General features: G+C 36.2%; 6 protein-coding genes and 2 long non-coding RNA genes across 23 annotated transcripts; all 8 read left to right on the top strand.

Moving 5' to 3' along the window:
* Positions 1-224: 224 nt before the first annotated feature.
* LOC109012880 (eukaryotic translation initiation factor 5A-like) lies at positions 225-2,494 on the top strand. Its single transcript, XM_018994754.2, has 5 exons — positions 225-488; positions 1,387-1,509; positions 1,607-1,663; positions 1,787-1,861; positions 2,001-2,494. The coding sequence occupies exons 1-5, from the start codon at positions 363-365 to the stop codon at positions 2,103-2,105; spliced, it is 486 nt and encodes a 161-aa protein (XP_018850299.1). The 5' UTR covers positions 225-362; the 3' UTR covers positions 2,106-2,494.
* Positions 363-2,105, top strand: LOC118348690 (eukaryotic translation initiation factor 5A-like). Its single transcript, XM_035690803.1, has 5 exons — positions 363-488; positions 1,387-1,509; positions 1,607-1,663; positions 1,787-1,861; positions 2,001-2,105. The coding sequence occupies exons 1-5, from the start codon at positions 363-365 to the stop codon at positions 2,103-2,105; spliced, it is 486 nt and encodes a 161-aa protein (XP_035546696.1).
* Positions 2,495-16,321: 13,827 nt separating the features above from the next.
* Positions 16,322-76,224, top strand: LOC108979448 (disease resistance protein RPV1-like). Of its 11 annotated transcripts, none has more exons than XM_035691162.1 (9): positions 23,484-24,362; positions 24,922-26,020; positions 26,495-26,782; positions 26,872-27,897; positions 27,997-28,975; positions 29,204-29,245; positions 29,461-29,647; positions 29,877-29,951; positions 30,091-30,321. In XM_035691162.1, exons 1-5 carry the CDS (start codon positions 23,842-23,844, stop codon positions 28,576-28,578), a joined length of 3,516 nt encoding a protein of 1,171 aa, XP_035547055.1. In that variant the 5' UTR covers positions 23,484-23,841; the 3' UTR covers positions 28,579-28,975; positions 29,204-29,245; positions 29,461-29,647; positions 29,877-29,951; positions 30,091-30,321. The 11 variants fall into 11 exon arrangements, with proteins under 11 accessions (XP_035547064.1, XP_035547062.1, XP_035547063.1 ...); XM_035691161.1 differs by having other exon boundaries at positions 29,102-29,245; XM_035691171.1 differs by lacking the exon at positions 23,484-24,362 and adding an exon at positions 16,322-16,437 and having other exon boundaries at positions 27,997-29,245.
* LOC109015567 (disease resistance protein RPP2B-like) lies at positions 19,451-23,372 on the top strand. 6 transcript variants are annotated; one of them, XM_035691197.1, is made up of 8 exons: positions 19,451-20,026; positions 20,124-21,110; positions 21,228-21,380; positions 21,619-21,707; positions 21,849-21,919; positions 22,313-22,357; positions 22,602-22,710; positions 22,808-23,372. In XM_035691197.1, exons 1-2 carry the CDS (start codon positions 19,469-19,471, stop codon positions 20,703-20,705), a joined length of 1,140 nt encoding a protein of 379 aa, XP_035547090.1. In that variant the 5' UTR covers positions 19,451-19,468; the 3' UTR covers positions 20,706-21,110; positions 21,228-21,380; positions 21,619-21,707; positions 21,849-21,919; positions 22,313-22,357; positions 22,602-22,710; positions 22,808-23,372. The 6 variants fall into 6 exon arrangements, with proteins under 6 accessions (XP_035547090.1, XP_035547091.1, XP_035547089.1 ...); XM_035691198.1 differs by having other exon boundaries at positions 20,124-21,380; positions 21,638-21,707; XM_035691196.1 differs by having other exon boundaries at positions 20,124-21,380.
* LOC118348767 lies at positions 36,152-37,542 on the top strand. The gene is made up of 3 exons (XR_004801773.1): positions 36,152-36,683; positions 37,120-37,152; positions 37,372-37,542. It is a non-coding gene; the product is annotated as an uncharacterized LOC118348767 (long non-coding RNA).
* LOC118348689 (disease resistance-like protein DSC1) lies at positions 61,901-66,685 on the top strand. The gene is made up of 6 exons (XM_035690802.1): positions 61,901-62,421; positions 63,007-63,474; positions 63,598-63,655; positions 64,583-64,870; positions 64,960-66,003; positions 66,104-66,685. The coding sequence occupies exons 1-6, from the start codon at positions 61,901-61,903 to the stop codon at positions 66,683-66,685; spliced, it is 2,961 nt and encodes a 986-aa protein (XP_035546695.1).
* Positions 76,225-83,836: 7,612 nt separating the features above from the next.
* LOC109000214 (disease resistance protein RPV1-like) lies at positions 83,837-93,364 on the top strand. The gene is made up of 6 exons (XM_035690801.1): positions 83,837-84,363; positions 85,014-86,112; positions 87,900-88,184; positions 88,270-89,274; positions 89,371-89,664; positions 93,149-93,364. The coding sequence occupies exons 1-6, from the start codon at positions 83,837-83,839 to the stop codon at positions 93,362-93,364; spliced, it is 3,426 nt and encodes a 1,141-aa protein (XP_035546694.1).
* Positions 89,951-91,431, top strand: LOC108984303. The gene is made up of 3 exons (XR_001994995.2): positions 89,951-90,137; positions 90,337-90,462; positions 90,554-91,431. It is a non-coding gene; the product is annotated as an uncharacterized LOC108984303 (long non-coding RNA).
* Positions 93,365-135,222: the final 41,858 nt, after the last annotated feature.

The following is a 135,222-nucleotide window of genomic DNA, read 5'->3' as shown; positions in this document are numbered from 1 at the left end:
ATATCAATATCATTAGGTTCGTTAAACCGTTTATAACTAGTTAGGCTCATTTTTTAATATCTCATGCTTAAAAAAAAAAAAAAAATAATAAAAGAAAGAAAAAGGGTCCGTGCTCCGCCAATCCATACACGTGCAAATTTTGCAGGATGGAGAGGATCTATTGATTCTCCTAGGCTAGAGCTAAACTCTATAGCCCAATAATTCAATGGCCAGGATCTCATCCTAAGTTAACCGGGGTTAAGAATATGAATCTGGACCTCACAGTCCTTGTATAGAGAACCGGCCTCCTCCTCCTCCTAAAGTCATCCTCCCCATTCTCGTAAAGGACAGGGCAAAGAGAGAGAGAGAGAGAGTTCGGAAAAATGTCGGACTCGGAAGAGCACCATTTTGAGTCTAAGGGCGACGCAGGAGCGTCAAAGACCTACCCCCAGCAAGCTGGTACCATTCGTAAGAATGGCTATATCGTCATCAAGAACAGGCCTTGCAAGGTTCTCTCTATTTTTTTTTTTCTTTGTTTACTTTGAGGAATTCTTATCTGGGCTTGTGTTGTTCTACCTGATCTTTGATGGGTTTGTTCTAGTCTAACGATATTTAGTGCTTTATCAGTTGTTGGGTACTCTTTTTAGGTTTTTTTTTACGGGGAGAAATTGTGTGGAGATTATCTCTTGATCTAAGAATAGATTTCATGTAATTTCTGGTTAGTTAATAAATTTGTGGGCTTTTGGTTTGAATGAAGTGATCATGTGGGCTCGTTTACAGAATCTTTTTCTTAAATTATGGATTTTTATGTCAAAATTTGGTAAATGCGTATCTGAGCAGATTTGTACATGGGTCTTTGCGTCGTTAGTGATGATATTCGAGGCTTAATGGAGATCCCTAAGTCTACTTCATATCAAATTTGGTAATTGTGAATGGAGTCTTGAAGGTGTGAGCTTTGCATGTTGAACAAGTTTGATGGTTCGAGTCTTTCCGAAAGACACATGCATTAAAATTACATGAAGTAATTGCCATTGAGTGTGTTTTGCGGTCAACATTTTGCTAAAATCTGGATGGCAGTAATGAGCCTTAACTTGTCAGAACTTCAATGTTGGTGCTTTGCATTGCATTTAACTATTTAAGCATTCGGTTGCCATCCATTGAGAAAAAAAATTAACAACGAATCTGAAAATACTGATAGTAAAACTCATTTGAGATACAAGTATAGTTGTACCTCATATACCTATGAATTTTGTATATTGTCTAGCGTCTTTCATGTTTTATTCTTTCACATTTTATCTATCTGTGCACGAAAGAGGCTGGAGTATGTAGGTGTATTTTAAGCTGTCATACTTTTGTTGCCTTTTCAACTCATGAGCTGTTCTTCTATGGTGGGGCTTTCGAAACCAGGTTGTAGAAGTTTCCACTTCAAAGACAGGCAAGCATGGACATGCAAAGTGCCACTTTGTGGGAATTGACATATTTAATGGGAAGAAGCTTGAGGATATTGTTCCTTCATCCCACAACTGTGATGTAAAGCTATTTCTAATTTTTTTCACCATGTGAGTGTGCTTTTGTTCCGGGTGTACATTGCTTGTTTATCATTTTCATTAATTCTTTCTTTTTGCAGGTTCCTCATGTTTCTCGCACTGATTATCAGTTGATTGATATCTCTGAAGACGGTTTTGTAAGTTTTATTTAGTAATCTTTACGTACCAATTTTTGGCAATGCTGTCATGTGATAACAAACAATCAATTGGTACTAGCGATTTTAGTGATGTCAACGAAATTAAGACTTCTTGTTGTGTAGGTGAGTCTTTTAATGGATAATGGAGACACCAAGGATGATCTGAGGCTTCCTACTGACGACAATCTGCTCGGCCAGGTATCTATCTCATTGAGAAGGTTTTCATTAACCTTGCAAATTGATTGTTCATCAAAAGCTTAGGAGTCCAGACCTTGGATAGATTCTCTATTCTTGTGTCTGTATAGACTAATATTTGTCTTTTATTTCCTGTGTATAGATAAAAGATGGGTTTGGTGAAGGAAAGGACCTGGTGCTGAGCGTTATGTCTGCAATGGGGGAGGAGCAGATCTGTGCCCTTAAGGACATTGGCCCAAAAAGCTAAATATGATGCTGTAGCAGTAGCTATGGCTGATGTCAAAAGAAGCCCTTGTTTTTAGATCTGAGAGGGAAGTTATCTACTGATGTTGCAATAAGTTTCTATTAGATGCAATCTAGTATTGTAAAAAAACAAAATTCAGCACTCATCTGTGTGCTTAGAATTCCATCAGGCTTGTGAATGGGGGCCGGGAAATAGAAAGGTGGGGCTGCAAATCCCTCAGTGAAGGGAACTTAAGTTTACAGCAGGATGGAATTTATATAAATGTAACTATTCTGCCATTTTCTTGTTCCTGTTTTAGCTTTGCCCTTCTTGGGGGCTGTGGTTCGTTTCTTTTTCCTTTTACAGAATTTGAGGATTATGGCTTTCACTCATTGGAAATTCTCTGAAAGAAATTCCGGATTTTTCAAGCACCTGCATTGTCTTGTGCAGGAGAGTTTTCTTTTGATATTTATGTGGTCACACAAAGCCAGTCTCCCATTTTAGCTGGCTTATGCTTCTCTTTTTGTTTCCCTTTTTTGTCTTGCTTTAAAACTCTTTTAAACTGTCTCCAAGTTCATCCTCTGTATTTACTTGAAAGCAAACACCAGAGCTAGATGAGCACCAAGTGCAATCCTAAAATATTTTACTTGATTTTATTTGTATACTTTGGTTGTAGCGACTCTAGAAAGGCTCAAGTCACGTGGCATATACTTCAAAATGATTAGTCGATAGATACTCTAAATTGACTGATCAAGATTACAATTGGAGTTCCTTGTAATCATTATAAAGGTCATTTCACCTACTATATGTTTTTCCCCTGGGGCAGTTCATACTTCTTTTTATTTGGATGTCAGTTTTTAACCATGATTCCAATTCTTTCTTAGATGTATAGGTGTGATTTCTAAATCATGACTCCAACCCATTAACCAGATATCTATTTTTTCAGTTATCTAGTTTAGAAACAAAATATTGTGCTGGTTTTTAAGTATGGGTTCCATATTTTCAACTACTCAGAGAAAACCCAAAACCAAGCCAATGCATTCTGCATGATTGCCAACATCTTTTGGGTAGCACTCAGTCTACCCCAACTCTCTTTTCGAAAAGTTAACTAAGCCCATAAAAAATGACTGAAGAGAACCAAAAAACCAAATAATGACTGGTCTAGTCTATATCCAATATTCCGTTTGGTTGCTATAATATTTCAGAATATCTATGAATAGTAACGAAATAGTTTGTGAATAATAATAAAATAGTATGAGAATAATATTGAATAATAAAGAAAAAGTTTGAAAATATCAAAGAACAATTATGTTTCCAAACGCAGGCACCTGTTTTTTATATTGTTGAGACTCACATTGAATATAAGTTTCTTATTGAGTTTCTAATTTATAATGGACTTCCTTGTTATCTCAAGATATAGGAAGGTGAAGATTGGGCCTCCCTAATATTGTATACACATCTGCCATGCCCCATCCTGTCATGTTTTACATTCACAACTAGGATTCTCTTTGCCCAACTAATTATTTTTCTTTCTCCTTTAGCTAATTCCTTTCTTTTACAATCAGTACTGGGATTTAGCAAGAATAGTTGTTTATTACCATTAGCAAGAATAACAGAAAATTAAACTAGTAGGTTTATTATCAACTTCTAGTACTCGATCTGCTTTCAGATAGAATCAATCATGTTAAAGCGCATGGAAAGTCACAAAAATGTTTCATTGGGGAACACATTTTCCATATTTTCTCAATCCTTTAGACCAAATTCATCAAGTTAAGGACCAACTTGATCAGGAACGTCGCTTGTAAATAGTGACAATTACAATTTTACAAACAAAAAGGAACATCCCCACTTCTCTCCTTTCTTTGACCCACTTCTCTATAATTGCACCTCTCTTGAGAACATTTATCACAAGTACAGAGGAGATGATCACTTCTCTCTCTCTCTCTCTTTTTAAATAAAGAGCCGGTAGCCACACACATAGTGGTCTTGTCCCAAGTTTATTAAAAAACTCTCACTTATGGAGGAGGAATATCGAGGTAACAACAATACAGTTTTTTTTATTTATTAAACAAGCCTATTTATAACCAAACCAATAAACGAAAAAACCTCAACTAGCGTATGCGCACTAGAGATGCATCTATCCTCAAAATTGAAAACTTCAAAGATGTAAGGAAGGGAGACCTGATGCATCCAGCCTAAGCATGCCCCTTACTTGCTGCGGTAGAGCGTCCTGAACTCCATACCTTCAAGAAAGACTAGCTTCACCTTGTCTAGCAAAGAAGTCCGCGACTTGATTGGCCTCTCTAGAAACATGTGAAATCGAGAAGTTAATTCCCCTCAAAGCTGCTACAAGCTCGTCCCAGTAATCCCAGAGGTACCATGCTGAGCAACTTCCCCTTGAAAGCCAATGGACCACCAAAGAAGAATCACATTCAATCTCCATTTGATAAAACCCAAGATCCTTGCATAGCTCTATCCCAGCAATGAGGGCTCTCAGCTCTGTCATATTATTTGTTCCATGCCCAAGCACCGACGAAAAAGCCTCCTTAAATGCTCCTTTATCATCCCTTATAACACCGCCACCCCCACAATTCCCCGGATTCTCCCGACAACTTCCATCCACACTAAGTTTAACCCATCTTGTCCCAGGTTTATGCCATCTAACTGTACATGGAGATCGCTTAATACAAAATCTAGTTGGAATATCCAAAGCATGAAGAACCTGAATATCCGTTCGGGATGGAAGAGCACCTCCATTCATATTTTTCGAAATTGCTCGCAGCCAATATTTCACTTCAAGCCATACTCCATTCGCCGATTCATAAATAGACTCTATCCGAGCCTTACATCTACGCCCCTATAACTTCCAAGTGATCAGGCTCGGAAGCAGACTAACCAACATCCCATATTGTGATGCTCGACGTGCACAATTCAGCCATAAGATAGTTCGGGCTTTCCATGTACTCATTGCCATACAGTTAATACCCAAAGCCACCCCTACTTTTTTCCAAACCTCCTGAGCAATTGATCCCAAGCAAAGAACATGGTCTAGAGATTCAACTTTTCCATTTTGACAACAATTACACCTAGAGGCCAATTGAATTCCCACTGCTTGTATGCGCATATCAACCGGATGACAAGCGAACCAAGCTTTCCACATGCAAATACAAACACGCTTCGGAGCAGAGGATGCCAAAACCATTTTAACCTCAGATCCTCCTCTCTACGATCATGAACAACCTCCCAAGCACTTGCCTTAGTAAATTTACCATCTATCGACGGCTCCCAGATGGGAATATCCAACCCCTTCTTGCAAGATAAAGCTGAGCTTATCACTACATTAGCCTGTTCTTCTCCCAACAAATCCTTTAACATGTTAACGTTCCACCCATCTCTATCCCAGCACTCCCAAACCTGTAGCTTGTTATTTGTCACTTCTTGAACCTGTGCACATAGCTGACTCGAGGCTAGCCAACGATCAAACCAAAAGGAGGATTTTCCTTCCTCAATTCGACACCTAACATGTTCTAGAACTTCGAGCATAACTCGAATAATAGAACGCCAAAACCGAGAGCCCTTATTTGGATTTACCTCCCATAAATGTTGGCCATTTTTCAAATACCTAGTCTTAAAGAATTTAGTCCACAAGTTATCAACTGTCAACATGCGCCACACAAACTTCATATGCAGAGATTTTTCCACTTCAACAAGATCTCTAATTCCCAATCCTCTCTCATAAATAGGCTTGCAACATTTAGACCAGGAACACCATTTCCTCTTCCCTCTGCTATTATTTCCACCCTAGAAAAAAGTAGCAAGCATAGAGTTTATCTTAGTGAAAAGTACTTTGGAAATATCCAACTACCAGTTGATGAATCGGCATCGATGATAGAACATGTTTGATCAAAGTGAGCCCGCCTCCTTGAGATAAAAGCTTTAATTTCCATCCAGCCACCTTATTTCGAACTTTTGACACTAGCGGCTCTAATGTTCGAGCAGTTAGTCGTCTCGAGACAAGAGGAACACCAAGATAAGTAGCAGGGAAAACTCCTTCAACAAAGCCTGTCATCCGTAATAAATTGTGCCTCCTAGCATAAGCAATACGCCTTGACAAAAAAAATACTTGATTTCTCTTTGCTAATCAATTGCCCCGACCAGTCCTCATACTACTTCAGCATTTTGATGTGCATTTGAATAGACCTCTTTTTCCCATTTGTAAAAATTAAAATATCATCTGCATAGAGAAGATGAGACACCAATGGCGCCCCTCGAGGATGATGGAAAGCCCCTATTTTGCCCTCCGCAAAATCCTTCTTAATAAGATGAGAGAGAACTTCCTGTACAATAATAAAGAGATAAGGAGATAAGGGATCCCCTTGGTGAAGGCCACGGGTAGGTTTGAAAAAACCTTTGTAAGTTTCGTTCATCAGTATGGAAAACCAAGGGAAAGAAACACATTCCGCCACCAACCGAGAAACATGCATGGAAAAACCAAATCCCTTCAAAACCGAGTTTAAAAAGGCCCAATCCACCTTATCATAGGCCTTAGTTATATCAACCTTCAACATCATATTTCCACTATTAGAATTCTTGTGCAACGATTGAACCATTTCCTATGCTAAAGTGATATTCTAAAAAATGCTTATACCTGGAATGAAAGCTCCTTGTTCTGGAGATATCATTCTAGATAATAAGCCCGTCATGCACGCAACAAGAATCTTAGAAAAAATTTTATGAATAGCACTGCAAAGGCTAATGGGCCTGAATTTATCAAAGCTTTATGGATTTGGAACCTTTGGAATGAGCACAATATAAGATGCAGAGTAAAATCTTGGCAAAGGAGAACCATTAAAAAAACCCCTGGCTGCCTCAATAACCTCCTCTTTGACAATGTCCCAATAATCATGCAAAAATTCCAAACCAAATTCATCCAGACCTGGGCTATTCTATCTAGGGATAGAAAGAATATCATTTCTTACCTCCACCTCCATAGGCGCACTACATAAGACCAGATTTTCTTCCTCACAAATTACAGGAAAAACAATATCACCTATTTTTGCTCTTCCACTAGGCCCAACTCCAGTTAAAAAGGCATGGAAGTAACGCACAACACCCTCATGTACAACTTCAAGAGACTCAGGAACTTCCCCATCCGTCTATGACAAAGAGGTAATAAAGGACTTTTTCCTCCTTTGATTCACAAAAGCATGAAAAAATCTAGAATTATTATCCCCTTCCACTAACCATTTCTTTTTGGCCTGCTGAGCTATACGAATTTCCTCTCTCTTTTCCCAGGCTTCCAGCTCTAATTTCATGAGAAAAAAATTCTTCCTCTAATTCTGATGAGTGCCCTCCCTGAAGTTGGACCTCCAATCATTCCATGCATTCCTCTAGTCTCTTAATGATGTGATCAACACGCCCAAAGATCTGCCGGTTCCAGATTCAGATGGCCAACTTAGCTCTTTTGAGCTTTGCCGCTAAACGAACTAAACCTGTGCCCTGAACATCATCCCTCCAGGCATCCTCAACACATTTTCAAAAATCAGAATGAGTGCACCACATATTTTGGAATCTAAAAGGTGAAGGTCCATATTAGACCTCCCTTTGAAACCAAATTATCACAGGGTTATGATCCGAAGACTTTCGTTTGCCATACTTAAAAAAAGTATCTGGAAAATTCTACAAAAGAGCCGCATTTGATAGAGCTCGATCCAGCTTTGCCCAGCTTCTAAATGAGCCTTCATGTCCATTACGCCAAGACATGTTCCTTCCACTCAATCCAATATCCAGGAGACCACAACTGTCCAGACAAGAGTTGAACTCCTCCATAGCCAATAAAGGCCTCGGATTACCACCCATGCATTCAGTATCATCCCATATAATGTTAAAGTCACCCGCTACTAACCACGGAATATCCTCCCTCTTAGCCAGCACCAGATCCCTCCAGAGCTCTCAGTGATAAGGTTGGCGGCATTTTGCATAGACAAAAGACATCAAAACAATCTTCTCTTCATCAAATCTAAAAAACCCAGAAAAGAGTTGATCAGACATATGGAACACCTCAAACTTCACTTCCTCACTCCAAACAATCCAAATCTTCCCCCCCACAGAATCATTGGCACAATAGTTTGGAAAACTCAAAAAACTCACCCATTTAAGCATTATATTCTCCTCAGCGAATGGTTTAGAAAGAACCACAATAGAAGGTGCCAATTCTCTCACAAGCTTCTTTAACCAACTTCTTGATGAACCCAACCCCCTCATGTTCCAAACTAAAATTGTATTAATCATAAATTGAGTTTATTTGGATGGGTGACCATCCGATGAGATTTCTTCACGCTTTGCCCATTAGCATTCGGTTTTGTGAAGTGAACCTGCAACTCCTTATCCGAACTAGAGCCTTTTTCCAAAGCTAATTTCTCTAGCGCACTTACCTCATTTTCCCGATCAGATTCACACTCATGAAGCACATGCGAGTTTGGAAACCGACATTCTTCTTCCAATATTTCTGAAACCACATCATGAAGCTACGATGGTAGATCTCGCACCATCTCATATCCTTCTACTAGCAACAAATCGGCCTCCTGTACAGCCAAACATTGACCAACACTGATATTATCAACCTGCACAATTTCAACAGCAGGTTCTTCCACATGCTTGTCCCCTTGATGCTCCTCAAGCACAGCCCCTGATCCCACAAGATCATTACCCTCCTCATGCACTATTTCCCCTTCTTCCACTTCCCTCTAAGGATCAGTCATGTTGACAGCCACAACAGCCAAATCAATATCACCTTCACCATTTTGTTTTCCAACAAGACTGCTTTGTTCCGCATTATCATGTTTACATAAATCCTTTGAATTTCCATGATCCTCCTTATCATTCTCCCTAACAACCACCTCTACTTGGTTTGTTTTTTTCATCCACCAAACTTCTTGCAGAGGACCATTCGTTCCTTATGATTTCCAATAACACTTGCTTTTCTTTTCTTCTCCCCGGTCGACATACCACCTTTGAATGCCCTTGTCTATGGCATTTATCACAATAAAAGCCTTGTTTTTCATACCTTACTTCCTTCTAGATTTTGTGGCTTGCAGAGACAACAATCGGGAACCGCTCCACCTGGTCTGCCAATAGATCCACCTCGACACACAGCCTTGCACCTGTAGCCCGAGTTTGATTTATCATAGCATTGTCTGTTCTTAGATACCGCCCAAACCTCGTAGCTAGAATCTATAAGCAGTTAGATCTATACATATGCATCGGAAGACCTGGACGAAAAATCCATTGAGGGGCCAGAGATGGCTCCTTGTTCATATTAAAATCCTTCGTCCAGTGGAAGATATGAAAAGAACTCCCAGCCAAAACCCTGCCTTCTCGGGCCCATCCATGTAGAAAATCTCTCTTGCTCCTCATTAGAATCAACACATGGAAGTCATCCATGAAACTAATAGTTGGTATCTCCGACAAACCCCACGCCTTGATAATCGACAATCTGATCACGTCAATGGAGGGCCTGGAACGTAGAAACTTCATAACCAACGCATATCGAAAATCCTCTGCCGCTTTATTCATCTCTATCTCAGAAAAAATGAACCCAACTTCCCCATCCACATCAACAGCATACAACATAGGAAGTTTATACGAAGAAGAAGAAGATACCGCACGTAATGCATGGGCAAACGTTTTTGGACCAACAACACCCTCAGAAAGAGACCCCACTGGTGTAGGACCCACCAGGGGGCGGCAGAAGCTGCCATGAAAAACCCTAGACACAAAAATGCACAAAAAGCCAAAACAGGAATCCCAAAAATACGGAGCCTTTTGTTTTTCAGATCTCTCTTACAACTCTACAAAAGTAAATATGATGATCACTTCTTCCTTGGCCATACAAGGAGCTTCTTCCATGCTCTTGTCCTCTTCAACTTCTTCCATCCAAATAAATATATGAGAATTATATGGGAATTATGATTTAGATCCATGATATTAGAGGCAGTTCTTGGGTTTATTTCATCTAATTTATGATAGATGGCTTGGGTCATTGGTTTTGGGCCTAAAAAACTTCTTGTTTACGTTGAATCCCTTGACTCGACATTTTACGAGTTCAACCTCTTTTAACTATGAGTAATGCTATGTACAGTCATGGAATGCACGAGTGTAGTCCACTATTAAAAATTTAATTTTTTTTTCATGTGGGTCCCGTATTTATTCATTTTTCTCAAAGTGACATGGCGCTTGCGTACTCACGACTCCAACTATCATTTCTCTACTGCTTTAACTCTAAACGTTCAACACCACCAATCCACCCTTGATTATGCACAAAAACCTCATAGTATTCGGAGTGAGTGTTTCAGCCATGGCATGTGTAACACCCCGTATTTTAGTGTATTTTTATTGAAGGATTATTTTTATTTTATTCAAAATTTATTCTCTTATTTTAAAATTATTGAATTTTTAATTGGGTTATTTTTAGGATTTTTAATTTGGTGAAAATTAAATTTTTATGTGCTTTCTTAATATTTATTTATTGTTGTGCATTTAAATTGCTTTTCATATTTAATTAATTACTGTGTGATTTAATTATTTCAATTTGACTTTACCATTACGTTTAAATTATTTTATTTAACTTGAGGTTTTGAAATCGTTTCCGTTGGATCATTTTTGTGACCCAAGTTATGAGGATTGGACCTCATTTCTTTTCTCTCTATTTTTCTTTTCCTCCATTTCTTTTCTCTTTCTTTTCTCTTTCCCCCTTATTTCTCCTTCGGCCATCTCCCGCGCGACCCAGCCCGCTCTCCCTCTCTCCCGTGCGTCCGTCGCCCATACCCAACCCGCCGCCGTCGTGCCGCCGTGACCGTCACCGTCACCGCCCACCCCATTTGGTTCCCCAGCCGCCGGCGACCTTACCCCACCAACCTCACCTCCATTCGCGCCGCCGTTAACCACCAGTAGCCCTTCAAAGCCGCGGCGTCACTTTCGCTCCAGCGCCGCCGTCGCACCACCATTGGCCACCATCTTCACACCACTTCATCCTCGACCTCTTGGCAACCCAATGGACCCAACCCCACCTCTGATCCGTCACCAGTGAAGCTCCACCATCCACATTTTCGATTTGGGTATTTGGTCTTTTACCGCCCATTGTGCCGCCACCCACGGCCAACCTTCACCACCACTAACTTCACCGACCTCCCTAGGCCATACTCTATCAATTTTGGGTCTTCGTTTGTCTTCGTTGAAAAGTGGGTATCTGTGACCCACGGCCACAGTGTATTTTACACTGTGGTATTGCTTAGATGTCGCCTTTTTTAACTTCGTGATCCTTCGAAAATTGCTATATTGCACTGTAAGTATTTTCCAAAGAATTCTTGTGAATTTAACGTATTTTTGCACTAACACATTACACTGTATTTGAACTATTGATTGGTTTTGCCGGACTGAGTCCGAAGAGTACGGGGGTTGGATGGATTGGTGATTGGAGTTGTTTGGTTGGATTTGATTGGATTGGTTATTGATGGTTGTGGATTAGAGTTGGTACATGTACATTTCGTAATTTCATGCATGATCATGTTTGTAAAGGAAACTGTGTTTTCGTGTATTGCATTTATGTTCATGTGTTTATTGAAAACTGAGTTTTCATGTGAAAGGATTTTTGGGTGCGTGTGTATCAAGAACCCCAAGCCGAGATGGGGTATTATCTCGGTGGAGCTCCTCTGGTTACTCGGGAGCGGAATATACTGAGTAACGTCCCCTGGATTGTCGCTGGGCGACAATGGGATCGGACGAGAGATTCGTGCCGACTCCGTGGTCCTTCTGCTGGCGGGGACTAGAGGATGCTTGGCTAAGTACGCGCTGGGCGCAGAACTGGGCATCGCTCGTTGTGTAGTGGATGTTTTCCCACGTACGCGTTGGGCGCGGAAGTGGGCATCGCTACGAAGCCAGGGTGTGCGGATGACCCATAGGGGAGATCATGGTGCATACATTAAAAATGGACTGTTTTCTGGGAAAATAGCGTGTGTTGGATTTTGTGTAAACCATTTTCTGAAAAAATGTTTTACGGATTATTTTTGGGCCAATTGGGATTTTGGCGTGTGTTGGAAAATAATCATTTTCGAGGAAAATGATGTTTTGAGGAAAAATGCATATTTTTTTATATGCATACATGTTGGTTGCATTAATGCATTTTTATTCCTGAGGATTATTTGGCTTATACTTACCTGCGGTACCATACTGTGGTAACGCAGATTTTGATGCAGATGAAGAGGAGGAGGGCGAGCCTGAGGAGACGGCTCTGCCCGAGGAGTGATCTGGGATCACTGGCTTTGTTATTTTATTTTACTTATTTGTATTTTGGGACATGTGTTAAACTTTATTTTGGATGACTGTATAACTACTTTTTAAACTTCACTGATGTTTACTTGTATTTAAATTCTGGTACTTAGTAGACTTAATTATCCGCTGCGTTGTTATTGTACACTGTCGCATATACACACACTTGGCACTTTCGTTGGGATGTGTGACCGTGTTGTCATCATCCCGACATCTCGATTCCCGTATTTTCCTCATATGGGGGTCGGGGGCGTCACAAGCGATGGATATTTATGGTTCCCGTTCAACCATTGTATGAATCCCACCTTCCTCAGTTTATTTAGAATCAAAATAGACTTCCTCATGCTTTTCTTCTTCAATATCCTCAACCCCTTGTAGCAAATACACTTTAGGGCTTTTACATAAGGGAGTATGGTTCCATTTTTCATTGCAATAATAACATAACAATTGCAGCACAACAGGTGACAGGTGGTTACCTCCTCCTCAGGATTCTTTCAAGATCATCTAGGATGCAGCCGTGGATAAAGCAAATAGTCATGTGGGGATTGGCATCATAGTGAGGGATGATCAAGGACTGGTGCTGCTACAATGAGCTACAAATTGGCTTTGTTTTCGGACCCTTTACTGGCAGAAGCTGCTGGTGCAATTGAGGTAGTCAAATTTGGTCTACAACTGGGTCTCAATAGTATTATATATTGGAAGGTGATTCACTTCAAGTGGTCAAAGCTATTTAAAAAGAAGATGAGTCATGGTCAGAAGCAGGCCTTTTTGTTAGTCATGCCAAAGTTCTTTTACAATTATTGTTCATTGGTCTGTCCAACATATTAACAGGACCTGTAACATAGTGGCACGCACTTAGCTTCTATGAATGAAAGTGCCATTTTCCTTTTAAAAAAAAAATTAACGTGAATTTTTTAATAACGAATGAATATTTAAATTATAGTTAAAATTAAAATAAATTAAAAAGTTAAAATTAATATTTTAATAGAATAATAATATATTTAGAGATTTTATTATTTGATATTGTTAAATTTATAAAAATAAATTTTTTAATCAAATTTTGACCGAACTGTCACTAGATTACTACTGACGCTATAAGGTGTATTGAAGGTTGCTAGATGGTTCATCCTTGTAATGTCTGTCCTTCTGGGCCATATGATGTTTGAAGTGATCATACCATCAATGACTTTCCAACCCGTTTTCTGTGTCCTAAATTAATGCCGTAATTTCTACGTTCTTTTGGGCCACATCATGCTTAAAGTCGAAGACCAGTACCATACCATCCACGACTTTCCCACCTATTTGCGTGTCTAAACATCTCATCTTCAAAACAGGATCCTATGCTGCACATGTCCACGCAAATATTTATGTCCACCCAAAGAATCACTAAAGCCAGGAAGATGGAACTTGGACTTGAGTTGCAGATGGTTTTTGGTTGCCTCTCATTTCCTTTATCCTTATGCTCATTAGAACCACATGCTTATCTTTCCCATTGATTGTAGCGTGTTGTTTTCTTATTAAATTACGATGAAACTTAGAAAAAAGTTGAGGGAAAGTTTGACTTGTTTTGTTATTCTATGATTAGTACCGTACAATTGGTGCATATGTAAAGTTGATTGGGGTACACTTGGTGCCGCTTTTTATCAACCATCTCGCAAACACTATATGGGAACAAAGTTAAATTAGAGCACCATTCAAGATGCCTTGTATGGGTTGTAAAGGAACTGTAGCAACTGCCTACCAAGTTGTACAGATTCGTTAGCAACATACAAGAGCACCATACAAGATGCCTTGTATGGGTTGTAAAGGAACTGTAGCAACTGCCTACCAAGTTGTACAAATTCGTTAGCAACATACAAGATATCTTATCTTATCTTATCTTATCTTATCACATCTCAGTATTACAACTTTATTAAATTTTCACATAAAATATAATAAATAATTCAATTTTTTCAAATCTCAAAACAATAATAATATTCTAACAATATTTTTTTTAACTTTCATCTTTCATCTTAAACTATCTCATTTCATCTCAGAATCCAAACAAATCCTCAATATCATGACAAACACACATATAATAAGATAAGAATAATACTCCATCCTTACGTGTCCTTTGGAAAGAACACAAAACAAAAAATATTTTGAAATAAGAGGCTTGAAACTAAAGAAAATGATCGTGTGTCATCAACCATTACCTTAATTATCTACCCGGCCATATGGCTTAGTACAATAGGACAAGAGAAATACTTGAACAACTTCATCTCTAATCTCATCTAACATATATAAGTGTCCGTAGGGAATATTTGGTTGAGATCCATGATGTGTAAAAGTTTAGTTGAGATCCATGATTCGAAATTCAATGGAATCCACATCAGATCACTAGTGCATTGTAGTATGGCCGTACTAAGCTAATAACATTGTAGTATTTTCAGATTAAGAAAAACAATAGTGCTATATATACGTAAAACTTTATATACAATATTATACGTATTGAATATCTACATCTATTTTATAAAAAAAAAAATTAATTCGAATTTCAAAATCTTCATAATTTTTATAGCTACACGGCAACATATATGATTATATTTATGCACATAAAGTTTTAAAAATAAATAGCATTTTTCGGGGGGAAAAAAAAAACAAAAACAAGAATATGGCAGAATACTTATATTTATATAAATTCCATCTTGCTGTAAACTCAAGTTCCTTTCACTGAAGAATAAGCATTGAGAAATGATAGTTGCAGTCGTGAGTGCACAAGCACTGCGCGACCACTTTGAAAAAATGAATAAATATTGGGTCTACAGGAAAAAATAATAATTTTTTAATAGTAGATTCTACTCTTTTCAAAACAACTGCATGACGCTTACGCACTCCATGACTGCACATAACATTATTCATAATCATTAAGCAGCCCCTCCTTTCTGTTTCCCCCATTATTCCTAAGCATTAAGCAGTCATACGCACTCCATGACTGCACATAACAAATTTGCGTCATGTCGACAAAGATCAGCTTTCTCAAAAGAATTAAGGTGCATGAGAGAAACTATATAGGAAGTCAAGTTTAGGGGGTGGATTTGTAAAAATTATTATAAAAAAAAAGGGAGGCAAAAAACTAGTTAAATGGTTATTTGTTTGGATTTGTAGATGCATGATCAAAGTCTTGCCTAAGAATAAAAAGTTCCATAATTTGGGTTAAAAAGTAAACTAGTAGTTGTGGTTTGCTTCTAAGACAAATTAATGAGACAAATTATAAGTGGGTACGTATCCCGGATGTTTGCTTTAGATTGAAGGCATTTTGGTCAAAACCGTATAAATGGGTGCAAGTTGATTTAAGTTCAAAACCGTTAATATTCAATAGACTTTAGACTTTTGGTACATCCTAAGATGAAAGGCTGAGAGCATTGGCATGCAGGTTGTTGCCAACTCCGCGCCAAGAAGTTGCCGACAAGTACTCTATAATTGGACCTCTTGGTGAATACTAATTAATCTCGCATATAGATCTGAGGATGAGCACTTCTTCTTCCATGGCCTTTCAATTAGGAGCTTCTTCCTCTCTCTCATTCTCTTCTTCTTCCATTCGTAGATGGACTCACGATGTATTCTTGAGTTTTAGAGGTGAGGATGTTCGCCAAAACTTTATTTCTCATCTATACCATGCTTTGCATCAAAGGGGAATCAACACTTACATAGACAACAATCTCGAAAGAGGAGAGGAAATTTCGTCAGAACTTTCCAAAGCAATTGAAGGATCAATGATTTCTATCATTGTACTCTCTAAGAACTATGCAGAGTCACGATGGTGTTTAGATGAGCTATTGAAGATCCTCAAGTGTAAGGAAATGGTAAAACAAATTATTTTACCCTTGTTCTACGATGTAGATCCGTCAGAGGTACGACATCAAGAAGGGAGTTTTGGAGAAGCATTCGCCAAACTTAGATATAAGTTGAAGGATGAAGTAAAGGTCACAAAGTGGGAGGCAGCTTTGGAAAAAGTAGCCAATTTGTCCGGACTCGAATTAGGGGACAGGTACTTCTTATGAGCTGTGCTTTTATATATATATATATATATATATATATATATATATATATATGTTTATATATGATGCTCAAGAGAAGTTTATGGGGAAAATTTCGACAAATCCCAGATCTGGGAGTTTGCAAATCTATGAAGATGAAATGGTGCCATCCAAACTATTTGATATTTATTAGTTTTTTCGTCATTGAGCTTTATGCATATCATACTTAAAATAGAAATATTTTCTTACTGAGGGATTTAATATCATACACCCACAATAATTTCGCATGATGTTTATACAAGAAACACAATAAAAGAAGTGAAATAATACAAATTGAAATCTTCTCAAAATTAAGGGAGGGTTAAATTCGAGAACAGAACAAAAAAGTAGTTAAAATGTTTAATAATTCATATGAAGAATGAAAAATGTAAGTCGGAGAAGAGCACGAGGAAGAAGAAAGGTTATCTTTGACATGGTAATCTACTACTGTCATTTTGTAATGGAGAGAAAGAAAAAATGATATTGTTACTAAATCATCTTTATGTGTGTATTTATGTGACAAGTCTTAACTCTTTAAATTTCTTTTGTTTTATATATTGATAGGAATGAATCAGAGTTTATTCAAGATATCATTGCATGGGTGGATTCAATAATGGTAAATCATACATTTCTTAAGGTTGCTAAGCATCCAGTTGGAATAGAGTCCCGCGTACGAGACATTTTTCAACATTTAAATATGGGAAGGAATGATATTATATGCACGATAGGGATATTTGGAACCGGTGGAATTGGTAAGACAACTATTTCAAAAGAGGTCTATAACAGGATTTCTTACCAATTTGAAGGAAGTTGTTTCTTGAAAAACATTAGAGAAACTTCAAAAGTAGGAGGTCTGATCCAGCTACAAAAGACACTTCTTTATGAGACATTGGGAATAAGTTTGGAATGTCATGATACTGAAAAATGCATCAATGTAATTAGGCATAGACTTTGCTTTAAAAGAGTTCTCCTAATTCTTGATGATGTGGATGACTTGGTTCAACTAGAAACATTGGCTGGAGCTCGTGATTGGTTTGGTTCAGGAAGTAGAATCATCATAACAACAAGAGATCAACATTTATTAAATATATCTAAAGTTGATTCAAAATATGAAGTAAAGAGATTGGACCATAATGAAGATCTTGAGCTCTTTAGTTGGCATGCTTTTGAGGAAGACAAACCTATTGAAGATTATGTGGAACTCTCTAAGCAAGTAATGCAATATGCTGAGGGCCTTCCACTAGTTTTAACAGTGCTAGGCTCAGATTTAAGGGGTCAGAATATAAATTATTGGAGAAGTACATTGGATAAGTATAAACGAATTCCTAGCAAAAATATTCAAAAAGTGCTTTGTATAAGTTACGATGGATTGGATGATAATGAGAAGGAGATTTTCCTTGATATTGCCTTTTTTTACAATGGACAATACCTGGATCATGTCGTTAAAATACTAGATAGCTGTGGTTTCTCTCCGGAGAATGGTTTCAAAAGGCTTATAGATAAATGTCTCATTACAATTACTACTTACAATACATTGTGGATACATGACTTGCTACTAGACATGGGAAGAGAAATTGTCCGAAAGGAATCACCCAAAGAACCAGGCGCACGTAGTAGATTATGCTTTCATGAAGATATTCGCCATGTACTAGAGGAAAATACTGTAAGTTCTTAGATTAAAAGCTCTTTCAATTGAACACTTTTTACTGGTAAAACTTACATGAAAAATGTTGATTTCTTTTCATAACAAATTATGGTAAAGAAGTGCATATTAAATAAAAATATCATATATGTATCGATAAATAATGTGGTCTTTCTTTATATTTCCAACCTAAAGTAATGTATTTAACTAATTAGGGGAATCATTGTCCCTCAACCAACGTCTTTAAATATATATAATCATCCCTTTTCAAATACAAGAATGAGTTTATTTTTTTTAATCATGAGAATATTGCCTAATCTTATATGAGTGAATAGTTAATAATGTCAAGTAAATTTGAAAAAAGATAAATTTTGAAGGTGATTAAATACTTTTGGATAATAATGGATATTATAGTTTTGATATTATAATTTTAACAAGTGCTTATAAATAAAGATTTTAACGATCTGACATTTCCGGCAAATTTATGAATTGTCTTATTAGGGAACAAACAATGTTGAGGGGATAGAAGTGATTCTGCCTGAGGGCAATGATCATGACATGATACGCTTGAGTCCCAAATCATTTGCAAAGATGAAAAGACTCAGATTTTTTAAAAGCCATGGTGCATACTTTTCTGGAAGTTCACTTGATTATCTTTCTAATGAATTAAGAGTGCTTGATTGGTCAAACTGTCCTTTACAATCTTTGCCATCTAATTTCCGTGGAGAGAAGCTCTTTGATTTCAAGCTATATAGAGGCCGCATCCAAAAGATTAGTGGGCAATTTAAGGTACAATTATTACTTTCAATATTTCCTTCTTTAAACTGGTGATGTAAACTTCCTCTGGGTTAATATACATATGTGTTGTTTTTCAACAGAACTTGACGAGAATGAGATTTTTTGAGTGTACGTTTTTAACCAAAATCTCAAATCTTTCGAGTTGCTCAAGTTTAAAGGAATTGGATATTATGGATTGTGAAAATTTAGTCGAAGTTCATGATTCTGTTGGATTCCTGGATAAGCTTGCCCGTTTGCGTCTTTATCAATGCTCCAACATGAAGAGTTTTCCAAGGCGTCTCAAGTTGAGATCTCTAGAAGTCCTTACACTTTTTAATTGCTCAAAACTTCAAACCTTTCCAGAAATTGAGTGTATAATGGAATATTTATGTTTCATCTCATTATGGGGCACTCCAATAAAAGAATTGCCTTCATCCATTGGATACCTCACTCCTGCGCTTAAAGAGTTATTTTTGGGGCAATGCACAAAACTTATGCGTCTCCCTAGTAGCATTCATCAGTTGCAAAATCTAAAGGTGCTAAGTTGTCTCAGTGACTGTATTCATGGATGCTGCAAGGACCTGATGCGTCTCCCAATCAGCGTTTCTCACTCGCAACATCTAAAGTGTCTTTCTCTAGAAAATTTTACAAATCTTGCAAAAGAAGAAATAGGTCTATCCATTGGGTACTCCACGTGTCTTAACGATTCACAAATAACATTATCCAGAACGATTAAGAGGTCTGAACCAGAATCAAGTGCTGAATTACAACGACAACTCTTGTCGTCGCTTTATTGGTATCTTGACGACTTCTCTATTTATAGCACAACCACTTTGCAAGAGTTTGATCTATCTTGGAGTGCTATTGTCAGCCTTCCCCCAACAATGAAAATATATGTTGAATTGAGGATTCTCAGATTGTGCCATTGTGAGAAACTTCAAGAAATTCTACATCTTCCACCAAATATACAAGAGCTATATGTCAGAGAGTGTTTCTCCTTGGAACGATTCCCAGAAGTATCAACAAAATTTCAATTCTATACATCCTGTGGCTTGCGAGAGCTAAGATGGATTGACTTGTCCGATTGCCATAAATTGGTAGCAAATATAGGGAGTCAAGTGCCAAATCCTTCATTTGTTGAGGTATGTCTGTATTTCTCTCTGCATTTTTTTTTTTTGTAGGTGTTTGTGTTTACAAATTGCTTTGTGTTCATGAAAATATGTGGTACATGTTTAACAGGAACATATTCAAGACCATTCATGTGGTATTATATTTCCAGGGAATAAGATTCCAGATTGGTTTAGCCATACTAAGGAGATTTCAAATGGTGATGATTCTTGTGAATTGGATATTAGTGGTCCCTTGTATTTGGAAGAAATCATAGGTATTGTTTTTTGTGCTGTTCTTGGATCCGACCCGGATTACCCCTTGGGGCCCTTCTCCGGTATTTGTGTTTCTATAAATGGTAACATGCTTGTAGAAGCGAGGTTTTACTTATATGGAGGCTCGGATCATGTATATCTAAATTACTCGTTTCCAGAATGTATCAGGCAATTGCTGCGGTACCCAACAGGAGACAATCTGAGGTTTAGATTTTATTGTGATTCTTATAAAGTGATGTTTAAAAGTTGCGGAGTTCACATAATCTATAAGCATGAAGATAATGAGAATTTAACAGTTGGGGAGTGCTCAGTAGATTCATCGAATGGTATCCAGCTTTCTAAGAGACGTCGAGATAATGAAGACAGCAACTTGGAATTCAATGGGTATCCACAACACAAGAGATGCTCTCAAGACTTGGGCAATTCAAATGCAACATAGTCAGGCTCGCCACAATCGTATTCTTGCCAGCCATTTCACGCACAAATTACACCATCTTCTTCCTTCGATTGGAGTGACTTCCTCCGCGAACTTGTTCCCTGTCCAGGCTTTCAGGAACAACAAGATCTCTACTTAAAGGGAGTCTCAGCACCAACCAATTACCCTTCAACTCTCGAGCAAATACCCCAGTTAAACTATGATACTGGGAATTATAATGGCGTAAATTGAATTTGACATCAGGGTGGTTTTGAGACATTTGATTTTGGATCCACAAGTGGAGCTCAAACAAGCAACAGGTCAGAAGCTTCATCATCTGTGAGTTCATTTGTGGAGGCTATTCGGGAATAGGACAGTGAGATGCCAGCAGAATTTCCAGATATTTTAGATGCATCTTTTGATTACTAGGTACTATAATATGGTTCTGTTACACTAGTAGAAAATAATAATAGCAGAATTCATAGTTTCAATGGGTGGTTTCTCGAGTCTCGTTTGGAATTCTTATTGCCTCTTTCTTCGCATCAGTTCTCCAAGAACGATCAGCGTGCAGTTATGCTTGTTTTGGCCTCTCTTCTGTTTTAGAAGAATTGTTAATGGAAAGATGAGTTTTTAGGTCGATCTCTCAAAGCTTTGCAGGTGATTTCTACTTCTCAGTCGGCTGACGGAGCTGAATTCAAGGTTAGAATTTGGAATTTAATCTGTTTTTTTTTTTCTTCATTTTTGATGCAGTTTGTTTCTGAACAAAGATGACTTCTTTGCTTTCTATATCTTTACTGTATTTGTGAACTCCTTTCGTTTGTTTGATACTATTTTAGAGTATTCAAGTTTTGTATATTCATTTTGAAAAAAAATCGGGTTCACTATGAACAATGCATATTAACTGATTCTGTACCACCTTCTCCGCCGGATCTACCAGAAACATATATTCTCCACAGGCTGTACCAAGAGGGATGTTCTTTTTCTTTGCACAATCTCTTAGACAGCCTGAAGACACTCATTGCAAAGGTAGGACCTGCCTGAACCAACTGCCCCCACTGTCATACTCAATATGTGTACTTATCCTCCATTTAAAACGATTCCACGTAATCATCTCACCTCTGTTCAATAAGCCTGAACCAATCTCGCCTCTGGTTTTGTTTGTTTCAGAACTCCCTAACCCCCATCGCAGCTCTGTTTTCCACTTTTTCTCTTCTACTCCGTCGCCATGACAAAGCAAGGTCCGTTCTCTCTTTAGTCATTGCAATTTGATTATTCTGCTCCGTAAATTCTATTTATATTGCTTCGCTCTTTCGTCAGAGCTCTCTGATTTTGTACAATACTTCCGTTGGATATCGATATTTTAATATTGGAGATTCGTTTGGTTTGGAGAGAGTTTATTATTTTTTTAGTGAGGTCACCGATTGTGTTTAGGACCTGTAATTGCCTCACGGTTGATCGTATAAACTTTAATTGAATCTTGGAATTCGTTCTTAGACGGACTTCCAAGTATTGCTATTTGATCGTTTCCTTAATCATTATTAGCTAGCTTACGGTTGTTTCCTTAGAGCAGTTAATGCTGATGGTTTTTTCGTAGTGTATTCTAATGAAGATTCAACTTCGATATCTTGCAGATGATCTTGAACAAAATGCAAACACTTCTTTTTTTCCTCCTTGTGGTATGAATGATAACTTTTTCCCTGGTTGTGCTACATACTTATATTTGCTTGTGATTTCATTTTTTTTCCTATCACATAAATTAGTTAGTAAAATGATTTTCGCAAGTAAAAACATATGTGAGAAATTATTATTGTACAAAAATCTATTTTATTTCAAATGGAGACAAATTTGGTAGATATTACCTCATTGTGCTTCCAGTATAACATGAAACTTTACTTGCTATGGTGGGGCTTTTGAAACCAGGTTGTATAAGTTTCCACTTCAAAGACACGCAAAGTGCTGCTTTGTGGGAATTGACATATTTAATGGGAAGAAGCTTGAGGATATCGTTCCTTCATCCCACAACTGTGATGTAAAGCTATTTCTAATTTTTTTCACCATGTGAGTGTGCTTTTGTTCCGGGTGTGCATTGCTTGTTTGTCATTTTCATTAATTCTTTCTTTTTCCAGGTTCCTCATGTTGCTCGCACTGATTATCAGTTCTATTTCCCCCATTGTGAAGCCTGATACGATTTTAAGTAGCACACAGATGAGTGCTGAATTTTCTTTTTTTACAATGCTAGATTGCATCATATAGAAACTTATTGTAACACCAGTGGATCACTTCCCTCTGATCAGATGTAAAAGCAATGGCATCTTTCCACATCAGCCATAGCCAGCATATATGTTATTTAATTTTTTGGGCCAACGTCCTTAATTTCCTTTGATGTGATAAATCTTCAATGCTCCCACGTCAAGAAATCCCAAAAGTCTAAAGTTCATACAAGAAATTCAATAGAACAATCTTAATGGGTGTTTGATTTTGACGTTTGTTTAATTTACGTGGAAGGACTAATTATTCAATTCAAAACCGTGTAAATGTTATTGCAAGTTGGCTTAGCAAGAAACTTCCTACGCAACTTCATTTAAATTTGTACTTGGAAGAAGATAATTAAAACTGATTTGCGTCATGTCGACAAAGATCAGCTTTCTCAAAAGAATTAAGGTGCATGAGAGAAACTATATAGGAAGTCAAGTTTAGGGGGTGGATTTTTTAAATGGTTATTTGTTTGGATTTGTAGATGCATGATCAAAGTCTTGCCTAGGTTAAAAAGTTCCATAATTTGGGTTAAAAAGTAAACTAGTAGTTTTGGTTTGCCTTTGAACTTTGAACTTTTACTGATCCTTACCTTCCCAACTTTTATCAAATTAATGAGACAAATTATAAGTGGGTACGTATCCTGGACGTTTGCTTTACGTTGAAGCCATTTTGGTCAAAACCGTATAAATAGGTGCAGGTTGACTTAAGTTCAAAACCGTTAATATTCAATAGACTTTAGATTTTTGGTATATCCTAAGATGAGAGGCTGAGAGCATTGGTATATCCTAAGATGAGCAGTTGACGAGAAGTTTGACCCACTTCTCTATTATTATTTATTTGCAATAAGTACTCTATAATTGGACCTCTTGGTAAATACTAATTAATCTCGCATACAGATCAGAGGATGAGCACTTCTTCTTCCATGGCCTTTCAATTTGGAGCTTCTTCCTCTCTCTCATTCTCTTCTTCTTCCATTCGTAGATGGACTCACGATGTATTCTTGAGTTTTAGAGGTGAGGATGTTCGCCAAAACTTTATTTCTCATCTATACCATGCTTTGCATCAAAGGGGAATCAACACTTACATAGACAACAATCTCAAAAGAGGAGAGGAAATTTCGTCAGAACTTTCCAAAGCAATTGAAGGATCAATGATTTCTATCATTGTACTCTCTAAGAACTATGCAGAGTCTCGATGGTGTTTAGATGAGCTATTGAAGATCCTCGAGTGTAAGGAAATGGTAAAACAAATTATTTTACCCTTGTTCTACGATGTAGATCCGTCAGAGGTACGACATCAAAAAGGGAGTTTTGGAGAAGCATTCGCCAAACTTAGATATAAGTTGAAGGATGAAGTAAAGGTCACCAAGTGGGAGGCAGCTTTGGAAAAAGTAGCCAATTTGTCCGGACTCGAATTAAGGGACAGGTACTTCTTATGAGCTGTGCTTATATATATGTTTATATATGATGTTAAAGAGAAGTTTATGGGGAAAATTTAGACACATCCCGGATCTGAGAGTTTGTAAATCTATGAAGATCATATGGTGCCATGCAAAACTATTTGATATTTATTAGTTTTTTTGACATTGAGTTTTATCATGCATACCATACTTAAACTATAAATATTTTCTTACTGAGGGATTTAATATCATACTACAACATTAATTTCACATGAAGTTTATAGGAGAAATAGAATAGAAGAACGTGAAAAAACATAAATTGAAATCTTCTCAAAATTAAGGGAGGGACAAATTCAATGGAACAAAAAAGTAGTTAAAATGTTTAATAATTCATATAAAGAATGACAAATGTAAGTCGGAGAAGAGCACGAGGAAGAAGAAAGGTTATCTTTGACATGGTAATCTACTACTGTCATTTTGCAATGGAGAGAAAAAGAAAAATATTGTTACTAAATCATCTTTATGTGTGTATTTATGTGAAAAGTCTTAACTCATTAATTTTTTTTTGTTTTTTTATGTTTATAGGAATGAATCAAAGTTTATTCAGGATATCATTAAATGGGTGGATTCAATAATGGTAAATCGTACATTTCTTAAGGTTGCAAAGTATCCAGTTGGAATAGAGTCCCGTGTACGAGACATTTTTCAACATTTAAGTATGGGAAGGAATGATATTATATGCATGGTAGGGATATTTGGAACCGGTGGAATTGGTAAGACAACTATTTCAAAAGAGGTCTATAACAGAATTTCTTACCAATTTGAAGGAAGTTGTTTCTTGAAAAACATTAGAGAAACTTCAAAAGCAGGAGGTTTGATCCAGCTACAAAAGACACTTCTTTATGAGATTTTGGGAATAAGTTTGGAATGTCATGATACTGAAAAGGGCATCAATGTAATTAGGCATAGACTTTGCTTTAAAAGAGTTCTCCTAATTCTTGATGATGTGGATGACTTGGTTCAACTAGAAACATTAGCTGGAGCTCGTGATTGGTTTGGTTCAGGAAGTAGAATCATCATAACAACAAGAGATCAGCATTTATTAAATATATCTAAAGTTGATTCAAAATATGAAGTAAAGAGATTGGACCATAATGAAGCTCTTGAGCTCTTTAGTTGGCATGCTTTTGAGGAAGACAAACCTATGGAAGATTATGTGGAACTCTCTAAGCATGTAATGCAATATGCTGAGGGCCTTCCACTAGTTTTAACAGTGCTAGGCTCAGATTTAAGGGGCCAGAATATAAATTATTGGAGAAGTACATTGGATAAGTATAAACGAATTCCTAGCAAAAATATTCAAAAAGTACTTTGTATAAGTTACGATGGATTGGATGATAATGAGAAGGAGATTTTCCTCGATATTGCCTTTTTTTACAATGGACAATACCTGAATCATGTCGTTAAAATATTAGATAGCTGTGGTTTCTCTCCGGAGAATGGTATCAAAAGGCTTATAGATAAATGTCTCATTACAATTACTACTTACAATACATTGTGGATGCATGACTTGCTACTAGACATGGGAAGAGAAATTGTCCGAAAGGAATCACCCAAAGAACCAGGCGCACGTAGTAGATTATGGTTTCATGAAGATATTCGCCATGTACTAGAGGAAAATACTGTAAGTTCTTAGATTAAAAGCTCTTTCAATTGAACACTTTTTACTGGTAAAACTTACATGAAAAGTGTTGATTTCTTTTCATAACAAATTATGGTAAAGAAGTGCATATTAAATAAAATATCATATATGTATCGATAAATAATGTGGTCTTTCTTTATATTTCCAACCTAAAGTAATGTATTTAACTAATTAGGGGAATCATTGTCCTCAACCAACGTCTTTAAATATATATAATCATCCCTTTTCAAATACAAGAATGAGTTTTTTTAATCATGAGTATATTGCCTAATCTTATATGAGTGAATAGTTAATAATGACAAAGTAAATTTGAAAAAAGAGAAATTTTGAAGGTGCTTAAATACTTTTGGGTAATAATGGATTTTATAATTTTGATATTATAATTTTAATAAGTGCTTATAAACAAAGATTTTAACGATCTGACATTACTGGCAAATTTATGAATTGTCTCGTTAGGGAACAAGCAATGTTGAGGGGATAGAAGTGATTCTGCCTGAGGGTGATGATCATGACATGATACGCTTGAGTCCCAAATCGTTTGCAAAGATGAAAAGACTCAGAATTTTTAAAAGCCATGGTGCATACTTTTCTGGAAGATCACTTGATTATCTTTCTAATGAATTAAGAGTGCTTGATTGGTCAAACTGTCCTTTACAATCTTTGCCATCCAATTTCCGTGGAGAGAAGCTCTTTGATTTCAAACTATATAGAGGCCGCATCCAGGAGATTAGTGGGCAATTTAAGGTACAATTATTACTTTCAATATTTCCTTCTTTAAACTTGTGATGTAAACTTCCTCAGGGTTAATATACATATTTGTTGTTTTTCAACAGAACTTGACGAGAATGAGATTTTTTGAGTGTACGTTTTTAACCAAAATCTCAAATCTTTCGAGTTGCTCAAGTTTAAAGGAATTGGATATTATGGATTGTGAAAATTTAGTCGAAGTTCATGATTCTGTTGGATTCCTGGATAAGCTTGCCCGTTTGCATCTTTATCAATGCTCCAACATGAAGAGTTTTCCAAGGCGTCTCAAGTTGAGATCTCTAGAAGTCCTTACACTTTTTAATTGCTCAAAACTTCAAACCTTTCCAGAAATTGAGTGTATAATGGAATATTTATGTTGCATCTCATTATTGGGCACTCCAATAAAAGAATTGCCTTCATCCATTGGACACCTCACTCCTGCGCTTAAAGAGTTACTTTTGGGGCAATGCACAAAACTCATGCGTCTCCCTAGTAGCATTCATCAGTTGCAAAATCTAAAGGTGCTAATTTCTACCAATGACTGCAAGGACCTGATGCGTCTCCCAATCAGCGTTTCTCACTCGCAACATCTAAAGTGTCTTTCTCTAGAAAATTTTACAAATCTTGCAAAAGAAGAAATAGGTCTATCCATTGGGTACGACAAGTGTCTTAAGCATAGAAAATTAACAATATCCAGAAGGATTAAGAGGTCTGAACTTGAATCAAGTGCTGAATTACGACGACAACTCTTGTCGTCGCTTTATTGGTATCTTGACGACTTCTCATTTTATAGCTCATCCACTTTACAAGAGTTAGATCTATCTTGGGGTGCTGTTGTCAGCCTTCCTCCGACAATGAAAATATATGTTGAATTGAGGATTCTCAGATTGTGCCATTGTGAGAAACTTCAAGAAATTCTACATCTTCCACCAAATATACAAGAGCTATATGTCAGAGAGTGTTTCTCCTTGGAACGATTCCCAGAAGTATCAACAAAATTTCAATTCTCTACATCCTATGGCTTGCGAGAGCTAAGATGGATTGACTTGTCCGGTTGCCATAAATTGGTTGCAAATATAGGTAGTCAAGTGCCAAATCCTTCATTTGTTGAGGTATGTCTCTATTTCTCTCTGCTTTTTTTTTTTTTTTGTAGGTGTTTTTGTTTGCGGATTGCCTTGTGTTCATGAAAATATGTGGTACATGTTTTACAGAAACATATTCAGGACCATTCATATGGTATTATATTTCCAGGGAATAAGATTCCAGATTGGTTTAGCCATACTAAGGAGATTTCAAATGGTGATGATTCTTGTGAATTGGATATTAGTGGTCCCTTGTATTTGGAAGAAATCATAGGTATTGTTTTTTGTGCTGTTCTTGGATCCGACCCGGATTACCCCTTGGGGCCCTTCTCCGGTATTTGTGTTTCTATAAATGGTAACATGCTTGTAGAAGCAAGGTTTTACTTATATGGAGGCTCGGATCATGTATATCTAAATTACTCGTTTCCAGATTGCATCGAGCAATTGCTGCGGTACCCAACAGAAGACAATCTGAGGTTTAGATTTTATTGTGATTCTTATAAAGTGATGTTTAAAAGTTGCGGAGTTCACATAATCTATAAGCATGAAGAGAATGAGAATTTAACAGTTGGGGAGTGCTCAGTAGATTCATCGAATGGTATCCAGCTTTCTAAGAGACGTCGAGATGATGAAGACAGCAACTTGGAATTCAATGGGTACCCACAACACAAGAGACGCTCTCAAGACTTGGGCAATTCAAATGCAACATAGTTAGGCTCGCCACAATCGTATTCTTGCCAGCCATCTCACGCACAAATCACACCATCTTCTTCCTTCGATTGAAGTGACTTCCTCAGCGAACTTGTTCCCTGTCCGGGCTTTCAGGAACAACAAGATCTCTACTTCAAGGGAGTCTCGTCGCCAACCAATTACCCGTCAACTCTCGAGCAAATACCCCAGTTAAACTGGGAATTATAATGGCCTAAATTGAGTTGGACATGAGGGTGGTTTTGAGACATTTGATTTTGGATCCACAAGTGGAGCTCAAACAAGCAACAGGTCAGAAGCTTCATCATCTGTGTGTTCATTTGTGGAGGCTATTCGGGAACAGGACAGTGAGATGCCAGCTGAATTTCCAGATATTTTAGATGCATCTTTTGATTACTAGGTACTATAATATGGTTCTGTTACACCAGTAGAAAATAATAATAGCAGAATTCATAGTTTCAATTGGTGGTTTCTTGAGTCTCGTTTGGAATTCTTATTGCCTCTTTTTTCACATCAATTCTCCAAGAACGATCAACGTGCAGTTATGCTTGTTTTGGCCTCTCTTCTGTTTTAGAAGACTTGTTAATGGAAAGATGAGTTTTTCGGTCGATCTGTCAATGCTTTGCAGGTGATTTCTACTTCTCAGTCGGCTGACGGAGCTGAATTCGAGGTTAGAATTTGGAATTTAATCTGTTTTTTTTTCTTCATTTTTGATGCAGTTTGTTTCTGAACAAAAATGACTTCTTTGCTTTTTATATCTTTACTGTATTTGTGAACTCCTTTCGTTTGTTTGATACAGTTTTAGAGTGTTCAAGTTTTGTATATTCATTTTGAAAAAAAATCGGGTTCACTATGAACAATGCATATTAACTAATTCTGTACCAGCTTCTCCGCCGGATCTACCAGAAACATATATTCTCCACAGGCTGTACCAAGAGGGATGTTCTTTTTCTTTGCACAATCTCTTAGACAGCCGGAAGACACTCATTGCAAAGGTTGGACCTGCCTGAACCAACTGCCCCCACTGTCATACTCAATATGTGTACTTATCCTCCATTTAAAACGATTCCAAGTAATCATCTCACCTCTGTTCAATAAGCCTGAACCAATCTCGCCTTTGGTTTTGTTTGTTTCTCGCACTGATTATCAGTTGATTGATATCTCTGAAGATGGTTTTGTAAGTTTTATTAAGTAATCTTTACTTTACCAATTTTTATCAATGCTGTCATGTGATAACAAACAATCAATTGGTAATAGCGATTTTAGTGATGTCAACCAGATTAAGATTTCTTGTTGTGTAGGTGAGTCTTTTAATGGATAATGGAGACACCAAGGATGATCTGAGGCTTCCCACTGATGACAATCTGCTCGGCCAGGTATCTATCTCATTGAGAAGGTTTTCATTAACCTTGCAAATTGATCGTTCATCAAAAGCTTAGGAGTCCAGACCTTGGATAGATTCTCCATTCTTGTGTCTGTATAGACTAATATTTGTCTTTTATTTCCTGTGTATAGATAAAAGATGGGTTTGGTGAAGGAATGGACTTGGTGCTGAGCGTTATGTCTGCAATGGGGGAGGAGCAGATCTGTGCACTTAAGGACATTGGCCCAAAAAACTAAATATGATGCTGTAGCAGTAGCTATGGCTGATGTCAAAAGAAGCCCTTGTTTTCAGATCTGAGAGGGAAGTTATCTACTGGTGTTACAATAAGTTTCTATTAGATGCAATCTAGTATTGTAAAAAAAGAAAATTCAGCACTCATCTGTGTGCTTGGAATTCTATCGGGCTTGTGAATGGGGGGCCGGGAAATAGAAAGGTGGGGCTGCATGTCCCTCAGTGAAGGGAACTTAAGTTTACAGCAGGATGGAATTTAATATTGTATATTGCCCATTGCGCAATGGCATGCGCACATTGATTTTGAGATAGATGTATTTTAACTGCCTCCCATCTTCCAAAGTTTTGTAGCATTAATCTTGCCTCTTATGATACATTCTACAAGCTGCCCTTGATTTTCTTGTGGGTTCTTTAGAGAGAACCTGATATGGTTCTCTGAGGTTCTACTATAATATTCTTTAGGTGTTTGGATTGAGCTTCCTGTACTCCTATGAACACCGCCATAGCTTCTCCTTGATTTGGATTGTAGCTCTCTGAGTGCTTAGCTATTATGAAAACAATTTTGCCATTGTGTGATCTGCATATGGCAGCAGAGGTGCTACCATTTGGTTTAACTGCTACATCAAATGCAATTGAAATGATTTCTGGAGGAGGGGACCATCTATTCTTGTTATGAAGTTCTTTCCATTCCCAAGCAGTACAATGATCCTTGTATGAATGCCTTTTATTCTTGTAGCAAACTGATCTATTGATAGGTTTGCATAATGCATATTTATTGTAATGTCTCTATATTTTGTGTTGTTTTCTATATAAATTCAGCATCCAACATCAGCCTCCCTCATATAGTAACCATTTTGTATGTTGTGCCAATACTTACCATTAAAGTGCACTAGGTCTCGTCTGAATACATAAATATCTCAAACCATCTCATTTCAATATCAAAACATCATTCAAATGTAAAAACTTTTCAATTCTAAATCTTCAACTTTTTCATCTAATCATTATAATTTTTTTAAAATTTTAAATAAAACACAAAAAAACACTTCAACTTTTTCAAATCACAAAAGAAAAAAAATATTCTAACCTTCTTTTAACTTTATAATATTTTTATTCATCATTTTCTTTCTTTTCCTAAAATCTCATAAAATATTTTAACTAAAACTATTTTATTACTATTTATAAAATATCTCATTACTATTCATAAAATTTTCATCTCATCGCATTTGTGTAACAAACGAGTCCTAACTCCAGAGATCAAATCTTCCTTGTTAATTTTCCAGCTGGATTCTGCTTCATGAGTCGGTAAACCAGCTGGCCATCACTTAGCTAAATTAAAACAGTGGGGTACATCCAAATTAAAAAAAAAAAGTAGTGTATATATATATACATACATACAACTTTATGCATAATATAATACGTATTAAGTACTATCCAATTTCTTTTTATCAATTTTGTCTTTTTTAATTCGAATATCAAAATCTTCATAATTTCTATACACAACAACTTATAATATGATTATGTGTGTAAAATTATATATATATATATATATATATATATATATATATATATATAAACTTTAGACTTTTGGGATATCTAAAGATGACAGGCTGAGCGCATTGGCTGCATGCAGGTTGTTGCCAAGAAGTTGCCGAGAAGTTTGACCCACTTCTCTATTATTATTTATTTGCAATAACTACTCTATAATTGAACCTCTTGGTGACTACTAATTTCGCATACAGATCAGAGGATCATGGGCACTTCTTCCATGGCCTTTCAATTAGGAGCTTCTTCCTCTCTCTCATTCTCTTCTTCTTCCATTCCTAGATGGACTCACGATATATTCTTGAGTTTTAGAGGTGACGATGTTCGCCAAAATTTTATTTCTCATCTATACCTTGCTTTGCATCAAAGGGGAATCAACACTTACATAGACTACAATCTTGAAAGATGAGAGGAAATTTCATCAGAACTTTTCAAAGCAATTGAAGGATAAATGATTTCTATCATTGTACTCTCTAAGAACTATGCAGAGTCTCGATGGTATTTAGATGAGCTATTGAAGATCCTTGAGTGTAAGGAAATGGTAAAACAAATTATTCTACCCATCTTCTACGACGTAGATCCATCAGAGGTACGACATCAAAAATTGAGTTTTGGAGAAGCATTTGCCAAACTTAGATATAAGTTGAAGGATGAAGTAAATGTCACAAAGTGGGAGGCAGCTTTGGAAAAAGTAGCCAATTTGTCCAGACTCGAATTAGGGGACAAGTACTTCTATGAGCTGTGCTTATATATATGTTTATATATGATGTTAAAGAGAAGTTTATGGGGAAAATTTAGACAAATCCCAGATAGAAGAGTTTGCAAATCTATGAAGATCATATGGTGCCATGCAGAACTATTTGATATTTATTAGTTTTTTTGGCTTTGAGTTTTATGCATACCATACTTAAAATTAGAAATCTTTTCTAATTGTGGGATTTAATATCGTACTATCACATTAATTTCACATGAAGTTTATAGGAGAAACATAATAAAGAATGTGAAAAAATACAAATTGAATTCTTTTCAAAATTAAGGGAGGGACAATTTCGAGAATGGAACAAAAAAGTAGTTAAAATGTTTAATAATTCATATAAAGAATGAAAAATGTAAGTCGGAGAAGAGCACGAGCAAGAAGAAAAGTTATCTTCGACATGGTAATCTACTACAGTTATTTTGTAATGGAGAGAAAAAGAAAAAACGATGTTGTTACTAAATCATCTTTATGTGTGTATTTATGTGAAAAGTCTTAACTCTTTAAATTTCTTTTGTTTTTTATATTAATAGGAATGAATTGGAGTTTATTCAGGATATCATTAAAGGGGTGGACTCAAAAGTGGTAAATCGTACATTTCTTAAAGTTGCTAAGCATCCAGTTGGAATAGAATCGCGTGTACGAGACATTTATCAGCATTTAAGTATGGAAAGAAATGATATTTTCTGCATGGTTGGGATATTCGGAACTGGTGGAATTGGTAAGACAACTATTTCAAAAGATATCTATAATAGAATTTCTCATAAATTTGAAGGAAGTTGTTTCTTGAAAAACATTAGAGAAATTTCAAAACAAGAAAAAGGTTTGATTCGGCTACAAAATAAACTTCTATATGAGATGTTGGGAGAAAATTTGGATGTTCGTGATTTTGACAGAGGCATCAACGTGATTAGCCATAGACTCTACTCTAAAAGGGTTCTCCTAATTCTAGATGATGTGGATGAGTTGAAACAACTAGAAACATTAGCTGGAGATCGTAAATGGTTTGGTCCAAGAAGTAGAATCATCGTAACAACAAGAGATCAACATTTATTAAATATCTCTAAAGTTGATTCAAAATAGGAGTTGAAGATTTTGGCAATAATGTGGTCTTTCTTTATATTTCCAGCCTAAAGTAATGTATTTAACTTATTAGGGGAATCATTGTCCTTCAACCAACGTCTTTAAATATATATAATCATCCCTTTTCAAATACAAGAATGAGTTTTTTTAATCATGAGTATATTGCCTTATCTTATATGAGTGAATAGTTAATAATGTCAAGTAAATTTGAAAAAATAGATATTTTGATGGTGATTAAATACTTTTGGATAATAATGGATATTATAGTTTTGATATTATAATTTTAACAAGTGCTTATAAATAAAGATTTTAACGATTTGACATTACTGGCAAATTTATGAATTGTCTTATTAGGGAACAAACAATGTTGAGGGGATAGAAGTGATTCTGCCTGAGGGCAATGATCATGACATGATACGCTTGAGTCCCAAATCATTTGCAAAGATGAAAAGACTCAGATTTTTTAAAAGCCATGGTGCATACTTTTCTGGAAGATCACTTGATTATCTTTCTAATGAATTAAGAGTGCTTGATTGGTCAAACTGTCCTTTACAATCTTTGCCATCCAATTTCCGTGGAGAGAAGCTCTTTGATTTCAAACTATATAGAGGCTGCATCCAGGAGATTAGTGGGCAATTTAAGGTACAATTATTACTTTCAATATTTCCTTCTTTAAAGTCGTGATGTAAACTTCCTCAGGGTTAATATACATATTTGTTATTTTTCAACAGAACTTGACGAGAATGAGATTTTTTGAGTGTAAGTTCTTAACCAAAATCTCAAATCTTTCGAGTTGCTCAAGTTTAAAGGAATTGGATATTATGGATTGTGAAAATTTAGTCGAAGTTCATGATTCTGTTGGATTCCTGGATAAGCTTGCTCGTTTGCGTCTTTATCAATGCTCCAACATGAAGAGTTTTCCAAGGCGTCTCAAGTTGAGATCTCTAGAAGTCCTTACACTTTTTAATTGCTCAAAACTTCAAACCTTTCCAGAAATTGAGTGTATAATGGAATATTTATGTTGCATCTCATTATGGGGCACTCCAATAAAAGAATTGCCTTCATCGATTGGGTACCTCACTCCTGCGCTAAAAGAGTTACTTTTGGGACAATGCACAAAACTTTTATGTCTCCCCAGTAGCATTCATCAGTTGCAAAATCTAAAGGTGCTTTTTCTCAGTGACTGTATTAATGGATGCTTCCTTGGGATTGAACATTTATATATAGAAGGCTGCAAGGACCTGATGTGTCTCCCAACTAGTGTTTCTCACTCGCAACATCTAAAGAGTCTTTCTGTAAAAAATTGTACAAATCATGCAAAAGAAGAAATAGGTTTATCCTTTGGGTACCCCATTGGGCTTAAACATTCACAGCTAACTTCATCCAGAACGATTAAGAGGTCTGAACCAGAATCAAGTGCTAAATTACGACGACAACTATTGTAGTCACTTTATTGGTATCTTGACGACTTCTCATTTTATTGCACATCCACTTTGCAAGAGTTAGATCTATCTTTGAGTGCTGTTGTCAGCCTTCCTCCGAGCATTAAAACATATGTTGAATTGAGGATTCTCAGATTGTGCCATTGTGAGAAACTTCAAGAAATTCTACATCTTCCACCAAATATACAAGAGTTATATGCCAGAGAGTGTTTCTCCTTGGAACGATTCCCAGAAGTATCAACACAATTCCAATTCTATACATCATGTGGCTTGCGAGAGCTAAGATGGATTGACTTGTCTGGTTGCCATAAATTGGTTGCAAATATAGGGAGTCAGGTGCCAAATCCTTCATTTGTTGAGGTATGTCTGTATTTCTCTTTGTGTTTCTTATTTTGTAGGTGTTTGTGTTTATGGATTGCCTTGTGTTCATGAAAATATGTGGTACAATTTAACAGAAACATATTCAGGACCATTCATGTGGTATTATATTTCTTGGGAATAAGATTCCAGATTGGTTTAGCCATACTAAGAAGATTTCAAATGGTGATGATTCTTGTGAATTGGATATTAGTGGTCCCTTGTATTTGGAAGAAATCATAGGAATTGTTTTTTGTGCTGTTCTTGGATCTGACTCAGATTACCCCTTGGGACCCTTCTCTGGTATTTGTGTTTCTATAAATGGCAACGTGCTTGTAGAAGCAAGGTTTTACTTATATGGAGGCCCAGATCATGTATATCTAAATTACTCGTTTCCAGAATGTATCGAGCAATTGCTGCGGTACCCAACAGGAGACAATCTGAGGTTTAGATTTTATTGTGGTTCTTATAAAGTGATGTTTAAAAGTTGCGGAGTTCACATAATCTATAAGCATGAAGAGAATGAGAATTTAACAGTTGGGGAGTGCTCAGTAGATTCATCGAGTGGTATCCAACTTTCTAAGAGACGCCGAGATGATGAAGACTACAACTTGGAATTGAACGGGTACCCACAACACAAGAGGCACTCTCAAAACTTGGGCAATTCAAATGCAACGTAGTTGGGCTCGTCACACTCGTATTCTTGCCAGCCATCTCAAGCACAAATCACACCATCTTCTTCCTTCGGTTGGAGTGAGTTCCCCAGTGAACCTCTTCCCTGTCCGGGCTTTTAGCAACATCAATATCTCTACTTCAGGGGAGTCTTGTCACCAACCAATTACCCTTCAAATCTAGAGCAAACACCTCAGTTAAATTATGCTACTGGGAATTATAATGGCCTAAACCGAATTGGACATGAGGGTGGTTTTGAGACATTTGATTTTGAGTCCACAAGTGGAGCTCAAACAAACAACAGGTCAGAAGCTTCATCATCTTTGAGTTCATTTGTGGAGGTTATTCGAGAACAGGACAGTGAGATGCTAGCAGAATTTCCAGATATTTTAGATGTATCTTTTGATTACTAGGTAGTATAATTCATAGTTTCAATGGGTGGTTTCTCGAGTCTCGTTTGGAATTCCTATTGCCTCTTTCTTCGCATCGGTGGTCCAAGAATGATCAGCATGCAGGTATGCTTGTTTTGGACTCTCTTGTGTTTTAGTAGACTTGTTAATGGAATGATGAGTTTTGAGGTCGTTCTGTCAAAGCTTTGTAGGTGATTTCTACTTCTCAGTCAACTGAAGGAGCTGAATTTGAGGTTAGAATTTAGAATTTAATCTGTTTTTTTTTCTTCGTGTTTGATGCTGCTTGTTTCTGAACATAAATGACTTCTTTGCTTTTTATATCTTTATTCAATTATCTGTATTTGTGAACTCTTTTCGTCTGTTGGATACAATTTTAGAGTCTGCAAGCTTTGTGTGCTCATTTTGAAAATAGTATGGCTCACTATTAAAAAAACATATTTTTTCATATTGGATTTCAAATTTGTTATTTTTTCTAAAAGGGTACCACATCTTAAAGCTGAAACACGATTCGGGATTTCGGTCACTACAAATAAAGCTTTGCATCCATCTTCCAAATTTACTTGCATCTCCGTGACCCCCATCTCCCCTATATGTTATACAAATTTGTATACTTTACAATGAAATATGATGTTTAAGACCTAATTTAGCCAATGCTAACGAAACTTCCAGATCAAGTGGAGATCAAGGACTGGGGAGCCAAAGGTAGAATGGAAGCTAGAGCTTTGACTTGGTACAAGCATGGATTTGGAACATAAATAGCTTGTAACCTTTTCACCTTGTTCATTTACTTATAACCATTAATTTGTTTCTTGGATGGTGATTTAAAATTAAATTTTCATCTAAACACCGCTTGCATATATGTTTGCATCTCAAATGGATTTAATTTACTTTAAATAAAATGAAAAGATGTGGGGATTTCAGGTGATGGGTAAGTATGGACAGACAATGGTGAAGGGAAATACGCTCCTGAGAGTCTGAGACACATTTGGAAGATTGATGTTCTTTTCCTTCCACGGGAAGTCTGGAACTATACAGGATCCATACGAAGCAATACATGATTCTTTCGGAGCGAATTAACCCGTTTTCTCTATCATAAATTAGTGCCCCTAATTTCTACGTTCTTTTGGGCCACATTATGCTACATGTAATTGTCTTGTTAGATATAGAGATATATGCAGCTGAACTTTTTATATATATGAATAATGCATATTACTTGAAATTTCGCTGCATTTTGTGTGTATTTGTTTTAAAAAAAAAACATATATATATATATATATAAATTCAGCATCCAACATGATCAGCCTCCCTCATATATACATTGACACTTTTGTGTATTTTATGTTTATATCATTTTTTATATATCATTGATAGATCCAATCCGACCCACCTGTCAAAGTCGGTTTCAACTTAACGTCGGGTTGAAAATCATCCAACCCGCTGTTTATTGGGTGAAACTAGAATATGGTAGAATACTTATATTTATATAAATTCCATCTCGCTGTTAAGTCAAGTTCCCTTCACTGAAGAATAAGCATTTTATAAGCAGCCCCTCCTTTCTATTTCCCCCATTCACATGCCTGATAGGATTTTAATTAGCACACAGATGAGTGCTGAATTTTATTTTTTTACAATGCTAGATTGCATCATATAGAAACTTATTGTAACACCAGTGGAGAACTTTCCTCTGATCAGATGTAAAAGCATTGCCTTCTTTCGACATCAGCCATATTTAATTTTTTGGGCCAACGTCCTAATTAATTTCCTTTGATGTGATCATAAATCATGATCAATGCTCCCACGTCAAGAGATTCCAAAAGTCTAAAGTTCATACAAGAAATTCAATAGAACAATCTTAATGGCCGGTGTTTGATTTTGACGTTTGTTTAATTGACGCGTGGAAGGACTAATTATTCAATTCAAAACCGTGTAAATGGTATTGCAAGTTGGCTTAGCAAGAAACTTCCCACGCAACTTCATTAAAACAGATTTGGGTGTCGACAAAGAGCTTTCTCAAAAGAATTAAGATGCATGAGAGCCAAAAGAATCGAAGTCTTGCCTAGGAATAAAAAGTTTGGTTCCTTTTTAGTTCCATAATTTGGGTTAAAAATTAGACCTAAGTTTTAACTTTGAACTTTTACTGATCCTTATCTTTCCAACTTTTATCAAATTAATGAGACAAATTATAAGTGGGTACGTATCCTGGACGTTTGCTTTACGTTGAAGTCATTTTCGTCAAAGCCGTATAAATAGGTGAAAGTTGACTTAAGTTCAAAACCGTTAATATTCAATAGACTTTAGACTTTTGGTATATCCTAAGAAGTTGCCGACAAGTTTGACCCACTTCTCTATTATTATTTATTTGCAATAACTACTCTATAATTGGACCTCTTGGTGAATACTAATTAATCTCGCATACAGATCAGAGGATGAGCACTTTTTCCATGGCGTTTCAATTAAGAGCTTCTTTCTCTCTCTCATTCTCTTCTTCTTCCATTCGTAGATGGACTCACGATGTATTCTTGAGTTTTAGAGGTGAGGATGTTCGCCAAAACTTTATTTCTCATCTATACCATGCTTTGCATTAAAGGGGAATCAACACTTACATAGACAACAATCTCGAAAGAGGAGAGGAAATTTCGTCAGAACTTTCCAAAGCAATTGAAGGATCAATGATTTCTATCATTGTACTCTCTAAGAACTATGCAGAGTCCCAATGGTGTTTAGATGAGCTATTGAAGATCCTTGAGTGTAAGGAAACGGTAAAACAAATTATTCTACCCCTGTTCTACGACGCAGATCCGTCAGAGGTAGAACATCAAAAAGGTAGTTTTGGAGAAGCATTTGCCAAACTTAGATATAAGTTGAAGGATGAAGTAAAGGTCACAAAGTGGGAGGCGGCTTTGGAAAAAGTAGCCAATTTGTCCGGACTCGAATTAGGGGACAGGTACTTCTATGAGCTGTGCTTATATATATGTTTATATATGATGTTAAAGAGAAGTTTATGGGGAAAATTTAGACAAATCCCAAATACGAGAGTTTGCAAATCTATGAAGATCATATGGTGCCATGCAGAACTATTTGATATTTATTAGTGTTTTTGGCTTTGAGTTTTATGCATACCATACTTAAATTATAAATCTTTTCTTATTGAGGGATTTAATATCGTACTACCACATTAATTTCACATGAAGTTTATAGGAGAAACATAATAAAAGAACGTGAAAAAATACAAATTGAAATCTTTTCAAAATTAAGGGAGGGACAAATTCGAGAATGGAACAAAAAAGTAGTTAAAATGTTTAATAATTCATATAAAGAATGAAAAATGTAAGTCGGAGAAGAGCACGAGCAAGAAGAAAAGTTATCTTCGACATGGTAATCTACTACAGTTATTTTGTAATGGAGAGAAAAAGAAAAAACGATGTTGTTACTAAATCATCTTTATGTGTGTATTTATGTGAAAAGTCTTAACTCTTTAAATTTCTTTTTTTTTTTATATTAATAGGAATGAATCAGAGTTTATTCAGGACATCATTAAATGGGTGGACTCAAAAGTGGCAAATCGTACATTTCTTAAAGTTGCTGAGCATCCAGTTGGAATAGAATCGCGTGTACGAGACATTTATCAGCATTTAAGTATGGAAAGAAATGATTTTGTCTGCATGATTGGCATATTCGGAACTGGTGGAATTGGTAAGACAACAATTTCAAAAGATATCTATAATAGGATTTCTCATAAATTTGAAGGAAGTTGTTTCTTGAAAAACATTAGAGAAATTTCAAAACAAGAAAAAGGTTTGATTCGGCTACAAAATAAACTTCTATTTGAGATCTTGGGAGAAAATTTGGATGTTCGTGATTTTGACAGAGGCATCAATGTGATTAGCCATAGACTCTACTCTAAAAGGGTTCTCCTAATTCTAGATGATGTGGATGAGTTGAAACAACTAGAAACATTAGCTGGAGATCGTAAATGGTTTGGTCCAGGAAGTAGAATCATCGTAACAACAAGAGATCAACATTTATTAAATATCTCTAAAGTTGATTCAAAATATGAGTTGAAGATTTTGGCAAATGATGAAGCTCGTAAGCTCTTTAGCTTGCATGCTTTCAAGAAAGAAGAACCACTTGATGGTTATGCGGAAGTCTTTGAACAAGTCATGCAATATGCTCAAGGTCTTCCACTAGCTTTAACAGTGTTGGATTCAAATCTAAAAGATAAAACCATTCGTGAATGGGAAAGTGCATTGGATGAATATAAACAAATACCCGACAAAAATATTCAGGGTGTACTTCAAGTAAGTTATGATGGACTAGAAGAACATGAGAAGGACATGTTTCTTGATATTGCATGTTTCTTTAAAGGAGAACCTTTGGCTGATGTCATGAAAATATTTGAGAGTTGCCATTTCCATCCTAGTTATGGTATCCCGAAGCTTATAGAAAAGTGTCTCATCACTGATAATTATTTGAATGAGATTTGGATGCACGACTTGCTACAAGACATGGGCAAAGAAATTGTCCGAAAGGAATCCAAAGAACTAGGTGCACGTAGTAGATTATGGTTTCATGAAGATATTCGCCATGTACTAGAGGAAAATACAGTAAGTTCTTAGATTAAAAGCTCTTTCAATTGAACACTTTTTACTGGTGAAACTTACAAGAAAAGTGTTGAATTTATTTTCATAAGAAATGGTAGAGAACTGCATATTAAATAAAATATCATATATGTATCGATAGATAATGTGATCTTTCTTTATATTTCCAACTTAAAGTAATATATTTAACCAATTAGGGGAATCATTAAATCATCATACTTAAATGTCCTTCATCCAACGTCTTTAATGATATATAATCATCCCTTTTCAAAGACAATAGTGAGTTTTTTTAATCAAGAGTATATTGCCTTGTCTTATATAAATGAATAGTTAATAATGACAAGTAAATTTGAAAAAAGACAAATTTTGACGGTGATTAAATACTTTTGGAGAATAATGGATATTATAGTTTTGATATTATAATTTTAATATGTGCTTATAAACAAAGATTTTAATGATCTGATTTTACTGGCACTCTTATGAATTGTCTCATTAGGGAACAAACATTGTTGAGGGGATAAAAGTGGATCTACCTGAGGGTCATAATCATATGACATGATACGCTTGAGTCCCAAAGCGTTTGCAAAGATGAAAAGACTCAGATATTTTATAAGCCGAGGTGCATGCTTTTCTAGAGGAGTACTTAGTTATCTTTCTAATGAGTTAAGAGTAATTGATTGGTCAAATTGTCCTTTACAATCTTTGCCATCCAATTTTCGTGGAGAGAAGCTTGTTGTTTTTAAAATGTATGAAGGCCGCATCAAGGAGATCATTTGCAGGAAATTTAAGGTACAATTAGTACTTTCAATATTTCCTTTCTTTAAACTCACGTGATCATGTGAACTTCCTCGAGGTTAATATATATACATATTAGTTGTTTTTCAACAGAACTTGACAGTAATGAAATTTTGTGAGTGCAAGTTCTTAACCAATATCCCAGATGTTTCAAGTTGCTCAAATTTAAAGAGATTGGACATTGTGATGTGTGAAAATTTAGTTAAAGTTCATGATTCTGTTGGATTCCTGGATAAGCTTGTTAGTTTGAGTCTTCGAGAATGCTCCGACCTGAAGAGTTTTCCAAGGTGTCTCAAGTTGAGGTCTCTAAGAATCTTTGAACTTATGTTTTGCAAAAAACTTCAAAACTTTCCAGAAATGGAGTGTAAAATGGATCGTTTAACTCACATGGTATTAGACGGCACTGCAATAAAAGAATTGCCTTCATCCATTGGGTACCTCACTCCTGCGCTTGATTTCTTATCCCTGAGAAGCTGCACAAAACTTATGCATCTTCCCAGTAGCATTCATCAGTTGCAAAATCTAAGAGTGCTTTGTCTCAATGACTTTATAAATCTTGGAATAGAAGAAGTAGCTTCATCCATTAGTGGATGCTTCACTGGGATTGAAGTGTTATCTATAGAAGGCTGCAAGGGCCTGATGCGTTTCCCAATTAGTGTTGCTCACTTGCAACATCTAAAGACTCTTTATCTCGATAATTATACAAATCTTGCAATAGAAGAAATACTTTCATCCATTTGGTACCACACTGGGCTTAAAAAGTTACGCCTAGCATCCAGAACGATTGAAAGGTCTGAACTAGAATCAAGTGCTGAATTATTCCCGTTGTCGGTTTATTGGTACCTTGAGGACTTTTCATTTTATTGCTCATCCACTTTGCAAGAGTTAGATCTATCTATGAGTGCTATTGTCAGCCTTCCTCCGAGCATTAAAAGATTTGTTGAATTGAGGATTCTCATATTGATGAATTGCGAGAAACTTCAAGAAATTCTACATCTTCCACCAAATATACAAGTGTTAGATGCTAGTGAGTGTCGCTCCTTGGAAAGATGCCCAGAAGTATCAACAAAATTTCAATTCTATACATGTGGCTTGCGAGAGCTAAGATGGATTTATTTGGCCAATTGCCATAAATTAGATGCAAATATAGGGAGTCAGGCGCCAAATCCTTCATTTGTTGAGGTATGTCTGTATTTCTCTATGTTTTTTTTTTAGGTGTTTGTGTTTGCGGATTGGCTTGTACGTGTTCATGAAAATATGTGGTACATGTTTAACAGGAACAGATTCAGGACCATTCATGTGGTATTATATTTCCAGGGAATAAGATTCCAGATTGGTTTAGCCATACTAAGGAGATTTCAAATGGTGATGATTCTTGTGAATTGAATATTAGTGGGCCCTTGTATTCGGAAGAAATCATAGGAATTGTTTTCTGTGCTGTTCTTGGAGCCGACCTGAATGACCCCCCTTTCTCATGTATTTGTGTTTCTATAAACGGTAACATGCTTGTAGAAAAAGATTTTTGCTTATCATATGGAGGGAATCATGTATATCTAAATTACTCATTTCCAAAATGTATCGAGCAATTGCTGCGGTACCCAACAGGAGACAATCTGAGGTTTAGATTTTATTGTAATGAAGAAGCAGTGATGTTTAAAAGTTGCGGAGTTCACATAATCTATAAACTTGAAGAGAATGAGAATTTAACAGTTGGGGAGCACTCAGTAGATTCTTCGAATGGTATCCAACTTTCTAAGAGATGCCGAGATGATGAAGACAGCAAATTGGAATTCAACGGGTATCCACAACACAAGAGACGCTCTCAAAACTTGGGCAATTCAAATGCAACACAGATAGGCTCGCCACAATCGTATTCTTGCCAGCCATCTCACGCCCAAATCACACCATCTTCTTCCTTCGATTGGAGGGAGTTCATCAGTGAGAACTTGTTCTCTGTTCGGGCTTTCAGGAACAACAAGATCTCTACTTCAAGGGAGTCTCGTCGCCAACCAATTACCCTTCAACTCTCGAGCAAACACCCCAGTTAAACTATGATACTGTTAATTATAATGGCCTAAATCAAATTGGACATGAGGGTGGTTTTGAGACATTTGATTTTGGATCCACAAGTGGAGCTCAAACAAACAACAGGTCAGAAGCTTCGTCATCTGTGAGTTCATTTGTGGAGGCTATTCGAGAAAAGGATAGTGAGATACCGGTAGAATTTCCAGATATTCTAGATGCATCTTTTGATTACTAGGTACTATAATATGGTTCTGTTACACCAGTAGAAAATAATAATAGCAGAATTCATAGTTTCAATGGGTGGTTTCTCGAGTCTCGTTTGGAATTCGTATTGCCTCTTTCTTCCCATCAGTTCTCCAAGAACGATCAGCGTGCAGTTATGCTTGTTTTGGCCTCTCTTCTGTTTTGGTAGACTTGTTAATGGAATGATGAGTTTTTCGGTCGATCCGTCAAAGCTTTGCAGGGGATTTCTACTTCTCAGTCGGCTGATGGAGCTGAATTTGAGGTTAGAATTTGGAATTTAATCTATTTTTTTTCTTCATTTTTGATGCAGTTTGTCTTTGAACAAAAACGACTTCTTTGCTTTTTATATCTTTACTGTATTTGTGAACTCCTTTCGTCTGTTTGATACAATTTTAGAGTGCTCAAATTTTGTGTATTCATTTTGAAAAAAAAATAGGGTTCACTATTAAAAAACGTATTTTTTCATATGGATATCAAATTTGATATTTTTTCAAAAAGGGTACCACACCTTAAGATTTATAAATTATATTTCTTCCACAAAATGCATGTGAATTAAAAGGAATCATATGCCAAATCCTCCATAAAGATGTCTAATGATAACATTACAATATTGGATGCTACATTAATATGGTAGCATGTAATGTACTAAAATTAAGATATTTATAGGTTTACATAGAATTATGTATAAAAGAAAACTTAAAAGACATTATAAAACCATTCAAGTTTCCACCAGAAAAATGTGATTTTTCACTTTTTGCATAATGTGGTCCATTTTTTAATAAATCCCTAATTTCTACCTTCTTTTGGGCCACATCATACTACTTGTTGTCTTGTTAGATGTAGAGATATATACATCTGAACCTTTTATATATATGAATAATGCATATTAACTGATTCTTTTTTATGTGTACTTATCCTCAATATGTTTGATTCGGCTACAAAATACACTTCTATATGAGATCTTGGGAGAAAATTTGGATGTTCGTGATTTTCATAGAGGCATCAATGTGAATAGCCATAGACTTCACTCTAAAAGGGTTCTCCTAATTCTAGATGATGTGGATGAGTTGAAACAACTAGAAACATTAGCTGGAGATTGTAAATGGTTTGGTCTAGGAAGTAGAATCATCGTAACAACAAGAGATCAACATTTATTAAATATCTCTAAAGTTGATTCAAAATTCAAGTTGAAGATTTTGGCAAACAATGAAGCTTGTAAGCTCTTTAGCTTGCATGCTTTCGAGAAAGACGAACCACTTGACAGTTATGCGGAAGTCTTTAAACAAGTCATGCAATATGCCTAAGGTCTTCCACTAGCTTTAACAGTGTTGGGTTCAAATCTGAAAGATAAAACCATTTGTGAATGGGAAAGTGCATTGGATGAATATAAACAAATACCCGACAAAAATATTCAGAGTGTACTTCAAGTAAGTTATGATGGACTAGAAGAACATGAGAAGGACATGTTTCTTGATATTGCATGTTTCTTCAAAGGAGAACCTTCGGCTGATGTCATGAAAATATTTAAGAGTTGTCATTTTCATCCTAATTATGGTATCCCGAAGCTTATAGACAAGCGTCTTATCACTGCTGGGTCTTTTATTTGGATGCACGACTTGCTACAAGACATGGGCAGAGAAATTGTTCGAAAGGAATCACCCAAAGAACCAGGCGCAGGTAGTAGATTATGGTTTTATGAAGATATTCGCCATGTACTAGAGGAAAATGCAGCAAGTTCTTAGATTAAAAGCTCTTTCAATTAAACACTTTTTATTGGTGAAACTTACATGAACAATGTTGAATTTATTTTCATAACAAATGATAAAGAACTGCATATTAAATAAAATATCATATATGTATCGATAGATAATGTGATCTTTCTTTATATTTCCAACTTAAAGTAATATATTTAACTAATCAGGGGAATCATTAAATCATCATACTTAAATGTCCTTCATCCAATGTCTTTAAAGATATATAATCATCCATTTTCAAAGACAAGAATGAGTTTTTTTTAATCAAGAGTATATTGCCTTGTCTTATATGAATGAATAGTTAATAATGACAAGTAAATTTAAAAAAAGAAAATTTTGACGGTGATTAAATACTTTTGGAGAATAATGGATATTATAATTTTGATATTATAATCTTAATAAGTGCTTATAAACAAAGACTTTAATGATATGATTTTACTGGCACTCTTATGAATTGTCTCATTAGGGAACAAACAATGTTGAGGGGATAAAAGTGGTTCTACCTGAGGGTCATAATCATGATGACATGATACGCTTGAGTCCCAAAGCATTTGCAAAGATGAAAAGACTCAGATATTTTATAAGCCGGGGTGCATGCTTTTCTGGAGGAGTACTTAGTTATCTTTCTAATGAGTTAAGAGTAATTGATTGGTCAAACTGTCCTTTACAATCTTTGCCATCCAATTTTCATGGAGAGAAGCTTGTTGTTTTTAAAATGCATGAAGGCCACATCAAGGAGATCAATTGCTGGAAATTTAAGGTACAATTAGTACTTTCAATATTTCCCTTCTTTAAACTGATGTGATCATGTGAACTTCCTCAGGGTCAATATACATATTTTTTGTTTTTGAACAAAACTTGACGGTAATGAAATTTTCTAAGTGTAAGTTCTTAACCAATATCCCAGATTTTTCGAGTTGCTCAAATTTAGAGAGATTGGATATTGAGATGTGTGAAAATTTAGTTGAAGTTCATGATTCTGTTGGATTCCTGGATAAGCTTGTTAGTTTGAATCTTTATAGATGCCTTACCCTGAAGAGTTTTCCAAGGCATCTCAAGTTGAGATCTCTAAGAAACCTTGAACTTTGGCATTGCTCAAAACTTCAAAACTTTCCACAAATCGAGTGTAGAATGGAAATTTTAAGTTACATTCAGTTGGAGGGCACTCCAATAAAAGAATGGCCTTCATCCATTGGGTACCTCACTCCTGCGCTTAATTTGCTATCGCTATATCTGGAACAATGCGTTCATCAGTTGCAAAATCAAAAGGAGCTTTGTCTTAGTGACTACTCTATAATGCTTAAAGAAGATGAACGGTATTCATCCATTAATGGATGCTTCACTGGGATTGAACATTTATCTATAGAAGGTAGCAAGGACCTGGTGCGTCTCCCAATCAGCATTCCTCACTTGCAAGTTCTAAAGGGTCTCTCTCTCCTTATTCATACAAATCTTGCTGGCTACCTCATTCGGCTTAAAACGTTGCGCCTAACAAATATCTTGACAGCTCTTAATTAGTATCTTGATGACTTTTCATTTTATTGCTCATCCACTTTGCAAGAGTTAGATCTATCTAAAAGTGCAATTGTCAGCCTTCCTCCGAGCATTGAAAGCTTTGTTAATTTGAGGATTCTCAAATTGTATGGATGCAAGAAACTTCAAGAAATTCTACATCTTCCACCAAATATACAAGAGTTAGATGCTTATAAATGTCACTCCTTGGAAAGATTCCCAGAAGTATCAACAAAATTTCCATTCTATACATGTGGCTTGCGAGAGCTAAGATGGATTGATTTGACTAGTTTCCATAAATTGGATGTAAATATAGGGAGTCTGGAGCCAAATCCTTCATTTCTTGAGGTATGACTGTATTTCGTTGTGTGTTTTTTTGTAGGTGTTTGTGTTTTGCAGATTGCCTTGTGCTTGTATATGAAAATATGTGATGTATGTTTAACAGGAACATATTCAAGACCATTCATGTGGTATTACATTTCCAGGGAATAAGATTCCAGATTGGTTTAGCCATACTAAGGAAACTTCAAATGGTGATCATTCCTGTGAATTGGATATTCATGGGCCCTTGTATTTGGGTAAAATCATAGGAATTGTTTTCTGTGTTGTTCTTAGAAAAAGTTTTCACTCGTGTTCAGGAGTGTTGTTGGAATATACAAACTCAAATTGAAGCTTTGGAGTTGAAGTCAAGAGAAGCTAAACAGAAAAGATCAACAGACATTTCCAAATGACAGTGAAATTAAGTCCAAATGAAAATGAGATAAACTAGTTAGAGTGCCAAGTAAATATCTTCTGTACAGTCAAGTTAGTTAGCATACGTGTCTGTAAATAGAAATGATGTAAATGTAATATTCATTCAATTCTAGTTAATGACAGATTCACATTGAATTTGTTTTCAATCTTTCTTTTACATTTCGAGTTCTCTGTTTCCCATTCTTGAAGTTACAGAATTTTACATGGTATCATCGTCTATAAACATTCTGCTACCTTCTTTATTTTTTACACAATTCTTGTTTTCTTTCTTCTGCTTCTATGGTAGAATCCTCTAATAATTCTTCTCAAAATTCTTCTCCTCCTTTGGGGAATCCATCTGATGATTCCTCAAGTTACTACTACTTGCATCCATCTGATAATCCTAGAGCTCTTCTTGTATCTGAAATTTTTTCTGGTGACAACTATGTGGCTTGGAGTTGGTCCATCACAATTGCTCTCATAGTCAAGAACAAAGTTTCCTTCATCGATGGGATTTTGCCTAAGCCTAGTTCTACTAATTCTCGACTTAAGACTACTTGGTTGCGAGCCAACAATCTTGTGCTTTCTTGGCTAATGAATTTCATTGAAAAGGAGATTCGAGGTAGTCTTCTTTATTTCAATAGTGCTGCTGACATCTGGAATGAATTAAAGATTCGATACCTGCGTAGTGATGGTCCAAGAGTATTTGCCTTAGAAAAATCCTTAAGTTCTATTTCTCAGGTCTCAAATTCAGTCACTGAGTATTTTAGTGCTTTCAAAGCACTATGGGATGAATATATTAGTTATTGTCCCCTTCCAACTTGTAATTGTGGATTTTTGGAAAAGTGTACCTGTGCAGTGTTGAAGAACCTTGCTGATCAACAACAAGCTGACTATATCATGAAATTCTTGATTGGTCTGCATGATTCTTTTTTAGCAATTCGAAGCCAACTATTGCTTCTTTCTCCATTACCATCAATGGGCAAAGTTTTCTCTTTATTGATACAAGAAAAGAGTCAACGTTCCTTAACTAATGCAGTGCATATCCCCCTTGATTCTCATGCTATGGTTGCTGCACAGCCATCTACACAAACTTATTCCAATGTTGTTAAGTTCAGCAAAGTCAAAGGCAAATCAGATGTCATCTGTTCCCATTGTGGATTCTCTGGACATCTTGTGGATAAGTGTTTCTAGCTTATAGGCTATCCACCAGGATGGAAAGGGCCTCGAGGAAAGAGAATTAATTCTACACGATTGCCCAATGCAAACATTGCATCTTCTATGGAGCAAAACTTAAACAACCCAACTATATTTTTTTCTTAAGAGCAAATACAGAATTTGATCACTCTTGCAAATAGCCTATCCACTTCTTCTATCAATCCTAATCCTGCAGTTAACACTGCCTCTACATAAGGTAATAACCCCATCCTTTGTTTAGCTAATGCCTCCTCAAATCACATCTCTCCTTGGATATTAGATACTGGAGCAACAGATCACATGATCTGTTCTCCTCATCTATTCACATCCATAAAAATCCCAAACAAACCCTCTTAAGTCCATTTACCAAATGGTCATTCAGTTCCCATCAGTTTTACCGGTACTGTTAAAGTCTCCCCTGATTTAATTTTACATAATGCTCTTTATGTTCCCTCTTTTCATGTCAATCTCATTTCTGCTTCCAGGTTGACTAAAGAAAATTATGTTGACTTGTTTTTCTTTCAATCTAAATGTGTATTGCAGGACCTCAGCAAATGGAGGATGATTGGGCTTGCTGAAGTCATAAATGGTCTATACCACCTCATCAATTTTTTTGCTGCTACATAGAAGGAAATTCCTGATTCAAACAGCTCTTTCTTGGCTAACACATCTACCATTAGTCCTAACATGTGGCATTTTCGGTTGGGACATTTATCTTCTGCGAAACTAAAACTCATTAGTTCTATTGATTCTTCTGTAAAAATATCTCACAAACATGTTTGTGAGATCTGTCCTCTAGCAAAACAAAAGAAACTGTCATTTCCTGTATCACAAAGCAATTCCATTAAAGCTTTTCAATTAGTACATTGTGACATTTGGGGTCCATTCTCCACTATCTCTCATTCTGGCTATAAATTCTTTCTTACCATTGTGGATGATCATACACGTTTTACTTGGCTTTTTCTTATGAAAGCAAAATCAGAAACTTGTGTTTTACTAGCCAACTTCATTGCATATGCTCAAACTCAGTTTGGTACTCAAATACAAACATTTAGAATAGATAATGGCCAAGAATTCAATATGCCTTCTTTTTATCAAGAAAATGGTATAATACATCATCTATCTTGTGTAGAAACTCCTGAGCAAAATGGTAGAGTTGAAAGAAAGCATCAACATTTGCTAAATGTTGCTAGAGCTCTCCTTTTTCAATCTAAACTGCCTTTAACATACTGGACTGAGTGTGTATTGACAGCAACACATCTCATAAATCGAACCCCCTCATCTATGCTAGATAATAACACACCATATGCTCTCATTTTTCATAAATCTCCTGCATATAACTATCTTAAAGCCTTTGGCTGTTTGTGTTTTGCCAGCACAATCCATACCAGTCGAAGTAAATTTCATCCAAGAGCCTCAAAATGCTTGTTTCTTGGTTACCCACCAAATATCAAGGGATATAAAGTGCTTGATCTCCTTACTCTTAAAATCTTTGTTTCCAGAAATGTCATATTTCATGAGAATGTTTTTCCTTCTATTCCAAACTCTACTCACACACCTTTTGTTTTTCCTGATTTTCCTTCAATGCATGACTTCACAGTACCTATTACTCCACCAAATCCACATTCTGCAATTCCAGAACCTACTACTTCACATAATCAATTTTCTGAAGTTCCAGAATCTATAGCTTCACAAAATCCTTCTTCTGCCATTCCAACACCTTTTACTTCACAGATTAATCCTAAAATTGTAAGCCTTCGAAGATCTGAAAGAATAAGAAATCCTCCTTCATATTTGCAGCATTTTCATGATAGTAATATGGCTCAATCTACTTCAACATCTCAAAAATCTTTCAGCTGCTGCATTCCTTCTTCTGGTAAGCCATACCCTCTTGCTCATTTCCTTTCAACACATAAGTTGTCACCTAGACATGCAGCTTTTACTTCTGCTTTGTCATATACTTTTGAGCCTAAGACATTCAAACAAGCCAATTCTTATCCACATTGGCAAGCAACCATTTTAAATGAGATCAAAGCTCTTGAATTAAATAAAACATGGGAACTTGCAATATTACCTCCAAATAAGATTGCAATTGGATGTAAGTGGGTATATCGTGTTAAATTCAAAGCTAATGGCACAATTGATAGATACAAGGCTAGATTAGTAGCAAAAGGCTACACCCAACAAGAAGGCCTTGATTATTTTGACACATTCTCACCTGTAGCTAAAATGACAACAGTGAGAACATTGTTATCCATTGCTGCCATTAAGAATTGGCATTTACATCAACTTGATGTAAACAATGCTTTTCTTCATGGAGATTTAAATGAAGAGGTGTATATGCAACTACCACCGGGGTATTCTTCACCAACTGATCCGAGAGTTTGCAAACTCAAAAAGAGCCTATATGGTCTAAAGCAGGCCTCAAGACAATGGTTTTCCAAATTGTCATCTTCTCTACTTCAATTTGGTTTTATTCAAGGGAAGTCTGATTCCTCCCTATTCATCAAGCATAATTCAGACAGTTTTATAGCACTCTTGATTTATGTTGATGATGTGATTCTTGCTTCTAATAATCTTGATGATATAGTCACTGTCAAAAGGTTCTTACATGACTCTTTCACTATCAAAGACTTGGGAGAACTAAAGTATATTTTGGGGATAGAAGTAGCTCGATCAACCAATGGCATAACTTTATGCCAACGAAAATATGCCTTAGATATCTTGCAAGATAGTGGTTTTTCAGGTTGTAAACCTGTGGCATTTCCTATGGAGTCTTCACTAAAGCTGAGTGCAAATGACTCATCTCCTCCTTTGACAGATCCTGCACAATACATAAGATTAGTGGGCAGATTATCGTACCTCACTATAACTAGACCTAACCTATCCTACTCAGTACAAGCACTAAGCCAGTTCATGGCTAATCCTAGTAGTAATCATCTTCAAGCTGCTGAAAGGGTCCTCAGGTATATCAAAGCAACACCAGGCCAAGGTATTTTTCTGTATGCACATTCCCCTCTTCATCTAAAAGCCTACTCAGATAGTGATTGGGGTGGTTGTATTGACACCAGAAAGAGCATTACTGGCTTTACAGTGTTTCTTGGTGACTCTCTTATATCATGGAAATCAAAGAAACAACCAACAGTTAGTCGATCCTCAGCTGAGTCTGAATACAGAGCTCTAGCCTCTACCACATGTGAACTACAATGGTTGATCTACTTGCTAGCTGACTTAAAAGTCCCTCATCCACAGGCTATTTTGCTTTATACAGACAGCAAACCAGCTTCTGATATTGCATCAAACCCTGTCCAACATGAAAGAACAAAGCACATCCAACTAGACTGCCATTTGGTCCGAGAAAAATTGCAAGAAGGTTTGATCAAGGTCATTCACATTCCATCCAAACATCAGTTGGCAGACATTCTAACTAAACCACTTGGTTCCCTCTGTTTCCATCATCTGATCCGCAAGATGGGAATGATCAATATACATTCCCATCTTGAGGGGGGGTGTTGGAATATACAAACTCAAATTGAAGCTTTGGAGTTGAAGTCAATAGAAGCTAAAACATAAAAGATCAACAGACATTTCCAAATGACAGTGAAATTAAGTCCAAATGAAAATGAGATAAACTAGTTAGAGTGCCAAGTAAATATCTTCTGTCCAGTCAAGTTAGTTAGCATACGTGTCTATAAATAGAAATGATGTAAATGTAATATTCATTTAATTCTAGTTAATGACAGATTCACATTGAATTTGTTTTCAATCTTTCTTTTACTTTTTGAGTTCTCTGTTTCCCATTCTTGAAGTTACAGAATTTTACAAGTGTCGCCCCATTTTTGTGTTTCTATAAACAGTAACAGGCTTGTAAACTACTCATGGCATGAAGACTGGTATGATAGAGTCTCAAATCCTGTATATCTAAACTACTCATTTCCAGAATCTATCAAGCAAAGGCTACGGTACCCAACAGGAGACACAGAATTTAACGAGCAATGGCTACGGTACCCAACAGGAGAGAATCTAAGGTTTATATTTGAGAGCGAACCGGGCTTTAAAAGTTGTGGAGTTCACATAATCTCTAAGCATGAAGAGAATGAGAGCTTAACAGTTGGGGAGTGCTTAATAGATTCATCGAATGGTATCCAACTTTCTAAGAGACGCCGAGATGATGAAGACAGCAACTTGGAATTCAACGAGTATCCACAACACAAGAGGCACTCTTACAACTTGGGCAGTTCAAATGTGGTTGTCGATTGCACAGGTGTTGACGGTGATTTCGCAAAAGTAGAAGGAGGCTTTGACTCTGAGGAAGTTTAAAAGAAGAAGAAGTACCTGCCTCTCGATCTGAGTCCCAAGAAGGCCAGGGAATTCACAGAAGGCTTACTAGGTATCAGGTCAGTGTCTTTGATTTGATAAAATTTCCCATTTTGGTTTTTTTTTTATTGGATTAATTTTGTTGGATTGGTTTCATGATAGTAATGGCGTGTACAAGGATTTTACGCTGCCGGTGCAAAAGGGTTTCTCAAATGATAGGCAAAAGTCAAAGCAAATTTGGCGGAAACATGTGTGGGTGGTGTTGTTGCTGGACTTGTTAGTGTGCTTGGTGTCGTTTGTGATATGGTTGTGGGTTTGCAGGGGGTTTAACTTCACTGTAGGTTAATTTGGGATTGAATGGTTGAGTTGGGGGCGTTTTGGTTCTCTCTCTCTCTCTCTTTTTTTTTTTAAGGTTTGGGAGGAGGTGGGGTTGGTTTTAGGACAAAGGCATGACTTTCACGAGCCATTGGTGTATGATGAGGACGTATAAGCAAGTGTTGTTGATTTCTTCTATTGGTAATTTACTTGGAATTTTCTGCTAAATCTTTGTATGAACTTCAAGACGAGCAACATGTTCCTCTTTCTTTTAATATTTATGTAGTCACACAAAGCTAGTCTCCCATTTTAGCTGGCTTATGCGTCTCTTTTTGTTTCCCTTTTTTGTTAGTCTTTTGGTTCAATCTAAAATCTTTATTGTCTTGATTTAAAACTCTTTTAAACTGTATCCAAGTTCATCCTCTGTATTTGCTTGAAAACAAAGACCACAACTGCTAGATGAGCACCGAGTGCAATCCTAAAATATTTTACTTGATTTTATATGTATACTTTGGTTGTAGCTAGTAATCCATTGCAATCGAGAATAGTTTCATCCTTTGTATTGGGCCAAGCTCCATTTCGTAGCTAGGAGCATAAAATCCAGGTGTAGAGTTACTTGCATTCAGTTCTTACATTGCAAGATAACAAATATCATACTTTGTTTTGCAATAACTTTTTCAGAGATCTTTCTGTCGAAAGACATTAAAATTATTCAACATCTAGTTCGATACGCTATGCGTGTGCCAAGGAAGTGTTGTGAAAGATGTTATGAAAGTCGTGTATTGCCTGTTGATCTCTTGGAAAGGCATGTAAGGTTCATTCTCTTACACTTCTATGGATTGCTTTTGTACGGTATAATTGTGATTTTTCTCTTCTTCATTTTGTATACTATTTCTCACCAGATGCCAAGAAAACCTTGTTGAAAGGGAGCCCATCTTAATTAGCTGCAGACCAGATTGGTGATGAAATTGGACATGAGCACCTAAAACTTAAGACACCTTTCTGGATTCGTTGCAGTGCAGAACATGAGCCAAAAAGTTTATGGTTTGAATAAGATAACTGCCATCCACATACGTATGATGTGACGACCCTAGGAAGGCCCAAGTCACATGGTCTATATTTCAAAATGACTAATCAATAGACGTTTATCAAACCTATTCATCATACTCTAAAATGATTGACCAAGATTACAATTGGAGTTCCTTGTAATCATTCCACCTGATATACATTTTTCCTCTGGGGTAGTTTATAATTCTTTTTTTCTGGATGTCAGTTTTTAACCACGATTCCAACTCTTTCTTAGATGTCTAGGTGTGATTTCTAAACCATGATTCCAACCCATTAACCAGATATCTATTTTTTCAGTTATCTATTTTAGAAACAAAATACTGTGCTGGTTTCTGAGCATGGGTTCCATATTTTCAACTACTCAGAGGAAACCCAAAACAAACAAAACCAAGCCGATGCATTCTAGCCGATTGCCAACATGTTTCGGGTAGCACTCAGTCTACCCAACTCTCTTTTCGACAAGCTAGCTAAGCCCATAAGAAATGACCGAAGAGAACCAAAACACCAAATAATGACTGCTCTAGTCTACATCAATATCAAATATTTAGGACTGGATACTAGAATATCTCAAAATATCTATACATAGTAGTGAAATAGTTCGTAAATAATAGCAAAATAGTATGAGAATAATATTGAATAGTGGAGAAATAGTTTGAAAATATAGAAAAATAATTGTGTTTCCAAACATAGTTTCCTTTCTTTTACAATCAGTAATAGGATTTAGCAAGAATAGTAGTTCATTACCATTAGCAAGAATAGCAGAAAATTATTAAACTAGTAGGTTTACCATCAACTTCTAGTACTCGATTTGCTTTCAGACATAATCAATCACGTTAATGTGCATGGAAAGTCACAAAAGTGTTTCATTGGGGAACACATTTTCCATATTTTCTCCATCCTTTAGACCAAATTCGTCAAGTTAAGGACCTACTTGATCAGAAACATCCCTTGTAAATAGTGACAATTACAATTTTACAAACAAAAAGGAACATCCCCACTTCTCTCCTTTCTTTGACCCACTTCTCTATAATTGCACCTCTCTTGAGAACATTTATCACACATACGGAGGAGATGATCACTTCTTCCTTGGCCATACAAGGAGCTTCTTCCACATGCTACAAGAAAACTGCTTATTTGCGACCAGGTAATTCCAGCGAAATGACTATTTCCAACTAAAATTGGTTGCAAAAAGTCTTTTCGTCGCAATAAATTGGTCGCAAAAGCCCATTTTTCTTGTATACGTACACTCTTGTCGTCTTCAACTTCTTCCATCCAAATAAATATATGAGAATTATGATTTAGATCCATGATATTAGAGGCAGTTCCTGGGTTTATTTCATCTAATTTATATGATAGATGACTTGGGTCAGTGGTTTTGGGCCTAAAAAACTTCTTGTTTCTTGAATCCTTTGACCCGACATTTTACAAGTTCAACCTCTTTTAACTATGAGTAATGCTACATACAGTTGTGAAGTGCACAACCGCCGTGCAATCGATTTGAAAAAGAGTGTGGTCCACTATTAAAAATTTAATTTTTTTCATGTGAATTCCGTATTTATTCATTTTTTTCAAAGTGATTACACGGCGCTTGCGTACTCACAACTGCAACTATCATTTCTCTACTCCTTTAACTATAAAACGTCGAACACCACCAATTCACCCTTGATTATGCACAAAAGCCTCGTAGTATTCGGAGTGGGTGTTTCAGCCATGGCATGGATGGATATTTATGGTTCCCCCCCTCTTCAACTAGGGCTGTAACTCGAGCAACCTGTTCAACATTTGAACCCGATCCGATCCGACCTGCATTTTTGAGTGTGTCAAGCTGACCCGAAGATTCAACCCGTTGTTGTTGTTGTTGTTTTTTTTTTTTTTTCTTCCTTATGGGGTACATGCCCAATCGAACTAGAACTGGTCGCTGAAACCTACAACACCACCTCTTCGCGTGCGCTGGTGAATCCCGTCGGGTTTTGAGTAGTACTTCACCCAGAGCTGCGGAGAAAAGTAGCGGAGAGAGAGATCAAGAAGGACCGGGGGGTTGGAGATCTCCTACAGAGCTTCATGGTTTCGACGGCACACGGGATCTTCGACCAAAACACCCCTTTGGTTTTTGAATGGCGACACACGGGACCTTCAACCAGAACATCCCTCTACTTTCTTACCCAGTTGCCGAGTGTTGTAGATAGCCCAGATCCCCTTATTCTGGAATCGTGTCAACAACTTCTTCGCCCAAATCTAAAGCTCTAGCCAAGGTTTTGTCCTCTTCGCGCCGGTTATTCCCGTCGAGTTTACCCATACGTTCAGAGTGGCTTTGGTATCAATTTTTTTCTTTTTAAGGCACTTATTCAAATGGTTGGACTCCGCAAAATGAGAGAAAGTTGAAATGGGTAGAGACATAGACGGAGAGAATCAAAGAGAGTGGCAAAGGAAATAGTCTAGACAACGATTGGACGAAGGGGAACAGAGGCGATTGTGATGGTATTGTGAGGAAGAGAACTGGCTAGGGTTTTCATCTGCAGAGGATAAAAATGTGGGCTTGACTTTTTAAAGAGGTGGGTCGACGGCTTGTACGGGTCGAACCCGAATATTAGTTAAAACTGATTGTCCTGTTCGGGTCGGGTCGAGTTTCACGGATGGACCGGGCCAATCGGTTTCTAGCACAGGCCTACCCTCAACCATTGTATGAATTCCACCTTCCTCAATTTATTTAGAGTCAAAATAAACTTCCTCATGCTTTTCTTCCTCAATATCCTCAACCCCTTGTAGCAAATACACTTTAGGGCTTTTAAATAAGGGAGTATGGTTCCATTTTTCATTGCAATAATAACATAACAATTGCAGCACAAGAGGTGACAGGTGGTTACCTCCTCCTCAGGATTCTTTCATGATCATCTAGGATGCAGCTGTGGATAAAGCCAATAGTCATGTGGGGATTGGCATCATAGTGAGGGATGATCAAGGACTGGTGTCTGCTACAATGAGGTACAAATTGGCTTTGTTTCCAGACCCTTTACTGGTAGGAGCTGCTGGTGCAATCGAGTTGGTAAAATTTGGTCTACAACTGGGTCTCAATAGTATTATATTGGAAGGTGATTCACTTCAAGTGGTCGAAGCTATTTAAAAGGAAGATGAGTGATGGTTAGAAGCAGGCCTTTTTGTTAGTGATGCCAAAGTTCTTTTACAATCTTTTATTCATTGGTCTGTCCAACATATTAGCAGGACCTGTAACATAGTGGTACGCACTTTGCTAGAGATGCATTGCCTTTTTCTGTTTCAGAAGTGAGTGTAGATTACATGGAGTGTATTACTCATCTGTTATGATTTCTTTTGAATGAAAGTTCCATTTTCTTTTTCAAAAATAAAAAATTAACTTGACTTTTTTAATAACGAATAAATATTGAAATTACAGTTAGAATTAAAATAAATTAAAAAGTTAAAATTAATATTTTAGTAGAATAGTAATATATTTAGAGATTTTATTATTTGATGTTGTTAAATTTATAAAAATAACTTTTTTAGTCAAAATTTGACCGAACTGTCACTAGATTACTACTAACGCTATAAGGTGTGTTGAAGGTTGCTAGATGGTTCATCCTTGTAATGTCTATGTCCTTCTGGGCCATATGATGTTTGAAGTGACCATACCATCAATGACTTTCCAACGCGTTTTCTCTGTCCTAAATTAATGCCCGTAATTTCTACGTTCTTTTGGGCCACATCATGTTTAAAGTCGAAGACCACGCACCATACCATCCACGACTTTCCCACCTATTTGCGTGTCTAAACATCTCATCTTCAAAACAGGATTCTATGCTGCACATGTCCACGCAAATATTTATGTCCACCCAAAGAATCACTAAAGCCAGGAAGATGGAACTTGGACTTGAGTTGCAGATAGTTTTTGGTTGCCTCTCATTTCCTTTATCCTTATGCTCATTAGAACCGCATGCATGTTGTTTTCTTATTAAAATTCTGATGAAACTTAGAAAAAAGTTGAGGGAAAGTTTGACTTGTTTTGTTATTCTATGATTAGTACCATAGAAATTATGGTGCATTTGTAAAGTTCATTGGGTACACTTGGTGCCGGCTTTTATCAACCATCTCGCAAACACTCCAAACTCTCAATTATCATTATTCACATATGGTTTTGAATTTCTAAAACAGAGCACCCTAAAAATGGAGTAAAATGAGATACCATGATTAGATTGAAAAACAAATACCGAAATGTAGAAAAGAAACTGTAGCAACTGCCTACCAAGTTAAATTAGAGCACCATACAAGATGCCTTGTATGGGTTGTAAAGAAACTGTAGCAACTGCCTACCAAGTTGTACAACCTCGTTAGGCCAGGTAGCTAGTACTCTAGTATGAGTATAATGACCTGGAATAATAGCAACCTACAAGATATCTTATCTTATCTCATCTCATCTCATCTCAGCATTACAACTTTCATAAATTTTCACATAAAATATAATAAATAATTCAATTTTCCAAATCCCAAAACAATAATAATATTAAAAAATAATATTCTAATAATATATTTTTTTTTAACTTTCATCTTTCACCTATAACTATCTCATCTCATCTCTAAATCCAAACCAGTCCTCAATATCATGACAAACACACAGATAATAAGATAAGAATAATACTCCATCCTTACGTGTCCTTTGGAAAGAACACATAACAAAAAATATTTTGAAATAAGAGGCTTGAAACTAAAGAAAATGATTTTACCACCAAGGTTCCATGTGTCATGCATCAACCATTACCTTAATTATCTACCCGGCCATATGGCTTAGTACAATAGGACAAGAGAAATACTTGACCAACTTCATCTCTAATCTCATCTAACATAAGCCCTTGACAATAGAAAAGATAAATTAACTTGGAGGAAAAATAGTTGCACCTAATAATGCATCCAACTTGTCTGTAGGGAATATTCGCCCAGCTTGAGATTTGAGAGTAATATGTCCAATTACTGTTGATATGTATCGAAGTTCCGTGCATGGTGTGTGTGTGTGTGTATGCTACCCATCCAGACTACATTAATTAAGCAACATTAATAAGTTCGCTTACAAATAAGTTCTCTTCGAGTATTGTAAATTCCTTTCAATTTGTTTGGTTTTTTTTTTTTTTTCCAAACAGAATGTGACAACTATGCATGGCTTTCAATTATTGTAATTTCTTAACAAAAGTTCCAACTGTAGTCTAAGGTGGCCTAATCTGCAACTCCTTTCATATTTATTTGCATTAGCATATCTCTAAGGTGGCCTAATCTGCCTCCTCTATCTACCAGTAGCTATACTGTAGTCTTGCTCATCCTGTGTGCCATTATCAGAATCAGAATCATGCTCATATGCGATAGCATGATCTTCAATGCCACGTGGCATCCCTGTGGTGCTTCTTCAACCTGAAACTCCACATTCTTGCAAATACCCTGATTTTTATCTGTAGACACAATAAACTCCTTTCTCGGATTGAGCATAGATTTTTCATCAAATACTACATCCTGCTGATTACAAACCTAGGTGATTTAGGATTAGTACACTACAACCTAAATCCCTTCACACTACTGGCATATCCAATGAATATGCCCTTCTTTGGCCCTTAACTCAAGTTTTCTATCATTAACATAAAAATATGCAGGACAATAAAAAATTTTCAAATTTGAATAATCAACAGAAGTATGAAACCATACCTCACTTATTGTTTTCAAACAAATATTTGTGGCTGGAGAGAGGTTAACCAGAAAGCAAGCGGTGTTGACTACCTCAACCCATAAATCCTTAGACAAGCCTACATTGGAAAGCATACTCCGGGCTCTTTCCAAAAGAGTCATATTTATCCATTCAGCTACCCCATTTTAATGTTCAATTCAAAATGATTAAAACTCAAGAATATCGAAATCAACCTCCAAGTAAAGCTGTAATAGCTGTAATTCGAAAGTATCATATTTTTACCAAGGATAGAAAAATCCTAGTAAACACACCAAAAATAAATACGCAAATATGGCCGGTAAACCAACTGAAATTTTCTTCTGAATTTCCAGCTGGGCCATAGCTAAAGTTGGGAAGTATGGCCGTACTAAGCTAAATTAAAACATTGTAGTATTTTCAGATTAAGAAAAAAAATAGTGCTATATATACGTAAAACTTTATATACAATATTATACGTATTGAATATCTACATCTATTTTATAAAAAAATAAATTAATTCAAATTTCAAAATCTTCATAATTTTTATAGCTACACGGCAACATATATGATTATATTTATGCACGTAAAGTTTTAAAAATAAATAGCATTTTTCGGGAAAGAAAAAAAACAGAAACAAGAATATGGCAGAATACATATATTTATATAAATTCCATCTTGCTGTAAACTCAAGTTTCCTTCACTGAAGAATAAGCATTGATAAATGATAGTTGCAGTCGTGAGTGCACAAGAACTGTATAATCATTTTGAAAAAAATGAATAAATATTGGGTCCACACATGGAATAAAAAGTTCCATAATTTGGGTTAAAAAGTAAACTAGTAGTTGTGGTTTGCCTTTGAACTTTGAGCTTTTACTGATCCTTATCTTACCAACTTTTATCAAATTAATGAGACAAATTATAAGTGGGTACGTATCCTGGACGTTTGCTTTAAGTTGAAGCCATTTTGGTCAAAACCGTATAAATAGGTGCAAGTTGACTTAAGTTCAAAACCGTTAATATTCAATAGACTTTAGATTTTTGGTATATCCTAAGATGAGAGGCTGAGAGCATTGGTATATCCTAAGATGAGTAGTTGACGAGAAGTTTGACCCACTTCTCTATTATTATTTATTTGCAATAAGTACTCTATAATTGGACCTCTTGGTGAATACTAATTAATCTCGCATACAGATCAGAGGATGAGCACTTCTTCTTCCATGGCCTTTCAGTTAGGAGCTTCTTCCTCTCTCTCATTCTCTTCTTCTTCCATTCGTAGATGGACTCACGATGTATTCTTGAGTTTTAGAGGTGAGGATGTTCGCCAAAACTTTATTTCTCATCTATACCATGCTTTGCATCAAAGGGGAATCAACACTTATATAGACAACAATCTCGAAAGAGGAGAGGAAATTTCGTCAGAACTTTCCAAAGCAATTGAAGGATCAATGATTTCTATCATTGTACTCTCTAAGAACTATGCAGAGTCTCGATGGTGTTTAGATGAGCTATTGAAGATCCTCGAGTGTAAGGAAATGGTAAAACAAATTATTTTACCCTTGTTCTACGATGTAGATCCGTCAGAGGTACGACATCAAAAAGGGAGTTTTGGAGAAGCATTTGCCAAACTTAGATATAAGTTGAAGGATGAAGTAAAGGTCACAAAGTGGGAGGCAGCTTTGGAAAAAGTAGCCAATTTGTCCGGACTCGAATTAGGGGACAGGTACTTCTTATGAGCTGTGCTTATATATATATATATATATATATATATATATATATGTTTATATATGATGTTAAAGAGAAGTTTACGGGGAAAATTTCGACAAATCCCAGATCTGCGAGTTTGCAAATCTGTGAAGATCATATGGTGCCATCCAAACTATTTGATATTTATTAGTTTTTTCGGCATTGAGTTTTATGCATATCATACTTAAAAATAGAAATATTTTCTTACTGTGGGATTTAATATCATACTACCACAATAATTTCGCATGATGTTTATACAAGAAATATAATAAAAGAAGTGAAATAATACAAATTGAAATCTTCTCAAAATTAAGGGAGGGTTAAATTCGAGAACGGAACAAGAAAGTAGTTAAATTGTTTAATAATTCATATGAAGAATGAAAAATGTAAGTCGGAGAAGAGCACGAGGAAGAAGAAAGGTTATCTTTGACATGGTAATCTACTACTGTCATTTTCTAATGGAGAGAAAGAAAAAATGATAGTGTTACTAAATCATCTTTATGTGTGTATTTATGTGACAAGTCTTAACTCTTTAAATTTCTTTTGTTTTATATATTGATAGGAATGAATCAGAGTTTATTCAAGACATCATTAAATGGGTGGATTCAATAATGGTAAATCGTACATTTCTTAAGGTTGCTAAGCATCCAGTTGGAATAGAGTCCCCCGTACGAGACATTTTTCAACATTTAAATATGGGAAGGAATGATATTATATGCATGATAGGGATATTTGGAACCGGTGGAATTGGTAAGACAACTATTTCAAAAGAGGTCTATAACAGGATTTCTTACCAATTTGAAGGAAGTTGTTTCTTGAAAAACATTAGAGAAACTTCAAAAGTAGGAGGTCTGATCCAGCTACAAAAGACACTTCTTTATGAGACTTTGGGAATAAGTTTGGAATGTCATGATACTGAAAAAGGCATCAATGTAATTAGGCATAGACTTTGCTTTAAAAGAGTTCTCCTAATTCTTGATGATGTGGATGACTTGGTTCAACTAGAAACATTGGCTGGAGCTCGTGATTGGTTTGGTTCAGGAAGTAGAATCATCATAACAACAAGAGATCAACATTTATTAAATATATCTAAAGTTGATTCAAAATATGAAGTAAAGAGATTGGACCATAATGAAGCTCTTGAGCTCTTTAGTTGGCATGCTTTTGAGGAAGACAAACCTATTGAAGATTATGTGGAACTCTCTAAGCAAGTAATGCAATATGCTGAGGGCCTTCCACTAGTTTTAACAGTGCTAGGCTCAGATTTAAGGGGTCAAAATATAAATTATTGGAGAAGTACATTGGATAAGTATAAACGAATTCCTAGCAAAAATATTCAAAAAGTACTTTGTATAAGTTACGATGGATTGGATGATAATGAGAAGGAGATTTTCCTCGATATTGCCTTTTTTTTCAATGGACAATACCTGGATCATGTCGTTAAAATATTAGATAGCTGTGGTTTCTCTCCGGAGAATGGTATCAAAAGGCTTATAGATAAATGTCTCATTACAATTACTACTTACAATACATTGTGGATGCATGACTTGCTACAAGACATGGGAAGAGAAATTGTCCGAAAGGAATCACCCAAAGAACCAGGCGCACGTAGTAGATTATGGTTTCATGAAGATATTCGCCATGTACTAGAGGAAAATACTGTAAGTTCTTAGATTAAAAGCTCTTTCAATTGAACATTTTTTACTGGTAAAACTTACATGAAAAGTGTTGATTTCTTTTCATAACAAATTATGGTAAAGAAGTGCATATTAAATAAAATATCATATATGTATCGATAAATAATGTGGTCTTTCTTTATATTTCCAGCCTAAAGTAATGTGTTTAACTAATTAGGGGAATCATTGTCCTTGAACCAACGTCTTTAAATATATATAATCATCCCTTTTCAAATACAAGAATGAGTTTTTTTTTTAATCATGAGAATATTGCCTTATCTTATATGAGTGAATAGTTAATAATGTCAAGTAAATTTGCAAAAAGAGAAATTTTGAAGGTGATTAAATACTTTTGGATAATAATGGATATTGTAGTTTTGATATTATAATTTTAACAAGTGCTTATAAATAATGATTTTAACGATCTGACATTACTGGCAAATTTATGAATTGTCTTATTAGGGAACAAACAATGTGGAGGGGATAGAAGTGAGTCTGCCTGAGGGCAATGATCATGACATGATACGCTTGAGTCCCAAATCATTTGCAAAGATGAAAAGACTCAGATTTTTTAAAAGCCATGGTGCATACTTTTCTGGAAGATCACTTGATTATCTTTCTAATAAATTAAGAGTGCTTGATTGGTCAAATTGTCCTTTACAATCTTTGCCATCTAATTTCCGTGGAGAGAAGCTATTTGATTTCAAACTATATAGAGGCCGCATCCAGGAGATTAGCGGGCAATTTAAGGTATAGTTATTACTTTCAATATTTCCTTCTTTAAACTCGTGATGTAAACTTCCTCAGGGTTAATATACATATTTGTTATTTTTCAACAGAACTTGACGAGAATGAGATTTTTCAAGTGTAAGTTCTTAACCAAAATCTCAAATCTTTCGAGTTGCTCAAGTTTAAAGGAATTGGATATTATGGATTGTGAAAATTTAGTCGGAGTTCATGATTCTGTTGGATTCCTAGATAAGCTTGCTCGTTTGCGTCTTTATCAATGCTCCAACATGAAGAGTTTTCCAAGGCGTCTCAAGTTGAGATCTCTAGAAGTCCTTACACTTCTTAGGTGCTCAAAACTTCAAACCTTTCCAGAAATCGAGTGTAAAATGGAATATTTATGTTGCATCTCATTATTCGGCACTCCAATAAAAGAATTGCCTTCATCCATTGGATACCTCACTCCTGCGCTTAAAGAGTTACTTTTGGGACAATGCACCAAACTTATGCATCTCCCTAGTACTATTCATCAATTGCAAAATCTAAAGGTGATAATTCGTCTCAATGACTGTATTAATGGATGCTGCAAGGACCTGATGCGTCTCCCAATCAGCTTTTCTCACTCGCAACATCTAACGAGTCTTTCTATAGAAAATTTTACAAATTTTGCAAAAGAAGAAATAGGTTTATCCTTTGGGTACTACATTGGGCTTAAAAATTCACTGATCCTAACTTCATCCAGAACGATTAAGAGGTCTGAACCAGAATCAAGTGCTGAATTACGACGACAACTCTTGTCGCCGCTTTATTGGTATCTTGACGACTTCTCATTTTATACTTCATCCACTTTGCAAGAGTTAGATATATCTTGGACTGCAGTTGTCAGCCTTCCTCCGAGAATGAAAATATGTGTTGAATTGAGGATTCTCAAATTGTGCCATTGTGAGAAACTTCAAGAAATTCTACATCTTCCACCAAATATACAAGAGCTATATGTCAGAGAGTGTTTCTCCTTGGAACGATTCCCAGAAGTATCAACAAAATTTCAATTCTCTACATCCTGTGGCTTGCGAGAGCTAAGATGGATTGACTTGTCCGGTTGCCATAAATTGGTAGCAAATATAGGGAGTCAAGTGCCAAATCCTTCATTTGTTGAGGTATGTCTGTATTTCTCTCTGCATTTTATTTTCTTTCTGTAGGTGTTTGTGTTTACAAATTGCCTTGTGTTCATGAAAATACGTGGTACATGTTTAACAGGAACATATTCAAGACCATTCATGTGGTATTATATTTCCAGGGAATAAGATTCCAGATTGGTTTAGCCATACTAAGGAGATTTCAAATGGTGATGATTCTTGTGAATTGGATATTAGTGGTCCCTTGTATTTGGAAGAGATCATAGGTATTGTTTTTTGTGCTGTTCTTGGATCCGACCCGGATTACCCCTTGGGGCCCTTCTCCGGTATTTGTGTTTCTATAAATGGTAACATGCTTGTAGAAGCGAGGTTTTACTTATATGGAGGCTCGGATCATGTATATCTAAATTACTCGTTTCCAGATTGCATCGAGCAATTGCTGCGGTACCCAACAGAAGACAATCTGAGGTTTAGATTTTATTGTGATTCTTATAAAGTGGTGTTTAAAAGTTGCGGAGTTCACATAATCTATAAGCATGAAGAGAATGTGAATTTAACAGTTGGGGAGTGCTTAGTAGATTCATCGAATGGTATCCAGCTTTCTAAGAGACGTCGAGATGATGAAGACAGCAACTTGGAATTCAATGGGTACCCACAACACAAGAGACTCTCTCAAGACTTGGGCAATTCAAATGCAACATAGTTAGGCTCGCCACAATCGTATTCTTGCCAGCCATCTCATGCACAAATCACACCATCTTCTTCCTTCGATTGGAGTGACTTCCTCAGCGAACTTGTTCCCTGTCCGAGCTTTCAGGAAGAAGAAGATCTCTACTTCAAGGGAGTCTCGTCGCCAACCAATTACCTGTCAACTCTCGAGCAAATACCCCAGTTAAACTATGATACTGGGAATTATAATGGCCTAAATTGAGTTGGACATGAGGGTGGTTTTGAGACATTTGATTTTGGATCCACAAGTGGAGCTCAAACAAGCAACAGGATAGAAGCTTCATCTTCTGTGAGTTCATTTGTGGAGGCTATTCGGGAACAGGACAGTGAGATGCCGGCAGAATTTCCAGATATTTTAGATGCATCTTTTGATTACTAGGTACTCTAATATGGTTCTGTTACACAAGTAGAAAATAATAATAGCAGAATTCATAGTTTCAATGGGTGGTTTCTCGAGTCTCGTTTGGAATTCCTGTAACGTCCCGACCCAGAAGGTCCGGAGAGTTAACTCATATCACCTAAAATCAACTCCAAAAAATGCATTTAAAATAAACCAGAGTCTCCATAACATATTAAGCTATTTGTTCAACACAAATATCCATATTCCTACGTACAGGCACATCAATGGTATCTCGTCGTTATACATAACTTTTCCACAAAGACTAGAAATATTCATTACTCAACATACCAAAGTCACATAAAATATCAATACTACCAAAAAGTTACTCTCCAAAAGTCATTGCACCCTAAGGCACTTAGTCTTCTATGTTCCACAAAACTTGCAAATACTCCCTATTCCTGATTCTCAGCTGTTGCATCAAAATTATCTGAAACATATTATGAAGATAGGGGTGAGTTATCAACAACTCAGTAAGCAGAGAGCATATATTAGTAAGTAAACATGAGCCATTTTCAGAAAGTTCAGTATGTAGAAACAAAACATTTTATTATTTTCTATGCAGATTTCAGAAAAAACGTGTTATCAGAAAATCAGAGCGACTTTTCAATCTTTTCATACTCAATATCAACAATTCATATTTAAGGATCCATTTCATATTCAAAAACGCTTTGGCATAACATAACTGAACATTTTCATCTTATCATATCATATCATATACCTTGTTTAACCCCCGTGGTAGGGTTGTGCTATCCCCGGTGGCCAAACGCAGGCAGTATCATGTGGTGAACTTCCCCTTTTTCAATTTCAGAGCTCCGAGTGTGCACACATGAAAGAACACGTAAAAGGACCACTTTTGTCACGCTCGTGCTTTTTTCTTTTTGAAATATTTTTATAAAAAGGACGAGGGGAATTACCGTCCTATTTAAAACTTTTTCACTTGCATCCCCAGGGTGCGAGACTCTACGTTTATAAATAAAATGTGCTTTGATCATAAAAGAGGGTTACAGCGGAATGCATAAATCTTATAATAAAAAGGCCTCGTACGTTTAAAACTCGTGTCTAGACTTCCGTGCTCTTCCCCGTGGGCCGTGTCCGTCCTGATCGTGCAGTTCCTGTGAGGGGGAGGGACATGCATAAAAACTAAAATGAGTCGAAGACTCGTAAGCATTACTTCATACGGTTAAAATATAACAACATAGATTTTCATTCATGCATTCATCAATCGTACATACTATTACGTGCGTGCCTACGTGTCTTGTGTGCGTTCGTTTGAAAACGTCACTGGACGAGACTTTTCTTTTAAAAGGCTTTCCTTTATTTAAAACGTGTCCCCCGTCACTGCCTTCATTTCTTCAAGAGTCGGTGTACGGGGTTTTACTTTAAAAAGGGCTTTCTCGCCATAAAACGTTTCCCCCGTCAGTGCCTTCATTTCTTAAAGAGCCCGTGCTCTTGTGCTCTTGTGCATACATGTGCATTCGTGCGTTCGTGCGTGCATGCTTACATCCATTCTTTCTTATCACTTTCATAGGCCAGTACACACAATTACGCCCCGTGTGTTTGGGGTTAGTGGTCTTCCTTTGGACCCGGATTCCGCCCGTGGCCACGGGTTGGGAACCCCTTTTCATAGGGGGCAGCACTGGGTGCACTTCCAGCGCTACTTACCCGGCATTGCAATCTGCCCATTCATCGGTACCCTTTCGTTCATGTCATGTGGCCGTTACGTGTCTTCATGCATTCATGCTTTCGTTTCTTTCTTTCTTTCTTTTCATCCGTTCGTTCATGTCAGCTCGAAGGAGCTGAAGCTTTCATTCAGTTCGTTCTTTCATTTAACAGTCATTTCTTTTCATGAGAAAACATTTCTTTTCGTGAGAAAATATCGTTTGGGGCGTAAGCCCGAAAATGGTCTTTCCGTTTTCTTTTTCAATTTCATTTCAGTTCTATCTTCTCTTTAACAAGGAACATACATGGGCTTAAGCGTCAGCTTCCGTGGCATCCTATAAGTGTCACCTTGAACGTCGTCAATCATGGCATCCGCGAGTATCACCTCGTGGTGCACATGAGAGCGTCGGTTCGTAGGATTCACAAAAGCATCTGCTTTCATGCCTTTCATGCATCTTCATCAGTTTATGGATTTTTCTTAGAAAATACATACAATAGATACAGCGTATAGTCATCCATTCACATGCGTACAATTAATACCTTGAGGTGCGTAAAAAGGGGCTGCCAATGAGGGGCTGTACATACTTATGCTTTTGAACATTTAGCCTTTTCTTTCTTAAAACGTCTTTAGTCTTTTCGTGAGCATTTCAAGGGAAAAGTGTTTCTTGTATCTTTGATAACTCTAGAAGAGTATGAACGTAACACTTACCTGGACTCCATGCTACTTGCATGTCATTCAGTCCATTCACGTGCTTGTCAGATGGCAACCTACATGCATACACATAACCTTAGCATCATTCTCTATCTAATGCATAAGTAACTTAAACTATAAATAGAACTACGCTATACATAGAACACTCTCCTTCTATCCCATGCACTTACATGCCCTTCACTAGGTTAGACCCTTCGGGGACCACTTATGGTCACCACAACTTCCAACTCAAAGTCTTGTCTCGAGTGCTCATCCACTAAAGTGAACCCCTTATTCACCTTAGGATTAAGACACTAGGACATTCGTCTTACTCTTCTTGCAACCACATTCGACGCATGATTCCGACCGATGAAATCACACATCTCAATCCTAACGATGCATCCGTCACTATCTTCATGCATCTTGGCCCACACTAAATCCTCATTCCCATCCATAAAGACACATGGCTCTAAGCCAACTCTGAGGCTTAGTACCGTGCAACTATGCTCATGACAGATTACCCATTACATATGGTGAATCCGTCCGGCACGTGTCTCTCACCATGTTACACAGGTACCTTACTCCTTTATCACCTAAGATCAACGATCACCTGTTCGTAGGGACAAGGGCCATATTCCGATACCAATCTTCTCTTGACCCGGCTAGCATGACACTTCACGCTACCCGTCCCTTTTGACAGTTCATCCCAACACTTAACACGACAAGACTCCATCTATAACTACGTTTCATGTCACGTTATATAGCCCGAGATTGCTCCAGTGCTACACTGTGACCTTGTCGTGTTACCTAGCATTCTACTACATCACTCCTGACTCATCACGAGTACGGTTCCTCACGTACTCCCGTCACATCGTGACATCTCGTCACGTTCCCATTACGCCATTTCTACACTTTAACACTTCACCCATCATAAGCATGACTTCCAATAACCACGTCACTTCGTGACGTTGCCCAGTCATGCTTCCGCTGCGTACTCTTACACTTATTCCACTACTTCACCCATCACAAGCATGACTGTCAATAGTCATGTCACTTCGTGACATTTCCCAGTCATGCTTCCGCTGCGCACTCTTATACTTGTTCTACTACTTTGCGCATACGCCTGGCCATAAGTTCATCACAGTGACACTTGTCACCTCAGACTACAGGCTACGCCATAGCTACTTCGGGACACTGTTTCACAGCTCCCGACACTATCCATCACGTTCCACGCCCATCAATCACATAACCATCCTTATTTCTACGACACGCCACACGGAGTGTCGCTGCCACGTGGAGTACACTCCACGTATACTCCTTCATACACACCACATCACCATTATGGCATACCTACCATATGGTACATCACTCCATCACAGGGAATACGTTCCACTCGTACTCCCTTTACATAAGCTCCATCACCACTATGGCCTACACGCCATATGGTGCATCCCCAATCATATGGAGTACATTCCACATGCACTCCATCCATACACACCATATCACCACTACGGCATACCCGCCATATGGTACATTATTACATCACATGGAGTACACTCCTCGTATACTCCTTTCATACACTACGACACATCACCATTATAGCATCCTTGCCATATGGTGTATCTCACCATCTCATGGAGTACATTCCACATGTACTCTCCACATACATACCACATCACCAATATGGCATACACGCCATATGGTGCATCGTCCACCACATAGAGTACATTCTACATGTACTCCTCTTACACGCATTACGCCACTGAGTACACTCCACTTGTACTCATCTCGTTCCACGATACGCCAAGAGGGTATATTTTACATATACTCTCCTTGTCTCACATTACGCCACACATAAAGTACACACAGCGTGTACTATTCCCATCCCATATGCCACATCACCATTATGGCATATCCGCCACATGGTGCATTACTCCACCACATAGAGTACACTCCACGTGTACTCCTCACATATACTATACCCCACACAGAGTACACCCATCGTGTACTCCCTTCATACACATCACGGCATGTCACCATTATGGCGGACCCGCCATATGGTGCATCTCACCATCACATGGAGTACATTCCATTTGTACTCCCTACATACACAACACGCCACATGCACACAGAGTACACTCAGTGTGCACCGTATCCATTCCACATACACCATGCCACCATTACAGCACATATTCCCAATCACACTACACAGCACACTTCCCAAATTACGCCCAACACATCACAGTACACTACACGGCACAATGCACCTCCATCCAATACAGATAAGCCCAACACTTCACTACATAGAATGCCCAACACTTCATCACAATGCCACAACTCCACATATACTAACAGCACAGTCCACTACCTAGTCAACTAATCAATATCCAACATAATTAATAAGGGATAGAGGGTTATACCATCGACGGGATAACCCATGCGTTGCTTGCCGATCGTCATAGCCGATGATGTCGGAAGAGTCATACGTGGCGGCTAACTCACGTACGGTGACTGTTTAGGTGTTTGGATAGCTAGGTGTGGTCTTGGAAAGGCTCGTGATAGCCTTGTGATGATGGTAAAGAGCATAACATGGCGGATCTAGCCATGTACAGTGGCGGTCAATCACACGTAGTGACTGTCCATCACGTGCAGTGATTACCCATCACATAAAGTGATGCTTTAGAACTAGGGCTTGGCTAAAGGAGGTGTGGTGAATCTCGTGGTGGCGTCGAGGTGGCGCCACGGTGGCAGATCTGGCCATTCCATGGAGGAGAAGCCGTGGGAGAGTGAGAGAGAGTGTGCTCTCGTGGGTGGCAGATCGGGGCCAATGGAGGTCGGGTTGGCTTGGTGGCGGCCTGAGGAGGCTGGACATGGCGGTCATTAGCCATGGGTGGCGGTGCACGGTGGTGCACGACGTGCAACCCGTGCGTGCGTGAGTGAGGAGCCGTGAGGTGGAGGAGGGGGTTTCTGGCCATGGGTCACATGGAGGAGCTAGGGGAAAGGGAGAGGAGGTCCATGGCGTCGCATGGTGGTCGTGGGTGGCCGCGTACGGCAGCGCACGGTGGGAAATGGGCTAGAGACCCATTTCGGGTACTTGCCGTGGAAGGAGGGGGAGGACTGCTTCATAGGGGCTGGCTTCGGTGGAGGATGATGGCCGGTGGGAGAGGAGCTCGCCGTGGGAGCGGTGGAGCCATTGGGCGGCGCACAAGCCCGTTTACGGGCTGTGTACTTCCGAAATGGAGAAAGGGAGAGCGTGAGGGGGAGAAGTCGGCATGGATGGACTCGCCGGCGTGAGGAGCAGCCGATGGTGTCGGCGGTGTGGCCTGGCGACGCACAGCGGCGCCGGGCTGAGGCCTTAAGCCGTTCGGCGTGAGGTGATCTGCGTACAGCGTACGCCGAAGGAGAGAGGGAGGAGAGAGAGGGTTACGGGGAAATGAGAGGGAAAAGAGAGGGGTCTGGGTATTTAACCCAGTCCTTTCGTCTGGGGGTCTACACGACGATCTAACGACGAATAATTAAAACACTGATTTGAAGATGCGTAAAACATTAACTTAATTAAAAGCACTTAGAGGAATTAGGGTAGATATTATTTTAAACTAACTTTAGTTTATAAAATAGTATTCTTCATCATTAATAAAATGATGAAGTCTCACTTAACATATTTAAAAGGGTTAAACCATTTATTTAATAAAAGTTCTCAACATAATTTAAATCTCATAATATCTTAAATAATTGAAATCATTTTAATAATAGTATTAAAATGATTTCCGGCAATTATAATATTTTTGGAGCTCTTCAATAATATTATGATTGTCGTATTTAAGATCAAATCTTAATTCAACAATGATGGAAATACTCCTTATAAATATTTCCAGCATATTTAAAACACTGGGCGTGCCCTAGAAGTCACACGATATCTTTCGAGACACGCTATCATGGTTCGACACGCATAACGTGACTCGCAGTCAGTAGTGAGAAAGGCAGATGATCACATAATCTCTGCCTTTAGGGTTTGCTTACGTCATCAAGACGAAACATACGTTAGAAAGAGAGAAGCGTACGTAAGAAGAAGGAACTGGGTATTACAACTTTGTTTCCAAAGTGGGTGCACTCATATCATATCATGGTGGTACCAACCATATCACGTGAACAATATCATCATATCAGAACCATATTCAGAACAGATAAGTATGCCAAAGTTGTATCATATCCATATTATCTCAAAACACGTGCAAAACATATTCATATCATTTCTAATTGATCAAAAACAGATCCAAATCATTTCATATCACATGCATAAAACTTTCAATGATATCATATTCGCTCTTTTGCATATTTCAGAAATATGTCAAATATTGCTCATGTCTACACATTTCATTTCAAAAACATTTTTTTTTCTCTTTCATACGTATCTCATGAGGGAATGCAAAACATATACTAAGGTTGTTTCTCACTTTTTCTTTTTAAAACAACATGCACATTTTTCAAACCAACCTCAGTTCATTTCTTTTTATGCAAATCTAGCATAGGAACCCCGCTTACCTGGATTTCTTAGCTTTTCGAAAATTTCCTCAACAATGTCGAACAAAATTAATCGTCACCTATAAGATAATCACGTAAATTTCCATAAGTCTCCAATCAATCTCGTATTTCGATATTCAAGTCTACAACTTCTAAAATAGTCCATTTTTAATTCCTCAAACTCAAAATTCTCATTATTCTCAAAATACCAACATCACTTTCTAAACTTATCAATATCCCACTTCGACTAAATATTTAATTCTAACTTATTTACGAAAGAGATCTTATTATAATTTATAATACAAAGTGACATAACTATAATAAATTCATTATAATTAGAAATTCATACTTTTGTTTAAATAATAATAAAACAAAGATATTCTTTTAAAATGATAATTTAAAAGAATATTTTAAAATATTCTTTTTAAGTGTTACTTATCAGTCTACTTACTAACTATTCCAATAAAAAATTAGCCCTTTAAAAAAAAATTGTCCCTTAAACAAAATAAATCCATGCGTCTACGCCTAATTAAACATACTTTACAACCCACGTGATATACTCGTGATTTCAAATATGAAGTACATAACATAAACTTAATTAAGTTAACAACCTAAACACTAACCTTGGAGGCGTGATATACTCATGATTTCAAATATGAAGTGCATAACATAAACTTAATTAAGTTAACAACCTAAACACTAACCTTGGAGGCGTACTATAAGAGGACGGAAAAATAAAAACAAAACGATATTATTTCCTATTGTTAAGTTAACATAATTTACATATACATCCGCATATATATATTTACGCCAGAAAATTGATTACATCCGCATATGTATATATATATACACCAGAAAAATGGATTTACATATATATATATATATATATATCTCCGCATATATGTATATGCATGTACACAGAAAAATACTTTACACAGTGCGGTGGAAGCACTTACGGAGAGGTGGGGAAGCATGACGGCGTGGAGCTGGGGCTGGCTACGGCGGATGAGGGTAGTGCTTGGTCACTAGCTGCGAGAGCAAGAGAAAGAAATGAGAGAGAGACACACACGGTGAGAGGACGGGGAGAGGCCGAAATGCAAGGACCACCACTGGAAGTGGTGCGAGCTTACCGTGGGATGAGACAGTGTGCGGCGGACTGGGGTGATGGAAGGTCCTCACCGGCGGTTTCTGTGGGGGCACGGCACGGTGTAGCTCCTGATGGAGCGTGACTGCAGCGGCTTGGATGGTGGCTGAAATGCTCTGTTTTTGATATCTAAAACAGGGGAAACCGAAATCTACAATGGAGGTTACGGCTCCTTGGGCAGCAGCTTCGGTGTCTGGGCAGTGGGCACGATGGTGATTTTCAGAGTGGCTGAAGAACATGAAGAGGTAGTAGCGGCACTGAAGTTAGGTCAAGGATGCTCAACACAAATATATATATGCTATAAGAAGTAAGGAATAAAACCTAGAGGAAAAAGTGAGGAACGGACATGCATGGAAATGGAAATGAGAACGTGAGCTTAAACGACGTAAGGCGTGACCCCGTGCGACAGTTTATGGAGCCGTAAACCACGTGCATGAGTGTTAGTGGCTGGGTCTCACAATTCCTATTGCCTCTTTCTTCGCATCAGTTCTCCAAGAACGATCAGCGTACAGTTATGCTTGTTAATGGAATGATGAGTTTTTCGGTCGATCAGTCAAAGCTTTGCAGGTGATTTCTAGTTCTCAGTCGGCTGACGGAGCTGAATTTGAGGTTAGAATTTGGAATTTAATCTGTTTGTTTTTTCTTCATTTTTGATGCAGTTTTTTTCTGAACAAAAATGACTTCTTTGCTTTTTAAATCTTTACTGTACTTGTGAACTCCTTTCGTTTGTTTGATACTGTTTTAGAGTGTTCAAGTTTTGTATATTCATTTTGAAAAAAAATCGGGGTCACTATGAACAATGCATATTAACTGATTCTGTACCAGCTTCTCCGCCGGATCTACTAGAAACATATATTCTCCACAGGCTGTACCAAGAGGGATGTTCTTTTTCTTTGCACAATCTCTTAGACAGCCTGAAGACACTCATTGCAAAGGTAGGACCTGCCTGAACCAACTGCCCCCACTGTCATACTCAATATGTGTACTTATCCTCCATTTAAAACGATTCCACGTAATCATCTCACCTCTGTTCAATAAGCCTGAACCAATCTCGCCTCTGGTTTTGTTTGTTTCAGAACTCCCTAACCCCCATCGCAGCTATGTTTTTCCACTTTAGTCATCGCAATTTGATTCTTCTTCTCTGTAAATTCTATTTATATTGCTTCGCCCTTTCGTCAGAGCTCTCTGATTTTGTACAATACTTCCGTTGGATCTCGATATTTTAATATTGGAGATTCGTTTGGTTTGGAGAGAGTTTATTATTTTTTTAGTAAGGTCACCGATTGCGTTCTGGACCTGTAATTGCCTCACGATTGATCGTATAAACTTTAATTGAATCTTGGAATCGTTCTTAGACGGACTTCCAAGTATTGCTATTTGATCGTTTCCTTAATGGTACTTAGAATTGTTCTTCGCCTTGCTGCTGCTATTCTCTTAATCATTATTAGCTAGCTTACGGTTGTTTCCTTAGAGCAGTTAATGCTGATGGTTTTTTCGTTGTGTATTCTAATGAAGATTCAACTTCGATATCTTGCAGATGATCTTGAACAAAATGCAAACACTTCCTTTTTTCCTCCTTGTGGTATGAATGATAACTTTTTCAATACATTGTGGATGCATGACTTGCTACAAGACATGGGAAGAGAAATTGTCCGAAAGGAATCACCCAAAGAACCAGGCACACGTAGTAGATTATGGTTTCATGAAGATATTCCCCATGTACTAGAGGAAAATACTGTAAGTTCTTAAATTAAAAGCTCTTTCAATTGAACACTTTTTACTGGTAAAACTTACATGAAAAGTGTTGATTTCTTTTCATAACAAATTATGGTAAAGAAGTGCATATTAAATAAAATATCATATATGTATCGATAAATAATGTGGTCTTTCTTTATATTTCCAGCCTAAAGTAATGTATTTAACTAATTAGGGGAATCATTGTCCTTCAACCAACGTTTTTAAATATATATAATCATCCCTTTTCAAATACAAGAATGAGTTTTTTTTTTTTAATCATGAGAATATTGCCTTATCTTATATGAGTGAATAGTTAATAATGTCAAGTAAATTTGAAAAAAGATAAATTTTGAAGGTGATTAAATACTTTTGGATAATAATGGATATTATAGTTTTGATATTATAATTTTAACAAGTGCTTATAAATAAAGATTTTAACGATCTGACATTACTGGCAAATTTATGAATTGTCTTATTAGGGAACAAACAATGTGTAGGGGATAGAAGTGATTCTGCCTGAGGGCAATGATCATGACATGATACGCTTGAGTCCCAAATCATTTGCAAAGATGAAAAGACTCAGATTTTTTAAAAGCCATGGTGCATACTTTTCTGGAAGATCACTTGATTATCTTTCTAATGAATTAAGAGTGCTTGATTGGTCAAATTGTCCTTTACAATCTTTGCCATCTAATTTCCGTGGAGAGAAGCTATTTGATTTCAAACTATATAGAGGCCGCATCCAGGAGATTAGCGGGCAATTTAAGGTACAGTTATTACTTTCAATATTTCCTTCTTTAAACTCGTGATGTAAACTTCCTCATGGTTAATATACATATTTGTTATTTTTCAACAGAACTTGACGAGAATGAGATTTTTTGGGTGTAAGTTCTTAACCAAAATCTCAAAATCTTTCGAGTTGCTCAAGTTTAAAGGAATTGGATATTATGGATTGTGAAAATTTAGTCGAAGTTCATGATTCTGTTGGATTCCTAGATAAGCTTGCTCGTTTGCGTCTTTATCAATGCTCCAACATGAAGAGTTTTCCAAGGCGTCTCAAGTTGAGATCTCTAGAAGTCCTTACACTTCTTAGGTGCTCAAAACTTCAAATCTTTCCAGAAATCGAGTGTAAAATGGAATATTTATGTTGCATCTCATTATTCGGCACTCCAATAAAAGAATTGCCTTCATCCATTGGATACCTCACTCCTGCGCTTAAAGAGTTACTTTTGGGACAATGCACAAAACTTATGCATCTCCCTAGTACTATTCATCAATTGCAAAATCTAAAGGTGATAATTCGTCTCAGTGACAGTATTAATGGATGCTGCAAGGACCTGATGAATAAAAGATTCTACCATCCATCAAGCCGCTTACCATTCGAAGAATAATTACTCAAAAAGAAAAAGACAAATTATGAATAAAAGATTTTTATTAATTAGTTTCAAAAGAGGCCTCAGATAGTTTTCAAACAGTCCATTCATTTTTAAGCCCCTTTGAAAATTGAAGCTTGATAAGGGGGTTGATTTGCTACAAACCAGTTTAATTTGTACACCTTAGCAAATCGTTTAATTGTGAAGGGTCAAGCGGTGCATTTCAAAGTTTCAAACCGTTTATTTGCAAAGAGTGAAGAGGTGCAATTATTCTGGCTTTTTTTTTTATTTGAGTGGAATATTGTCAAACGCATTTTACTTCTTATTATTTATTCTATAATATTTCAAATATTTTTTGTTTTACTTATAAAATTGGTAGGTTGCAATAACTCATATTTAATTATATTCCTTGACAGCTACATCATATACTTATATGTCTATGACCTATAATACAATTTTTTTTTTTAGTAGAATTGATTTGGACTTATATTTAACATCATTTATCATTTATTAAGGTGTTCAATCATTTATCATTTGTTGAAAAGTAGACTGCTATATTATACTTTACTAGAAATATAATGATTAAAATGTTTTATATATACACATTTATTAACGATATTAACTTTATTTTAGGAAAGTACTACAGACATCGATCTCGACATCAACTCAAATACAAAGGAAGAAGATCATAAATCTCAAGCTACATCATCCAAGAGGAGAAAAATATAGAAAAAAATATTAATAGAACAATCGTGTTTCATAATAATTGTATCTATTTTACATTGTTTTAAATTTAACAAAGATATATATATATTATTACAATTTTAGTATTATAAATTGACCATAAAATATTTATTGGTAAAGTGAACTCTTTTATATATGCATATTCCATTTTATATATTGATATACATTTTTTTAGTGCTAGGGATCCCGCTTAATGGTCCTGCTCCCTTATTTTATTTTATTTTATTATTTTTTTACATGATTTTTTAACACTTTTAAATATTTAAAAAAATTCACAATATTATTAAAAAAAGAATCTTTCATCGGATGCTACACGTGGTCTTAAGGACATTTACATAAAAATATACTATGTGGGTACTGGTAGGAATAAAGGCTAGGAACAACAAGCTTCAGATGAACTAGAGGGAGGGGTTGTGCGATAACTCACCAAGAGCAAAAGAAACTGTGTGACAGAGCTTTATGCTCACCTAGAGAGAGTGCAATTCACGACAGGGAGGCAGGAGATCGGCAGATCTGGGTGGTGAGACGAAAACTCTGGCAAGTTGGGCGACTAAGCACTGAGAGAGGTGAGAGAGCACAACCGTGAGGGAAATGAGAACGGAGAGAGACAGTGAGGAAAGGTTCGGCGCAGCTTACAGAGAGGAGGACGATGGAATTAGAGTGGCGTGAAGTGCCTAGCAGCGCTTTCTGTGCAAATGGTAGCATCTGGGTGGGGGCTGGCAGCGTGCGGTGACTTTCCCTAGATGTAGAGGTGGCGGTTCAAGTTGTGGGCTTTCTTTGTTTCAGGGGTCAAAAATAGGGGACATGCAATGGGCTTGGACCGTGTCTTAATGGTGTAAAGGCAGCGCGTTGTAGGAGTTCTTTATTGTACCTAGGCTGAACTGCTTAAGGGGGGTTGCGGCTATAGGAAAGTAAATATTTCAATAGCTCACAATGGAAATTTCAACACACATTGTATTGATCATTCGGATATTCTTTAAAACATGTAGACGCCATTCTCACACGCACCTCTTAGAAGTATCGCCCCCGTGGATTGTTCCTTCACAAGAAAGTAAAGTGGGTGAAATTCAAGAAAAACATGATTTTGTTTGGTGAAGTGATGGACATAAATGAGATTATTGTGAATATGTGGAACACATAAGGTATCATGTAAATGAAAAAAAAAAATTTAGTTGTGGGTAAGGCTAAAGAACCTATATGTGTAACCGCCAAACCTGTACCATCACCAAGAATGACTACGTCAATGCCATCATACTCAGAGTGAATGGATAAATTTTGTATATCACTCGTAATATTGTAGGAAGCTGCAAAGTCAATTAACCATTTATTTTCTTGACCATCAGATGTTCCTGCACAGTTAACAGTCATTTAAGAGGGTTGTAATTGCGAGCAGGCCTTAGCTGTGTGGCCCACTTGGTCACAATATTGACACTTGGGCTGGAAGCATCTTTGGTTTGAGTTGGAATGACTAAATTGTTGTTGCGCCATTGGTCTCGAGGTGGGCCATTAGAAGAACGGTGATGGCCTTGTTGACGCGAAGGCCCATTGCTCTTGTTACTCCCTTTCTGTTGCTAGGTTGCAAGAAAGCCAGAGCAACAGTTTGCAGTAGCCACGAGCTACTATGTTGCAGCCTCCATCCTCCTCAAGTAGCTCTCATGCCCAACAAGTAGATCATGGAACTTTTCAAAAGCAAGTGATTTTTCTCTAGCTCGAATAGCTGCAGCAATCTCAAGAAAATCAGGACCTAACCCATTGAGGACATATAGGGTTAAGTCGTCATCGGAGATTGGGTGATCGATGAGAGCTATCTCATCAACTAGTCCTTTAACCGCATGAAGGTACTCTAGGATTGGTTGAGTTCCACGCTGAATCAAGGTCAGTTCTTCTTTAAGTTGCATTGCCCTTGTATGCGATTTGCTTGCATACATAGTTGATAATTTTTTCCATGCCTCATACGAGGTTTTGGCTGTGGCAATGAGGGGCGTGATTGTGGGTCAGGTAGATGCAAGAATAGCGCTAAGAATTAGCTTATCTTGCCTAACCCAGTGATTTTTCTTGGCTATAGACGGGGGGGTCCCATCGGAAGAGGGGCAATGCGATACTCCATTGATATAATCCATTAGATCATAGCCAATAAGGAGTGCCTCAAATTGAGCTCGTCATTGGGGAAGAGATGAGGGTGTGAGTTTCTCATTGATCTGAGTTGTGATGTTAAAAACAACAAGAGGGATTTCTAAGGAAGAGATAGGCTGATTTGAGGAAGACATTTGTGAAATGAGGATCAAATTCTCGTTGGAGAGATGGTCTCCTGATACCATATAGGAAAGTAAATATTTTAAGAGCTCACAATGGAAATTTTAACACACATTGTATTGATCATTCAGATGTTCTTTACACAGACCTTACAATTCTATCTAAGGAAATATACAACTATCAAAACTGACATGCATATCGGTTATAGAATTTATTTACATAAATGCATCAATTTACAAGGCATGATTCTCAGCTTGATTGTTGCTGCAGATCACTTCCAGATTTCTTGTGAATATGAATTTGATTCTTGCTTTGTGTCACATTCCTTAATAGCGGTGTAGTGTCTGGAGCCTCTGAAAGTGGGTCGCCGAACTACACGCAACGGCAAAAGTTCTCAATGAAAAAAAAAAAATTGTTACGATTGAGTTTTATGAGATGGAGGTGGTGGCACACGTGAAAGCTTGGCTTTGGTGGTAGTCGTTTATGGTGGTTGTGTTGAAGTGGCAACAGAGACAGTACTTTGAAGCCAGGAGCAGGGGTCGAAACAGAAAATCTAGTTTGGGGGGGCCAAGTTACAAAAATAATAATTTGGGGGGCTAAATACTAATTTTCATATAGTCTACTTTATAAAAACACCTTTCAAAAATTGATTTTAATCAAATTTTGAAGATTTTGGGGGGCCGAGGCCCCGCCAAGCCTCGCCAAGCCCTTAGTAGTTTTGCCCCTGGGCAGGAGGAACACAGAGCGGCAGTCTTAGTTTTAGGTTGAGGATGACTTACGGGGTATGTGCGATACTGTGTAACAAACATATATAGAAAAACTGAAAAAAAAAGCTTCGAGAACATGACGTGGAAAACAGACGTGACAAAGCCATGCATGAAGAGAAGTCTGTGGGGGCTATGCATGAACTTTTGTAACATGTGAATATAAAATGTTGTCATTTATCCTAGCGGAAACAAACATGCATGTAGAAGAAACGAACATGCAAGAAGGATACAAGATTTCATGGTCTTGGGCTTTTGGCTTATTTTAAATATTTAGACCATGTTTTGTAGTGAACAAAAAGAAATTAATAAATGGTCTTGGGCTTTTGGCTTATTTTAAATATTTAGACCATGTTTTGTAGTGAACAAAAAGAAATTAATAAATGGGCTTTTCCTTGAGTTTTGGATCTCGACTCATCCTTAAAAAAAAATATATATATATATACTTGTTCCATAAATCTTCTCAGTCCATAAAAAGATTTTCCATCCGACCCAAAAATATTAAAGGAAATTATTAAAATAGAAAGCCCTTTAAAAAAATATATTTGATATCTGCAAAAATACAATTTGAACTCATAATCAATATAAAAACAATACTCAAAGATTAATTGGGTTCTTCATACATATAAATCCCTTATAAAAAAATTTAGAAAGCGGCTTGGTGTTGGACCTGGGTGTAAGTCGTCACCTAAAATCCACTATAGAAATTTTGTTTGTTACAACTTATTTAAAAACATTCACAAGACCCTTGTAGTACGTAGTTAAATCTAACTTGCAACACTACGAATGATCTACTCGATTTCTGCACCCATACAGTTTTGGACCTCTGGCCTTTCTATAGCTTCACCGAGAGAGCCTCTCGAGCTCAACAAATACATGGTTTCCTTTAATTTTTGCTCCTACTCTATGAGTATTATATTTTCCCCATCTTTCTAAATACCAATTAAAGAAAAGAAATAGCCAATCCATTCCAATTTACAACAATGTTTTAAATTTGGGAAATGCTAGGGAGCCAGTTTTGCGCTCCCGTTTATTTTGCCCGATTTCTTTTTTTTTTTAACTTAGTGATTAAGAAAATATTGTTTAATAATATTGTGAATTTTTTTCTTTTTTTTCCTTTTTTTTTAAATATTTAAAAGTGTTAAAAATATAATGTGAAAAAAAAAAACAAAAAATCTTTAATTTTTTTTTCACATAATTTTTAACACTTTTAAATATTTTTAAATAAAAAATTTACAATATTATTAAACAATATTTATTTAATCACTAAGTAAAAAAAAACTTAAAAAAAAAAAAAGGTGCAAAATAAATGGGAGCCCAAAACGGGCTCCCTATCATTTTTCTTTAAATTTTGTTTCCGAGATCATTCCTATTTACACATTAGTATCGAATATTTCGATATTCGATACAATCTTGTACTGTTTCGAAATTTTATATTGTGTCTATCCAATCTTTGCCGGTCTAAACATCTCATCTTCAAAACAAGATTCTATGCTGTACATATCCACACAAATCAGCAATACATTATATCCAGTCATAATGAAACTCATGATATCATTCATATAATTTTTACATAATTTCAAGATGCTTTTCCTTCCTTTCATTCCAATTAATCTCCCAAATAATTTTCAGAAACTACATTATAGGCGGACCCACACTATACGCAGTTTCTGAACAATAATTACTATCAATTTCTAGTGGTGTGAACTGTAGACTTCGGAGTCTTCTTTATTGATTTCCTGAAGTGAAGATTTAACACAGTTTCCATCACTCCTTTCCTTTACCCACTTCTCTATAGTCGCACCTCTCTTGTGAACATTTATCACACATACAGAGGAGATGACCACTTCTTCCATGGCCAGCTTACAAGGAGCTTCTTCCTCGCTCTCTTCCGCTTCAACTTCTTCCATCCATCCGTGGAGTTACGATGTATTCTTGAGCTTTAGAGGTAAAGATGTTCGCCAAAAATTTATTTCTCATCTATACAATGCTTTGGATAAAAGGGGAATCAGCACTTACATAGACGATGAGCTTGAAAGAGAAGAGGAAATTTCACAAGCACTTTTCCAAGCTATCGAAAGGTCAATGATTTCTATTATCGTACTCTCTAGAAACTATGCAGAATCTAAATGGTGCTTAAACGAGATATTGAAGATCCTTGAGTGTGTGAGAACAATAAAACAAATTATTCTACCAATATTTTACGATGTAGATCCATCAGATGTAAGACATCAAAAAAAAAAATTTGGAGAAGCATTTGCTAAACTTAAAGGTAGGTCCGAGGGCAAGGTAGAACTAGTGCTGAAGTGGGAGGCAGCATTAGAAGAACTAGCCAATATGTCGGGGCTCGAATTAAAGAATTACAGGTACTTCTGATTTCTTTGACTATATATATATGTTTGTATGTGTGTTTGTCTATATATATATATGATGTTAAAGCGAATTAACTTTATGAAGAAAACTGAGACAATTTCGACATTGATAAAGATATGGTACTACCGCATTAACTTCACTGGCTTAAAGTTCATTGGAGAAACTGATAACATGAACAATACAAAAGGCCTCGTTTGTTTTTACAACCCATGTATCTCAACTCATCTCATCATCTCATCTCATCTAATCATTATAATTTTTTCAAATTTTCATATAAAATAAAATAAACAATTCAACTTTTTCAAATCCCAAAACAAAAATAATATTAAAAAAATATATTCTAACAATATTTTATTTGACTTTTAACTTTTAACTCAACTCATCTGTGAAAATAAACTAGGTCAAAGAATAGAGGAATATATGCAATTTCGTCCATAAAATAACTAACTAATAGTGGAAAAAAATAACTAATAAAAAAGACGGGAATTTCTTAATTTTTGGGTTCTATATAGAATAAGATTTGGAATGATCATATCATAAGAAAAAAAAAGAACCATTTAAATAAGCATTGGTTTTTAGTTTCATGTCATTTATTGTCAAAAGTCTTAACTCTTTCAATTTGTCTTCTCTTTTACATTTATAGGAAAGAGTCAGAACTTATCCAGGAAATCATTCGATGGGTGGACTTTAGAGTGGTAAACCATACACCTCTAAGCGTTGCCAAGTATCCAATTGGGTTAGAGTCTCGTATACAAGACATTTATCAGCATTTAAGTATTGGAAAGAATGATATTGTATGCATGCTAGGGATATTTGGGACCGGTGGAATTGGTAAGACAACTATTTCAAAAGATATCTATAACCGGATTTCTTCTCAATTTGAAGGAAGTTGTTTCTTGAAAAACATTAGAGAAACTTCAAAACGAGCAGGAGGTGTAATTCAGCTGCAAAATACACTTCTTTCTACGATCTTGGGAATAAGTTTTGATGTTAGTGATATTGACAGAGGCATCAATGTGATTAGGCATAGACTTTGCTCTAAAAGGGTTCTCTTAATTCTTGATGATGTGGATGAGTTGGTCCAAATAGAAAAGTTAGCTGGAGATCGTGCTTGGTTTGGTTCAGGAAGTAGAATCATTATAACAACAAGAGATCAACAATTATTAAAAATCTCTGAAGTTGATTCAGAATGCAAGTTGAAAAATTTGGATGACAATGAAGCTCTTCGGCTCTTTAGCTTGCATGCTTTTAAGAAAGACGAACCACTCGACGATTATGTGGAACTCTCTAAACAAGTAATAAAATATGCTCAGGGTCTTCCACTAGCTCTAATAGTGCTAGGTTCAGATCTAAAAGGTCAAAGTATATATCAATGGAAAATTGCAATAGATAAATATAAAAGCTTTCCTAACAGAAATATTCAAAAAGTACTCTTAGTGAGCTATGAAGGATTGGATGATACTGAGAGGGAAATGTTCCTTGATATTGCATTTTTCGTTAAAGGAGAACCTTTTGCTGGTGTCATAAAAATATTTGATAGTTGTGGTTTTTCTCCCGTTCATGGTATCCAGAGACTTATAGACAAGTGTCTTATTACTATTGAAGATGAATATGTTCTGATGCATGACTTGCTACAAAATATGGGTCGAGAAATTGTTCGACTAGAATCACCCAAAGAGCCGAGCAAACGTAGTAGATTGTGGTTTCATGAGGATATCCGTGAAGTGTTGGAAGAAAGTACGGTAAGAGTAAAAAAAACTTGAGTTTTACTTTTATTTCCTTTTCCAAAGGTGAAACCTAGTGGAAAATATTGATTATAAATTTATACCTAAATGATTATATATGTATATATCTTTTAAATTATCAAAATGAATTTGTAGTTATGAATAGAATTCGTTTAAATCAATAAAAGTTCCATATCTAAATGTCCAAGCTTTTTCGTTTCAAATATCCTAATATTTTCTAATTTAGGCCCTGTTTGGATACAAGAAGTGTTTCATTTTATCTAATCATTACAACCTTTCCAAATTTTCACACAAAATATAATAAACAATTTAACTTTTTCAAATCCCAAAACAATAATAATATACAAAAATAATATTCTAAAAATATTTTATTCAACTTTCATCTTAACTCATTTAATCTCAACTTACTATCCAAACCGCACCTTAGTGCTTACTGTCCCATCTAGCTAGCGTTTGTATTATGAAAAGTAAAAGTTTAAAGAGGCATACATGAGTTGGGAATTAAACGACAATGTACTTTTATATTTTAACGTGTGCGTGTATTAAGATTTTCTAAGCTAATTTAACCTTTGGATACTTAGAATATCTGTAAATAATACTGAAACTATTTGAGTTACGATATTTTAATAGGTTTTAGAAAATCATGTGAGAGAAGAATTTGAGTAAAAATATTATAAAGTTAAAAAATCGTTTAAATATAATTTTTATTTTGAAATTTGAAAAATGTGTATTGTTTTTTGTGTTTTATGTGAAATTTTGAGAAAATTATAATTATTGGGTAGGGGTGTAACCAGTCCGGTCCGGTCCGGTTTTGGACAAAATCTAGGACCGAACCGGTATGTACCGGTTTTGTATTTTTCAAAACCGATTACGCCCCGATTACCCTCCTAAACCGGTACTTCCGGTTTTACCGGTTTCCGGTCCGGTCCGGTCCGATTTTCCGGTTTTTTTTTAAATGTAAAAAACATATAATAAAGTGTTAATTCTTATTATAAAATGTTATTAAAAATTTAATATATATATTATGCTTAAAGCATATGATCAATTAAATTTTTATCTTTAAGATTAAACTTTTATTTTATAAATTATAACAACATTATCTTATATATAATTATATTAATAACATATGATCAAATAAATTACAAATGTTCATATTTAAGATTAACATTTTATGTTATTATTTATAAATTATAATATAAAATTTTTTCATATATGATATATAATTATATATATTATATATAAAAATTTAACATATAATTATATATTATATATATAAATATTTTGTATAATATATAAATTAATTTTTATATTTTTTTTTTCCAACCGGTCCGGTTCGGTCCGGTCCGGTCCCAAAAACTACGGAACCGGAACCGGACCGGAACCGGCCGGTTTTCATAAAATAGGAACCGGTTCCGGACCGGACCGGTTCAAAACCGGACCAACCGGTCCGGTTCGGTCCGGTCCGGACCGGTTTTCCGGTTTTCCGGTTTAAATTTACATCCCTATTATTGGGTAATGATTAGATGAAAGAGTTGTGGATGAAATTGAAAAGTATTTTGTGTTTGAGTGATGCTTAAGAAATTAGAAATATTTAAGAATATATGTGAATACTGAAAATACTTGTGTACACAATCGAAGCCTTAGTTTTTAAAATTTCAGTAATGATAAGCACAGAGTACACAAATGGGGCCTATTGAAAATTTGGGAAATTAGCAAGTTGTGATTTGTGAATGACTTTATGCACTAATTTTGCTGACACTCTTATGTATTCTCTTATGTACAAGGGTACAAACAAAATCGAAGGCATGATAATAGATATGCCTAAAGGCGAGGACGTGATTAGGTTGAGTCCCAAAGCATTTGTACAGATGAAAGGACTTAGAGTGTTTATCAATCGTAATGCAAGTTTTTCAAGTGGACCTAATTATCTCTCCAACAAGTTAAGAGTTCTTGATTGGTTTGAATATCCTCTTCAATCTTTGCCACCCAATTTTCTTGGAAATAGGCTCATTATATTGAAAATGCGTGGTAGCTTCTTGAAGGAGTTAGGCATGGGATTCAAGTTTAAGGTACGTATAATTATAATCTCCAATAATTTTGTTTCTTTAGTCTACGTGGTAAACTCCTTTCAATTTGTTTTGTCTTTTTTAACAGAACGTGACAACTATAACTTTTGATGAATGTAACTTCTTAACAAAAATCTCGGATCTTTCAAGCATCTCAAATTTGAAGGAATTGAATGCCAGAAGGTGTACAAGTTTAGTTGAGGTGCATGATTCCGTCGGACACCTGGATAATCTTTCTCATTTGAGTTTTTTTGATTGCTCTAACCTCGAAATTTTTCCAACAAGTCTCAAGTTGAGATCTTTACACTACCTTGATCTTCGTGGTTGCTCAAGCTTTCGTGACTTTCCTAAAATCGAGTGTGAAATGAGATATTTACATACATTGAATCTAGCTGGCACTGTAGTGGAAGAACTACCTGTATCCATTGGAAACCTCACTAGACTTGATCATTTAATTCTAAGTGGTTGCAAAAACCTTATGCGTCTCCCAATTAACAGCATTCTTCAATTGCAACATTTAAGCCAGCTTGGGATTGGTGGTTGTACAAATCTGGTAAAGAAGATGGGGGATGATAGACAATCCATTCTAGCTACTGATTCTACTAGAATGGAAGATGAGATATCATCAAGTCATGAAGAACAAGTCCATGAATTGGCGCCTCCAATGAATTCACGCAATGGGAGCAGTGCATTACAAGTGTTGAATCTTCAAAATTGTTTCCAATCAAAATCAAGTTTCTTTCCAATATCAAGTTTCTTTACGGTGTTTAATTCCTCAGCTACTTTGAAATTTTTATATCTATCGAAAAGTGAATTTGTTAGTCTTCCCACAAGCATCAAAGGATTTGTTGCACTCAATTACCTCTACATGTGGGATTGCAAGAAACTTGAAGAAGTCTTAGAACTTCCACCAAATATAAGATTTGTAAATGTTCAGGGATGCAAGTCGTTAGAAAGATTTCCAGAAGTATCAAAAATATTGGAATTCAATGGAAGCCACATCAGATCGCTACAAGAGATTAATATTTGCGGCTGCGACAAAATGCATGAGAAGATTTGGAATTATAAAGTGCCAAATTCATTACTATGGAAGGTATGTATGCGTCTCATTCATTCTCTCTCTCAATTATTTATTGGATGCATGACTTTAAAATTGATGATGATGATGATGATGATATTGGTTTCACAGGGACACTATGATGCCACTGTGTTTCCAGAAAATGAGATTCCAGGGTGGTTTCGGTATCAAAAAGAGTTTTTAAAAAATAAAATTGTTAAGAGAGGGGATAATGATTTCCAACTGGGGAAAAATGAAGAATGGGTAATAAATATTGAGGGGCCACACTATTTGAAGGATATAAGTGGAATTGTAGTATATGCAGTTGTGTTTTATAAAGAAGCTAACTACATGGATACCATTGAAGATGTTGAGATAACAAGTAATAGTTCCAATCATGTATGCCGTATCAATCTTTCTGAAGGGGTAAGTTTGCATCATAATAATACAACTGAAGTTGGAGGCAAATATAATGTACGGGTGAGCTACTCCGATTTAGAATCGTTTAAGGTTGCGTTTGGTTAGTAAACTACTCTCAACTCATCTCAACTCATCATTACAACTTTTTCAAATTTCAATACAAAATATAATAAACAATTCAACTTTTTCAAATCTCAAAATAATAATAATATTAAAAAATAATATTTTATCAATATTTTATCATCTCAACTCAACTCAACTCAACTCACTTCAACATCCAAACTCGGTAAAGGTTTTGGAGAATTTGAGAGTTCAACTTCGTACTGATTGGGCTTCTTTTCGGGTACCGTATTATAGAAGTTGGGGAGCCAATATTATATACAAGAAGCATGAAAGCAGAGCACATAAAAGAAGAAAAATGGATTGAATTAATTATACCCCATTTCCTGTACGTAGCTACTATTTCTTTGGAATTTCAGGTGAGATTTTCCTTTCATTTTTGTTTCTTCTCTCTGGTCTTTTAGACTTAAGGCACCATTTGTTTTCACAGATGAGATGATGATATGAGTTGAAATAAAAATTAAAAGTTGAATAAAATATTATTAGAATATATTTTTTTAATAATATTTTTATTTTAGAATTTGAAAAAGTTAAATTGTTTATTTTATTTTTATATAGGAATTTGAGAACGTTGTAATGATTATATGAGATGAGATGAAAATACTTATGAAAACAAGTAAGGTAAAACTTCCAGATCGTGAGGTGGAGAAGGACTGTATAGGATGATCCAAAACAAATTAGCTTGTAAGCTTTTCACATTGTTCGTTTACTTACCCATTTGTTTGTTTCTTATAAGCTGCCCTGAAATTTTTCTTATATATCATATGACAAAAAGGTTAATGAAACCCAAGAACTTACTGGAGGAAGTGAAGTAATTGGTAGAAGACAAGGGAGACTCAAGAGAGGCTTTGGAGGGCCAAATTAACTCTTTTCCATCTTCAAAATACTATGCAGGAGGCAGCAGTTATTCCACCATATGTTATTTTTGAAAGTTATGAATTATGAAGAGAAAAGTTATAGAAAGTTTATAAGCAGTATTTTGGGACCAGGGTTCAAACCACACAAGGGGTTTTAATCCTGAATCCCTCTTCTAACCGGACGCGGTGCAAACATGATGTTTACACCAGCTGATGTGATGATGACATGTCAGCTTACATTTTATTTTCAAATGGACATTGCCGCACAAGATTTCTTCCCATGAAAAATTCTTAGATAAGCCATACATAGCACGAATGTGGAGCTCTGGATAGCACGTCCCTTCTTCCCATTTCTAACAATCCTTCCTGCTAATACGGAAACCTATCTTTTATTCGGCCATTGATGCTGCCCCCGGTGAGCTCTAACACCAATGATTTGGCGTCGCCGACTACCTTATCTACCACACCTAGTCCACATTCAATGTTTATCTTATAAAAATCGCTCTGTATTTTATAAATACAAAATCATGGCTCTACCACCCAGAGTTTTTCACACTAACATTGGAAAGAAATTTGGGGAAGATTTTCGAAACCGGTAATCGCAGCTCCGTCCAAAAACTTTAGATAGACTAAAGCATATTTACAATGGGAAGAATATGGATGGGAAGAATATGGAGGAACAAGCAGTGTTGGGTTGTGCTTTGGAGCAACAGATGCTGGGTGGTGTACTGTGGGCTGAAAAAATTAACGTTCCGAAGTTCCTAAGTGGAGAAAGAAAGTGAGCAAGTTTGTTGTAATTCACTTGTTTTTTCATTACTAAAACAAAACCCAATGAATCTCAAGTACCTAAAGATAATTTTGTCTTCGATTTGTCTCAAAAAACAAAAAACAATTCAGAAGAAAAGTCGACAAGAAAGGAGAGAGAGAGAGAGAGAGAGAGAGAGATCACCGGTGTTGTAGCCAGAAAGAATTGAAGCTGCAGCGGCAATCGAAGAGGAAGAGTTACTCACCCTACTCAGAGTCAGGCTGATGAAGATCGAACGGAAGTCAGGAAGTCTTGAACGCGAGCTTGAGGGTGAGTTTGGACGTCATTCTCATTTCAATTCATTTTTATAATTTTTTTAAATTCTAATAAAAATATAATAAATAATTTAATTTTTTTTAAATTTAAAATAATAATAATATTAAAAATTAATATTTTAATAATATTTTATCATCATAATTCAACTCAACTCAATTCAAATTACTTCAATATCTATGACGATGTTCCAAACATAATGAACGATGACGTGTCTCTATCTCATTAGAGAGTGTAAAAACTAAAATGGCAAATTACAGCACGTCCATTTTGAAGGTTCTCTCTTTAATCCTTTATGGAGAGGATGGCCCCTCCACTCGGACCTGGGCCTCCAGTGTCCAACCCAAGGCGCACGGCCAACAGAAGCCCCATGAGCGTGCGGCCCACAAGCCCAAGTGCCCCAGTAAAGTGATGTAAAAATTATTGCCGAAGGGGCGCATCTGCAGGACTCGAACCAGTACTGACTGGTTGGTGTGAGAGGCGCCGTGACTGTTGGAATGGCAAACAGGCGTAATTTATATACCAGTTCAGATCAGATTTCAGAAAAATCATTCACATCTGTTATCTATAAATAGATCTATTCATCTGCGAATTTATAATCACAGAAATAAATAAAAATTATCTCTCACAAAAGTTTTTATTTTTTTCAAAACTTGTTATTAGAATCTATTCATTTTGTCGAGAATAGATTTTAATCTCTTAATTAAATAGTAAAATTTGAGAGTATTCAAAATCTAATTTCGTACATGCATAACGTATTTAGATAAATGGACTTTTTTTGAATTTTATTATATCTTGAAAGAAAATTTACTTATAATTCGTAAAAAAAACATACACAATCTCTTACTATTTATACAACCTCCACACACCACACTTTTTTTATTTTTTTTTCTTTTATCAAATATTTAATATATGAATAATGAATAGAAGAATTGACTTAATTTAAAAAGAATAAACTCAAAAAAAAATTAAATTTAAAAAAATATAGTGTGTGGAAGTAGGGAAGTTGTATATTATTGTTCATAATTCGTGTGTATACCGTTATTGGCGAATAATGTCTGTGGCTTTGCACTCTCAGATTCCCATGCAGTCTTGACGTCATGAACTTCGAGATGAAGCTGGCACCATTTCCGATGGAAGAAGTAAGGGTCATGCGAGGAGTGGATTTAGTCAAGGACTCCAAAATCTGTCTCCAAGGAATTTTCATCATTCGCCCTGCACATCATATCTCATATAGTAATTTTTTTAGCAACAAGATCAAGTATCAAGTTCAAAGTGAAAAAACTCAAAGCCTACACATTTTTTTGTTAAAAATACATAAATCTCAAGGCTATACATATCCATGTTTTCAAGAAAACTACATAATTTCAAGCCATTGCAAAATTATGTTCCCAATGGTTTTCTCATTCTGCTATATGCTAGCTTTTCATGTCAGTTTCTCTCCCAATTCACACTTAATTACCAGTTTTCATCGAAGATCACTTCTTTGAATCTCAAGTATTCCGAAGCAGTGATATCGTCTGCAGACAAGTCCTCGGAGTTCACCTTTAACAAATTCCCAGAATCTAGGATTTGGTCTTATGGCAAGAGCAACATATGGTGGAACAACTGCTTCCTCCTGCGTAGTATTTCGAAGATGGAAAAGAATTAGTGCCTCCTACACAATTGTGCCTGAGCATGAAAGAGGTACTAAATGAGCACCTGGGTGGAACACAGGATGTAACCAAGTAGGCCCTCTGAAACCTCTCTTGAGTCTCCCTTGTCTTCTATTAATTTATTTAATTCCTCCAGTAAGTTCTGGGGTTTCATTACCCTTTTGCTTGTTGCAACAAACCTTTTCTTTGCAAATATAATAAATAGAATGTTGATTTTTGCGTGTAAAAATTGGTTTTATGGAGAAAAGTATTCAAATATTACCTCAAACAGCATCTTTTTATATGATAGTTGCCCTGCCTCAATGCATCCGGCATGCTATCATCATGGCCCTGCATCAATGCATCCGACATACTATCATCATGGCCCTGCTTCAATGCATTCGACATACTATATGCAAATTCAATATGATCAGTTGTCACTTGAGAACTTTCTCGAAAGAAATAAGCACAATATACTCTTGGAAACAGAGAGGTTTAGAACTGAGGTAGTGGTTTTTGTTTGTTGTTCTGTGACTTGATTTAATTTTGGAGAACTAGTATGAAGAGTGAAAGATTTAGCAAGCTGAAGACATGGGAGGAGGATAACGAGCATTCTTTGGTTCCATTTGTCTGGAAGGAAGAGACTGAAAGCAAGATTTAAGAAACTTGCCATTAGTAGAAGCAAATTCAGATATACCTTTTATGGCAATAACAATGAAATATCAAACATCCCAATTATATAGCATAACGTGTACTATATGTTTAATGAGTTCCACATAACCGTTAATCCATTTCTCTTTTGAAGACAAGCCAACTAAATAGTTGAAGAGCTTGATCGCACTCCAATCCCTTCACGTCATACATTAAATCAATGTCACATGTAATTAACAAACGTAGATCTCTTGTTGTTATGATGATTCTACTTTTAAACCTGAACCGATTATAAAGAACTGTTTTGGGGCAAGTGAACCACATCAAGAAGAATCAAACTTCTATGATATCCTTGGATCTCTCATAATGAATTAGACCAGCCTCTCCATTAAAATGCAGGTTCTCTAAATTTTCAATAAAAAAAAAGCTTCAGACTGAGAGAGAGAGAGGAGAGAGAGATGGATGACAGTAGCAATAGTGTAGTGTAGTGGTCTTATGATTCAGCTCTTTTAAACGAACATGTCATTCATCCATCTCAAACAAGTCGAAGCTCTAACTCCAAATCTACCGATCGAGAAAAGAACATGATGAGTATAGTTGTGCACTTTATTAAAATCTAAAAAATCCAAAAAAATCATCTGAGAAAAGAACAGAGATTATTAAAATCTACCGAAGAAGTCAGTACACGAGTATAGTTCTATGATAAAGTTCATATTGTTGTGCCTTTTTTTCTTCTTGAAAAATTTCATTATCAAATCGGTGCATAGAGCACACCGTCAAAACATAAATTTTAAAATTTGAATATTACAAATTAAATTTTACTATTTAAGTGATATGAATTGTGTGTTTACAGATTGGCTCGAGAATATAATAACTTTTTTTTGGTATTAGAAAGTAACAGAAAAAATAATATGTAGAGAGAAGGAACAAAATTAAAATTTGATCTTATAAATCAAATTATGTTATGTGGATGGTATGTGGTGTAAAGACTTTCAAATAAAATTATTCTTCCCAAACACAAACATGAAAGATATATATCGCAACCAAAACACAGTATGAACAGGGTCACTTACTTGGGGTTATCATTAATTGAATTTCTGTTGCTCAGGAGTTTTTGCAACATCGGCTTCATCTCTTTTTCTTTTTCTTTATTTGCTCTCCTTTTATTCTTGTATACCACTTTGGCTCTGTAACTTTCATAAAACGGCACCATCCTAGCATGACGAAGAGTTTTGGGATAAAATTGAACTCGTAAATTGTCCAAAACCTTGAGATCAAAAGATTGTAAATTGGAGTACCCCACCCATACAACATATCCAGTCCTATTTGCCTTTTCGTGCCAATTGTTATTATCCAATTGTAACCCTTCTTGAATATGGCATACATCATTTGAGCTGTTACTGGTTATCTTAGCAGCACGACAAATTCTCTTACACCTCACAGTATCTTTAAAAAATATTACGACATATAATACAATTCCGCTTATCTCCTCCAAATAGTGCGGCCCCTCAATATCTATTACCCATTCTTCTTTTACCCTCGGTCGGACATCATCATCAAGCCCTTTCACCATTTCATTATCTTTTAAAAACTCATAAACATAATCGAACCAGTCTGGAATATGATTTTTAGGAAACAAAGTAGCATCATAATCATAGAGTCCCTGTTAAACCAGTACCTCATCATTATCATCATCAATTCATTTTGAATCATGCATGCTATTAAAAATGAGATCACACATACATACCTTCCACAATAAAGGATTTTGCACTTTATCATTCCATATATTCACATGCATTTTGTCGCAGCCAATCAATCCAATTATTCCTAGCGATCTGATATGGCTTCCATTGAATTCCAATATTCTTGATACTTCTCCAAATCTTTCTAGTGACTTGCATCCTGTGACATCTATTCTTCTAATATTTGGTGGAAGCTCCAGTATTTCTTCAAGTTTCTCACAATAGCACAAGAAAAGATCAGCTAGTGTAGCGAATCCTTTGATGCTCGTGGGAAGGCTAACAATTTCAAGCCCCGATAGATGTAACGACTGCAAACTGGCTGAGGAATTAAACATGGTAAAGAAACTATATAGTGGAAAGAAATTTGATTCTAAATGGGAACAACTAATTTGAAGATTCGGCAGTTGTAATGCAGTGCTCCCATTGCTTGAATTTGAGATCTCGTCTTCCATTGTTGTAGAATCATTAGGCAGATCAAGGGATTGTCCATCCTCCCTCTTCTTCTTTACAATATTGCAGTACCCTAGATTTAATTCCTTAAGTCCAACGAGGTTCCCGATGGATAAAGGTAGTTCTTCTACTGCAGAGCCATATAGAACCAATCTACTTAAATCTACCATTTTACACTCGATTTCAGGAAGATAACGAAGGCTTGAGCAGTTACGAAGATTAAGCTTACGTAAAAGTCTCAACTTAAGGCTTCTTGGAAGAATTCGGAGTTTAGAGCATCTCCCAAAACTCAAATCAGAAAGCTTTTCTAGGAATCATGCACCTTGACTAGTCTATAACAACATTTGACAGTCAATTCCTTCAAATTAGGGGTGCTTGAAAGATTCGGAATCTCTGTTAAGTAACTACAATGCTTGAAAGCCATAGTCGTCAAATTCTGTAAAAGAAAAGAAAAAAAAGTTGAATGGAGTTTACTAAATAACTTAAAAGAAAAACAAAATTATTGATGAATATAATTATAAGTACCTTGGGATTGAACCCGTCCCCTAGTTCCTTGATCATGCTATAACGCATTCTAAAGACAATGAGATTTTTCCCTTGAAAATTATGTGGCAAATATGGTAAAGGATAGTTATACCAATCAAGGACTCTTAACTTGTCGGAGTGATACTTAGGTCCATAAGAAAAATGTGCATTACGATTTATAAAGACCCTAAGTCTTTTCATATGTCGAAATGCTTCCGGATGCAAGCTTATTTTCTCATCACCTTCAGGTAAATCTAATACTATGCCTTCTATTTCGTTTGGCCCCTGATATAAGAGAATGCATATATAATGAGTGTCAGCAAAATTAATGCATAAAGTCATTCATAAATTACAATTTGCTAAAGTTAATAATTTTCAAGTTGATGGTATATTATTTCATAAAAAATACTACTCTCTCGTTATCTTTACATGCTATTTTCCAATACTAAATATTCACACGTTAAAATATAAAAGACTATCTTTCCTTTCCCAACTTACGTACATTACTCTTTTAGCTTTTCATAAAACAAACGCTAGGTATAAGAGATTGTAGACACTGATTTAGAAAAATATTCAGATATTTGAAACGAAAAAGGACATTTAGATATGGTTCTTTTAGTGATTCATCTTAGTAAATAAACGAATTCTATTTATAACTACAATTTCATCATTGATTATTGAAGGGATTTTTTCCACTAGGTGAGGTATTAATTCAAAAGTCAATATTTTCCGCTACATTTCTCTTTTATAAAAGGGAAATGAATGTAAAACCCAAGAACTTCTTTTGTGAATCTTACCATATCTTCTTCTAACACTTGACGAACATCCTCGTGAAACCACAATCTGCTTCGTTTGCTAGGATCTTTGGATGATTTTTCTCGAACGATTTCTCAACCCATATCTTGTAGCAAGTCATGCATCCAAACGCATTTATCAGTACTACACTCTTTAGTAGTAATAAGACACTTTTCTATAAGCCTTGGGATCCCAAGACCCGGAAAAAAACTGCAACTATCAAATATTTCCATGACCTTATCCAAAGGTTCTCCTTTGAAGAAAAATGCAATATCAAGGAACATGTCTTTCTCACTATCTTCCAAACTATCATAACTTATTTGAAGTACTCTCTGAACTTTTTGGTGGGGAATTTTTTTATACTTATCCAATGCGCTTTTCCATTGATGTATACTTTGGCCTTTTAGATTCTAACCTAGCACTGTTAAAACTAGTGGAAGACCCTGAGCATAGTTTGTTACTTGTTTAGAGAGGTCCACATAATCCTTCAACGGTTCTTTTTCCTCAAAAGCATACAAGCTAAACAGCTGAAGAGCTTCATTGTCATCCAAAGTCATCACCTCGTATTTTGAATCAACTTCAAAGATATCTAGTAAATGCTGATCTCTTGTTGTTATGATGACTCTACTTCCTAAACCGAACCAAGCACGATTTCTAGCTAATTTTTCTAGTTGGACCATGCCATCCACATCATCAAGAATTAGTAGAATCCTTTTAGATTGAAGTCTATGCCAAATTACACCGACTCCTCTATCAACATCATTAATATCCAATTTTGTTCCTAAGATCTCAAAAAGAAGTGTACTTTGTAGCTGAATTGGACCTTTCGCTTGTTTTGAAGTTTCTCTAATATTTCTCAAGAAACAACTTCCTTCAAATTGAGAAGAAATCTGGTTATAAATGTCGTTTGAAATAGTTGTCTTACCAATTCCACCGGTTCCGAATATCCCTACCATGCGTATAATATCATTCCTTTCGATACTTAAATGCTGATAAATGTCTCGTATACGAGACTCTATCCCAATTGGATGTTTCGCAACGCTTAAAGGTGTTCGGTTTACTATTTTTGGGTTCACCCACCGAATGATTTTTTGGATAAATTCTAACTCGTCATCCCTATCAATAAAAAGAGAAAAAAATTTAAAGAGTTAGACATTTCACATATAAATGAATATGAATTTGATTTGAGTTAAAGTATATATTATTTTTCCTTCCTTAAATCTGAATATTTTAATATTAGATTGTGCATTTGTCGTGACCTTCATGTGCCATTGTCAACTTACATTTTCATTCTTTTGCATGTATTTAATTATAACATATGTTTTAACTAATACTTTTTCCCATTGTCGATCCGTCCCTCCCTTAAATCTAAAACGTATAATTTAAGAGTATTTGTGAGTCTTTATATTTTGAAACAAATTGAAGCTAAAACCACTACTTATGTTTTTTTTTTTTTTTTTTCTTGTCATCAGTCCAAATCTTATTCTTTGTATGACCCAAATAATAAACAATTCCCACCCTTTTTTTAATTTTTTTTCCAAATCTCATATATTCAACTGTTAATTGATGGACGAAATTCCATATAAATTCATCTATTCCTTATAAGCTTTTGCTTGCAATTCATCAAAAGGCGTCACAAAGGGAAAAAAGAAAAAGAAAATATATATATATATATATATATTTTTATTTATTTCATGTTCTTCTATTTCTTCAATGAACTTTATCTGAAACTAATGTGGTAGTGGTAGTTGATATTAAATCCCTAAATCAGAAAGGATTTCTAAATTAATTTTACTATGTTTTGCATAAAAAGTTCAATGCCAAAAATAATCATAAACATAAAATATTCAGAATATAATCCCAGAATCAAAAGGATTTCTACCATGTTTTGCATATAATTACTCAATACCAAAAATAATCACAAATATCAAATAGTTTTCCTTTTGTATGGTATTTTATTCTCACCGGTTCCCCCCATTTCAAATCCTTGATTTGTCTCAATTTTTCCCATAATTATTTCAAATATATATAGCATCATATACACATACACATGATGACAAAGTATATATAGGCGAAGTTTACCGGATGTTCACTAATGGGAAACCAGACAAATCGGTTGTTGTTTTCAAAGCTACCTTCCATTTCATCATCTTTGCATTATCCTTGAGCTTATCTCCAAGTTTATCAAATGATTCTCCAAAAATCCCTTTTTGATGCCGTACTTCCGAGGGATCTACATGGTAAAAAATTGGTAGAACAATTTGTTTCATTGTTTCCTTGCAATCAAGAATCTTCAATAGTTCATCTAAGCACCATCTAGATTCTGCATAGTTTTTAGAGAGTACAATGATAGAAATCAATGACCCTTCAATAGCTTTGAAAAGTGTTGGTGAAATTTCCTCCCCTCTTTCAAGATTGTTGTCTATGTAAGTCTTGATTCCATTTTGACACAAAGCACGATTTAGATGAGAAATAAAGTTATGGCGAACATCTTCACCTCTAAAGCTCAAGAATACATCATGATTTCAGGGACGGATGGAAGGAGATGAAGAAGAGGAAGAATCTCCTAATTGAAAGGCCATGGAAGAAGTCATCATGCTCTCAAACTCTCAGTATGCGCGATTACTATTTACAAGGGGTCCAATTATAAGTAGTGTTATGGCAAATAAATAATTATAGAGAAGTGGGAAGAAACTTCTTGGCAACTTCTCGGCCGGCAATAACGTCGTCTACCACTCTATTCAAAGGGTTAAAATATTAAAGCATACTCGTCGTGAAGGAAACTACATTAATAAATAATAATTCACCCATTCGGTTGGTCCAATTTGTCTCGGAGAGGTTTTCCGACATAAGAAAAAAAGTAAATTAAAGCATACTCGTCGTGAAGTATTTAGCTATTGTTGAGCAAAACAAGAACATAAGTAGTGTAAATAAAAAAGTCCAAATCAAAATGGAAGGAAACTACATTATTATTATTATTAATAAATAATAATTCACCCATTCGGTTGGTCTAATTTGTCATATTCTTTGTCCATTAGTTTTAAATTTTTCTCTTCTATTGTGGGATGCTATTGAGAATCTAAATTTAATAATCCACTTTGACGCGAAGCACGATTTAGATGAGAAATAAAGTTGTGGCGAACATCATTACCTCTAAAGCTCGAGAATACATCATGATTCCATGGACGGATGGAAAGAGATGAAGAGGATGAAGAAGAGGAAGAAGCTCCTAATTGAAAGGCAATGGAAGGATTCGTGCTCTCAGACTCTCCCTATGCGTGAGTACTATTTACCAAGAGGTCCAATTATACAGTATTGTTATCGCAAATAAATAATATTTACAGAGAAGTGGGTAAAAATTTCTCGGCAATAACGTCAACCACTCCATTCAAAGGGTACTGCCTCGGAGAGGTTTCCCGGCATAAGAAAAAATAAAATTAAAGCATACTCGTGGTGAAGTACTTAGCAATTGTTGAGCAGAACAAGAACATAAGTAGTGTAAATAATAAAGTCCTGATCAAAATGGAAGGAAACTACATTATTAATAAATAATAATTCACCCATTCGGTTGGTCCAATTTGTCATATTCTTTGTCTGTTAGTTTTCAATTTTTCTCTTATGTTGCGGGATACTATAGAGAATCCAAATTTAATAATCCACTTTGCCGTAAAACATGATTTATATGAGAAATAAAGTTATGGCGAACATCTTTACTTCTAAAGCTCAAGAATACATCATGTTTCCATGGATGGATGGAAGGAGATGAAGAGGAGGAAGAAGCTCCTAATTGAAAGGCCATGGAAGAAGTCATGCTCTCAAACTCTCAGTATGCGCAATTACTATTTACCAAGAGGTCCAATTATAGAGTAGTGTTATGGAAAATAAATAATTATAGAGAAGTGGGTGGAAACTTCTCGGCAACTTCTTGGCATGAATAACGTCGACCATGCAAGCTAAAATCAATTAATTAATACAAATAAATTATTGAATTAGACTTATAAAATCTTTTGGATTCATTTAATACCATATACAGCGCCAAAATATAAAGAAACAAGTCTAGGAATCCAATCTTTTTATATCCAATATCATCAGATAACGAAGTTAGTCAAGTGTATCATTAAAATATTGCTAAATAAAACTTATTAATTTAATAAGTTTTGTAAATGTTCATTTAAAACTTATGAAACTACACCCAATCGTGATCGATAAGGGTCAAGAATGAAGTCTAAATTAGTCCAATTATTTAAAAATCAATTTATGACTTTGATTGTATCTGTTAAGAATGAAGTCTAAAGTCCATTATTGGAGCAGGTCCACGTACAATGATAAACTTTTGTTTTGTGACTTCCAATATTAATGCTCTTTTAACATGATCCATTCGGACCAGCTGAACGCTTTATTTTTACGTTCGAACGTTTGTGATTTGATGTTTGAATGTTTCATTTGCACATTATTGGGTAATTGTTCGAATGTAACAAATTAAAATCTTGGATGATTAATATATTTGTTCGAATGTTAAGAAATTTCGTTCGATTGTAACAGAGTGAGTTCGAATGTTTGGGTATATACGTTCGAATGTAATAGTTTTTCGTTCGAACGTATTTATCACACGTCTGTGTAATTATGTTCAACTGTTGATTTGGACATAAAGCCATGTTCGAACGTTCTTTGTTTACATTCCAACAAACTGATGAGAGTTAATAATTTCATAAAATTAATTCTCATGCAAATTGTATCATATTACATTACAAATAATATCATATAATGAAAATGTTTTAAAGAGTTACAAAATTAGAGGACAAAAGTTTTGAACAATGATAGGATTTATTTCTTTTTCTTTTCTCGCCCACCGCGATCCTGCTGTAGTGACATAACACGTTCCATCTGGACGTGCATCTCCCTCTGTACCTATTCTTGAACTTCTTGGCGTATTCTTTCCTTCTCGTCTCTTTGTCACTTCTGCAAACGCGTCTCTAGATCAAACTGTCGTGATAAGAGAGCCTCCAACTCTTGTTGTCTCGACTTCATCTGCTCGATTTCTTGGAATGTGGTGTCCAAATCCTAGGTAAGATTATTAACTTTTGAACTCGATATCGTCGAGGATGAACCGACACACTTGAAAGAACGTCCCAAACCTCTTACCAAACCAGACTTGGTCATTTTTTCTACAATAATTAGGAAGAAAACATACAACAAATAACATATTTAAAAAAATAGTAAGAAAACATAATATTCATTCACATGTTAGTATAATCTATACACAGAAAATGACCTCAATTACATAATTATCTTTGGCGACAGGATCAATCCACTCGCTGTGCTCATCGGTGTGAGAAGCAACATAGACATGAATGAGGGAGAAAATTTCAAGATCATCGCATTTCTAACAAAGCCACAGTAGTAATTTTAAAAAATCATGTTAGTACCTAAATAATGAATATGATAAAAATGACTAAATTTTAATAAATAATTACCATTTTATCGACAAGGCGTTGGAATGATCTTGAGCCGGCGCGATGGTGGATTGTCAAAAACGTTCTATTCTGTGCATTAATAGAACTTAAGTGCTACAGGAAAAATTAACAATGTTAAATATAATCTTTGAAACCAATATAGATGTAAATAAGTTATTGGGGGTAAAATCTAGAATATCTGATAATCTGGGCTTGCGAAAAGACCACAACACTTCTTTCAATCGTCTAACTTCATTTTTTGAAAAGGGGATTGAGTAGCCTCTTCCAACGTCTCAAATATTTTTAGACCAAAATTTTTTTTTTAAACACAATATGGTACCTAGACGGGGGGCGGGGCTATTGAATTTTTTCCCCCGCCCCCCGACACCGGGGCGGGAGGCGGGGGGAAAATCCCCAACCCCCCCATGGTGCGGGGGAGGGCACCCCCCGCCCCACACCATGCGGGTATCAGCCCTAGTCCACATACTTAACAGCAAAATAGACTTGTTGAACGCAAGCATCGACACATTGTCAAAACTGGTCTTGCTCTTCTAGCCCATTCCTCTCTCCCAACAAAGTTTTGGGTTGAAGTCTGTGAAACCGTTGTTCATTTAATTAATATGCTTCCCTTGAAAGTACTTCATAATAAATCACCATATTTTTTAGTCCACAAAAAAGAGCTTGATTATACTTTTCTGAAAGTGTTTGGATGTAAGTGTTGGCCCAACTTGCGGCCCTATAACAAAAATAAACTCATTTTTCGGTCCAAGTCAAGTATTTTCGTGGGCATTAGTAGCACTTACAAAGGCTATAAGTGTCTGGACCCAACATTTCAAAGAATCTATATGTCCAGGGATGTTATCTTCAATGAGGCCCCATTCCCCTTTTCAAACCCGAAGCCCACTCTTCACAGCCCATCAGACCCACCTACTTCGTCCATTACCCATACTTCTCTTCCTTTATTTCAATTCTCTCTCTTAGGCCCTGGTCCAGGTTTAGGCCCAAGTCCACCACTCTCTTTCGTCTCTTCTCCTATCACACCTAACCCTAATTCTAATTCCCATTACAGTAACCAAATCACCACCTTAATTTCATTGGCAAAGCCTAAATTAAGTCTTAAAAGATGAGAAACAATGTCTATCAGAAACGAAGTTTATGGGGGGCTAAAACAAGGCATAAAGAAGCAAGCTAATTTTGAAAGGGATACAATGTCAAGCTTCGAACAAGTAACATGAACTTGTCTATAAAATGTTGCATGCATATATATATATATATAGATATAATGTCGACTACAAATGAAGTCTATTCGGGATACAATATGCAAGTGTTTTTGTAACACCCAGGCCCAGCAAGAAATTCGCTTATGAATTTTTTTTGCATGGATGAAAAGCCTACTTGGGTTTTAACAAGTAGTTTTGAGAACAGGTTACGGCCCCAAAAATTTATTTCGGTGATTTATGAGTTTTTATTGAGATTGTTAATTAGGTTAAATTTAGCTAATGTGTTATGGACCAAGCATGATTTATTTTATTTGGTTTTCGGCCTGACAAGTTACATAATGAGTTAGGCTAGTTGAAATATGAGTCGAGGCCAGTAGTATTTAGAATATATTCGACCGATGGAAATACGAATAAGCTACGAAGATGCTTTGGATTGCATTAGCTTGTCAAAACCAAGTTTTGTTAAGCCCCATGCCACGCACGTTTCCTTTCTATTTCTTTTTCCTAGGGTTTCAACCACCTATTTAGGCATCATCTCATGCACGTAGAACCTCCCTCAACTAGGTTCACTCTTGACATCAGTTTCTCCACAGCATGCACATTCCTATACCCACGACATTCACAGCAACAACTTGCATTAGGAGATATACTTTCAAGTTATGTAGTTTTTCTCCCTCTTGTTCTCCAGGGTTTCTAGTCATATAGATATATATAAGTGGAGATCCTCATCACAACATATAGAAGATAGCCCAAGACTCCTCCGCCGCTACACCTGGACTGACCGAAAAAAAACGAAGCTAAGCCACGTTCAACATTGCACCGTAGCCCCTCCCTCCATCGTAAAGGAGCAACACCAAAGCCCAAGACCACCACCGTGCCAACCACCAAAAGTTTTGAGAGAGTACCCTGTTTTTGCTTCACCGATATAGAGGAAGTGATCTTCCCCACCGTGAGCCTTAAGCCATCCACCCATGCCGCCAGTCGCCAGCCGCCGCCCAATTGTCCCCTCACGGTACACAGAAAGTGCCGCATGTCACCTCTTACCACCCTAAGTCGCCACTCTCGCTTGGTAAGGTCACGCCGTGCCACGGTTCCTCTCTGATCTCTCTCACCATTTTTCGGACTCTCTCTTGCTCATCACTCTCTATCTCTATCTCTCAGTGCTCCGCCGCCGTGTGGACCACCTGCGACATCCACCCAGCCCTGTCATTGCGTCCCTCATTTCTCCTCGGTAAGCATGGCCACTGTTACGTATTTGTAAATCCCAGTTTTTGTTTTCAAAGAGCCATGCAAGTTATGTTTTCTTTTTCTTTCCCAAAATGCCCTTGAATGGGTGGTTATTGAACATTTTTTTATAAACTTGTTGTACGTAGGATTTGTTTGTAGTATAAGATTTTATATAGAAAATATTTTAGGAGTCTAGATTAATGAATTAATTATTTTTTACAACTAATTTCAGTAAGTAAATAGTAAGTATGAATTTTTTTATGTTAACCCTCTAATAAGCTAATTAGTCTATTTTTATTAAATGAAATATTTGCCCTCATACTTTAATCAGTTTTGTTATAATGAATCTTTAAACCAGAATTGTATTTTGGCATCTTAGGCTTAAATATTGAAATACGTATTCGATTGAAAATTTGTAGAAATTTTGTTATTATTTTATAGGTGACGAGTAGTTCTTGTTCGACATTATTGAGGAAAATTGTTAAAAAACTAAGAAGTCCAGGTAAGCGGGATTCATATACTAGTTTTGCATAAAAAAAATGAAATGAGGTTGACTTTGAAAATAAGCATGTTTGTTTTTTAAAAGAAATATGAAAACAACCTCAGATGTTTGTTCTACATATGCATAAATTCTATATAAGAGAAATTATTTTTCTGTCATGACTGGTGTAGACATGAGCTGATTTTGTGCATTCTGTTTCTAAACTATGGAAAAAGAGCGAATATGAAAATCTAAAAGTTTTGTTGTGAATAAATGAAGATATTTTGATTCTATTTATTTCGAACATGTGAAATGATCTAAAGCTATTTAGTATACGATTTTGATATGATGTGGCATCTGAAAATCTTGGATGTCTGATTCTGTATCTGAATATGATCTGGTTCCGATGTTGTTCTGTTCTGTTTCTGTTAAGGCCCAACCACGAGTATAATGGTGATTTATAACCCTACCACGGGGGTGAAACATGGTATATGACCCAACCACGAATATAATGGTAGTTTATAACCCTATCACGAGGGTGAAACAAGGTATACGGTCTGGTCACGGGTATAATACTGGTTTATAACTCTACCATGAGGGTTAAACATGGTATTTGTCCATATGCAATGCTCTAATATAATATGAAGAAGATGTCTCAGTTTATGATACGCCGAAGGATTTTTAAATAAGAAAGTTTTTCTAAAAGTTTTCACTCTAATGTTTTGTAATAAGTTTTGTTTTTGCATTCTGAAAGTAAATATCTTGTTTCTGCATTTCGAGAGTAAATGTTTTATTCTGCATATCGAACTTTATAAATGCTCGTGTTTACATGCTAGTATAAGTTCTCTGCTTGCTAAGTTGTTGATAACTCTATCTCCGCAATATTTTTCAAATATTTTTTATTCAGCTGTGGATCAAGATTATGAGGCATTGGGTGAGATAATTTAAGTATAGTGGATTAAACATAGAAATTTTTTTATGAGTATTGGCATTTTTATTAAGAAATTTTATTGTATTATGATGACATGGCATTTTGAAAAATCCGTTACATTGAGGAAATTAGTTTGAATCGAAATTTCTATATAATATTGAGAATTTTGAGTCTGTAATTATATTGTTGAAATGTGAGTTTAAGTGATAGGAAGTAACTCTCCAACCCCTATGGGTTCGGGACATTACAGTTTTTAGCAGATATTTGTTGTAATAAAGCTGTAGATGAAAATTTTCAGGGCAACACAACACTTATGTTCCAGCTATAAATGAACGATTCCCCACTTTTTGCACGACTGCCGGCTAGCTCCATTAATTGAGGTAAATCGAACAATTTATATCTCAGTTTCCAACATATGAGAGAGAGAGAGAGAGAGAGAGAGAGAACTTAATTACCACGTCTCAATTTTTATGTGCTTGGAGTTGGCTATATTATATGATCTGTATTGGAAAGCGAATCACCATTTGATAACATTATAACAAGAATATTCATAAATTGATATTGAAGTTGAAATGAGATTCTAACTAATTTAACCATAACAAATCCCATGTTTTCATATTAGATTAATATATCCAAGAATAAAGAAATTCTTTTGATCTAAATTTTCTTTTGGGTATCACATGATTTTCTAATCGACATCATATTATTTTCATAACATTGCTTGGAGTACATCAGAAAGCATCCTAACATTCTCCTGAATGCTTTCTGCAGTGTTCCCCCACCCTTTCTCAAAGCCCCACTCCTTAAACCTACAAGAAGGCAAATACAGAAAAAGCGTGTACTATCCAATATCCACCTCTCATGGAATTTGTGTCAAAACAGGTTTTAGGTAAACATAAAATAATGGTCACCTCTGCTCAAAATTAAGAAATGGTATCTCTTTGGGGATTGCAAAGACAGATACTTCAGCTACAATCAGGGCACTTTGTAGCTTAGCAACTGTATCCAAAGTTGCATTTATTATAAGATCCTGCTAAATTGGAACAACGTCCATTATTTGTGTATCCAAAGTATGATACAAGAAATTACTTTCTTCCATTATCGGTTTATACCTCTCCTTTATAATTTAGGTCTTGTAAGTGCTCAAGTAGTGGTTTTGCACTCTCAGGAATTCCCATGCAGCCTTCACGTCATGAACAAATTGAAACTAAAAACCACTACTTATTTAAAGCTGTTTTCTTTTTTTCCTTTCATCAGTCCAAATCTTATTCTTTATTATATATATGACCCAAATAATAAACAATTCCCACCCTTTTCTTAATTATTTTTTCCAACTCTCATTGAACAGTTAATTGATGGACAAAATTCAATATATATTCCTCTATTCCTTAGCTTTTGCTTGCAATTCAACAAAAGACGTCACAAAGGGCAAAAAGAAAGAAAATATATGTATTTTTTATTAATTCGATGTTCTTGATCTATTTCTTCAATAAACTTTATGTGAAACTAATGTGGTAGTGGTAGTTGATATATATTTATAAATCCCTGAATCAGAAAGGATTTGTAAATTAATTTTACTTATTTGTTTTCCATAGAAAGTTCAATTCCAAAAATAATCATAAACATAAAATATTCAGAATAATCACAGGATCAGAAATGATTTCTAAAATTTGACCATGTTTTGTATATAAACTATTCAATGCCAAAAATAATCACAAATATCAAATAGTTTTCCTTTTGTATGGTATATTTTTATGTTCACCTTCTAGATTCTACATAGTTTTTAGATGGTGAAATATCAATAGCTTTGAAAAGTGCTGGTAAAATTTCCTCTCCTCTTTCAAGATTGTTGTCTATGCAAGTACTCTTGATTCCATTTCGAAGCAAAACATGATTTAGATGAGAAATAAAGTTAACATCTTTACCTCTAAAGCTCAAGATCAATACATCATGATTCCATGGACGGATGGAAAGAGATGAAGAGAAGGAAGAATCTCCTAATTGAAAGGCCATGGAAGAAGTCATGCTCTCAAGCTCTCAGTATGAGCGATTACTATTTACCAAGAGGTCCAATTATAGATCAGTAGTGTTATGGCAAATAAATAATTATAGAGAAGTGGGTGGAAACTTCTCGGCAAACTTCTTGGCAATAACGTCGACCATGCATGCTAAAATCAATTAAATACAAATCAATTATAGAATTAGATTTATAAAATCTTTTGGATTCATTTAATACCAATTTTTATGAAATATCATCAGACAATGAAGTTTTTTTATTTTTAAACGAGGACGGCACCTCCCTCTCATTGATAAAGCCTCACTTTAGGTGGAGGAAAACTATGTCTACAGGACCCACACTGAAATTCAAAACAAAAGGACTCCGAAAACATCAACAACCAATAGACTTACTACCGAATACATAAATAGGAAAGGTTTAGCTTATCCGTTCGAATGAGACCTCTAAGTTTCCTAGGTACCTGCATGATATTATGCCATATTCGATCTTGTCCCTGAGCACCAAGTTTCGCCAAAAAGTCAGCAGGGACATTTCCTTTACGGAAGACATGCTGTATGGAATGGTCCCCATCCCTAAAAAATTTAAAGATCTCCTCCCAATAGTCTTCAAGGTACCACACTCCACACTTAGCACCACTAACCCACTGAACCACCATCAATGAACCGGTTTCAACATCGATCCACCCCTTGGAACCTTAGTGCTCGACATAGCTTCAATCCATGCAAAATGGCCCTTAATTCCGCTGCATTGTTGCTTCCAATACTGAGGTTACCATAAAAGGTAAAAATCATATTACCTTGGTCATCACGGAGAAGTCCTCCTGCACCCGAGGCACCTGGGTTGTTCATGCTGCTTCCATTCGTGTTTAACTTATATCTTACTTGATGTGGCTTCATCCACCTGACCACTTGGGCATGCTTTGGCTTCACAGGAATCACATCAATATTCAGGTCACTCAAACTTTCTAAATCAACACCTGCAAGCTTCCAAAATTTTGAAGATACCTTCAACATTCTTGCCAGCCAATATCTAACTGCCTGCCATACTTCTATCGTTTCCGCATGTTCTTCCATGCGCACTCGACATCTCCTCAACCATAGCCTCCACGCTACAATTGAATGAAGGACACCACAACTTACCCCCATTTGAAAAGACAGAGAAGTACGCAGAAACCACAATTGCATATTTTCCTTCGACGTAATACTCTCCCGAAATGGCATTCCCAAGTGTTGTGCACATTTCCTCCATAATTGTTGAGCAAAATCTCCAGCATATAGGACATGATTGATATCCTCATAACCTTCTCCATGACAATAGTCACACTTTGAAACAACCAGAATCCCAATCCTCCTCAGTCTATCATCCACACTAAGGCTATTATTCCACACTTTCCATACCATAATCGAAATTTTCTTTGTTAAAAGTTCATACCAAACCCATGCCGGCCATGGGGTCTCTGAGGCCTTCACACGCAGGCACTCCCATGCATTTCAAACCGTGAACTTTCCATCTATGGAAGTGGTCCATATAAGCAGGTCACGCCCCTCTTGTGGATCTCCTAAGGCTTCAAGTATCTCCTCCATTTTTTCCCCTCCCACCAGACGCTCAAGGAACAGCACATCCCACTCATTGTCCATCTTACAATCACAAACTTTTAGCCCAGAAAATTCAGTAACCTCTAAAGAATCTACTAGAGGACCATCTCCAACCCATGAATCCAACCAAAAAGAAACATTGCCCACACACACTTTCCATCGAGAATGCTCCAACACGTTAGGGACTTGCTTCATCACCATTTTCCAAAATCGTGTGCCTTTAGTGTTCTCAACAAGAGATAAGTGCCTTTCCCTCACATATTTTCCCCTGAAAAATTGTGCCCACAGAGAATTTTCCTTAAGAACCTTCCAGGCAAACTTCATAATGAACTACACCCTCATGAATGGCCTTTGGTGAGTCGAATGAAGTACCATCAGATTTGAGCATTTTAGTTACTTGATTCTGCTGCTTTTTCTTCAATACCGCATGAAAAAAACTTGTGTTATTATCACCTTCACGTAGCCATTTAACTTTGGCCTTTTTGTGCAAGCATAACCGCCTCTCTGTTCTGCCAAGTTGCAAACTCAACTTTTGAGATCAGTAAATCCTGCTCCACCGCTGCTTTATACCCATCCTGGAGGTGAGTTTCTAGCAACTTAATCCGCTACTCTAGATCACGAATTATGATTTCAACAGGGACAAAAACATCCTTGTTCCATGTTTTAAATGCATGCTTCATGCACTTCATTTTAAACACTAGATTCACTAACCCACTACCACGCCCTTCCTCTTCCCAACATTTTTTGACACATGAAAAAAAAATCCTTATGCTCCACCCACATTTGTTGGAACCGAAAAGGAGATGGCCTGTACCGTGGGAAATTCTTATCACAAGATACTATCATAGGCGAGTGATCCGATGTATTACGCCCCAAGTATCTCAGCAAGGTTTCAGGAAGCAAATCTAAAAAAAATAAAAAAACCCCAATCAAGACAAGTCCAATTCCTTGCTAACCCTTTATGCCCGTTGCACCAAGAAAGACTTTTACCTTGGGAATTAATTTCAAGTAAAATACATCCGTTGATCCAAGTATTAAACTCCTCCATTGCTATCAAAGGACGAGGAGCACCCCACCCACCCCATCCCCCCTTCGTTCATCATCACTTCTGATTATATTGAAGTCCCCTAGAATTAAATTTCCCATGTTACTCTCATCAACAAAAGTCTCTACCAGAGCTACAACCTTGGGTTTAAATTTCTTTATAAGCTTCTTCAACCTTCCCCTTGAGGTGCCCAATCCTCTGATATTCCAATACACAATGGAGCCAATCATAAATTCAGTTTTAAGGGACGGGTAATAACCCGCTTGGTGCTTCTTGATAGACACAATCCACTTTTGCCTTCTCTGTTCTTGAGTCCACTATTTCCTTCCTCAAACAAGTAATCTTTTTATTTCCCTACAACATTTAAAACATCATCTTCCTGGTCAGACAAGGATTGCTGCTCAACCTCTGTATCGCCCTCTTGTATCTCTTGTCCCAATTCATCCATAGGCACATTCTCAATCAAGACAACATCCTCATCACTTCCAACTTTAGCTTGTTCATCATGGTCCCCACTATGCACATCACGATACCCGTGTTGCATGTTGTCTGGAACAAACTCCTGCTTTTCATTTTGCCCACCTGCCATGTTTTCCTTGTGTACAGGAGAGTTCATGCTATCAATACTAGTCCCCTGTATAAAAATCTCCTGCTCACCCTATTTCGCAATGTATTTTCCCCCTGCTCATTTTGCTTTTCCTTCTCTTTCAGCTGCCTCTCTCCTTGCTCTTCCATCGTACCAGTCTCCACTGCACCCTGTGCAATTCGTTCCAACCCTTCCAGCATCGCTGTCACGATTCCATTCTGGCCCTCTGTATTATTTTTACCACCTACGGCATTTGGGAGTTTTTTTAACTTCGCGGTATTCCTTCCATGCCTTTTGCTTCCCTATTTTTTCAGTATCTCGGTTACTATTTCCCTTTTTGTAGGTCAGCTTGTTATGCCCCTGCACTTTACAAGATGAGCAAAACGCCGACAGAGTTTCAAACTCAACCTCCTGTTTGAAACCCGAACCAGGTGCACCAATCCAAAAGAAATCCAACCGTTGTTTAAAGGCATCCATCTCAAGACAAACGCGTGCACCAAACGTTCTAGTCGAACAACATGTAGAGTTATCAGACTGAATGAACTTTCCGAGCGGCGCTGTCAATATCCTGAGAATAGAGTTAGGGTAAAAGTTTGAGGGTAATCCTGGAAGCATCACCCAGACCGGAACAATCACAGTTTCCTCCTCTTCAGTATAACCCGGCATCCAATGGAATACTTTGTAAGGGACACCATCAATCTCGCATGCCTCACGGGAGAATGCTTTGATGAAATCATCCTCCAATGTTAGACGAACGAAAACATTTCTGTTCTTGCATATGGAGGAGACGGCCACTGTTCCCATCCCCATTTGTTCCTTATAAACAACCTTATCACATCTAGAGTAGGTCTCTGCCTGAGATACTTCAGAGCCAACGAGTACCCGAATGGTGCCGCCGACGCTACCTCTTCTTCCTTTGAAAATATGAAACAAACCTGTCCATCTATGATCTTGGGGAGCCTCATTGGCAAGTTAACTTTCGGCAGAGGCTGTGGGACGGCCATGACCAGGTCAGCAAAGGACCTGGCCTTCGTTGCCGGCATGAGATCGCCAGGCAGGGCCAAAGCGGGCGCCATGACGGCACGGGATGCCTCATACGAGGAAACCTAAAAATCTTACTTTCGTCTTTTTCTTATGAGAAGTAATCTTACTTACAGTCGTGAAATGCGTAAACGTCGTGCAATCGTTTTAAAAAATCATAGAATTTATTATTAAAAAATTAATTTTTTTTATATAGGTCTCATATTTATTTATTTTTTTCAAAACAATTACATGACGTTTATACACTCATAACTACAAGTATCATTTTTCTATTAATTTAAGAGTAATGTTACATACGATCGTGAGATGAGTTTGTAATTGTTCATTTAATAATCTAAATTTCTTTTATAACGATTTTTTTTTTATGGTATATATGGTCGTCTTCGACTTCAAACATGATGTGGCCCACAAGGACGTAGAACTTACGGGATTAATTTGTCCTCACAATATAATAAGGATGAACTGTCTAGGAACTTTCAACACACTTTAATGCATACTATCAACATGAACGTGTGTTTTACGTATAAACGCACTTGAAAAAGCTCAAAAGTCAAAACCGTGTATTTGCATGGGGTGCTACTTGATCACTTACCAACAATAAAATAAAATAAAATGTTCAATTATTTGTAATAATATGGTTTCACATAAAATATTGAATTGAGGCTCTATTTTTAAGATTATATAGATACCTATGTATCATACATGCATATATATTTGCACATATATTATAAATTGATTTTTATAAAGAAAAAGTTAACTCAATTTCAGACTATTGTCTGTGTTATTTGAATATAATGTTTAACCCAATTCTTGTTAAGACAAAAAAAAATTATTAAATTTATCTCTTCGTATCAAGTTAAATTTTTTAAACGAGTAATGATTTTGCATGCTATGAGAGCATAGTCTTGAATTTAAACCATAACTCATTTAACATATTTAATTAAATGTTCTACATGTTATACCTATTTATTAAGAGAGAGTCTAACCATGCATGCATGAGGAGTGTTAACATAAATATAAATAATTAAATCTATCTATTTTTATTAACTTAAAACTTTTGGATCGTGATTTCGCAATGTCAAAGGATTGAACCCAAACAAGAAGTTGCTTTTCTGCCCAAAACCAATGGCCCAGCGATGTATCCCCTAACTAACTATATAAAGATGAAATGAATCCATGATCAACTTGCATGTAATAGTATGGATCCCAATCATAATTATCAAAAGCTGAATTATTCTCTCTATCTTTAGATCTATCTTTAGATTTATAAAGAGTTCAGCTATATTCAATTATTTTTACGTATTTTTTGCGCACTGAACTGATATTATTAGACAATCAAATACAATACACAATCAGATGGTATAAAAAATTGACTCAATAACAATATGAGCGGTCAAACTCACATCATAGCATAGCACAGCCAACACAAAGGTGCGCTTACAGCATTGAATTTACAATTTTTCTTTTCTTTAATTTTTTTTTTTTTGGGAAGAAAATACGAGTATCAGTGCCAAAGGTGCAGATCGAGATGATCATGGCCGTGTCAGTTTGAATATTAATTATTTGGGGTGAAATTTCAAACCAAAAGAACCTTCTCCCTCTAAAATGTTAAAGTTATTATGATATTATTGGTCGGACCAGTATATATATATATATCACTACAAGAAAATTATTTAATTGTGGCGAATTATTTTTTATGAAAATGACTATTTTTAACTAAAATTAGTTTATTTTTATCATAAATAGTCATTTTTATTATAAATAATACGTCACAAATATTCAATTTTCTTGTAACTAGTACAGCTGCCATACGATATTAATTATTCTTTTAATTTTTTGTGTTTATTCTTTTAATATTTTTAATAGACTACGGGACATCACATCATAACGATGCTACGTTTAAAAGATTATATAAACGATAAATTTTAAATAGTCAAATAGAATTATTCAAAGTACAGATTTGTTAAAAAAAAAGATAGAATTACGGGTAAGTTTAGATATAATTTAGATAAGACCAGATATTTTATTAAAATTGTAAAAAATATTATTAAATATAATTTTTTTGTATTATTTTTATTTTAAAATTTAAAAAAATTAAATTATTTATTATATTTTTATATATAAATTTAAAAATATTGTAATTATAAAATAAAATGAGATCAGATTTGTGCATCCTAAATTTTAAACCTTTATGATATGTCACGTCTGCCATGCCCCATCTTGTCTCATCTTGCACGTGCACTAGGATTCTGTTTGCCCAACCAATTATTTCTCTAGCTGATTCCTTTCTTCCACTATTGGTGCTGGGATTTAGCAATAGAAAAATGATTTACCTACGACACATTGTACAACACATTGCATAACAATGTGTTAAATGATGAATATTTTTGTAAAATTATCTTATAAAATAATTACTCTTGTAGGTGCATCATTACTCTTGTTGGACCTCAAGATCCAAAATAGAATCCTAAAGTTAATCACTTTCCACTTCATGTAATGCTCTCTTAATTTAGATTGTTGGCTAAAATAATATTGTCAAATTTTTGGCCAATCAGCCGCTACACTGAACTTCCTTTGGAAAGTGCTTATTTTATGTATGCCTTGACCACGGGTGTCTATATTGATTTTCCTCAACATGTTATTGATATTATTCACTGTTCCTGTGTGGAAAGAACTTAACTTTCCATTTGAAAGTTTAATCACAAAATTGGCTATTAAATCTAAGGTCCTTCTTAGGGACAATAAGCCTACTATGAAGATGACTGGGTCTATTTCAGCCCTTACTGTGGTTAAATCTGGGGTGGTTTTAACAAAGAATGGCGGTTTTAACAAAGAAGAGATTCCAAACCACTGAATCAACATCGTCTCCTCCAGAGCCATCTGTTCCCATCTCCCAAGTACTGGAACATTGTCTGTCATGTCAGCCCTGGCCTTGGAAATAACATCAATAATATGAGAGGGAAGATCTATAGGTACATCTTTAACTAGAGCATACATAAAATGGGCTTTTTCAATTGTCAGCTCGATATGCCTAGTGATGGGCCAAAGATTTGTCAATACAACTTTGGCAAGGAACCAATATTCATGGAGCATTGACTTCATAGAGATTCTATGAGTCGTTAGGGGCCATGCTAGTGCATTGGACCCAACAAAAAAATCTTTCATTTGAGCTTTTGAGAGGGTCCCCATACCCTTGTATGGAAAACCTGGGTTTTCCACACTAGGAAGTTCATAGAACTCTCTAATAATCTCAAGAGTTATGATCATGTCAAAACCCCTAATAGTGGATGTAATGAAATTATTGTCCACACTCAGTAAAGAGTTGGCATAAAATTCCCTCACAATTTCAATATAGGGGGCAGGGGCTACCTCAGCAATTTTCTCTCATCCTCTGTCAGCAAAAATGTGAGTAATGAATTCAAAAGCAGTGTCATTCACATCACTTAGAGTTACCTCTCGTTCTCCAAGAACATTCCTCTTAGAGAACACAGTCTTGTAGGCTTCCTAACTAACCAACTTTGGTAATTTTGATCCTTTGGTAGGAGGCTTTGATATACTCTCCACTCCTTTAGAAGGGACAAATCCTTTATCTGTCGCCTTGGATTTTTTAGGAGAGTTCTTTGGAGTTCTCTAATGAGAGTCAGATTCAACTTATAGTCAACTGGGTTATTAGGGGTATTTGTAATATTTGGTATCTTGTGGTTTTTTGGGATGAGATCTAAGCCTGCCTTCTTTGCATGGACTATAAAATTACTCATATCTATAGCGAAGGTAATGTTGTGTCTGGTTTTCTTGCTATGCAGGGTGCTGGGGGTTTAAATACGGGTTGGATGGATGATAGGGATACTTTATTTAGTCAGTTAAGAGGCCTTCTTCGCATGGACATAATTGGTTTTCTTTATTTGAGGTTATCAAAGTGAGGTACATGATTTTTGCTTCTCGTCTCTTTGTTATTTTCTTATATGTGTGTTTTCTTACAGGTTGGTCTCTTAGGGTTGTCATTTCTATTTGGTTTGTAATTTTTTGGCTTTCTTAGTTTGTGATTGGGTCTTTTAGTTTTTGATACCTAGATTTTGGTCTTTATCCTTATTTGTAACCTGTAAGTGTCTAGTTGTAACCACGGTTTTCCTCCACCAAAAGTGAGGGTTATCAATAAAATTGGGATACCGTCATCTTCTTAAAAAAAAGGTCTAATAGAGTCACTATGCCAAAATATAAATTAATTGGTATCAACATGGTCTAAGACATCTCAAATAATGAGTCAATAAATAATTCTTTAACCAAAGGTAATAGAATTCAATATGTGATGTACTGATAGGTCACATGGCCCAAAACCATCTGATTAAACTCTACTTCATGTCTATTAGTAGAGACATGAGCATAACTGTGTAGTTTATTTGATGTTGGAGGCAATACTTTCAAAAGATAAACTTGGCATCGAGAGGTTTGCTTTTCCTTGGAGTTTGTGTTCTATGATTATATGATTACCTTGAATGAATTAAAATACTATATGGCGTGTAAGTTTAATTAGTTTTTGTTGCTTCTCTAGTTGTTTTGCTGTTATTTGGTTAAAAGATTAAATATTTGATACTTTAAATCCATCCACAATAAGGGGATGTTTGGAAACATATCTCATCCTACTAAAATTAGTGCTCCTTTTCTATTATATGTTTTCATTACAATATAATGAAGCAGAACCCCTCAATATATATACACATAATAAAAGAATATTCTCTAATGTCAGGACAATTTTATAGCTAGCAAATATGCGTTTGTTACAATGGATGGTTTGTTGAGAGTATTCTGGAAGGCTCCATGCAGTTGTATACATTGCATGGAATTTGCATGAGCTGCCATTGGATGTTGTTGTGTGTGTTGCTTGGAATCGTTGCATTAGCTGCAAGCTGTGCACCGTGGTTTGCATGGATTGCATGGGATGCATGCATTGCTTGAACAGGCTCCTTCAAGTCAAGTGGCATGAACGTAAGCGAAGACTGGAGCAGAGCAACTAGAACCTTGCAGCAAACAATGATTTGGTTAGAATATCTGCAAGCTATTCTTTTCCTAAAATAAAAGCCACATATAGTGACTTGTTGAGAACCATGTCTCGCACAAAGTGGAAATCTATTTCCACATATTTTGTTCGTGCATGGAAAACAGGGTTAGAAGAAAAATACATTGCTCCCAAATTGTCACAAAATAGAGTTGGAGCAGTAGTAAGATTAATTCCAAGGTCCCAACACAAATGTTGAACTTATATGATTTCTGCAATGGCATCGGCTACGGCTTTAAACTCTGCTTCGATGGAGGACCTAGCTATTGTGGGTTGCTTTTTGAAGGACCATGAAATTTGATTAGTACCAGAGAAGACACAATATGCACTGGTTGATCTTCTGTCATCAAGGCACCCTACCCAATATGCATCTAAAAATGCAGTGATGTTCATTAATGTGGATTTACAAAAAAAAAAAAAAAAAGGCCAAGTTGAGAGGTATGCTTCAGATATCTAAGGATCATTTTTACTGCTTGCCAATGGGAAACTCTAGGAGCACACATGTACTGGCAGACTTTACTCATGGCAAAGGCCAAATCAGGTCTTGTGAATGATAAGTATTGGAGGGAGCCGACGGTACTACGATACAATGAGGGTTCTTCGAACAGATCTCCAGCATGGAGACTTAGCTTCTCTGATGTTGCCATTGGTGTCTTACAGGCTCAGCTAAAGCCATGTTGGTTCGATCAAATAAATAGGCAATGTACTTTCTTTGTGTGAGAATGAGTCCATCACTTGTGCAGTTTGCTTCAATACCCAAGAAAAAGTGTAGCTTGCCGAGTCTGCAATGAGAAATTCTAGACGTAAAGCTTGAAGAAGATTAGTGGTAATGGCCATGCTTGAACCTGTGACAAGCAAATCATCTACATAGACTAATATATAAATGACAGCATCATAATCAATGTAGACTAATAGAGAAGAATCAGCAAGGGAAATGTTAAAACCAAGATCAATGAGCATCTGACTCAAGCGAGAATACCAGGCCCTTGGCAATTGCTTAAGGCCATAAATGGCCTTGCCCAGCTTACACACATGTGTGGAGTACTGAGGATGAGCAAAGCTCGATGGTTGTGTCATGAAAACTGTCTCAGATAGAGGATCAAGGAGAAAAGCATTTTGCACATCATATTTTTTAATAGACCAACATTTGGTCACAGTAAGGGCCAAAACAAGTCAAATTGTTGTTGCTTTTACAATGGGGCTGAAGGTCTGATCATAGTCAAGACCGGACTATTGAAGAAATCCCTTGGCCACCAAACGGGCTTTCCTTTGTTCAATGGTGCTATCGGCAATATGCTTTGTTCGAAAGATCCATTTACATGACACAACATTAGGAGCTTCAGAGGCAGGCACAAGGGTACACCTATCATTGGCTAAGAGTGCATTGAACTCTTTAGACATAGCTTCCATCCACTCTAGATATTTCTGGGCAATAGAGAAACAAGAGGGTGTTTTGGGAATTTTGGAAGCAAGGGATAAATGAGCACGTGGAGGTGGCCATCGAATGGTGCCATCGGTAAACTGACGAGGGCGAGAGGAATCACTTTGCAAGCGAGTGACCATTAAACGTGGTTGTTGCAGAATACCAAGTTGCGTGGATTGAGATGAAGGAAGGTTTGGTGAAGAAGATGACGTGGGCATTGGGCCTAGAATGGACTGGGCTTGTTGAGCTCGACCAAGAGCAGAGTTGAAAAGTGGGAGAGAAATAAATTTGGGCTCAGACAAAGGTTTGGGCTTGGAGATGTTTGCAAAGGGAAAATGGGCTTCATCATATTTAATGTCTATTGATATATAGACACGTTTTGATGGAATGTGGTAATAGATGAATGTAACAGCCCGCTAGAAATTCATTGGTGGAATTTCTATTGACTTTAGGAATCTCGTAAAAATCCCATAAGTTTTTACGAATCGATCAATTGCATAGGTTTTAGTCTGTCAGCATAATCAGTATTATCACTCACTATGGTGCTAGAAATATGAGTTTTATTTATTTGAGGTGGTTAGAAGTGTCAGAATGTATTATGGTCTACGCCATTAGACTCAGTGGATTATTTAGGATTTTATGGCGCAATAGCCTATTTTCATAATTCCAGACGAAACGTCTGTTGGAAATTGTGAAATTTTTTTAGAAGCACTTTGAGGTTGAATTTCGGTAAAAGATTTTTCACTGCAGGTTAATATGAATATTTAGGAATTTTTAGTGTTAAGCTTATGATTCACTTTTTCAGAGTGAATAGTAACCTCAGTAAGCGCACCAATTGCAGTGTTTCAAAATCACAGTGTGGAATGTCTAAATTAGATTAGAGAACTTTTATATGGACACTTGGCAAGATCTTAGCCACACTTAGTGAATAATATTAGACACTTGGCACCATGAGGAGAGTTTGATGGATTTGAAGGATTCAAGCTGTGAAATCATGCTACTTAAGCAAAACTTTGTTTCATTTGCCCAACCAAATTGTGCCAGACCAAAGAGGTTTTCAATCCTAGTAAAATCCTAATTGGTGGGAATCCAATCGAAAGCCCAAAAGCATGGTTGAAATCGGAACCCTAAATGGTTTCCCCAAAACCCTAAAGTTGGCCTCTAAACATTTTCTAATCCGATTTCTAGCATTGTATTTAATCACTTGATTAAATTACTTAGACATGCTATTAATCTTTCAAATTTGTGTTAGAACATCATTATCCAACCTTGTTAATCTTGAAAATTTGATTGGGCCAAGTGATATTGGATTTGGGCTTGATAGCAACCCAAACCCTCTTTAAACCCCAAAATTTAGTCCCATTCGGTTTAGGCCCATTAAGGCCCACGAAATTGGTCACCATTAGCATTGCTTCATGGCTAAGTTTTGTACCCCCACTTGGCTGGCCAGATCTGCACAAGAAGGGCCTAGAAGGCTCTTGAAATACAAAGCTTAAGTGCCACCTCACTCTTTCACTCTTACACTCCACTTTAAGAAAAGATCTTGGACTGATTTTTATGAGAAGAAAAGGCCAACACTCAACCTTTTCTTCAGTCATATCACTTTCCATAACTTGTGTAAGAGGCTCTCCAGTCCACTTCCCACGAAAAGCAACTCTCCTTTACACTTTTCCTTCAAAGAACACAAAAGACACTCTCGGACAGTTTTTCGTACCTCTTTTGAACTCCTATTTAGAAGCTTTTTTAAGTGTTTTCTCGCAAAGTTTTCTCATTCAAATTGTTTATTTTGGCGTCTAGTTTACGTGGATATCTTATTCGTTCCATTTGGAGATCATTTGATTGGTCAAAAGTTGTTTAGACCCCAGAAAGGTCATTCTGGGCGATAAACTGGAGAGTGTGTTATATTTTGGAGTTTTTGACCAAGCTAATGAATAGATCTTGGTCCGAAATTTTTATGGAGTACTGTTAACATGTGTATATGATTATTGGTTGAGGATTTGTTGCATGATTAAAAGTTTTGGTGAAATATTTTCTTAGGTCTAGAAACTTAGAAACTGGAAGAGGAAAAACAGTTTCTGTTTTGAGAAAGTTTAAATCTTTTATGGTTTAATCTTATTCCAATGGCTTTGATATTTTTATTGGAAGATCCTAAGCCTCTTATATACATGTTAGAATTTTATTTTGAAGATATTTGATGTTAGTTTCGAAGATATGAAATTTTATGCAAGGAGATATTCGGTTAGGCCAAAGTGATGATGTTCTTGGTTAATTTATGTTTTGGTTGATGTTTACCCATGTGATCTTGAGTTTGAAACTTGGATCTATTTTAGGACACCTTTTTGAACCATGTGATGTTTTAGTTTGAAGATCACTTCTTTATAAGTCATAGATCAAGAGGTTGATCAAAACAAGTTAGAAACAAAAATCTGTTTTGAACTTAGAAGAGAAACCAAAAAGTTCAAGTATGGTTTTAGTGATTTTGATGACTTTTGTTCATGATTCAAAACATGATTATTCTTAAGAATATGTTATGAGTGTAGTAGAAGAAAAATTTTGGTTTAATCATGAGTTTTGAGATTTGAAAGAATTACAACAAAAATCAAAGGAAATAGCCTTGTAAGTTTCGGCCATATAGAGTTTTAATGGTTGTGTTTAGTTTTAAATTTTTCTGAATTGATATTTGAGCTTAGGACAAAATTTACATAAGGTATGTAAATTTTGGTAATTTTTGGAGTTAGGATGCAAAATCCCTAAGTTAGGGATAAAATGGTCATTTTCCCACATGTAGAGGGTAAAATGGTAATTTTACTCTAAGTTGATATTTCTCCATATTTCTAATTTTTAGAAATCACTACTTTCAGATTCTCATGATCGCACTTGAGTTTTGTCTCGAAGCGCGAAGATCGAGGTAAGTTAGATTTTAACTTACTATCAATTTAATGTGTATGAGTGATCAGTAAGGGAACTAAAGTGTATGTATGCATGTTATCATATGTGCCATGCCAAGTCATTACATATTTATCTGTTACACAGAATTTATTCTGTCAATAATTATTCATCTGTTACATAAAATATTATGTCACGTATTGCTATACATTGCTATACATTGCAAGTATGTCATGTTAAATTAAGTATGTCATCTGTTACATGTATTTCATGTCACGTAATATTCATTGTTACATGTTACGCCATGTTAAGAAATGTTGTCTGTTATATGGTATGCCATGTTACGAAATGTTGCATGTTACATGTATGTCATGTTATGAAATATTTTCTATTACATTTATGTCTCGAAGTATGTCATGTCTGTCGTCTTAGTTCATGTCACGTTATGTTACGTCAGGACTTTTGTCTTTTATGTCATGTTCATGTTACGTCACGTTACGAAATGTCATGTATGCCAGTTAAGTTATTCATGTCAATCACGACCCTAAGCGCTAGGATGGGGTAATATTCTAGTGGAACTCCTTTATTCACGCTAGAGTCTCTAAATAGGTGTGAAATTCCTTGGGTTGACGAAGTACAGTCAACAGGTTGCGAATGGGGCCTAATTAGCTGGTCACTGGAGTGCGCCAGACACTAATGCTGATGGTGCCACACATTATGTTACGTGTGTCCATAGCAAGTGTGGCACAAACAAATAAGTCATGGGGTCACAACAACTGTGGAGCATGAAGTATGGGGCCACAACAACTGTGGAGCATACACTACGTGAGACACAGCAATTGTGACACGTAGAATACGTGGGGCCACAACAACTGTGGAGTACGTATTAACGCACTCACAGCTGGTATAGAAACCTGTGATGTGATGCGGTAATCGGCAGGGACACACGGCTCAAGGGGACCTGTGTAGCACCCATATGGTCACTTTAATGATTAAGTCTATTGAATAAGATTCCAAGTTATGCATTTCACGTTCAAGTCATGTTTTACGTTATGTTATGTTCAAGTTTACGTTCACGCAATCATGGTAATCCCATGAGACAAGAATATGTTTCAAGTTCATGTTATGTTATGTTCACGTTTACGTTATGTTCCAAGTTCACATTTATGTTATGTCATGCTCAGGTTCATGGTATGTTTCAAGTTCATGTTCAAATTATGCATGTTCACGTTCATGTTATGTTTCAAGTCCATGTTATGTTTCAAGTTCACGTTCATGCTATATTTCAAGTCCATGTTATGTTTCACGTTCATGCTAAGCTTCAGTTTCAGTTTAAGTTATGTCAGTTATGTTATGTTGTATGTCAAGTTATGCGATGATTACTTATGATTTGATTATGCATTCATGCTTTTACTGCCATGCATGCATCATTAACCTGTGTGGAAGTTTCCTGTTAACTTGCTGAGATTTGTAATCAAATCTCACTGTGGTAGTCCCAACTACCATTCCCCCCGAATGGTAGATTTTGTTACAGGATCTGAAGGAGAATCGAGAATCGACCAACTGGAAATGATCGACTAAACAATGGTGTGACGTAGATGGTAGTATAGTAGTTACCTCATTACTACTTGTATTTGTGGTGTTCAATCTCCAACACTCTTTGGATCAAAACCATTTTGGACTAGTGTTGTGATCTCAATTGTTTAGTATGTCATTATGTATGAAGTATGTTTTAAGTATTTGGGATATTTCGGTTTGGTGCATAGTATTGCTGAAGAAAAAAATTATCCGCTGCGAATATTGCATAATGCTAGATGCATGTTAGGAATATTGCATCTTATATGTCATGAACGGGGGCAGGTAACCTTGTGTTGCATGTCTCGACGCTTCAAATGTCCGTCCGATTCCAAGCGAAATTTGGGGGCGTCACAATGGATCTGCGACGAGCCGAGCTTAGACCAAAATAAACACACTAAAGTGCCCTATAATCGAATTTATGATGATTGAATGGACGAGTTAGAGGTCAACAGGTCGATCCAAACACGCGTAGAGAGTTAAAGTCAGGATCAATTTTGGGAAGAAGAAAAAATGGAGATGAATTATTAAGAGAAGAAGATGGAAGCACGTTTATTAAACGTATGGTACATTGAGAAGCATAGGGCCAAAAAGTTAATGGGACAAAAGCGTGTGCAAGTAAGGTCAAACCTGAGTCTACAATATGCCTATGCTTACATTCCATTATGCCATTTTGGGTGTGGGCATGAGGGTAGGTAGCACGGTGAATAATGCTAGAGTTAGAAAGAATTTCAGAGAAAGATTTGAATTCCCCTCCCCAGTCAGTTTGAAGTTGCTTAATTTTGGTATTAAACTGCAATTCAACATAAGCCTTAAATTTAATAAAGATAGATAATGCTTGAGACTTGTGTTGCATAGGAAACAACCATGTATGTCCAAAGTAATCATCTAAATGATATATAAAAACCAAAAACCCTCATCTGAAACATGAGGTGAAGGACCCCATAAATCACTAAAAACAAGATTAAATGGTGCAACAGACTTAGTGGTTCTAGTATAAGCTGGTATGCGATGATGCTTTGCCACAGCACAAGCTTGACAAAAGTTCCTAGAGGACATTTCATCAAAAGGAAGACCATGCTTAACAAGGACAGAATAGACAATCTTCAGGGAAGGGAGGCCAAGGCGTGAGTGCCATAGTGGGACATAAGAAAGTGAGCTAGAATGAGCCTGAGGGGACTGTGGTGAGAAGGTATAAAGTCCATTAGATGTTGTTGTCCCTTGGAGCAATAGATTACCCATGGTGTAGTCCTTTACACAAATGATCAGAGAAAAATTGAAGGAATACATTATTATCTAAACAAAATTAGCAGAAAGAGATGAGATTCTTGGTAAAGGAAGGGACACAGAGTACCTTAGTTAAAAGAAATTGAGATGAAGAAGAGGGGAAGAGAGTTGAACCAGAGTGTGAGATTGGGACAAAGTAGTCATCGCCAGCACGAAGTTGATCAAGACCATGGTATTCTACAGACTGGAGGTTCAGATTGGCAAGCTCATTCATAATGTGATTGGTCGCTGCTGTGTCAGGATACCAAGCTGACAAGCACCATTTGATATATGTTTGGAGGCACTATAGTGGGCTAAGGCAGGAGCTACATATGTATAGGCTTTGTTCAAATGGTAAATACAAGTAAGGGTTGTATGGCCAAGCCTGTTACAGACTTGGCAAACTGGTCTAGATTCGGTTAAGGAAGAAGATGAACTAGCAGAGGATGTACCTGTAAAACTAGAACAACCACAACCATGGGTGCTTGACAACCACGTACTGCACGACCACGACTAAAAGAAAGGAGTGGAAAAATTGGTTGAGATTTTAGGTGAAGAGAAAACAGAGGTAGTAGCAGTGTGATGTTGTAGTCGAGCTTCATGGGCAAGAAGATGACCCAGAACTATCTAAGTAGAGCTAGGGTTGAGTCGTGTGGTTATAGATGACACCAAGGCATCATAATCAGGGGCAAGGCCAGCCAAAAGATAGGGCACAAACTCAATGGAGGGCAGAGGAGGTCCAACGGTGGCCATGGTGTCTCTCTTTTCGAATCCATCATTGCTCAGGTAGTGGGTTGTGCTTCTGCTCATGATGTTTGGCTATCATTGGAATCTACTTATGCCTTTTCCTCTCAAGCCTATCCAATTGAAACCCAACTTTAGTTTGCCTCCCTTAAGAAAGGTTTCGATTCCATATCCATTAACTTTCAAAAAGCCAAAACTCTATATGAATGCCGACGTGACCAACTAGTCTTGCTCGACCCAGATTTCATATTCTGGATCGGGTTAGGTGTCAAGTAGTTGGCGAGGTGGAGCTGGGCAAGAACCATCAACATATTTGAAGAGACGTTGGCCTTGCAGGTAGGGTACAAGTTGGACTTTCCACAATAGATAGTTTTTGAGAGTAAGTTTTACTGAGAGAATATGAGAGAAGTTAGGTAAGTGTAAAGAAGGAAGGGAGGAGGGGGAAGAAGAGGAGAGGGTGGCAGAGGAATCAGACATGGTGCCGTTTGGCAGGGGTAAAAGGTGGATGATGAGTCCTAGGTATGCTTTGATACCATGCTAAACTCAGTGCTCCATTTGTATTATATGTTTTCATTACAATGTAATGAGGCAGAGCCTCTCAATATATATACACAGAATAAAAGAATATTCTCTAATGACAGGATGATTTTACAGCTAGCAAATATGTGTTTGTTACAACGGATGGTTTGTTAAGAGTATTCTGGAAGGCTGATGCTGCTGCGTATGTTGCATGGAATCTGCATGAGCTGCCATTAGATGCTGCTGTGTGTGTTGCTTGGAATCATTTGCATTAGCTACAAGTTGTGCACCGTAGTTTGCATGGATTGCATGGGATGCATCCCATCTCATTTCCTTTCCAAACATCATTCAAATATAAACACTTCCAAAAATCATCTAGGTGTGCTGCATGAAGATGAATGTTTCGGTGGAATCTTCAATTTTTTTATTTATATTCCCCTATTTTCTCAGTAACCAAACTGGGGATGGGGAGACACATGCACATGAGGAGATTGAATCAGAGCAACGAATGTATTGGACGAATAAAGTTGGGACTATACTCTTTCCTTTTGTTCCAAAGGTTGAGCTATACTAGTTTTTAGGTAAATATTGTTTTGTTATTAGGGTCTTGTTACATTTTATAGTTTTTCTGCATTTTAGCATTCTAGGCACATCCATTATGCTGCATGCTTTCCACGATGAAGAGGGAGAGGGGGTCATGTCCTGTACATGGTGACAAGTGTACATTGGTGTCCTATATTGGTTGAAGGGTTACCCCTTTTTGATATTGGGTCTTGCTACGTGTACTTAAATAAAACTTAAGAAAAACGTACAACACGTGAGTGCAATTGACAAAGTGAAGTAAAAAGTAAGCGGAAAAGTAAGAAGTGGAAAGCAAACAAAAAGTTAAAAGTAACAGAAAATGAAAGAAACAAAAAAGTAAAAGAAACAAAAACGTACAAATAGAAACGTGAAAAAAATGTCATAACTCATCATCCCACCCAGCAATGCCTCTTCTGACAAAGAAAATGAAGAAAAAATTTTAGCGAAGTAAAATTTCAAATTTCACTGGAAACATGACGAAAATGAAAAAAACAAAATCAGGAAAATGAAATTTCAGATTTTCCTAATTTTTTAAAAGATGCTAAAATAGAATTATTAGGTTTGGTTATATCCTTATCAGAAAAAATGATTGGTAAGAAATTGGGTCAATTTTAAGAATCTATTATATTCAATAACGATAAAAAGAAATTACAGTTGAACCAGGTTCTTGTTTATACTCTAAAAGAAGTAGTCAACAGTATAATTGGAGCCTTTTAAAATTAATACATAACACACTAATAATAGCAGCAATCTGAATATTCAACACACAAAATCACCAAAAAAATTAGTTTAATTGTTGAATACATGACATCCTGATAATAACAGAACTTGAATCCTCAACACACAAAGTCACCCAAAAATAAGTGCAATTGTTGACTACATGACACACTAATAATTGCTGTAACGTCCACTCAGAATACATGGCATGGCAATTACATATCCAGTATTTTTCACTACATAACAAGGGCATCATTATGTATCCTAGTGTCCATCACCTTGACTTTTGAAATCATGAGGTATCCAAGAAGAATGGATTATCCATAATAATTGACTTCTACAAAAGGAGCAAAAGACACTTTATAAGCATTCGTCAAGTAGGTTGTGTCGAATGTAATTACGTCTCCAAAATATTCGTATGCAACTCTACTTTGTGCACATGCCCAAAACACATTTTTGAGACGACAATCATCATCTACATCTATTACATAATAAAAACGATCATTCTTCTTTTGCATTCTCTCAAAGTACTTTCGAAGTGCTTCAGCACCTCTTTCACCAAGTTGAAGCTGCCTTGCTTTATCAATGTAATTGCGACAATATTTTCCTCCAAATGTAAAGTTCTCATACCCACCAGCTTCAACTATCAAAGCCTTAAAATTTTTACTAACGCCTATACAAGCCTTGTCTAGATTTTCCAGCCTTCTTTTGGTAGTTGAATCGATTTTCTTGTTGCATTTAAAAAATCTAGATTTTTTTGGACTCAATACATGTGCATGTTCAAGCACAACAATATAAAGTACATATTTTCCAACAAGACAGAGAGTTGCATTAATCTTAGCCTTACATCCCACTCTCTCAATTGGTCTTGGCCTAAGTATTTTAATCTCCCATCATCTCCAGGTCTAAAGCTTTGTTTTGACACCATATTTTGTATAATATGATCTGACTTCATCTTCCGATGAAAAGGTCATTCCAACCATTGGTTCTTCCATCTTTTCATTTTGTTCTGTGTTAGTATTTACATCACCACAATTACCATCCATGTTTATCACTTGTCAATGTTCAAGTTCTCTACATGACCAAATATTCAATATAAATATACTAGATCAAATAGAGCAATAGATCACAAACATACCAGAGATTTCAAATAGAGCAATAGATCACAAATTTTCAAGTGATAACATAAAAGAACAACCTTCCATACAATTAATAACATAAAAGAACAAAAAAAAAAAAATGCAACAATCTGCCAAAAGGTAATTAGTCTTTGATAAAAATAAAATGCACAAGGGTTCATACCACTAATAATGTATAAAAATCCATAAGGTTCATACCCTATAGATTTGTTATTAAAAATTAACAATCACCAGCACCAACACCAACAAGAACAACAATAGCATTGTCTAAATCAATTCAAATAAAACCCCACAAACAAAAACCCTCTTCCAGACTTGCTCAATTTAACAAATTAATATAAATAAATGCCTAGACCATGAGAGAAAAAAAAAATTCTTACCATCGGTATATATGTTTTTGAGTTGAGAGATTGAAACCCAAAATGAGAAAAACAGATTGTTCATGGACAACAATTTGTTGAAGAAAAGTGTTGGGTTGGAGGCGATTGAAGAGGCGCACTGGTGGTTGCTCACTTCGTTTGCTTTTTAACTTTTCTATCACTTCATTTATTTTTATCCTTTTTCCGTTTGCTTCAAATTCCTTCACTTTTCCATTTCACTCGTTTGCTTCAAATCCCTTCACTTCTCTGTTTCACTTAACCTTGTCATTTATTTCCTCTTTTGTCAGCTATCACGTGTAGGGTTTTAAGTGTACATTTTTTGAACGTTTTCTTCAAATACAAAAAGCATTTCTCTTTGATATTTGATTATTTTACCAACTTTTACTTTTTGTTGAATTTTCCTAATCTCATCCTGGAAATTTTTTAAGCTGCTTATCCTTTCTAGCTGAACTTACATGGCCTGCCAATTTAATCAAAAGGCATATGATCTTTAGGTATTCTTCTTGAAAATTCAATTATACTTTTCATTTACAAACACATCCATATATGTCTAAACTATTGGCCATAAGATAACTTGTTTTTTGAAATCATGTAATTCCCATCCTTGTTTGTGCAAACCGTCACTAAAGGCAGCCGATAAATTATATTACGTTCGAACATATATAAATTCACATTCGAATGGGCACTGGACATTCGAACATTGAGGCTACTTACGTGTGAAATTGTATATTAGTGATTCACGTTTGAATGTCAATTGATTTAATATTAAAGTTGCATATTTCAAATTAAAAAAGATTGAGAATTGAAATTTAAAAATAGTAGATATATTAAATAATATTGTTCATTACATATAGTAAAAGTAAAGTACAAAATATGATAAAATTTTGTAAACAACACTCAAATCAACGTGTTGTTCACAAATGTACTACAAAATTCCTCAATCAATGTCGAGACCTTCTCGTTTAGAATATCTACACAATGGGGAATCTCAGTGACAGTCTCCTCTATAGCCACAATCTGTCTGTCGATCTGTCTGTCGATACGCACAGTAAGATCTAAGATCACAACATCAACCCAAGCAGATCGCGCATCTCCCGCAAATGTACCCGTCGGCTGCTGACTAGTACTCCCAATATGGGAAGCAACAGTGGGCCCAAACTAGGTAGGAGGATCAAGATCTGCTACAAGGCCAGGCTGACGTCGAGCATGCCCCCTCCCCTGTCCAACCACTCCTCTGCCTGGGGTGGCACTCTTTGAACAAGTAATAGTCGGGTAATGATGACTTCATATGGGAGGTTGTCTGTGGAGACGATGCTCGCCTCGTAACGGACCCTCTCAAAACTACACTGTGGTAAGTCGATGGGCTCTCCATGTGCCACTTATATCAGGAACTGTGAACGATTCTGACTGAATGTGGCCTTATGTGCCATAGGATCCAAGTTTGTTACAACAATAAGATGCAAGTTGTGGAAAAAAGGTAGCAGTTGTATCTGGTTGAATGAGTTCTTCTTATCAAGTTGCGTGCGGTCTCTCCCAGTGAGGATGTAGAAATCCTCTTCTCGGTTGTCATCCTCAGCCTCATGATCAGTACCCTCGACCTCTGAATGGTCTACATCTCTGGCTATAGATTCAATTGGGCTAGTAGATGATGCAGATGTGCCTGCAGCTTGTGCAGATGTGCCTACCACTGCTGCATCCCCAGGCTGAGCATCTCATGTAGTCGATGTCTCAGCTATGCGACGGATCCCGAGTAGCTCAGCTATGACATCCGTCGAAACCTCAAACTGACCAGCACGTACAATCACGGTGTGAGAGGATGCATCTTGACGTATAAAGCACATCTAATATAAAACTCATGAACCATTGTGTGCAGATATTGCTCCAGCCTCTAGTAGTGAAGACGTTTCTGAGGCTCTTCTGCTCTAATCTGAGCTCGTTAAACTCATTGATCAACACTTCTCTTTCAGCCATAACCGTTCGAGCCCCAATCCGAGCAGTGTCCTGGCTAGTTCCTTCCCTCCCCCGTTTCCTAGTAGTCAAAAGATGAGTCATATCCTGAAAGAAATAAAGAAAACATATCAGTACTATAGATGCATATTATGTATTGTAATCTAAATTATTTAGGAAAAACATTCGAATGTAAAATAATATACGTTCAAACGTTATCCTTCTACGTTCGAACATGTTAGGCTGCTTTACGTTCACACGTTAATTTGCTATAGGCTAAGCATTCGAACGTAAGATGAGTTACGTTTGAACGTGATGCTGGTAAACACACGTTCGAACTAAACCAAGTCTACGTTCGAATGATATTAATAAAATAAACAGAAAGTCATTACATTCGAAAGTACAAAACAAATACGTTCGAACATGAGCAAGCTCTTGAACGTATTTATTAAGACGTTCGAGCATACATTAGCTATTCATTCGAACATTTCTGACATTTCTGGAAGCTGAAAGGTTTTACATTCAAACGTAGTCAAACACGTTCGAATGTGAAATAAACATTCCAACGTAAAAGACTAACGTTTGAACGTATGTGACGTTCACAAGTATGAGAGATCTGATGTTCGACTGTTACAAACGTACGTTTGAATGTAAAATACACATTCACACATACTTTCATTATGTTTGAATGGTTCACACGCTACAGGATTAACGTTCAAACGTGTTTGGCGTTCAAGAATTTGAAAGGTCTAACGTTCGAACATACGGGTGCAACGTCGAATGCTACGACACAGAAATGGTTGAGTCAACTCAGTGATTCCCATACAAGTCAAACACAATGAAAATGACCAAAAGTCACCATAAAAATGAAGTATACACTACAACAAACCTTTTGGCCATTGGCCATTGACAACCTATGGTGGACAGAAAATCGAGAGAGTGCGACAATTTTGAGTTTTTTGGTTTTTGCTGAAATGTCGTTTCGCATTCAAATGGCAGCTTATATACACGTAACGTTCGTACGTCACTTAATTCCCAAGAGAGACATCTGAATGTTAATTTCTATAAATTCAAACATTCGTCACTTAATTCCCAAGACATTCGAACGTTTCTAGAATAAATTTGTGCTAATTTATACTAAATAATATATTATTTATAATATAATATATAATAGTTGTTATATAATATATAATCTAAAAATATTATTATTGATAATATAGTTGTTATATATTGTAAATATATTATCGATCAAGACTATTATTTATAATCTAATATAGTAATATACACTTTATTATATGTATACTATACTATATAATATATAATATAATATATAATATATACATTACTATACTATATACATTATACTTTAGATTACTTTCATATATATTATATTTTCTATACTATAATATATATACTATAATATATTATACTATATATATTATAATAAACTATATTTATACACTATGTGCTATTATATATACTATACTAGTCTAGTGTTGCTAATATATTAGTAAAGTATAATTAACAACTAATAGTATATACTAATATATTATAAGCTAATAATATATGATATACTAATAACACTATCTACTAGTATATATGTTATAATAGTACATAGTGCACTAGTATAGTATATATACTAGTGCATGGTACTATTATAGTGTATATACTAGTACATAATACTATTATAGTGTATATACTAGTACATAGTGTACTACTATAGGGTATATACTAGTACATAGTGTACTAGTATACTAGTATTATACTAGTATTATTAATATATTGTTGGGGTATATATAATATACTAATATTACATGCTAATATATTATAGGCTACTAACTTATAATATACTATACATTGGTACATTATATACTATACATTACGATATATACTAGTAAATAATATATAATACATACCCTATACTATATAATATATACATTACTATGTCATATATACATTACATTTTTGTTACTCGTACTTTACATGTTTAGTATGAAATTTCGGTGTCTTCCTCATTTGTTTTTCTGGAATACTATTCGCAGAGTGACAATCCCCCTCTATGAACATGTATACTTGGAGAATTATGGGGAGGTGCTGCCGAAATTTCTACTAACGTGGAAAGTAGAAGCGTGACGAGATTTGTACAATATGGATGATATAATCTCGAATGGGATATGACCAACTACCTTTATCTAAAGAGTAGTGGGAATTGGAGCATGTGATGCATGTGAAATTAGACTGTGCATCATACTAATTGATAGATATTTTTAGAAATGGATAAAAGTTGGATGCGTCTTGGCGATAGACATGGAAAGGACTGCATATCGTATGCACGTGGAGTTGGAACTTTTATTGATTTTGCTCTGGCCTCTATCGATAGTCATGGTTACATTAAGTGTCCATGTCGAGGGTGCAAAAATATTTGCGCTATAGGATTGGATGAAGTAGAAAGTCATATATTTGTAAATGGTATGGATTTGGGGTATACACGATGGGTATTGCATGGTGAGCCATATGAACAATCAACCGAGATTTTGTTCGGTTATGGTATTGATATGCGGCACATGGATGAAGATACTAAGAGGGATGACACTAATGAGCGGGATGAGATGGAGGAGATGTTGGGTGACATTAAAGCTAGGATGTTTATGGATGAAATAGACGAGGATGCCTCAAGTGGCCAAGGGACTTAATCGGATAATTTCTCTACAATGTGGAAAGATGCATAGTGTGAGCTTTATCCTAACTGTACAAAACATAGCAAAATATCATTTATTGTGCGACTGCTTCACATTAAGTCGTTGTGTGGGATGTTGAAAAAAGCATTCAACATGGTGTTGGACTTATATAATTAGGTGCTTTCTGAAAGTTTTGCATTGTCGAAGAATTTTTATGAAGCGAAACAATTCTGAAATGGGTTAGGGTTTGAGTACAAGTTTATACATGCATGCAAGAATGATTGTGTTTTGTTTTGGAAGGAGAATGAGGAAAAACAGGTGTGTCCCATATGCGAAGAGTCGAGGTGGAAATGCAAGAAAAATATTCCAGTGAAGATTTTGCATTATTTCCTGCTGAAACCTAGATTGCAAAGACTATATATGTGTAAAAAAAAAACTTAAGGTATAAGGTGGTGGCACAAGGAGAAAAAAGTCAAGGATGACGAATATATGAGGCACTCAACTGACTCACTTGCATGGCAATCTTTTGATGATCAATACCCAGAGTTTGGCAACGAAACTCTTAACGTGCGTCTAGGACTAACAACGGATGGATTCAATCCCTTTGGCAATATGAGTACAAGTTACAGCACCTGGCCCATAGTGTTGATTCCGTATAATCTTCCACCATGGAGGTGCATGAAGGCACCAAACTTTCTGTTAACTTTACTTATCCCCGACCCATGATCACCTCATAATGATATTGACATATTCAAGCAGCATGTTAATTGAAAAGTTGAATGATTTACGGGAAACAAGAGTCAGAACTTTTGATGCATACAGGTCGATATCTTTTTAGATGCATGCTGCAGTAATGTGGATGATAAATGATTTTTTAGCATATGAGAATATTTCCTGTTAAAGTACTAAAAGGAAGTTAGCATGTCTCACGTGTAATAAAGAAACTACATGTGAGTGACTAAAATATTCGCAGAAGATGTGTTTCATGGGCCATCAATGGTATCTGTCAGCAAATCATGCATGGCGAATGGAAGGCGCTAAATTTGATGGGGAGTGGAGGACAAAACTGTACCAAAGGAGTTGTTTGGGGATGAGATAGTGGAACAGTTACTGAAAGTTAGGTGGCCTGGTGTAATTCTTTGGGAGGTACTATTAGGTGGCCCGGTGCAGTTTCGTTGGATGTATCTAGTTGAAAGATATTTAGGTA

The sequence above is a fragment of the Juglans regia genome, chromosome 6 (genome assembly GCF_001411555.2).
Source record: "Juglans regia cultivar Chandler chromosome 6, Walnut 2.0, whole genome shotgun sequence".
Classification (NCBI taxonomy): domain Eukaryota; kingdom Viridiplantae; phylum Streptophyta; class Magnoliopsida; order Fagales; family Juglandaceae; genus Juglans; species Juglans regia.
The sequence above is the reverse complement of the archived record's forward strand: the minus strand, read 5'-3'. Positions and strand labels throughout refer to the sequence as shown.

Excerpts from the sequence above, each read along its gene's own strand:
- LOC118348690 (XM_035690803.1), top strand. The coding sequence starts at position 363 with ATGTCGGACTCGGAAGAGCACCATTTTGAGTCTAAGGGCGACGCAGGA. Across the intron at positions 1,510-1,606 it reads CTTCATCCCACAACTGTGAT|GTTCCTCATGTTTCTCGCAC; the intron begins GTAAAGCTATTT and ends TTCTTTTTGCAG. Across the intron at positions 1,664-1,786 it reads ATATCTCTGAAGACGGTTTT|GTGAGTCTTTTAATGGATAA; the intron begins GTAAGTTTTATT and ends CTTGTTGTGTAG.
- LOC108979448 (XM_035691168.1), top strand. The coding sequence starts at position 23,842 with ATGAGCACTTCTTCTTCCATGGCCTTTCAATTTGGAGCTTCTTCCTCT. Across the intron at positions 26,783-26,871 it reads AGATTAGTGGGCAATTTAAG|AACTTGACGAGAATGAGATT; the intron begins GTACAATTATTA and ends GTTTTTCAACAG. Across the intron at positions 27,898-27,996 it reads CAAATCCTTCATTTGTTGAG|AAACATATTCAGGACCATTC; the intron begins GTATGTCTCTAT and ends CATGTTTTACAG.
- LOC118348689 (XM_035690802.1), top strand. The coding sequence starts at position 61,901 with ATGAGCACTTCTTCTTCCATGGCCTTTCAGTTAGGAGCTTCTTCCTCT. Across the intron at positions 63,656-64,582 it reads ATGTGGAACTCTCTAAGCAA|GGAACAAACAATGTGGAGGG; the intron begins GTAATGCAATAT and ends TTGTCTTATTAG. Across the intron at positions 66,004-66,103 it reads CAAATCCTTCATTTGTTGAG|GAACATATTCAAGACCATTC; the intron begins GTATGTCTGTAT and ends CATGTTTAACAG.
- LOC109012880 (XM_018994754.2), top strand. The coding sequence starts at position 363 with ATGTCGGACTCGGAAGAGCACCATTTTGAGTCTAAGGGCGACGCAGGA. Across the intron at positions 1,664-1,786 it reads ATATCTCTGAAGACGGTTTT|GTGAGTCTTTTAATGGATAA; the intron begins GTAAGTTTTATT and ends CTTGTTGTGTAG. Across the intron at positions 1,862-2,000 it reads ACGACAATCTGCTCGGCCAG|ATAAAAGATGGGTTTGGTGA; the intron begins GTATCTATCTCA and ends TCCTGTGTATAG.
- LOC109015567 (XM_035691197.1), top strand. The coding sequence starts at position 19,469 with ATGCGTCTCCCAATCAGCGTTTCTCACTCGCAACATCTAAAGTGTCTT. Across the intron at positions 20,027-20,123 it reads CAAATCCTTCATTTGTTGAG|GAACATATTCAAGACCATTC; the intron begins GTATGTCTGTAT and ends CATGTTTAACAG.
- LOC109000214 (XM_035690801.1), top strand. The coding sequence starts at position 83,837 with ATGACCACTTCTTCCATGGCCAGCTTACAAGGAGCTTCTTCCTCGCTC. Across the intron at positions 88,185-88,269 it reads GCATGGGATTCAAGTTTAAG|AACGTGACAACTATAACTTT; the intron begins GTACGTATAATT and ends CTTTTTTAACAG. Across the intron at positions 89,275-89,370 it reads CAAATTCATTACTATGGAAG|GGACACTATGATGCCACTGT; the intron begins GTATGTATGCGT and ends TTGGTTTCACAG.